Source organism: Nomascus leucogenys, chromosome 12, assembly GCF_006542625.1.
Source record: "Nomascus leucogenys isolate Asia chromosome 12, Asia_NLE_v1, whole genome shotgun sequence".
Lineage (NCBI taxonomy): Eukaryota > Metazoa > Chordata > Mammalia > Primates > Hylobatidae > Nomascus > Nomascus leucogenys.
Window position 1 is genome coordinate 40599483 of NC_044392.1, and position 143552 is coordinate 40743034.

A 143552-nucleotide genomic window follows, 5' to 3' on the forward strand; every position below is an offset into this window, starting at 1 on the left:
CAAAGCTATTGTCTTTACTCCATGACTTTTTCTATGTTCTTTGTAGAAATATCCAGTGAAATATGGAGAAGGAAAGTGTTGGACTGACAACGGCCCGGCGATCCCTGTGGTCTATGATTTTGGCGATGCCCAGAAAACAGCATCTTATTACTCACCCTATGGCCAGCGTGAGTCTTTAATGATCCTCTGAAGTCTTAGTAGGAAAGGGAATACATTCAACTATGCTAGGTAACAGTTATGCATCCGACTGAAGCCTGGTTCTCTTCTTTAATGTTCCCTGTATTGCCTCACTTGATTTGCATGGCTGCCTTTGAGATCTGAACTATTATTAACCTCATTTTAGGAAACTGAAGCACTGAGAGGTTTAGAAACTAATGAAGATCACAAGGCATATGTGGAAGAATCAGTAATTGGGGTGAGGAAATTTGGCTCCAGACTTTTTTTTTTTGAGATGGAGTTTTACTCTTGTTGCCCAGGCTGGAGTGCAATGGCGCAGTCTCAGCTCACTGCAACCTGTGCCTTCCAGGTTCAAATGATTATCCTGTCTCAGCCTACAAAGTAGCTGGGATTACAAGTGCCCACCACTGTGTCCAGCTGATTTTTGTATTTTTAGCAGAGATGTGATTTCACCGTGTTGGCCAGGCTGATCTCCAACTCCTGACCTCAGGCGATCCGCCCCCTTCAGCTCCTAAAGTGTTGGGATTACAGGTGTGAGCCACCGTGCCCGGCCGGGCTCCAGACTCCAGACTCTTTACTCCTAACAACCCACTCTTAGCCCTGCAGGAGCTTGTTAGGACCAGGCCAGGTCCATGTGCACGGAACAACCAAAAAAATGGCAAGACTTTTTTTTCTATTGTGAGTTTATTTTGTGTGAAGCCAAAGTTGGTAGCATAGTATGCTTCACAGAGGCTGAGCATATATTATAGAACTCAAAGCTGTTATTATTTACAGTTGGGAGTTGAGATTTTAAAATAAAGGAGAAAAGAAAAATGTAAACAGGAACAGAGTGAATACATCTGTTAATTTCTGCAACCCAGCCCTTGGAGATGTTCAGTGGTGATCTTCCTGCAGAGTTGAATTTCTCTTCACAAGCCTCTGGCAGATGAGGAGCCCTCTCTGAGGACCAGCTCTTGGTCGCTGGGGTTGGGAAAAGGTCCCTCTTGGCCAAGTTTGAGGCGAGGATGCACGAGCCGTTGGCCACAGGGGTGCTGGGCTCCACCAGTACAGCTGGAGTGTTGGGCCACAGCCTGGGCTTTGGCACTGAGAGCCTCTGGGCTGGCCTAACGAAAGCGATTTCTAGCGTCTTCCTTCAATGCTGTTTTCTGCCTCTTGTTTTCAGGGGAATTCACTGCGGGATTTGTTCAGTTCAGGGTATTTAATAACGAGAGAGCAGCCAACGCCTTGTGTGCTGGAATGAGGGTCACCGGATGTAACACTGAGCACGTGAGTCTCTGTGGGGACCACAAGGATGTGTGAGTAAGGTCGAGTTTGTCAGTGTGTGTTGGTATGTGTGTGTGTGTTGAGTGTGGTATGACTGGGGTGTGTGTGTATGTGTGTGGGAGTGTGACCTTCTCTTGCTCATTGCTGGGCTTCAGGGGCCAGGGCTGTGGGACCTTTTGTCCAGGTATACACATCCTGTCCCTTTGAAGACAAAAATCAAGGGGTGAGGCTTCAAAAGAACCATTACTGGGTGCTCAGCCTTTGTGAGAAAACACTCAATCGCTTGGAGCTGGGGTGAGGCTTGTGTGCTGAAACACTCTGTAGAAGTCTTTAGAGCTGAGATTCCTTGAGAAACACAAGTGTTGTTTGCCTTCATCTGAGGTTTATATTTCAGAGAAAACCTGGGCCTCCCCAACCCTAGCCATGGTTTGCCTAGATACACACTGCACTGGGGAGTTGCTGGGACAGTCCTGGACATCATCTTCTAGAAACTTCACTCAGGCCATCCCTTGTGTGGTTGAAATGTTAAGTCTCAAGAATCCTGAATGGTGGGATTGATAAATTCCAAAGATTTTAAATGGAATACCAGTTGTATTAGTCCATTCTCTCACTGCTATAAAGAAATATTGGCCAGGCACGGTGGCTCACATCTGTAATCCCAGTATTTCGGGAGGCAAGGCAGTTGGATCTCTTGAGTTCAGGAGTTTGAGACCAGCCTGGGAAACGTTGCGAAACTTGTCTCTACAAAAAATACAAAAATTAGCCGAGTGTGGTGGCGCATGCCTGTGGTCTCAGCTACTTGGGAGGCTGAGGTGGGAGGATCTGCTTAAGCCTGAGGTGGAAGTTGCAGTGAGCCAAGATCACACACCACTGCACTCCAACCTGGGTGACAGAGTGAGACCCTGTCTCAAAAAAAAAAGAAAAAAAAAAGAAAAAAATATCTGAGACTGGGTAATTTATAAAGAAACGAAGTTTAATTGGCTCATGGTTCTGCAGGCTGTACCATAAGTATAGTGGCTTCTGCTTCTGGGAAAGCCTCAGGAAGCTGCCAATCATGGCAGAAGGCCAAAAAGGAGTGAGGTGTCTCCCATGGCAGGAGCAGGAGCAAAGGCAGGGGAGGTGCTACACACTTTTTTTTTTTTTGAGACAGAGTTTTGCTCTTGTTGCCCAGGCTGAAGTACAGTGGCACAATCTAGGCTCGCTGCAACCTCTGCCTCCCAGGTTTAAGCGATTCTCCTGCCTCAGCCTCCCAAGTAGCTGGGTTTACAGGCATGAGCCACCACACTGGGCTAATTTTGTAGTTTTAGTAGATACGGGGTTTCTCTATTTTGGTCAGGCTGGTCTTGAACTCCTGACCTCAAGTGATCTGCCTGCCTCAGCCTCCCATAGTGCTAGGATTACAGGCATGAACCTCCATGCCCGGATGGTGCTACATATTTTTAAATGTCCAGATCTCATGAGAAGTCACTCACTATCATGAGGACGGCATCAAGGGGCTGGTGCTAAAATCATTCATGTGAAACCACCCCCATGATCCAATCACCTCCCACAAGGCCCCACCCCCAACACTGGGGATTACAATTCGACATGAGATTTTGTGGGGACCCAGGTCCAAACCATATCACCAGTTGAATACAGAGGATGGGCAGGGAAGTCTAGAATAACATGGTTCTCATTTGGGTGAGTGAGTGTCATTTATGAAGTCAGAATGCCTGGATGATGAACAGGTTCTGGGTCAATGAGGGATATAATTAACTCTATTTTGGTCATTTGGAGCTTGAGATTCCTGTGTAGAGATCCAAGATGGACTTTGAGGTCTTCAGCATAAGAAGCATCTCACCAGGAGATGGAGATTTTGGGGCCATCAGTGAATTTTTGGTAATTGAGGCCACAGTGGTCATGCAGTTTATAAGGGAGAGGGAGATAAGTCCTCCACTAGGGAGCAGCGCTTAGAGGATTTATGAAAGAAGAGAACAGGGAGGGGCTCTGAGCATGAATATTCAGAAAAGTTGAAAGAAAGTCAAGACAATAATGTCTTGTCTAAAGGAAGAGATTTTTTTTTTCTTTTGAGACAGGGTCTCACTCTGTCGCCCAGGCTGCAGTGCAATGGCGTAATCTAAGCTCATTGCAACCTCCACCTTCCAGGTTCAAGCAATTCTCCTGCCTCAGCCTCCTGAGTAGTGGGACTACAGCTGCCTGCCAACACACCTGGCTAATTTTCGTATTTTTTGTAGAGATGGGGTTTCACCATGTTGGCCAGGCTGGTCTCGAACTCCTGGCCTCAAATGATCCACCCTCTTTGGCCTCCCAAACTGCTGGGATTACAGGTGTGAGCCAAGGAAGAGAGGTTTTTATGGGAAGGATAGATCAACACTGTCAATGGAGAGTCTGATGAGGACCAAAGAAATCACTAGATTTGGCTGTTAAGATGGCATTGGCCTCACTGGCAGATCTCTCATTATCACCTCTTCCTCTCTTTGTTTCCCAGCACTGCATTGGTGGAGGTGGATACTTTCCAGAGTCTAGTCCCTCTCAGTGTGGAGATTTTTCTGGTTTTGATTGGAGTGGATATGGAACTCATGTTGGTTACAGCAGCAGCCGTGAGATAACTGAGGCAGCTGTGCTTCTATTCTATCGTTGAGAGCTTTGTGAGAGGGAACCCAGACCTCTCCTCCCAACCATGAGATCCCAAGGATGGAGAACAACTTACCCAGTAGCTAGAATGTTAATGGCAGAAGAGAAAATAATAAATCATATTGACTCAAGGCTTGGTGTTTCTGTGAATTCCTTTCCTGTAGGGGTGAAGTACTATAGGAAATTTCAAAAGCATATGTATTGCTCTGGCTGATTGTACTTCAACTGCGTGTGTGCTTGGACTGTTAGGACTCAGGAATCCTGATAGAGAAACATGCCATCTCTACTTCCCTTTCAGATAGCCCTTAAAATAGCCAGAGGCATACAGGGCAAGGGGAAAGGAAGCATTTTATCCTAACCCTTCCTAACTCACCCACATGGACTGATCAATTTGTATCCTCAACCTGAACACTTGAAAGGAGAAAAGAGTCCATTTTCCTGGGGTTGCCCCAAAGAGGAAGGAGATATACCCAATATCTATATCTAGTATGTTCTAACCTTAGTGACTAGGCATTCTCCTTAAGGAAGAATGGGCTGGCATGTTATGATGATGGTGACTCTCCTTGTGCAGTGGCTTAACCATTCCTAGGCTCCCATCTGCAGGTGCTCGTTCAGAAGGAGCCATGTGGCCAAATCATCCCCAGTGGGTTATTGGTACAGATAGGATGGGGATGGCATCAGTTCTTATCCATGACTAAATATTAGGCATAATATTGTGTTTCCTCTACAATGCAAATTGGATTATGACGAGCCTTCCAATGCTTCCCTACTCTAAGTGTCAATTACTTCTCACTGGCTAGAAAATGAAGTTTAAAGTTCTCAGGCCTTAGAGTAATTAGAAGAGGAGGGGGAGGCCGGGCGCGGTGGCTCACGCTTGTAATCCCAGCACTTTGGGAGGCCGAGGCGGGCGGATCACGAGGTCAGGAGATCAAGACCACGGTGAAACCCTGTCTCTACTAAAAATACAAAAAATTAGCCGGGCGTGGTGGCGGGCGCCTGTAGTCCCAGCTACTCGGAGAGGCTGAGGCAGGAGAATGGCATGAACCCGGGAGGCAGAGCTTGCAGTGAGCCGAGATTGTGCCACTGCACTCCAGCCTGGGCCACGGAGTGAGACTCCGTCTCAAAAAACAAAAAAAAAAGAAGAGGAAGGGGAAGAAGGTAAAGAGGAAGGGGAAGAAGAAGGGAAAGAGGAAGGGGAAGAAGAAGGGAAAGAGGAAGGGGAAGAAGTTTGCTCAGAAAATGTTTGGGAGGGGCGGGGTGCAGTGACTCACGCCTGTAATCCCAGTACTTTAGGAGGCAGATCAGGAGGTCAGGAGACCAAGACCATCCTGGCCAACATGGTGAAACCCCGTCTCTACTAAAAATACAAAAATTAGCTGGGCATGGGGGCATGTGCCTGTAATCCCAGCCACTCGGGAGGCTGAGGCAGGAGAATCGCTTGAACCTGGGAGGCGAAGGTTGCAGTGAGCTGAGATTGCACCACTGCACTCCAGCCTGAGTGACAGTAATGACTCTGTCTCAAAAAAAAGAAAAATTGTCTAGGAGGGTTTTCTTTGTTGTTTAAACTAGATCTATTTAGACCTGGGTTAGAAATTGTTAGTATTCTCTCTAGAGCCTTTCTTTTCTTTAGTTCTTTCTACCTTTTTAATAACTTGTTTTCTGTCATCTGTTCTTTCATGCCTTCTCTCTTACCCCTTGTCCCCATTCTCTGTCCTGAAACACAGATGTCTCTGTCCCTCTTCACTCTCAGATGCCCTTCTTCCAACTAGAGGAGACAAATCTGAGTATGTTTTTATCTCTGGTTGGAGGTCCCCTGTATGTGACTCACCTTTTGTGTGCCAGACACTGTTGGCTGGGAGTGCACAGACGGTGGTGGGAGAGAGAGGTGAACAGTTTTTCTCTTTTATATATTCCTTTATGAATTAATTCCAACAATATTCATTGAGTGTGTACTAGTTCCTGGGCTAAGTGCTGGGGATACGGTGATAGAGAAGTGATAGAGAAGACAGACGAACCCAATTCTAAAGCTGCAGGTTGTGGAGCCCAGGGGCCCTTCAGGTGCAAGGTGATAAAGTCTCCCATGAGACCTTCCTGGAGAGCTGTGGAAACACAGGAGAGCGATCCCCAATCCAGAAAGGAATGTTAGGGAAGACCTCTCAGAGAAGGTGGCTTTCCCTTAATTCTCCCTGCCACCTTGGCATGACCACAGAGATCTCTGAGCTGGGAAAGTTTTCACCCGTCATTGTTTTCATTGTGCTCCACATCCAGAGAGTGAAGTTGTTAAAGGTCTAAATGAATCTGACCCTTGAAAAAATTTTCATCTATCAGAATCTCAGTTTCCTTTTCTGTAAATTACAGATAAGAGTAGTAAAGTCCTCACATGTGGTTTTCATAAATATTAAATGAAATAACGTACAGCCTTTAAAGGAGTGCCTGGCTTATAGTTACTGCTTGATATATATTAATTATTGTTATTATTTTTTGAGACAGGGTCTTGTTTTGTTGCCCAGGCTGGAGTGCAGTAGTGCGAGCTCAGCTCACTGCAACCTCTGCCTCCCAGGTTCAAGTGATTCCTGTGCCTCAGCTTTCTGAATAGCTGGGATTACAGGCATATGCCACCATACCTGGCTCGTTTTTGTATATTTAGTAGAGACTGGGTTTTGCCATGTTGGCCAGGTCGGTCTCGAGCTCCTGGCCTCAGGTGATCCACCCACCTCGGCCTCCCAAAGTGGTGGGATTGCAGGCGTGAACTACCATGCCTGGCCAATGAACAATTTTACACCAACAAATTATATAACCTGGATAAAATGGACAAATTCCTAGGAACATAAAACCTATCAAGACTAAATCATGAAGAAATAGAAAATCTGAATAAATGTATACCTAATAAGGTGATTGAATCAGTAATAAAAAATCTCTTCTTAAAGAAAGGCTCTAGACCTGATGGTTCACTGGTGAATTCTACCAGTGAAGAAACATTTAAAGAAGAACTAACATCAATTCTTCTCAAACTTTTCCAAAAAACTGAGGAGAAGACTAAACTCCCTAATTCTGTGAGTCCAGCTTTACCCTAATAACAGCCAGGTGAAGGCGCTACAAGAAAAGAAAACCACAGATCAGTATCCCTTGTGAACATTGATGCAAAAACCTCTGACAAAATACTGGCAAACCAAATATATATATATATATATACATGTATATATATATGCATATCACTATTTTTTTTTTTTTGTATTTTTAGTAGAGACAGGGTTTCACCATGTTGGCCAGTCTGGTCTTGAACTCCTGAGCTCAAGCAATCTGCTTGCCTTGGTCTCCCAAAGTGGTGGATTAAAGGCATGAGCCATCACGCTCAGCACTCCCCCACATATTAAAATGATTTTACACCATGACCAAGTGGGATTTATTTCTGAAAAGCAAGGATGTTTCAATATATGAGACTTGATCAATGTAACACATCACATTAACAGAATAAAGGAAAATAGCTATATGATCATCTCACTGGATGCAGAAAAAGCATTTGACAGAACTCAGCACTCTTTTGTGATAAAACACTCAACAAACTAGGAAGAGAAGAAAACAAATACAATGCATTAAAATAAAAGACATATATGAAAAACCCACAGCAAACATCATACTTAATGGTGAAAGCTTTTCTTTTATGTCGGGAACAAGGCAAAAATGCCCACTTTGGCTACTTCTATTCAACATAGTACTGGAAGTTCTAGCCAGAGGAATAAGTCAAGAAAAACAAATAAAAGTCATCTGAATTGAAAAGAATAAGTAAAATTATCTCTGTTAATGGATGATATGATTTTATATGTAAAAAAACCCTAAAGATTCCACAAAATATTGTTAGAACTAGTAAATAAATTCACCAATGTACCAAAATACAGAGTCAACAAACAAAATCATTTGCATTTCTATACAGCAAAAATGAACAATATGAAAAGTAAAATTAAAAATTCCAGTTACAATAGCACCAAAAAGAATATCACACTTAGGAATTAACTTAGTCAAGGAGGTGAAAGACTCCTTGCAAAACATTTCTGAAAGACATTAAACGAGACTTAAATAAATGGAAAGACATCTCATGTTTATGGATTGAAAGACTTAATATTGTTAAGTTGTCAATACTACCCAAAGTGATTTATAGATTCAATGCAATATCTATCAAAATCCCAATGATATTTATTTGCAGAAATAGAAAAACCCATTTTAAGATTCATACGGAATCTCAAGAGACTCCAAATAGCCAAAACCACCATGAAAAAGAACTATGCTTGAAGACTCACATATCCAGATTTCAAGACTTGCTACAAAGTTACAGTATTCAAAGCAGTGTGCTACTGGTGTAAGATCAGGCATACAAACTAATACAATAGAATAGACCAGAAAGAAACCCGTATGGCCAAATGATTTTTGACAAGGTTGCCAAGACCATTCAATGGGGAAAGGGCAGTGTTTTCAACAAATGATACTGAGAAGACTGAATATCCACATGTAAAAGAATAAAAGTTGAGGCTGGGCGTGGTGGCTCACGCCTGTAATCCCAGCAGTTTGGGAGGCCAAGGCGGGTGGATTATGAGATCAGGAGTTTGAGGCCAGCCTGAACAACATGGTGAAACCGTGTCTCTACTAAAAACACAAAAATTAGCCAGGTGTGGTGGCGCATGCCTGTAATCCCAGCTACTCGGGAGGCTGAGGCAGGAGAATCACTTGAACCCAGGAGGCAGTGGTTGCAGTGAGCCGGGATTGCACCACTGCACTCCAGCCTGGGTGACAGAGTGAGACTCCATCTCAAAAAAAAAAAAAAAAATTAACCCCAAATAGACCCATAACTTAAATGTAAGACCTAAACTATGAAACTCTTAGATCAAAATAGGACAGAAACATCACAGCACTGGATTTGGCAATAATTTCTTGACTATGACAACAAAGCATAGGCAACAAAAGAAAAAAAGGAACAAATTGAGCTTTATGAAAATTTAAAAATGTTGTGCACCTAAAGACACTATCAACAAAGTAAAAATGCACAGAATGGGAGAAAATATTTTCAAATCATATATCTTATAAAGAATTAATATCCAGACTATGTAGATAACTCCCAAAATTCAACAACAAAATACCAAACAACCCAATTCAAAAATGGGCAAAGGACTTGAATAGACCTTTCTCCAAACAAGATATACAAAGGCCTAATATGCATATGAAAAAATGCTCAGCATCCCTAATCATTAGAGAAATGCAAACCAAAATCCCAATGAGATACCACCTTACACCCATTAGGATGGCTATTATAAACAAACAAAACAAAACAAAACAGAAAACGACAAGTGTTAGTGAGGATGTGGAGAAATGGAAACTCTTATGCACTGACAGTGGGAATGTGTTTTAGTCTGTTCTCACATTGCTATGAAGAAATATATAAAACTGGGTAATTTATAAGGAAAAGGGGTTTAATTGGCTCACGTTTCCACGGGCTTTACAGGAAGCATAGCAGCTTCTGCTCAGCTTCTGGGAGGCCTCAAAAAACTTACAATCATGGTGGAAGGCGAAGGAGCAGCAGGCACATCTTACATGGTGGGCGCAGGAGGAAGGGAGACGGGGGGGAGGTGCCACACACTTTAAAACAACCAGATCTTGTGAGAACTCTATCATGAGAACAGCACCAAAGGGAGAAATTCATCCCCATGATCCAATCACCTCCCACCAGACCCCACATCCAACACTGGGGATTACAAACGGACATGAGATTTAGGCAGGGACACAGATCCAAACCATATCAGAGTGTAAAATGGTATAGCATCTGTGGAAAACAGTATTAGGTTCCTCAAAAGATTAAACAGGCCGGGCATGGTGCTTCACGTCTATGATCCCAGCACTTTGGGAGGCTGAGGTGGGCGGATCACCTGAAGTTGGGAGTTTGAGACCAGCTTGGCCACCATAGTGAAACCCTGTCTCTGCTAAAAATACGAAAATTAGCTGGGTGTGGTGGTGCATGCCTGTAATTCCAGCTACTCGGGAGGCTGAGGCAGGAGAATCACTTGAACCCAGGAAGTGGAAGTTGCAGCGAGCTGAGATTGTGCCATTGCACTCCAGCCTAGGGGACAGAACGAGACTCTGTCTCAAAAAAAAAAAAAAAAAGATTAAACATAGAATTACCATATGATTCAGCAATTCCACTTCTGGGTGTATACCCAAAATAATTGAAAGCAGGGCCTTGAAGAGATATTTGTTCACCCATGTTCATAGCAGCATTATTCACAATAGCTAAAATGCGGAAGCAACCTAAGTGCCCATTGACAGACGAAGCAAAAAGTAGTATATATATATACATATATATACAAATATATGTATACATATCTATATCTATACATATATAGATATAGACAGGGATATTATTCAACCTTAAGAAGGAATAAAATTCTGACTGAAGCTACAACATGGATGAATCTTGAGAGCATTATGCTAAGTGAAATAAGCCAGTCAGAAAAAGACAAATATTGTATGATTTCACTTTATGAGTACCTATAGTCAAATTTATAGAGACAGAAAAATGGAATGATTGTTTCCTGGGGCTGCGGGGAAATGAGGAGGATGGAGAGAAAGATTTTTATAGTGTGCGTGTGTCTGTGTGTGTGTGTGTGTGTGTGTGTGTGTATTTTTTTTCTTTTTTTGAAACAGAATCTCACTCTGTTGCCCAGGCTGGAGTGCAGTGGCATGAGCACAGCTCACTGAAGCATTGACCTCCCTGGCTCAAGAGATCCTCCTACCTCAGCCTCTCAAGTAGCTGAGACCACAGGCATGCCACCATACCTGGCTAATTAATTTTATTCTTTTTGTAGAGTTGTGGTCTCACTACATTGCCCAGGCTTGTCTCAAACTCCTGGACTCAAGCAATCCACCTGATTCAGCCTCCCAAAGTGCTGGGATTACAGGGGTGAGCCTCCACACCCAGCCCCGTGTATGTATTTGTGTGTGTCTTTATTGAAGATCATTTATCAATGAAAGCTTTCTTTACCATTTACCTGTTGAAGACACGGAGTCAATTAGTTCTTTCATTGCTGCTTGCAAAACAGACCATCTGATTTTCCTTTGGGCCTCTCTTTTATAATATATTACCAAAGGCAGCTGGTACACAGTGTTACATTCTGTTTCCCTGATGTCTTCCCTTAGAGCTCCAGGGCTCTAGGTATATAACGCACTTCTTGAGTGACCAAAGGCAATGCTCTTAACATTTTCACCTCTTACATAACATGGAGTGCCATCTTTCCAACCTTCAATATTAATTTCTTCATCACCAGTAAGCCTATTACCAAGCCAATGCTACGTGTTTTAGGTATTTACTGAAGCTGGAGAAGGGAGTGTGTTGACTGGTGCCTTGCTTCTCCTGAAGGCTTCAGCCTGACAGTGACACTTTCTGCTTACATTGCTTGGCCAGAGCAAGTCACATGGTCCTGTTTAACTTCAAAGAGAAGTGCAGCCTTCCATGTCGCCACCCTGCCCCAAAAGAGGAGAATTGTATCAGAGTGAACAACACTAATGATTACCTGAAAAGCTTCATCATGAGGTGGTATTAGTGGTCTTTCTTTATGGTTGTAACAAGCAGCCAGAGACGCATGGCAGTTAGGTCAGCTCCCTCTCTCACTCTCCTTCTACCCCCGTCCACCTCTCTCCCACCTTCCTTTCTTTCACAATGCAATGGACACTTATGATGACACAACCCAACAACTAGAATATTATTAATAATCTACACCTACCTCTGTGTTCCTCTATGTCACTCCATCCCTCCCTTCTTCCTTAGTTGTTGCCATTATCTCAATTTGTGGTTAAGGTCCTATTGCTTAAACTACTTTTTAACAATCATGCACACACATCATGCACATGCCCAAACATCATGCACATGCCCAAATAGTATGTTTAATTTTTTGTTTTTAAACTATATAAAAATACTATCATATTGTATATTGTCTTCTGGTGCTTATTTTTTTCCTTTGACATTATGTAACTACTATTCTCCTTTGCTGTCCCACATTCATTTTCAATGCTATTGAATTTACATTTTATGAATAGATCACATCTTGTTTTTCCACTCTCCCATTGTCATTTGTTTTGTTTCCAGTTTTTTTCCCAATAAAAAACAATGCTGCTATGCACATTGCCATATGTGTCTCCAGGTATATATGTGCTAAACTTTCTCTTATATGTAGGTATATAACTAGATGTCATATTGCTGGATCATTAGAGTTTATAAATATTTTACTTTACAAGATAACACCAATTTATTTCCACAAAATTGTACCAATTTACACTCCCATCAGCTGTATATAATTGATCCAATTGATCCATATGCTCTCAAATACTTGGTGTTACCAGACTTCTTTATTTTTGCCCATTAAATTCTTGACCTCAGCCTCCCAAAATGTTGAGATTACAGGTGTGAGTCATCGCACTTGGCCAGAGGCAACTTCTTAGCAGGAGAGGGTATGCCAGAAAAACCCAGAGAGCTTCACATGAAAATCATGTAGGGAGGTTGGATAGGGCATGGATAGGGGAAGAAGAAGAGGAACTCTTAGAGGAACAGGAAGCCAGTTTTACGTTCTTCATCTTCTATAATCTTATATGTGAATGTGTGGGCCCATGCAACCTGTGTGGTAGATTCAGTGATACATAGAGTCAGGGAAACTGTCAGCACTGATGAGGATTCTACGTGAGGGATTAACAGCAATAGAATAAAACAGCAATATGATGTAGAATAAAATACTCCACAGTAAAGTTTTGTCATGTCAAAACAATTTCATGGTCAATTATGGATATTCAAACCATTAAAATAACAACTTGGTTGTAAGTTGTATTGGTCTGTTTTCACACTGCTGATACAGACAGACCCAAGACTGGGAAGAAAAAGAAGTTTAATTGGACTTACAGTTACACCTGGCCGGGGAGGCCTCACAGTCATGGTGGGAGGTGAAAGGTACTTCTCACATGGTGGCAGCAAGAGAAAATGAGGAAGGAGCAAAGCAGAAACCCTGATAAACCTGTCAGATCTTGTGAGACTTATTCACTATCAAGAGAATAGCACAGGAAAGACCCTCCCCTATGATTCAATTACCTCCCCCTGGGTCCCTCCCACAGCATGTGGGAATTCTGGGAGATACAATTCAAGTTGAGATTTTGGTGGGGACACAGCCAAACCATATCATAAGTTTATCTGATTACACCACTAAACTTTGATCGCATTCATTTCTTTTTAGGTGTCAACCTTGCACAAAAAAATTAAAAGAGAACATTGGCTTGCACAAATGACTTTATCATTATAACCCCAATTTTGATTTTCTGTATTTGTAATTCACAAACTAGATAAAATTCACAAACTAGATAGTAGGGCACTTAGAAGTCATTATGTTTTTTTTTTTTTTAATTGCAAAACACTTGGTCTACTAATATGCCAAACGTAAAAATCTCAGAATATAATTTCATACTAAATCAGATTCCGATTTATACAATGTAATAAAAGATACAAATGTATAAGACAAATTTATATTTAATTATCTTTAAATAGGAGGCTATTCTATGGTGCATTTCCCTTGCAATTTGGGAAAACTTTTTTGTTCGTTTTTCGTGTAGAAACATTTTGTTCCAACACAGGGAAGTAGAGATTGATTCCATTTCCCATACCACATTGCTAGTGTCAGAGAGATAGCCTGCAGTTCTCTGCATCATCAAAGCTGTTTCTCACACTGAATCTGGGAACGGCAAATTTCCTGTTATGTTGAAATTCTGAGATGAGTTAAGACATGGATTGCACTCTTTAGCCCTTGCTCCTGGGGATGTGGGTTCTCTGCGTTATCTGATGTCCCATAAATTGTTTTGAGAGGCTCTATCTTCCATCTTCTTTATGAGACTGTTGCATCTCTTACCTTTAACCTGAACCTGAAAGTAATCACAGCCAATAAATAAACAATAACTGGCTACTTCTCTTCCAACAAGTGAAAGCCCACAGAAGATAAATATACATAGAAGGGAAAGTGATTTTCTAGCCCTTCTGAGAAAAAGAGACAGAAAAAGATAGGTTGTGCTTATTAAAAGTGTCGTTATGGTTTCATTCAAACAGGAACACAGACAATATTCAGATGGTTAGAAATAAAGGCAATGAGTTCTCATTTAGTGTCTGGTGTTACAGAAGTTATTTATTGAATTCTTGAAAGATTGGTTGACTATACCTATAAGATCAGTTGGGCTCTTTGTGAACGGTTCATCTTTGACAACTTTAACAACTTGTTTCCAGTGGTGCAGTAAAGGATTAACCTTGTCCAAAGAGAGGCCCAACCTTTGCCCTTGGCTCCTGGGAGGTAATCTCTAAGCTTTGAAATGTCCTGCTTGATAAGAATATCTTCATTACTGGGGACCTTGTTAGCATTGTCAATGCTAATAATGTGATTTATGGTGGGAGCTCTGGCCACATAGAGTCAACTCAATTTCTGGAGGGGCCAGAGACTATGGTTAGCCACATGGATGGTCAGCCATGTCTATGTGACCAAGCCCCAGTAAAAACTCTGGACACCAAGACTTGGAAGAGCTTCCCTGCTTAACAATACTCTCTCTGTGTGTATTGTCACACATAGTTTCTGGGAGAAGTAGGCCCTGTCTGCACAGCTCCACTGGGAGAGAACTGGAAGTGCTGTGACTGATTCCTTTGTTTGGGACTCTCCTGGACCTTGCCTTAGGTACCTCTTCCCTTGGCTCATTTTCATCTGTATTTTTTGCTTTAATAAACTCTAATATTACAGAAGTTATTTGTTGAATTCTTGCAAGATTGGTTGACTATACCTGTAAGATCAGTTGGGTTCTTTGTGAAGGCTTAAGTAAAACATTTGTAAAACAGCTTTCAGTGAGTTTTGTGAGTCATTCTAGTTAATTATCAAAACTGAAGGTGGTCTCGGGGACCTCAGACTTGCAATTTGTCTCAGAAATGGGTGGTCCTGGGGATTCAGGAAATTTGTAGTTGGCATCAGAAGTGGGATTTACTGGAATGACCTTGAGTCACTGAAACTTGATGAAAGCATAGTTTGGGCAGGGGTTTGTGAAACTTTGATTCCCAGATGGCCGCTAACCTTTAAATGCCCCTGTCTGAGTCCCCTGTCCCAGACTTATAAAGACCTCGTGAATATGTATGGGAAATGTAGCTAAGGGAGTCTCTGGTTTATATTGATTTTGTAGGTCTCGGGTCCTCGCACTAAAGTGGCTGAGTTGCACAGAAGGGCTCTCTGCACAAAAATTTGGCAGGGCAAAATAAAAACTCCACGAGGGCAGGGTCCATGGTGACTTAGCTAACCAGTCTATCTCAGGGGAAATAGAAATGTCCTCCTTAGGGAATTCATTCATTCCTTCAGCACTTGACAATCTACTAATCAACTCTGAAGAACCAGGCACTGGGTGAGGCTTGGAAACACTAAGCTAAGGAGAGTATAGACTTTGTGTCGAAGAGCTCAGGGCTGAGGAGGTCAGTGTGTAGAAAAAATGGCAGGTTTTTTTTTTGTTATTGTTGTTTGTTTGTTTTTGCTCTTGTTGCCCAAGCTGGAATGCAACAGCATGATTTTGGCTCACTGCAACCTCCACCACCTGGGTTCAAATGATTCTCCTGCCTCAGCCTCCTGAGTAGCTGGGATTACAGGCGTGCACCACCACACCCGGCTCATTTTTTGTATTTTTAGTAGAAATGGGGTTTCACCATGTTAGCCAGGCTGGTCTCAAACTCCTAACCTCAGGTAATCCACCCACCTTGGCCTCCCAAAGTGTTGGGATTACAGGCGTGAGCCACTGCGCTCAGGTTTTTTTTTTTTTTTTTTTTTTTTTTTTTTTTTTTGCGACAGAGTCTTGCTCTGTCTCCCAGGCTGGAGTGCAGAGGCATGATCTCGGCTCACTGCAACCTCTGCCTCCCGGTTTCAGAAGATTCTCCTGCCTCAGCCTCCCGAGTAGCTGGGATTACAGGCACACGCCATCACGCCTGGCTAATTTTTGTATTTTTAGTAGAGATGAGGTTTCACCATGTTGGCCAGGCTGATATCGAACTCCTGACCTCAAGTGAGCCGCCTGCATTGGCCTCCCAAAGTGCTGGGATTATAGGCAAGAGCCACTGCGATTAGCCTACAAATAGCAGATATTGTGTGATAGAGTTTGTCAGGGACCACAAGACAGACACATACTAAGTGGTACAGCTGCTCTGAGTTCAGTTTCCAGGGGATGATAGGTCATCCACATGCCTGGTGGGAAGGATGGAGCTGGTGCTGGGGTCAGGATTGGAGAGGCTGATTCCTAATTCACATTCATTAGTGGGTTCCAAAAGTTGGATCTTGTTTTCCACCTGGCATGTGAGGAATTTTACCCTTCTTTGTTATATCATGTCTTGTGCACCACTTCTCAAGGTTAAGGACATGGCCAGATCAACTCTGAAGAAATTCCCCAGGGTTGAGGGCTGACTCTTGGGAGGAGACAAAGGAGAGAAGAGATGATAACCATTAGACCAGCTGGAAAAAGCTATTCAGAGCTTAAAAAAATGAAAATAAAACCACAAAAACTTCATGTATGTCCAGTGTTTTTTGTGTGCATATTCTCAAGTATCATTTTTAATTTGATCCTGAAAACTGCCTTGTGAAGGTGGGGAGGATGTATTGTTGACCCCACAGGCTCAGACAGCAACATGGCCAGAATCACATAGATTGTAAGTTGCTGAATGGGAGCTCGAAGTCCAAGTCTTTGACTCTAAATCCAGCGGTCTGTCCAGAGCCCCACTGCTGCCTCTGTTGGCAGCTGAAGCTATCAGTCTGCTGCTCCCTGCCCAGTTCAGACAGGGTGGCTGGAAATGGACCAAAGGATGGAAAAACAGAATAAGAGCGGGCTTGAAGGGAAGTGAAAGTATTTGTTAAGGGGAAAGCAGAAGGAAGAAAGAAAGAGGCATGAACCCTGGGGCCTGGCCTTGAAGCACAGTGTTCCAGGGAAGGGGGGATGCCACTGTCCTCACTCCTCCATGGGGGCCTGAGCAGATCCAAAGTTGCCTGGCCTTCCTGGAGGGTGGCGTCCAAGCATGGATGAGAAGGCAGCAAAAATAGGCCCATGCCACTTCTGGGAGAAGGCAAAAGAGGGAAGAGAGGACTACTATAGAAAAGTAGAAAAAGAGGAAGGGAGGGAATCTAGACATACAGATGGGAAATGTGGAGCAAAACAAATTCTTTTTTTTTTTTTTTTTTTGAGACAGAGTGTTGCTCTGTCACCTAGGCTGGAGTGCAGTGGCGTGATCTTGGCTTACTGGAACCTCTACCTCCTGGGCTCAAGTAATTCTCCTGCCTCAGCCTCCCCAGTAGCTTGGATTACAGGTGTACGCCACCCAGCCTGGCTAATTTCTCTATTTTTAGTAGAGACGGGGATTCACCATATTAGCCAGGCTAGTCTCGATCTCCTGACCTCAAGTGATCTGCCTGCCTCAGCCTCCCAAAGTGTTGGGATTACAGGCCTGAGCCACCATGGCCCATGCGAAACAAATTCTTATGAAACCAATTTAATTTACATGTGCTTAAACTTTGGTGTCAACTTGCATGGAATCCCCAGGCTTGTTAGATTTTTCTAGTGCCTCCAGCCCTTAGGTCTCTTCCTATGTTCTCTCAGCTACTCCGCCTTTCCTTCAACACTGTTAGCCGCTTATCCAGGGCCCTACTTCTCAGCCCACTTCTTCTCCAGCTCCTCTCCACTCCACCTCCACAATGTTGGAATGGAACAGCCGGGGATACTGGCTGTTTGGCCCCCACGTGGGTCTCTCCACATAGGATTCGGAGAATTGGAACATTTCTTGGGCTGAAGCAGAGAAAGGGATGCAATTTTGAAACTGGCTTTGTGAGTCACTGTGAACTTCAAGCACCCTCCCACTTGAGGTAAGCTTCACCAGTTTGGCTTGTGGGAACTGTCAGACCAGCTCCAGGCGCTGGTGCTTTCTCAGCAGGCTTGTCAGCTCACAGCAGGCGTTAACAGCTTCTAATTGAGGAAACTGTGGCTGGACAGGTTGCAAGGCAGTTCTGCTCCCCATCGTCCTCTTGCTGACTGGGAACTGCTGAGCCCGTGCACGTCAGAGCATCTGGTGGGGTGGAGGGGCTGGCCTGGCCCCTCTGCCCTGTGGAAATGTTGGGGCAAGTGGTCACCCTCATACTCCTCCTGTTCCTCAAGGGGTATCAGGGCAAAGGTAAGGAGGTCCTACCTGGCGTGGGGTGGGGGATGGACTAGGAGCTGTGCCCCTCGGGGAGATCAGAGCCACAGCTTCTGCTTGTGTCACATACACAGTCATCTGGAACTTGACTCCGAGCAGCTCCTGACAGCTCTGACAGTCTAAATCAGACAGGACAGCCTGGCAGTGCACTGGGAGGTCTGTGAAAGGGGCATCTGGCCCTGCCACCAGCAATCCAGGAAGTCTTGGGTGAGGAGATTCCTTCCCACTGGCTTCAATTTACTCTTCCTGGTAGTGGAGAGAGAAGCCTCCTTCCAGCTGCCTGTAAAGATGAAGACAACTGCATCCTCCAATTGTGGCATGAGAGAAGAGAAGCAGTCCCAAGGAAGTAGGTGGTTCTTGAGCTCAGAGATAGACGGATGGACCCCTGAGGCAGGAAAGCTGAGCCCAAGGAGGGGAGGGCGAGGCCAGCAGCCAGGGAGAGGCTGGATGGCATGGTCCTTCATTTCCCTGGCTTCTTCAGCCACCCAGATGCCACAGGAGCCTGGAAATTATTAGGGACACGTTGGGTTGGGGCAGAAGAAGGAGACAATATGAGGAAGCTCCACAGCAAACATAAAGCTGTCAGCCAGGCATGGAGCCATCTAACATTTACTCCTGGGGATCCCAGCTGAGGGCTGCTCCCCTCTTTCTCCAGTTCTGGGGTCCAGGATGCTCTGAAACCTGGATCCCGCATTTAATTTAATTGAATTAATTAATTTATTTCATTTTTAATTTTTATTTATTTATTCATTTATTTATTTTTTGAGGCAGAGTCTCCTTCTGTCACCCAGGCTGCAGTGCAGTGGCGTGATCTCGGCTCACTGCAACATCTGCCTCCAGGGTTCAAGTGATTCTCATGCTTCAGCCTCCCGAGTAGCTGAAATTACAGACGTGCACCACCATGCTTGGCTAATTTTTGTATTTTTAGTAGAGACCAGGTTTCACCATGTCGGCCAGGCTGGTCTTGAACTCCTGACCTCAGGTGATCTGCCCACCTTGGTCTCCCCCAACCAAAGTGCTGGGATTACAGGTGTGAACCACCATGCCCAGCCAGGGTTCTGCATTTTAGATCAGTGACTCTGCAGGGGCTTCACGGGGGTGGAGAGCGTGGAGTTAGAGGAGGGTACACTCTGGGCACAAAGAGGGGAAACTGAGGCATAGTGTTGTGTGGGTTCAGGGCCAGGTAGAAGCCCCATCTGCAATAAAGTCCCACGCCCAGGTACTCAATTCAGTTACCGAGTCCCTGAGCATTCTTGTGTCCTTCAGGAAGACACAGTCAAGGCTCAGGTGAACTCAACATTTGTAAGGATGCGGGCAGCCTAGGACAGAGCATGATGAGGAACAGGGAGCAGGGAGGGAGGTGTGGAGCCTGCAGCTCTTGTGGGTGGGTTGGGGGGCCTAATGGCCCAGGATTCTGGGCAGGAGAGCTAGGTTGGAACCTGGTCTAAGGATCCTTGAAAGCAGCTCAGACAGCTGAAGGAGGACTGATGGGATTGGTGCCTGGCTGTGGGGATGAGAGTAACAGAGAACTGAGGTTATGACCCTGAGGTCATGAGACTGTGTGACAGAGGGTGATGCTCCCTCCACCTCCATTCCCAGGGCTTCAGTGCCTTAGCTGGGCTTGGCTATGCTGGCCCTTGCAGGGCGAAGCTGGTGAGTGACTCATTAGGCACAGGGAGGGATGGACTTGGGTCTTCCTGAACTTCTTCCTCCTCTATCCTGTGTCTGTGGGGCTGGCCTGGCGTAAGTTGACTGAAGCTGCTCTATTTATTTAATTTTTAAACTTTTGAGTTTGAAATAATTGCGAAATTCCAGGGAAGCTGCAGGAATAGTTCAAAGGATTCTTGAATTTCTTTCATGTAGATTCACCAGTTAACATTTTATCATATTTACTTTATTTCTCTTTCTCTAGCTGTATGTATATGTGTGTATAAATGTATAATAATTTTTGCTGAACCACTTGAGAACAAGTTGTGACATTATGTCCCCTTACTCCTAAATATTTTACCACTTATATCCTATGAACAAAGACATTCTCATGTTACTACAGCACCATTGTCAAATTCAGTAAATTTAACATTAATACCATCGAATATGCTGTCCATATTCACACATTACCAATTGTCCCAAGAATATGCTTTATTTATTTATTTTTTTGCTGACCCAAGATGCAATCAAGATCATGTATTATATTCAGTTGTTATGTTTCTCATGTTCAGTCTATGACCATACTTTAACCTTTCTTCATCTTTCATGATATTGCATTCTTGAAGAGGACAAGCCAGTTGTTTTGTAGAGGGTTCCTTAATCTGGGTTTGTCTGATGTTCCCTCATATGATTCAGGTTATCATATGCATTTTTATTTATTTTCTGTCATCATTATTATTATTTTTTAGAGATGGAATCTCGCTCTGTGGCCCGGGCTGGAGTACAGTGGTCCAATCTCGGCTCACTGCAACTTCTGCCCCCCCGGGTTCAAGTGATTGTCCTGCCTGAGCCTCCCGAGTAGCTGGGACTACAGATGCATGCCACCAAGGCTGGCTAATTTTTGTATTTTTAGTGGAGACAGGGTTTCACCATGTTGGCCAGGCTGGTCTTAAACTCCTGACCTCAAGCGATCCTCCCACCTCCGCCTCTCAAAAGTGCTGGGATTCCAGGTGTGAGCCACTGTGCCTGGCCTATTATTATTTTTCAAGAGAGGATCTGGTTCTGTCGCCCAGACTGGAGTGCAGTGGCATGCTCACGGCTCACTGTAGCCTCGACCTCGCAGGCTCAAGCCATCCTCCCACCTCAGCCTCCCTAGTAGCTGGAACTAGAGGTCTGTGCCACCATGCCTGGCTAATTTTTTTTTTTTTTGGTAGATACAGGGTTTCCCCATGTTGCCCAGGGTGGTCTTGAACTCCTGGGCTCAGGCGATCCACCTGCCTCAGTCTCCCAAAGTGCTGGGACTACAGGTGTGAGCCATCATGCCTAGCCATCATATGAATTTTTAAAATTATTTTTTCTTTAAAAAATTTTTTTTCTGTGCCCATTGACAGCAGATATTATATGCATTTTTGACAGGAATACCACAAAAGTGATACTGTGTCTTTCTCAGCACATCCCATCAGGAGTCATATGATGACAGTGAAATTTAAAAAACCACTTTGTTTACTGAATAATTTAACAGGAGTACTATTTATGTAAGATGTGCATATAACTCTTGAGCTTTGCAAAATTCTCCCAAAGGCTTCTTCTTTCATGCAGAGTAAAAGCCATGCATTTTACAATGGTGCGTGACCTGGCTTCCAAGACCCGCTCCTCTTTGTCTCTCCTCTTGCTCACAGCATTTCAGCCGTGCTGCCTGCTGGTCCTGGAGATCACTCTCTGTTGTATCCACAGTTTTCTCTGCCTGGGATGCTGCTCCTTCACTGGCTACATGGCCTCTTCCCTCAACCCCTCAGAGTTTTGCTCAAATACCTCCTTTTCAGTGATGCTTTCCCCACTGAAAATGTCAGCCTGCCATTCTGCAACCTCTTAGCTCTCTCTCCACTTAATCTTTCTCCATAGTCCTCATCTCCATTTATGTTCCATCCTGTTTACTTATGTTTTTCATTTTCTGTCTCCCAGTCTCCTCTTCAGCCCCCTAGACTGTAAGATCCTTGAGGCCAGGGCTTTTGTCTGTTTTGCTCACCGTTGTTTCCTCAACATCTAGAGCAGTACCTGGCACAAGTCAACCCTCAGTAGATACTTATTTTCACAATAGCAGCCCCCTCTCTGTTCCCATTCTTTCTCTGGATATATTTTGAGTAGCTCTGAATCAGGGCTATTGAGGATTCAGTGGCAAGTAAGTCCAGGGCCCGTTTATTCAGAGAGCTTACACTAGATTGCCTGAGTCACTGTTACTACAGTTGTGATTTGTGCTTAGTGCAGTGCCAATGCAGTAGGTGTTCAAAACATGTTTGTTGAGTGAATAAGTGAATTATTTTCAGGCATCTTATGGGCAGCCTGGGATGTTTTTTGGGTTAGACATATTGGAAAGGAGGGATCTTCAAATCATTGCCCAAGGAATAGGCCTGGGCCCTAAAGTTCATTTTGGACCCAAAATTCAGGTTTCAGTTGTCTATTCTGAGGAAACCCCAAAGGACACACAGGCTGGAGGCTATGAATCCCCAGATGCTTTAGAGCCTGAGTTGAGATCTGCTGGACAATAAAAGGGCACAGGTGACACCTTATAGAATAGCTCCAAGTGTTGCCAGCTGTTTGCGTAGATTGTGTTGGAACTGTCACTTCTCAGGGAGTGGTGTCTAACTGCGACTGCTTTGGCTGGGATCCAGGCAAGTTGTAGAAGGGCTGGAGTCGTTTTTGCTCTTCTCTTCCTCATTGCACCTCCCCTCCAACAAAGGGTGAATGGCAAAGTAGCTGGACACAGAAGAGAGATTGGATCTCAGTGTACCCTGGGCTGCAGCACCATCCAGAAAGGAATCCACTGAAACCACTTCAAGGAGGGCCAGGACATATCTTGTTTTATTTTTTATTTTTATTTATTTATTTTTATTTTTTTGTGAGACAGGGTCTTGCTCTATCACCCAGGCTGGAGTGCAGTGATGTGATCGCAGCTCACTGTAGCCTTGACCTCCTGGGCTCAAGCAATCCTTCTGCCTCAGCCTCCTTAGTAGCTGGGACTACAGGCATGTATCACCACACTTGGCTTATTTTTAATTTTTGTGTAGAGACGGGGTTTTGCCATGCTGCCTGGGCTGGTCTTGAATTCCTGGGCTGAAGCAATCCTCTTGCCTTGGCCTCCCAAAGTACTGGGATTACAGATGTGGGCCACTGCACCCAGCCAGGCCATTGTCTTCACAGACAAACCTCTCTTATTGAAGTGCAACATACAGAAAAGTACACAAAATTATAAATGTACATCTCAATGAGCTATTGTTAAATGAACACACTCTTGTGTCTACCACGTTTTCTCCCATTCATTACTTCCTCTGTCTTCCATAAATATAGCCACAATTCTGACTTCTAACATCACAGATCAGTTTTGTCCATATATATGGAATCAAACGGTATGCACTCTTGCGTCTGACTACTTTTGCTCAACATCTTATGAGATTTATGCATGTTATTATTTGTAGCAGATCATTTTCATGGCTGTATAGTATTTTGTTGCATGACTATATCATAGTTTATTCACTTATTCTATTATTGATGAATTTTGGGTTGTTTTCAATTTTGTTTTTGCTATTATAACAATGCTGTGATGAGCCTTTTGTGCATGCATGTCTGTTGGGTATATCTCTAGGGGCAGAACCATGGAGTATGTGTACATAACTCTAGCAGATGCTGTCAAACTGTTTTCCAAAGTGGTTGAACCAAATAGTGCATGAGAGTTCCATGCTGCTTTGGGGCCACTGGCTTTTGGTTCTGAAGGTCTGCAGATGGAAAATGAAATTGTGGGAATGTGGAGCTTGGCAAAAGGCCAAAGGCAAGGGAATTACAGCTCTGTGATTTCTCTGGTATTCTGCATGAAATTCTGACAATAGAGTCATTTTTAGGAGTTATGGGCCGGGCGTGGTGGCTCACGCCTGTAATCCCAGCATGTTGGGAGGCCAAGGCGGGTGGATCACGAGGTCAGGAGATCGAGACCATCCTGGCTAATACGGTGAAACCCCGTCTCTACTAAAAAATACAAAAAATTAGCCTGGCGTGGTGGCGGGTGCCTGTAGTCCCAGCTACTCGGGAGGCTGAGTCAGGAGAATGGAGTGAATCTGGGAGGTGGAGCTTGCAGTGAGCCGAGATCGCACCACTGCACTCCAGCCTGGGCGACAGAGCGAGACTCCGTCTCAAAAAAAAAAAAAAAAAAAAGGAGTTATGTGAGATGCACTGTTGAATTAATTAATTTAAACGGATTCATGAAGCCCTTGCTTGGGTTGTTCATTTTGCTGTTGTGATGTTTGAATTTCTTGTCTATTCTGCATATTAGTTGCCTGTAGGATTCATAGTTGGCAATTTTTTTTCCTATTCTATAGGTTGCCTTTTCACTCTGTGAATTGTTTCCTTTACTGTACATGATTTTTTTTTTAGTTTTCTATAATACCATTTGTTTATTTTGCTTCTGCTGCCTGTGCTTTTGAGGTCTTATTCATAAACTCTTTCCCCAGCCCTTATTATGGTCCAAGAACTACGCAAGGTTTTGTGGGGGAAACAAAGATGAAACAGATGTCTACTCTACCCTTAAGAATCTTTCAGACAGAGGAAAATAGGTGTGTATACTTACAACTATAAGGGAAGATGGAAATGCTATATGTCATTAACAGGCAAGATACATTTAGAATAACATTTAGAATAAAAAAGGACTGAGAAGATGAAGATTCCTTCCAGGTAGGAACACTGGGGAACTGGCCTTGAAGAATAAATAAGAGTTTAGGAGGTAGGTACAAAGTAGAAGGACAATTGAAGCAGAGGAAACAGCTCAGAAAAGCCGGGGATGCATGGGGTTTGGATGGGAAATAGGAAAGGCAGATGCACTTGTTATCATGGAGAAAGAGTATGACATATGAGATCATTTGGGTAACTGATGCAAAGAGTGGGACTTGGGCTAGGTGAGTTTTGACAGAGGTAAGGGGGTTGCATTGCCTGAGGAGGGGAGTTAATATGGTCAGTATGAAGCTAAATAGAGAGGAAGAAAGAAATGGGATGTGGGCCCTGTAGGTTACTTTATCTATCTTATGATTTTGCCCTGACTAGAGCTGGATTGCCCCAGTACTTTTGGAATCTCACTGGACTCTGTTCACTCAGTCCCCAGCAGGTACATCTTTTGATGCCCTCACCCCAAGCCTGGTAGCACAAGCTCTAACTGAGAAAACCTTAACGTCTATTTGTTGGCTGGTGGAAGTTCCACTTGCTCTGAGACCCTCCCGTGCTCCTTCTCCCAGGTGCTCAGGCCCCACACCTTCCTCCGACTGGCAGGTCCAGGTTGGAGGAAGCTGAGCTGACTCAGAGCTCTGCACATGGGCTCAGGGCTGAGCGGGACTCACTGCTGGATCAGATTGTCTCCTTCACCATCCTCTGTACTTGTCTCCTTGACCATCCTCTGTTCTTCCTGAGGCTGCAGTGGAGTTAATCATCTGCCCTCTGCCCTCCCTTTCAGAGTTACTAGTTCACCTCATCCGTTCTTAACCACCGGAAAGTGGCCCCCAAAGCTGCTAGTGGCAGGGGCCCGGGGGCCTTCCTGGACTGTGGCCTCTTTCCTCTAAACAATTTTCACTTGTTGAGTCCTCCTCTATGCCTCACTAAATGTGTGAGAACTTGTGTTGAAGTTGTGTTTTCATAGTAGCATTTCGTCTCCCCTATCTGGTGTGTGTACCCCTCTGGGACAGAAACTGAGGTCTTTTTGTATCAGTCACAATACCCTGGACATAGTGACTTGTCTACTTGCCTTTTCACCGTATCTGCTCTGCACCCCTGCCCTGGCACCCACCCCTTCAAGGCCGTCCATGGGAACTCATTCTAACCATCTTCCTCCTTCCCACACTGGACTGTTGGGGGCTGCAGGAGAAAATTCAGCAACAAACAGCAGCTACAGATTCGTAATCTCCAACCCCAGCTGGACTCTCAGTGTCCTGGGAATCCTCATTTCTGGCCCACAGCTTCTTCTATCCCCCAAAAGGTGGGAGAATTCCACACCTTCATCATCTCTTCAAGGCCCTCTTCCACTATCTTGGCCTCCACAAACCAACAACCTCCTTCTTTAAGAAAACAGAAGCACAAGTTAGGGATTCTACCAACCTTGCCAACAATTCTCCAGTGTCAATGCACTTCATCTACTCCTGTAAATGGCCACATTTGCCTCTGCTGAGGGCAAGAGTGCTCTTGCCCTGTCCTTGACCAATACTCCCCTGTGTGCTCAGGGCACCAGAGCTTCTTTCAGAAGTCATCTGGGACCTGCTGTCTATGAAGACATCCCTGATCTTTCTTCAGCTGCTCCTTTTCTGTGGGCTTCCTACCTTTAGTACAGTTTCTTTCCAGTTGAAAAATCAAACCAACAAATCAAAACAACGCCTGGTGTTCTCTCTAGCTCCTTTTTATTTGCAGACAAACCAGTCTTAAATGTATAAACTAATATAATATTACATAAAAATAAAATATAACAGCATAATTTTTAAAAAGACCCCTGGCCGGGCGCGGTGGCTCAGGCTTGTAATCCCAGCACTTTGGGCGGCCGAGGGGGGCGGATCACAAGGTCGGGAGATCGAGACCACGGTGAAACCCCGTCTCTACTAAACAAAATACAAAAAATCAGCCGGGCGTGGTGGCGGGCGCCTGTAGTCCCAGCTACTCGGAGAGGCTGCTGAGGCAGGAGAATGGTGTGAACCCGGGAGGCGGAGCTTGCAGTGAGCCGAAATCGCGCCACTGCACTCCAGCCTGGGCGACAGAGCGAGACTCCGTCTCAAAAAAAAAAAAAAAAAAAAAAAAAGACCCCTAAGGCAGTATAGCATGAGGACTGTAGATCACACACTTTGTTCTTTAAGTATTTAGAAGTCTATGGCTGGGAGTGGTGGCTCACGCCAGAACTTTGGGAGGCTGAGATGGGTGGATTACTTGAGGTCAGGAGTTCAAGACCAGCCTGGCCAATATGGCAAAACCCTGTCTCTACTAAAAATACAAAAAAAAAAAAAAAAAAAAAAATTAGCTGGGGGTGGTGGCAGGCATCTGTAGTCCCAGTTACTCATGAGGCTGAGACAGGAGAATCACTTGAACCTGGGAGGCAGAGATTGCAGTGAGCTGAGATTGCGCCACTGCACTCCAGTCTGGGTGACAGAGCGAGACTCTGTCTTAAAACAAACAAACAAACAAACAAACAAACAAACAAACAAGAAGTCTAGACGATAACTTAACCATTTTCCTGTGTGATTCCTATTCAGTTTTATAGTAGCAGAGAACAACCTTCTTCTACATAGCGCTCTACATTCTGATCTACTGGTGGATTATATAGGAGTTTATGTTATTATTCATTATACACTACATTTATATTTAAGTACCTTTTAATATTTGTGCTACCTCTCACAATTTTATAAAAGATAAAAATAAAACCACCACAAAACACCTAAAAATTAAACTCATGTTCCATCACCCCATTCTCCAAACCTGCTCCATCTTTACCAGACCCATAAGCCACACGTGTGTTGTGTGTTCCCTTAACCATGCTACTGCTGTGTCCACAATACTCCCCTTCCCTGTTCCTTTCTGCATACACCAGGCAGGCCTTGGCTTTCTCTTTCAATGGCAGCTCCCACCCATCTCCTCTGGGCAGCCACTCCTAACTCTGCAGGGCAGAGGAAAACATGTTTTCCTTATGCTTGCTTCACACCCTGGATACACCTCCATAGCACATTCCATATTGCATTTCAGTTGGCTGTTTTAGGTCTATCTTCCTTTTTCACTTTTTTTTTTTTTTTTTTTTTTTTTAGGCAGAGTCTTGCTCTGTCACCCAGGCTGGAGTGCAGTGGTGCAGTCATGGCTCACTGCAACCCCTGCCTCCCAGGCTTTTCTGATATTTAGCTAAGAGTTGGGTTTAGCTGAGATGAGTGAGGAAATCTACAAATTCACTAGCTATGGTAATGTTTCCACAATGGGCAAGTCATACTTTGCTTTTACCAAAGTACATCTTAGTTAATGGTCAGAACAGTTCAGTGAGAGGTAGTCATTACTCCTTTTCTGCTTTTTTATTGAGATATAACTCACAGCTGTGTGCACAAAATTTAAATCAACAACTTGATGAACTTTTATATGTGTAAGTGCATATTAACACTACCCACATCAAGATGTAACACATTTCTAGCACCCAGTCGTTCCTTTTAGGCCCTTCAAGTTGATGACCCCCCTCCTGCAAGGGTAATCACATTCTAACCTCCCTCACCATAGATTAGTTTTTCCGGATTTTAAACTTTATATCAATGAAATAATTCACTTATGTACTCTTTGGAGTCTGGCTTCATTAATACTCATCATTGTGGTGAGATCCATCCACATTATTGCCAGGAGAAGTAGCTTTTCTTTTCCATTGCTGTGTAATATTCCTTATAAGACTATAACATGACTTATTTGCTCATCTAATCGTGATAGACATTTCGGTTTTTTCTCATTTTGAATTATTATGACTAAAGCCATTATTAACACTCTTGTACATATTTTAGTGGATATAAACACCAGATTTTCTTTTTTTTTTTGAGACAGAGTTTCACTCTTGTTGCCCAGGCTGGAGTGCAATGGCATGACCTTGGGTCACTGCAACCTCTGCCTCTCAGATTTAAGTGATTCTCCTGCCTCAGCCTTCCAAGTAGCTAGGATTACAGGTGTGCACTTCCACGCCCAGCTAATTTTTTTTTTTTTTTTTGAGATGGGGTTTCACCATGTTTGCCAGGCTGTCCTCAAACTCCTGACCTCAGGTGATCCACCTTCCTCGACCTCCCAAAGTGGTAGGATTACAGGCATGAGCCACCATGCCCGGCCCAGATTTTCTTGTGTATAAATTCTTCTGGATCAAAGGGTATATGTAAGTTTAATTTTAGAAGATACCGTAAAATAGTTTTCCAAAGTGCTGGTACCAATTTACACTCTCACTAGCAATAAATGAGAATCTCAGTTGCTCCCATCTCTGTCAACCCTTGGAATTTTCATTTATTTATTTATATTTATTTTTGAGACCAAGTCTCAGTCTGTCACCCAGGCTGGAGTGCAGTGGCGTGATCTTGGCTCACTGCAACCTCTGCCTCCTGGGTTCAAGCAATTCTTCTGCCTCAGCCTCCCAAGAAGTTGGGATTATAGGCGCCCACCACCATGCCCTGCTAATTTTTGCATTTTTAGTAGAGATGGGGTTTCACCATGTTGGCCAGGCTGGCCTCGAACTGGCCTCAAGCGATCCGCCCGCCTCGGCCTCCCGAAGTGCTGGGATTACAGGCTTGAGCCACTTTGTCCGGCCTTCAGACCTTTAAATGTTAGCTATTTTGGTGGGAATGTGAAATCTCATTGTTCTCTGATAACTAATTATGTTGGGCACCCTTTTGCATGCCTATTGGCTATTGGATATTCTCTTTCGTAAAGTGCCTGCCCAAGTCTGTTGCTTTTTTTGTTGTTATTGTCATCAGTGTATTTATTTATCTATTTATTTATTTATTTATTTATTTATTTTGAGACAGAGTCTCGCTCTGTCACCCAGGCTGGAGTGCAGTGGCGCAATCTCTGTTCACTGCAAACTCTGCCTCCTGGGTTCACGCCATTCTCCTGCCTCAGCCTCCCGAGTAGCTGGGACTACAGGCACCCGCCACCACGCCCAGCTAATTTTTTGTGTTTTTAGTAGACATGGGGTTTCACAGTGTTATCCAGGATGGTCTCGATCTCCTGACCTCGTGATCCACCTGCCTCGGCCTCCCAAAGTGCTGGGATTACAGGTGTGAGCCACCGTGCCTGGCCCCATCGACTACTTTTCAATCCTTGCAATACGGGAATGCTATCTTAATTTCTGAAGTTTTACAATACATGTTGATATTAGGTAGTGAAAACCTTCTAGCTTTGTTCTTCTTCAAGATTGCCTTGGCTATTCTATGTCTCTTGCATTTTCATATAAATTTTAGAATCAACTTGTTAATTTCTATAAAAATAACCTGCAAGAATTTTTATTGGAATTCTATTGAATCTATAAATTAATTTAGGAAGAACTGACATCTTAGCAATATTAAGTCTTCCAATAAAAACCATGGTATATTCTCCTGTTTATTTAGCTCTTTCATTTTTTCTCAGAAATCTTTTGTTGCAATAGGTCTTAAATATTTCTTCTTGAAATTATTTCTATATATTTTAATTTTTTGTGCTGCTGTAAATAGTATTGTTTTCAAAATTTCATTTTTATCTGTTTGTACTAATATATAGAAATAAAAATGATTTTTGTATATTGACCTTATATCTAGCAATTTTGCGAAACTGACTTCTACACTCAAATAATTTTTCATATATTCCTCTGGGTTTCCTATATACACAGGTATATAGTTTGTGAATAATGACAGTTTCACATATTCATTTTTTTTTTTGAGACAGAGTTTTGCTCTTGTTGCCCAGGCTGGAGTGCAATGGTGCCATCTTGGCTCACTGCAAACTCCACTTCCCAGGTTCAAGCGATTCTCCTGCCTCAGCCTCCCGCGTAGCTGAGTAGCTGGGATTTCAGGTGCCTGCCACCCGCCCGGCTAATTTTTGTATTTTCAGTAGAGATGGGGTTTCACTATGTTGGCCAGGCTGGTCTCGAACACCTGACCTCAGGTGAGCCTCCCAAAGTGCTGGGATTACAGGCGTGAGCCACTGCGCCCAGCCTCACATATTCATTTCTAATTTTTATTCCCTTTGACTATTTTCCTTGTTTTGTTGAACTAGCCATGACCTCCAGTACAATGTTGATTAAAAGAGGTAATTATGGAATCCTTTTTTTGTTCCTGAGTTTGCAGGGACATGGATGAAGCTGGAAGCCATCGTTCTCAGCAAACTGACACAGGAACAGAAAACCAAGCACCGCGTGTTCTCACTCAAAGTGGGAGTTGAACAATGAGAACTTATGGGCACAGGGAGTGGAATATCACACATCAGGGCCTGTTAGTGGGTGAGGGGCAAGGGGAGGGAGAGCATGAGGACAAATACCTAATGCATGTGAGGCTTAAAACCTAGATGATGGGTTGATAGGTGCAGCAAACCACCATGGCGCATGTATACCTATGTAACAAATCTGCACGTTCTGCACACGTATCCCAGAACTTAAAGTAAAAAAAAAAAAAAAAAAAGAAAGAGATGGGTACAAATGTGAATGTTTGTTGTTTTGAACAAACCTCTCCGACCATGTTTTTCCGCTGCTCCCACATCAAAATAACAACAATCATCAACATAGAAGACTTCTGTGACCAAATGCAGGGAGGTGGATTTCTCCTCACAGCAAAATGAATAATGGATTCTGCAGTGGACACCAGCTGGGTGTTCTCCAATTCAGTTTAGACACTAACTGGAGAGAGTGTCAGACCACAGAGGTTGGGGGCTCATTCCCCAACACCATCCCTCCACCACACCAGTTGTAAGTCTGGGCCTCCAGAACTTCGGACCAACCAGCTTCCTCTTGGGGTTCTCACAACCCCCTCCTTGGGTTCAATTAATTTGCCAGAGTGGCTCACATAAACCAGGGAAACATTTGTGTTTGCTGGTCTATTATAAGAGATATTACAAAGGATACAGATGAAGAGATGGCATAGGGCAAGGTATGGGGGAAGGGACACGGAGCTTCCATGCCTTCCCTGGGCACACTGCCTGCCAGGAATCTCCAGCTATCTGGAGGCTCTCCAAGCCCAGTCTTCTTGGGTTTTTATGGAGACTTCATTTCATAGGCATGACCGACAACCTTGTAGAAATGTGACTGGACAAAAAGGGTATGATTCCATACTAATATGCTGAGTGGAGAAACCCAGCAAGGCCTGTCTGTTCAGATTCTTCTTGGTCTCTCTGTGTAGCATTTCTTTCTCTAGAATCTGAGGCAGGAACTTCTCTGGAATGAGGGTCTTTTGATTCATATCAGATTAGAGTTGTCTACACTCAGCAATGGTGATCTTCTTGGTGGTCTTGCCATTCCTGGACCCAAAAGGCTCCATCGTGTCTACAATATTCATGCCCCCTTTCAACTTGCCAAATACCACACGCTTGCCATCCATCCATTCAGTCTTGGCAATGTAGATGAAAAATTAGGAACTATTTGTGTTGGGTCCAGCATTTGCAGTGGACAAGATGCCAAGACCTGTATGCTTCAGGATGAAGTTCTCACCATCAAATTTCACCCCATAGATGAACTTGCCACCAGTGCCATTATGGTGTGTGATGTCAACATCCTGGCACATAAATTCTGCAATAATCCTGTGACAGCAGGAGCTCTTGTAACCAAATCATTTCTCTCTAGTGCTCAGAACACAAATGTTTTCTGCTGTCTTTGGAAATTTATCTGCAAACAGCTCCAAGGAGACACGGTCCAAGGGTTCATGGTCAACTGCTATATTAATGAACATGGTGGGGTTGACTACGGCTGATAGCAAGAGACTCTAGGTGGTGAAGGCACCTCCAAAGCACCAGATATATATATTTTAACACTTTTATTTAATGAATTTACTTTTGGCTTTGCTAATTTTCTCTATTGTATATTTGCTTTTTATTTTATTGAGGTTAGCTCTTACCTTTACTTTCTCCTTTCTCCTTTCTCTGGGTTATCATCATTGTCACCCTTATTTGAATTACTATTTCTTTTTTTTTTGGTTTCTTGAGATTGAATCTTGCATTATTGACTTGCAAACTTTCTTTTTTTTCCAATATACAAATTTAAAGCTATAAATTTCCCTCAAAACACTGCCTTAGCTATATTGCACATTTGATACTCATTATCACTTAGCTCTAAATATTTCCCAAATTTCATTTGATTTATTCTTTGACTCATGGGTTTTTAAAAATATGTTGCTTATGTTTTAAACATTCAGAGATTTTCTGGTTATTTTTCTGTTACTGATTTTTTATTTAATTCTACTGTGCTTAGAGGGCATATTTGGTATGATTTCAATACTTTGAACTTTGTTGACATGTTTTAATGCATAGCATATGATAATACTTTGGTAAATATTGCATGTGCACTTGAAAAGAATATGTATTCTGCAATTGTTAGGAGAATTGTTTTACATATAACATATATATTGGTTTAATGATCTTCAAATTCTTATAGCCTTGTTGATTTTTTTGTGTGCTTCTTGTATCAGCTAGAGAGACAGATGTAATAAAACTCTCCAACTATGATTGTGGATTTACTTCTCCTTTTAGTTCTATCAAATTTTATATATTTTAAACTTGTTATATGCATAGAAACTGAAGATGATTGTTTATTCCTACTTAATTGGTTCTTTTATAATGATGACATTTCCTTCTATTTCTGTATATTTTTTATACATTTTATGTCTTTTTTGTTCCTCATTTTCTCCGTTATTGCCTTCTTTTGTATTTCATTGATATTTTTGTGCTGCATCTTTTTGATTCTCTTCTCATTTCTTTTTCTGTACATTTTGTTATTTTCTCAATGGTTACCACAGGTATTACAATGAATACCTTCAACAATATAGTTTGAATTAATACCAATTCAGCCTCAATAGTATAGAAAACTCCTATACAGCTCTATTCCCCCACTTTTATTGTCACAAATTACATCTGTTTCTATTGCTCTTCACTTCTTGTGCCTGAGTTTCCATTTTCTTTATATCTAAAGAACATCCTTTGGCATTTCCTTTAGTGCAGGCCTTTTTGTGACAAATTCTTTCAGTTTTTTATTTTTTCTAAAAATGTCTTTATTTCAGCTTCATTTAAAAAATTATGCCGGGCGCGGTGGCTCACGCTTGTAATCCCAGCACTTTGGGAGGCCGAGGCGGGCGGATCACGAGGTCAGGAGATCGAGACCACGGTGAAACCCCGTCTCTACTAAAAATACAAAAAAAATTAGCTGGGCGTGGTGGCGAGCGCCTGTAGTCCCAGCTCCTCGGAGAGGCTGAGGCAGGAGAATGGCGTGAACCCGGGAGGCGGAGCTTGCAGTGAGCCGAGATCGCGCCACTGCACTCCAGCCTGGGCGACAGAGACTCCGTCTCAAAAAAAAAAAAAAAAAAAAAAAAAAATTATTACTATTTTTTGAGACAGAGTCTCACTTTGTCGCCCAGGCAGGAGGGGAGTGGCACCATCTTGGCTGGCTGCTGCCTTGACTTCCTGGGTTCAAGTGATTCTCGTGCCTCAGCCTTCTGAGTAGCTGGGATTATGGGCGCGTGGCACCATGCCCAGCTAATTTTTGTATTTTTAGTCGAGATGGGGTTTTGCTATGTTGGCCAGCCTGGTCTCGAACTCCTGACCTCAACTGATTCACCTGCTTCAGCCTCCCAAAGTGCTGGGATTAAGTGCTGGGATTACAGGCATGAGCCACTGTGTCTGCCTTCATCTTTGAAGTATTGAAATTCTAGATAGGCAGTTATTTTCTTTCAGCACTTTAAATATATCATTCCTTGGAAAACCAAACAACATATGTTCTCACTGATATGTGGGAGTTAAGCTATTGAGGATGCAAAGGCATAAGAATGACACAGTGGACTTTGGTGACTTGGGGTAAAAGTGGGAGGGGAGTGAGGGATAAAAGATTACAAATAGAGTGCAGTGTATACTGCTCGGGTGATGGGTGTACCGACTCACAAATCACTACTAATGAACTCTCTCTTGTAACCAAACACCACCTGTACCCCAATAACCTATGGAAAAATAAAAAAAAAGATACCATTCCATCGTCTTCTGCTTTTTATTATTTTTGCTGAAATGTCAGCTAAGTTGTTTACTTTGTGAAGGGAATTTAGTTTTCCCCCACTCTGGCTATTTTACTATTTTTCTATTTATGTTTGGTTTCCATAATTTTTTTGATGTATTGAGAGGTTGTCTTTTGTTCATTGGTTTGTTTGTTTTCTTTTTGTTTTTTTGAGACAGAGTTTCATTCTTGTTGTCCAGGTTGGAGTGCAATGGTGCGATCTCGGCTCACTGCAACCTCCACCTCCTGGATTCAAGCGATTCTCCTGCCTCAGCCTCCCAAGTAGCTGGGATTACAGGCGTGCACCACCATACCTGGCTAATTTTTGCATTTTTAGCAGAGATAGGGTTTTGTCATATTGGCCAGGCTGGTCTCAAACTCCTGACCTCAGGTGATCCATCCGCCTGGGCCTTCCAGAGTGCTGGGATTACAGGCGTGAGCCACCGTGCCCAGGTTGTTGGTTTGTTTTGATCTTGCTTGGGGTTTGTAACACATTTTACAAATCTATCTTGATGGCTTTTGTCAGTTTTGGGAAATTCTTGTCTGTTGTCTCTTTTGCTTAGTTCCTCTTTCCTCTCCTGTCTCCTTGCTTTCCGATTACACTGAGTTTAGGGGTTTTGTTTTGTTTTGCTTTTGCTTTTGCTATATCTCAAATATCTCTTACGCTCCTTCTTGTGTATTTTTATCCTTTTGCTTTTCTTTACTTCACTCTGGATATTTTATAACAGTTTTCTAATTCTCTTTACAATAGCATCTAAATGGCCTTTTTAACCCTTCAATTGAGTTTGTTTTACAGTTATTTTAGATTTTATTTCTGTAATTTTCATTTAATTCTTTAAAAAAAATCCAATTTCACATAACTATTGCTGCATAATGACCCACTCCAAAATCCAGTAGTTTAAAACAACTACCTATTTAGTTAGTGATTCTGCTATTTGGCAATTTGGGCTGGGGCTCAGTTAGGTGATTCTTTTGGTTTCCTCTTGCATCAGTCATGCATGTGTGGTCAGCTGCCAAACTGGCCATGGGTGGCTGATTCATTTATTTATTTTTTATTGTTTTTTGAGATTAAATCTTGCTCTGTCATGCAGGCTAGAGTGCAGTGGCATGATATCTCAGCTCACTGCAACCTCCATCTCCCGGGTTCAAGTAGTTCTTGTGCCTCAGACTCCCAAGTAGCTGGGGTTACAAGCGTGTGCCACCACGCCTGGCTAATTTTTGTATTGTTAGTAGAGACGAGGTTTTACCATGTTGGCCAGGGTGGTCTCGAACTCCCGACCTTGAATGATCTGCCCGCCTTGGCCTCCCAAAGTGCTGGAATTACGGACATGAGCCACCGCACCAGGCCAGGGGTGGCTGATTTAGAATGGCCTTAGCTGTGTTGGTTTATCTCTGTATCATGTGATCTCTTATTCTCCAGCAGGCTATTTTAAGCTTGTTCACATGTCAGCCAGATGAGGTTCCAAGAGAACAAGTAGAAATGTGCAATGCCCTTTCAGATCTAGGCTTAGAACTGGCAGAACATCATTTTTGCTGCGTTTCATCATGAAGACCAGCCCAGTTCCAAGAGACAGGGAAATGAACCCCATTTCTTGATGACAGAAGGAGCTGTAAAGTCACATTGCAAGGACATGGTATTTTTGCATTCTATCACACTAGTTCTCTGCTGAAATTCTTAAACTTATGTTTTATTTCCTTGAACATATTAGACATGATTAAGGTTTATGACTGACAACTCTATTATGTAGATGCCCTGTTTGTTGGTTTCTATTGTCTCTAGTCTTTTGGTTTTCGGACATGTTTCCTTTTCTTGTACTTCATTTCATTTTGGATATTGTGTATGAAACATTCTAGAAATAATTTAATGCTCTGGTTGATGTTATTTTCCTCTAGTCATAACTTATATTTGCCTCTAGTGGGCACCCAGGTTAGGGCTACTAGAGATTCCAGATCATTAGTTCAGTCCAGGGTTGTGTTGATTCAAAACTGAGCTTCAGTTCCCGTGAGGGCTGTTCATTTCTTGTTCACTCTTACTCTTAGTGTATAGCCCTCTGTGGTACCAACCTCAACACTGATGGATTTTAGGTATACCCACTTTCTAATAGGAGGGACCTGAACTTCATGTTCTCTTAGTCCTTGAGTTTTATTGTGAGCTCTGCTCAGCTTCTCGGCCTTTTAGCTGCCATTTATGGAATCAGAAGATGCCTCCAGGGAACAACAGTCAGAAATGTTAGTCTCACCTTTCTGAATTTCCTTCTTCCACATCTTGGCCCCATAATTTTTCACTGCTTTATAAACTCTGTGATAACTTTAACAATGTGCTTTTGCATGTTGTTCATTTTTCTTCTAGTTATTTTTAGTGGGAGGACTGGTTAGCATGTCTTAACCTGGATTTTCATTACATAATTAGAATTCCTTAGATGATTATTTATCTCAACAATTAAGGGGATGCTGTAGAATGAAAGTGTTCTGTTTCCAGATCACAAACTCTCCGGAGTCAGGAATCATGCCTTATACATGAAGAGGCCCTGCCTCTTCGGGGGCTGGATTAGAGTGGACTCAGTAAGGACTGAATAATTGATGAGGACAGTATATGTCCTTCTTGTAGGCTTAGTAATGATTTTTTTCATTCACCTGTGTTCTCAGGGTCTTTGTGCAATATTTGGTAGGTTGACCTGTTCTCATAAATAGTGCTAGGATCGTGGGAGAGAGAGACACAGAGATGCACAGCACAGTCTCTGCTTTTGAGAAGCTCTGGGTTGGTAATGGGCAGAGCCAGTACAAGTCATGTAAATATAAATGGGAACCTACGTGTTTTAGTCTTAGAAGCATCAAGATCAAAGAAACATATTTCATCAAACAAATAGTATTACAAGTCCTTTAATTGTTTACTTAGTCTCGAGAAAATGCCAGGGTGAATCTGTGGCTTGCAGAGATTGCATTCATAATGCACTGGACATCTAAAACCCCCTCTGTCTCCATTACTCTCTTCTTAATAGCCTCCATTTTAACAGAGCCACTTGTAAAACTCTCCCCATCTACTATTCTCTCTTCCAAATCCTCCCTGACCCTCCCCAACTCACCCAGAGAGACTTTTTAATTTCCTGCACCTGCTGGGCCATGCCGCATAGCTTTGTTACTAAAAATGGCTGTAGGAACTTCCAGTTTTGTACACTGACTGCACTGAATTGCTCTAGGTTGTCACACCCCCATATTCATTAGGTTTCATCTTGATCCCTTGAGAGGGAAGTGCTGGGATCTGCCTGGAAACTGTAGTTTTGTTTTAAAAATTGTTTTCTAGGGAGAAATTTTTGTGGAGACTTTCTGATCACTGAAAAACTGGCAAACATCAATAAGTAATGATCAAAATCCAATGAGCCAAGTGCCACGAGAGAGGATTATGTATTCAGCTCTCTGAGAGGACGGTTGAGGGGCCATGAGTTCAGCTTGGAGGGTTAGTCTTCCTGGGCCTGACCATTCAGAATTTCCGACAGTCACTACTTGCCGTTAGTAGTTGCCTCAGCACTGCTTGGAGGGAGTCACATGAGATGTGGTATTTATAACATCGTGGTTAAGAATTTATCCTCTCAAGCCAAACTGCTGTCTTTACAAAGAGTAGACAAATAAGCCGGGTGCAGTGGCATGAACCTGTACTCCCAGCTACTAGGGAGGTTGAGGTGGGAGGATTACCTCAAGCCCAGGAGTTCAAGGCTGCAGTGAGCTGTGATTGCGCCACTGTACTCCAGCCTGGGTGACAGAGTGAGACCCTGCCTCTAAAAAACAAAACAAAAGAAAACAAAAACATAACACCAAACTGACTAGGTTTCAGGCTCGTCATTCTTTTAACTCATCATACCTTTTAACTTAGTTAAAACCTATAAAGTGTGAAACCTGCCTGTCACATAGTAAGCACTCAAGATTTCAGCTATTGGTCTTTGGGATCCTTCAGACTAGGGACATAGAGCTTGGGGACAAGGGGAGGCAGATGGAGGGGATACACTTTAAGGTGTTCCTAGGCTCTGGGCTCCTCATACTCATCCCCACCCTATTGGCTTAAGGGAAGTCACATCCAGCTGCCCACATTGCTCAGGCCTGACACTCTTCCCGCTACTTGCAGCTTGGGTTCTCTTTCCTAGGATGCCAGGGAACAGGTGACCCTGTGGTTAGCATCTCGGGAGTGCCTCTCCAGTTACAACCAAACAGCACACAGATGAAGGTTGACAGCGTTCAGTGGAAGATGTGGCTGCCCTCACAAAATGAATTTCATGAGATATTGAAGTGGGAGAATGACTCTTTGCCTTCCAATACTTCCAACGATAGATTCAGTTTTACAGTCAAGAACTTGAGTCTTCTCATCAAGGCAGCTCAGCAGCAGGACAGTGGCCTCTACTGCCTGGAGGTCACCAGTGTATCTGGAAATGTTCAGACAGCCAAGTTCCAGGTTTTTGTATTTGGTAAGTCTCCAGGACTGTTCATACTGCCCTCTCTGATTCCTATAGGCCTCTAATTTCTGTATTTCCAATGCCTTTCTGATCAGAATCTCTGCTTCCAGATAAAGTTGAGAAACCCTGCCTACAGGGGCAGGGGAAGATCCTGGACAGAGGGAGATGCCAAGTGGCTCTGTCTTGCTCGGTCTCCGGGGATGGCAATGTGACCTATGCTTGGTACAGAGGGAGCAAGCTGATCCAGACAGCAGGGAACCTCACCCGCCTGGAGGAGGAAGTTGACATTGATAGCACGCACACATATACCTGCAATGTCAGCAATCCTGTTAGCTGGGAAAGCCACACTCTGAATCTCACTCAGGACTGTCAGAATGCCCATCAGGGTAAGTGGAACACACTGGGCTATAACAAGCGCTGAAGGTTTGGACCCCACGACCAGGCTCATGTGCAAGACAGATGTGCTATGAGATAAAATCCCTTGGCCTCCTCTCCCAGTGCCTTGTAGCCCTTCCCAGGGTAGCCCTGGCCTCCAGGCACACAGTTCCTGTAAAGCTAGGCCTATCCTACTGTGGAAAAAAATGTTATCCCTATTTCCTTCTGGGAGACGCAAGCTTTTCTTCTGCAGAGGGAGAGCATAATTGTTTGATGAGTGACAGTCCTGAAATGGCTCCTGAACATTATTTTCTTCCTGGGAGAGGCTGATGGAGAACTATCCTCTCCTCTTGAGTGATAACTTTCTCCAAGCCACATAGTTCAAGAGGTAACTACACTGTGCAGCAGTAGCCTGGAGCAGGAGCATCAGGATGATCCCAGGGATACCTAGATGAGTTCTTGGGCTGTTGCTTATGCTCATCCTAAGAGTTACCTGAGTTAACTTTCCACAACTTTTTATTTACATAAACAGGGACTTAATGTGCCAGCAGCATGGGCATTATAGGAAAAAAAGCCATACAGCTCTCATTCATAAGGAACTTATAGCCAAATAGGGGCAACAAAAATAAGTACTTGTGGACAAAAAAGAAACAAGACTGAGGCAGGCCAGGTGCAGTGGCTCATGCCTGTAATCCCAGCACTTTGGGAGGCTGAGGTGGGTGGATCACAAGGTCAGGAGTTTGAGACCAGCCTGGCCAACATGGTGAAACCCTGTCTGTACTAAAAATACAAAAAATTAGCTGGGCGTGTTGGCGGGCACCTGTAATCTCAGCTACTCAGGAGGCTGAGGCAGGAGAATCGCTTGAACCCGGGAGGTGGAGGTTGCAGTGAGTCAAGATCACGCCACTGAACTAGGACACTGGCTTTATTATTCAGAAGCTCTGTGATCTCTTAGAGGTTAGGTGTGGTGGCTCACACATGTAATCCTAGCACTTCGGGAGGCTGAGGTAGGTGGATCACTTGAGTCCAGGTGTTTGAGACCAGCCTGGACAATATGGCATAATCCCATCTCCATTAAAAAAAAAAAAAAGAAGCTCTGTGATTTCTGGCAGGCTCATTAACCTCTCTGAGCCTCAATTTTCTTCCCCCTTTGAGTAAAATGGAGATGATAATAAGTACTTCACAGGATTGCTGTTAAGAGTAAATGAGATAATGTTTGTAAAGAGCCTTGTCAGCCCTTGGAACACGTAATTCCTTTTCCTTCCGCTTGTTGGCTGGATTATATTTCAGGCTACATGTGTGACACAAATCTTTAAAGTAGAAGTTCAAATGAGGAAGAGCTATGAAGGAAGGAACAGTGGAAAACTTGGCTGTACAATGAGTATTTTTTTTTTCTTTTTTTTTGAGATGGAGTCTCGCTCTGTCGCCCAGGCTGGAGTGCAGTGGCGCAATCTCGGCTCGCTGCAAGCTCCGCCTCCTGGGTTCACGCCATTCTCCTCCTCAGCCTCTCCGAGTAGCTGGGACTACAGGCGCCTGCCACCACGCCCGGCTAATTTTTTTTGTATTTTTAGTAGAGATGGGGTTTCACCGTGGTCTCGATCTCCTGACCTCGTGATCCGCCCACCTCGGCCTCCCAAAGTGCTGGGATTACAAGCGTGAGCCACCGCGCCCGGCCACAATGAGTATTTTTTGAGTTAAAAACAAAGGAATGGATAAATGTAACATTTGTTGTGCTACATGTCCCTCAGTATCCATGGTGAATTGGTTCCAGGACCCACCCCGCTACCACAGATGCCAAGACCCACAAATGTTTAAGTCCCTGGCATAAATAGGTGCAGTACTTGCATATAACCTATGCACATCCTTCTGTATACCTTACTTAAGTAATCTCTAAATTAGTTATAATGCCTGATGCAATGTAAATGCTATTTAAATAGTTGTTATACTATATTGTTTAGGGAATAATGATAAGGAAAAAAGCCTCTACCTATTCAATACAGAAGCAATTTTTTCCCTGAATATTCTGGATCCACAATTCATTGAATCCATGTTGTGGAACTCAAAACTTTGGAGGGCAACTGTATTAGATCATGTAATTAACCCCTATAGGTAGATAACGTTATCCCCTTTTACAGGTGAGAAAATCTAAGAGGCTCTGAGGCATCTTCCAAAAATAAGATGACTTGAGAGGCCCAGAGAGGTTAAACAAATAGTGCAGAGCTCACAGAGTTAGAATTTGAGCCAGGCCTGTCTGATATGTCCATGCTCTTGGCATCACTCAGAGGAGGTTAACCAAATGAGCAAAGAGAAAACTTTGTTTTCACAGAGTGCGAGGCAATCAGCCACACCACAGAGAAAAGTGGGTTTTGAGGCAGCCCCTGCAGCAGGCAGGTGGGAAGGAAGAAGAGAGTGAGCTGACAGCTCAGTTCTCATGCCTTCTGTCTTCCTCAGAATTCAGATTTTGGCCGTTTTTGGTGATCATCGTGATTCTAAGCACACTGTTCCTTGGCACCCTTGCCTGCTTCTGTGTATGGAGGAGAAAGAGGAAAGGGAAGCAGTCAGGTGAGTGGAAGGTCCTTGGGGTGGTGCTCCTGCCTGAGGCCTTGGATCCTGTGACTTTGTCCTGCGTCCAGTGGGATGTGTCTGGGAGCACAGCATCTCCTTTTCCTCAACGAGCTTTGGTATGTGTGCGTGCGTGGTGGCGGGGGGAAAGCAGGCTGCTAGGCTCTCTCTCTCAGTTCATGCCTTCTGGTCCCAAATGCGCAGATTTCCCCGTAGACAGCTGGTTTGGGAGGAGGTGTGGGAGGGGCAGTTCGGTTGCTGCCTCTGTGCTCTTTGGGGTTCCTGGGAAGAGCACTAACCTGCCTCCTTTCTAGAACCTTTTTTAAGGTTTGGCCATTTGGGGTGGAAGTGGGACCTGTTAGAAGCAAAAGCCCTTCTGGAGGTTTCTGCAGCTCTGCTCTTTGTTTTCTTCCTCCCTCAGAGACCAATCCCAAGGAATTTTTGACAATTTATGAAGATGTCAAGGATCTGAAAACCAGGAGAAATCAAGTATGTCATCCCAGGGGCTGGGGTCTCTCTCAACTGGCTTGGAAAATGCTCTTTCAATGATGGTTATTCAGAGCAGAGGGACAAAAAGGACTCAACAACTGTCCTTTTGATGTGACCCTCAGCCCTTCCCCATCTATCTTTTCTCCACCTGCTTCCTAGTTCTGGCGATGGATGAAAAGAGGAAACAAAAGGAGCAGAGAAGACGAAAGGGAGGCTGAAGGGGCATCTTGGTGCAGGATTGCACCTGCTGAGAAGGGATGGAGCACAACAGAAATCAATGGCAGAGGCAGAGTGCTGCTGTGGTATTTGTTGTCTGACCACAAATTCTTTTTCCTGATGAGTCAGGGCTTACATTCATGAGTCCCTTAATGGTGACACAGGCTGGGAAGTGTGACCAACCAAAGCGTAACAGTTTTGTAGCTGGCTCAATGGACTGCATTCACAGCCTTTTGGGAGAAGAGGCCTGAGTGTGGCTGAGGTACTAGAGAGAGTAACTGGCCTGGCACAAAGCCCACCAGCCTGAGTGGGCTCCTCCAAGAGCCTCTCACTTGCTCTCTGCAGCAGGCAATGGCCAACTCTGTCTGTCATCCAAGAATTAGAAGAGGAGGAAATTGCAGAGGGCCTGAAGATGCCCCCGCTGCTGTGTCTTGCTTAGGGCAGATGTGGTGACAGGCCCAGGGGAAAAGCTCTGATGGAGCCTAGCAAACTGCTGGCAGGAAGTGGGGCGGGGTGGGTGAAGTGGGGCAGAAGTGCCTTCTTTCCACTGCCCCCTGGCGCTTGGCTGTGGAGACCCAGCAGCACGCAGGAAGCACAAGTGGTGGGGCTCTTCCGCGCTGGCCAAATACGTGAGGCCCTGTGCAGCCTCGCAGAGCAGGCAAGCATCCTCTCCCAGATGCCTCTGGGTTCAGAGGCAGTTAGGGCAGCTCCCCATGCCTGTTTTTTAATTTATATTTTTATTTATTTATTTATTTTTGCCCCAGCAGTGGCTATGGGAATGTGAAAAATAAAGCAGTGGCTATTGGAATGTGAAAAATAAAAGGGGACTTTGTTTCTCTCACTGCTACCAGACTCTGGTACAAATTCCCGAGAGCATGTGAATCTACCCACAGCCAGTGATGCCCGGGTGCTTGCTAAAAATAATCTATTTTTCCAAAAAGAAGATGACTTGAGATTAGGAGACCACAGGGGGAAAAACAACTTAGAGCAAAGGAAACCTCTTTGGGATTCAGACCTATTAGCTTACTTCTTCTGACTCAAGAGCTCCTCCCTGTCTGGCCTCAGCCCTCTCTGGCCTGCCCCTGTTGTCTCAGGGTTCCAGTTTGAAGGCCTAAATCTCAAGTTTCATGTGGTCTCACTTTGAGACCCAGCTCTAATCTTTCTAGAAACACTTCACATGAGTCTGGACAGGAGAGAAAAGCAACAAACTCCTGCAGTATTTTAAAACACAAATGAAGTTATTGACATTGTCAGATGCCCATGACTCCCCAGCCTCTAAGGACAGCTGACAGTTCTCTGCTTCTCTTAGCTTCATCTTGCTTCCAGGAATTTTGCTTGCACCTTGCCTAATGAACCCTGCTGCCTCCACTGGCTCCCATTAAAACCCAAACTGGCAATATGCTTTCAGTGGCCAGCAGCATGAAATACGTCCACCACCGATTTCCTAAGGGGCAGGAACAAGAAAAGGGAAGCAGGAAGCTCTGCTCCCTGCTTTGGCCCTTGGGTTCAGGGCTGCACCCAGCACTGTAGCTGCCCAGGGGGCTGGTTTGAGGTCAAGGGCAAGGTGGCCTCAAAGATGATCTAGAGAGGGCTTAACTGTGTTTGGTCTTTGAAATGTTTAGACTTTCTGAATTTCAGTGCTCTGAGGTAAGGCTCAGATAACAGACCTATTCAGAGCTCTGCAAGTAAGGGTTTCTAAGTTACTAAAGGAAAGAAAGTGACAGCATTCTCTTTGGGCAGGGTTGCTGGAATCCCTCACACCTGGGTGGTTCCTTGCTCCTGATACTAATGGCTCCACTCCAAACTGCTCTTCTTCCTGTCTCTTCCCATCCTGGGAGGATCAATGACTCTCCTCAATCTTGCCACCTCCCTCCCAGGCTCCTGAAAACCCCTCTTCTTTGTGCTATTTTTCCCCACTCAATCTAAATCTGGACAGACCCAACTGTTGCTTATGTTACCCCATCCCCATTTCTTGTGCAGGAGCAGGAGCAGGAGCAGGAGCAGACTTTTCCTGGAGGGGGGACCACCATCTACTCTATGATCCAGTCCCAGGTACCTCTCCAGTTTCTCTAGTCCATTCCATACCTATCTCTGGGGTTTCCTAATGCCCCCCTGAAACTCACACCATTGAATGGCAGAATAAGATCTTGGTGCCTCTAGAATCCAGAAGATAGCTTGGCTTCAGTTGCATTAACACATTATTTGAAAAGATCCATGTGATTCTAGAGCATCTTAACACAGCTGGGAAGCCTGATGTGGACATTCCTTCTTCTTCCATGTCTGGCAGAAGGTCTGGCCCAGATAAAGTCTACAGGAGCAGAAACCTGGTTAGGGGACTCAACTTCTGCTTTCTTGCCCTGCTGCTGCTTCTAATACTTGGGGCCCTTGCACTTTTTATCCCTATTCCCTATTATATTCGTTTTCAGGAAAGAATGAATCTGCATTGGTCTCTTTTATTTTATTATGACTTAGCAATAATGTCCATTTTCTTTTCTTTTAAAAAAAATTTATTGTTTAGACCCAGGGTCTCTTTATTTATTTTTATTTCCATAGGTTTTTTTTGGGAACAGGTGGCATTTGGGGTCATGAGTAAGTTCTTTAGTGGTGATTTGTGAGATTTTTGGCATACCCGTTATGAGACAGGATCTCATTTTGTCTACCAGGCTGAGTGCAATGGTAGAATCACAGCTTACTGAAGCCTTGAATTCCCGGCCTCAAGGGATCCTCCCACCTCAGCCTCCTGGGTAGCTAGGTCTGCAGGTGTGTACCACTGCACCCAGCTGTATTTTCTCACTAAATCTCACATAACAGCCTCATGAAAATAGTTCTAATACTTTAGAGGTGGTCTACATTCCATATCACAATGAGGAAACCGAGACTCAGGTCAACTGGTATCTCAAGGCTACATAGCTAGGTAGTGGCAGAGCTGAGCCAAAGGGTTTCTGAGTCTCCATTGCACCTCCTCATACTCCACCTCTTATATTCTGGGATTATAGAAATTCACTCATAAACTGGAGAAGCATCCTTTAATATTGATGGCTAAAATGACATTGATAACCCAGGCTGGGACATCTCTCCCAAGGGAAACACTGCCTCCGGGTGGCCAGTAATAAAAAACTTTCTGATAAAAATGGCTTTAAAAAAAGAAAAAAAAATTGAGCACCATCTTCAGTTTGGTGGCTGAGCTGTGGGGCAAAGAAAATCTGATTATAAGAGTGGTTGATATCTGGCAGTTCTCTAGTTTTAGTCACATTGAACTCCAATGAGAGGAATTTCTATCAGTGCAACAAAGAGCTCCCCTCAAACTATGGTGTTGGGTGAGAATGAGGGTCGTCCTCTGGAGCATCTGAAAAGGAGAATGGTTACCTGATTTAGAGGACACCTGGTTCCGGTCCAGGGAAGGAAGGCAAGTTGCCAAAGGGAGGCATTGAGGTGTTGAGGAAAGAGCCCTGCTTCTACTGTGTACGCACTGCCTGACTTGGGCTATTTATCCTTTTGGAACTTTATTTGTGGCATGGGGCAAATTATGATCATTCCTATTTTATAGGAGTGTTAAAAGAGTTAGAGAAGAGGCCAGGCACGGTGGCTCACACCTGTAATCCCAACACTTTGGGAGGTCAAGGCGGGCGGATCACGAGGTCAGGGGTTTGAGACCAGCCTGGCCCACATGGTGAAACCCTGTCTCTAAAAATACAAAAATTAGCTGAGCATGATGGCGGGCACCGGTAATCCCAGCTACTCAGGAGGCTGAGGCAGGAGAATTGCTTGAACCCAGGAGGCGGAGGTTGCAGTGAGCTGAGATCGAGACATTGCACTACAGCCCAGGCAATAGAGCGAAACTCTGTCTCAAAAACAAAAAACAGTTAGAGGAGAATATAAGATAAATGCTCAACAAATAGAAGCTTTCGTTAATGACAGGGCGAGACTAGCACTCAGGTTGTCTGACCTCTTGGCTAGTCCAGGGCTCTTTTCACTAACACTCGAAGCTTCCATCTGGGCAGGGTTGAGGAGGAGGAATGGAAGAGATAAACTTCGTCGGGTTGTGCTGGATCTGTGCTTCTGAAATGATTTTATTTCTCTTCTAATTAGTCTTCTGCTCCCACGTCACAAGAACCTGCATATACATTATATTCATTAATTCAGCCTTCCAGGAAGGTGAGCCTCTTCCTGTGGTGGTGGTGGGCTGTTGTTGATGTAGATGTGTATTTTGCATGTGTTTGCAGAGAGAGTGTGTGTGCACATCCTGGCAAGTTGTTCTTTATTGTGCGTATCTGAGTAGCTTCTGTTAAATGACTGTATTTAAATGTCAATGGGCCAATGAGAAATGCCTTTCTGGTTCTGTCTGGAGAAAAATAACAGCTTCTAGACTAAGAGAACAGTAGATTAGATAAGTTTTTGGGAGTTTTTGTGGGAGGTAAAGGACAATCAGAGACAGAAAGGAGGTGCTTTGCACAGAGAGACTACGGGGTACTTAGTAGGCCAGCTGAGGCTATGGTGAGAAATACTGGAGGGGTTTGCAAGGCAGGGCGTATTGCCTGGAGCTGGAGGAGTAGACTGGATCTAGAGAGACACAATCTTGACCTTCAGAGACCAGAGAAAGGTCCTGGCCAGTCAGTCACCTGCTGGTGGAGGCCTCCGGACTGAGGCAACCCATCCGTGTGCACTGAAATCCTTCTCCAAGCTGAGCTCTAGCTCTCTTGTGTACTTGGAAACAGAGTTGGGTATCCTGGTACACGTGGTCATTGTTTTTCTCTTGTATGGAAGGGGATGGGAAGACTGGTGTTCTCAAGGCTGGAGCCACAGTATGAAGCCAGAAAGCCTTAACATGGTAGAATGGGAATCTGGGAGTTCACACAACTGTGGAAGTCCATGCAGGTCGGGGACCACAGGTCTGAAGGGGTTTAGGACAGATTTTCAGACTTTTCATTCAACCTCCTTCCAATAAGCCATTCAACCTACTTGGATCCCATCATGAGAGAGATTTATTTTTAATTATATGCTACAATATAAGGCCATATAGATGTTCACAGGCACCATGTTCACATGCTTTGGTATATGAAAACTCTATATGCTACTGAACGTGCTTCTGAATTCTAGTGCCCTTGGGTTGGCAATTATTTATATGCCTGGATTGTTTACATTAAGGGTGTGTGTATGCCATACGTTGAAGAGATATGTGGTTTGGGGCAGTATTTGCATTAGGATTGCCTGAGGGATATGTGTGTATGTGTATGTGTATGTGTGTGTGTGTGTGCGCTCTGAGAATCTGTATGTGTGTGTGTATATATATATATATATACACATATATATATACACACATATATGTGTATGGGTTTTAGGTATATGTGGGTATGGAACAGTAAATTCTGATTTTGGTTCAGAAATATCATATTATAGGCAAATACTGTATATATTGTGTCTTCCCCGGAGACCATAAACATCTCCTGGGGTGACAGATTCTATTCGTTTTCTGGCTGAGAGTGCCTCAGAATTTTTCTGGGCCCTGACTCTCTTTTGGGACCTCTCACATCACTTAGGAGTGGGAGAGCGCTTATCTCGAAGTTAAGCATTCTTTACCTTCTGAATTTCTAGTCTGGATCCAGGAAGAGGAACCACAGCTCTTCCTTCAACAGCACTATCTATGAAGTGGTAAGATTCTGGAACTCCTCATGGGTTTAGTGTCTGTGGCATAGCCCTGAAATCTAGCCATGAAAGGGTACGCTTAGGGAAAGGTCATTCACACAGTCTCAGAGTTGTAGGGAATTTACAGATCTTCTAATGCAAGTCTTTGTTTTAGAGATGAAGACATCGAAGGCCAAGGAGAGTGAGGGTCTGACCCAAGATCATATTGCGTGTTTAGATATGATACTTACTGGGCAGCTTGGGTTCTAAATTAGGGCCATCCCCAAGCTAGTTCCCAGGCTGTGGGCCACAAAATGGACATCTCTCCTTTCCAAGAGTGGTTGGAGGAGGGATCAGAGAGGGGAAGACAAAGGACTCTAAATGATTTTCTAAAATTAGCAAGTCTTTGGGAGCCATTCCAGGACACAGGTGATCTTAATCTTCTGCAGGGGTCAACACTATTCAAAGATGACCACTGAGCCTGGTGGTTGAATTGATTCCCATCAGAGCATTTAGGGACTGGAAAGGAGGGACTCAACATTTCTTGGGGGTTTATTATGGATAAGGTAGCCTGCCATATGGATTATTTTATTTAATCCTCACAGAATGCTACAAGATAGGTATAATTATACTTTGCATTTATACTCAGAGAAATTAAGGCATGGAGAGCATCCCCCAACCTCCCCCCCTACCCATTAGCCTGATACTACACCTGAGCCTCCCCACCTGTGGTCCGATAAAGATGCTGCCATTGGTCACAAGGGAGGGGTGGGTGGCTGCCTGCTGGAATTCCTGACACTTCAGCTATCACCCAACATTAAAGCCAACTGGACCACCTAGGGTCATAGAGGGCACTGTGTAGACCCAGGTAGCTTGTGAGGTCATGAAAAAGCTATATGTGGTTAAGAGAGTACTGGAATTGGAGCCAGAAGAACTAGATTCAAGTCCCTCCTGCACTTCACACTAGTCGTGGATCCTGAGTAATTTGTTTTATCACTCTGAGCTTCATTTTTTAAATCTGTAAAATGGGGATGGCAAGTCATACCTCACAGGATTGTGATAAGGACCTCCCAGTGGAAGGGTCTGAAGTTTCTCCTTTTCTTTTGCAGATTGGAAAGAGTCAACCTAAAGCCCAGAACCCTGCTCGATTGAGCCGCAAAGAGCTGGAGAACTTTGATATTTATTCCTAGTTGCTGCAGCAATTCTCACCTTTCTTGCACATCAGCATCTGCTTTGGGAATCGGCACAGTGGATGATGGCACAGGAGTCTCTATAGAACAGTTCCTAGTCTGGAGAGGATATGGAAATTTGTTCTTGTTCTATATTTTGTTTTGAAAATGATGTCTAACAACCATGATAAGAGCAAGGCTGTTAAATAATATCTTCCAATTTACAGATCAGACATGAGTGGGTGGAGGGGTTAGGTTGGTCACAAAAGGCCACATTCCAAGTATTTGTAACCTAGAAAGTGTTATGTAAGTGATGTTATTAGCATCGAGATTCCCTCCACCTGATTTTCAAGCTGTCACTTGTTTCCTTTTCTCCCCAATCTGTGTTGACTGCATTTCTAGACACTCCCCGGCCCAGGCCCATCTTCCAAAGCAAGAGGAAGGAATGATAATGGTGACTCAGGGGAAGAAGAAACAGCCCTCCTCTGGAAGCCTGGACTGTCTGGCTGTGAACTGGCTGGCGGGTTCTGCACAGGGATGGGGGCCAGGGCCTGGGCTTTACTCAATTGCAGAGAAAAAACTTTCCCCTACATCTCACACCTTTACCTCTGGCCAGTTGGCCACCAGGGGGAGTGGGCTGAAGGGAGAGTAGATGGTGCAAAGCAAGCCCATCTCTGAGTAGAAAAATCACCCAGAGCATATGCTGACCTGATAACTGGGTGTGGAGACCAGCTTTGTCCATGGTGTGATGTTTGATTGATGAAGACATATTGTTAGAAATCCATCTGGCTTCTTCATAGAAGTGGCTTCCCAGAGGAAGAGGCCTCTCAGAAACCATGTTCTATTTAAGTTCTGAGACCTGATGAGGGTTCCCCAGGATGCACATTGAAGGGAGGGCTCAGGCAGCTGAGGGCTGAGAATGAGGCAGTTGGAATCTAGACACTATGCTGGGTTCCCTGAGTCATCAGGCCAGACATTTCAACAAGGCCGTGGGGAGCAGGGCTGAGACTCTGGCTGAGCCCAGGAAAGCGACAAGGGTGAACTGGGAGAGGACTTACTCAGAGACCCCAGCAGGTGATACTGCACGAAGCCTGGTTCTTCAATTGTCCTCCCCTGTATCTAACATAGGAGTTTCATATAAAACTGTGATATCACACAGATGCAGTCTGAATTCCTTGCCTGAATTAAATTTATGTATCCTCACCATACCCTGCATTTTTATTCTCTATAGCAGCCAAAGGGCACTTGTGGGCCATCCATAAACATATGTCTGTTTGAATACTGCTGAAGAGGGTCTGACTTCCTGGTGAGCTGGCAGGGTCCTTCAGCCTTGTTCACACTGGGACAGCAGAGAAGCAGACACTAGGGGCTATTCCATCTTGTGAAGGAGAGCCGAGGCACGCACTTGGTCACACCCTGCAGGATCCCTTTCCCCTGAGACTGTGCTGCTGGCCAGGCTGGTTTCCTCCTGGAGAGAAGTGTGAACAGACCACAGCTTAAAGCAAGTGAGAAGCTTAAAACCCAGGGAAATATATTCAGAAAGAGCCTGGGGGTCCAAGGCAGGTAGTTGAGTTGCAGAGTCAAGGAGTTTAGTGAGTAGGAAATGACGGGGTTCAGAAATAGTCCAGATGAACACCAGGGACTCTGACCATTGACGGCTGCTGGCCTTTCATGTGTCCTGCATAGATCTTGAACCGGCCAGATTTATTTAAGGAGCAGAAGAGACCCTATGGTGTCAGGGCTTTTGAGGATGCTGTATTCTAGAAAGAAAAATGTACAACATCATCATGTTATGTGTCTGATTGTTGAGCTTCCATGATAATGCCTCACCAAGATAATTATTTATGCAAAAAGCCAGTCAATGAACAAGCAGTAATTGAGCTCCTGCTGTGTATGAAGCACTGCCTGGACTCCTAGGAGTACCCACTGCAGGTGACAGAAGTCATACTGAGTTCAGGCTCATGTGCAGGAGAGTATGACAGAGGCAGCACACAATTAAACCTAGATGGGTTGCAATTAGACCTAGATGGGCTGCAAGGTGATGGTAACAGAATTGTACACTAGAGTATCATGAATATAAGTCAAGTATAGTGCATCTTACAGGTAGAGGAGAGGGCTGTGGCCACAGTCTTGGGGAGAGATACTGTGGGTATTCTGTGTCCAGACTGGGCAATAAGGAGGGAAGTTCTTTTGGGTAAATATGGGAGGCTTATTTGAAACAGGCATTTTAAGCACCTTTACAAAATAGCAAAAGAGTAATACACACATATGGTTTAAAAAAAATCCAGCAGTACAAAAAATTGTGTAGTAAAAAATGTCTCTTTCCCAACTTGAGATTCCTAGTTCCTCCCCAGAGTCAGCCACTCATGTTTTTTGTATTTCTTTCCATAGCTTTTCTATGCCTATGTAAGCATGTAGACTTACATTTTTTCTTTTTTCTTTTTCTTTCTTTCTTTTTCTTTCCTTCTTTCTTTTTCTCTCCTTCTTTCTTTTTCTTTCTTTCTTTCTTTCTCTCTCTTTTTCTTTCTTCTTTCTTTTTCTTTCTTTCTTCTTTTTTTTTCTTGAGATAAACTCTCACTCTGTTGCTAAGGGTGGAAGGCAGTGGCGTGATCTCTGCTCACTGCAACTTCCACCTCCTGGGTTCGAGTGATTCTCCTGCCTCAGCCTCCCAAGTAGCCAAGATTACAGGCACACACCACCATGCCCCGCTAATTGTTTTTTGTATTTTTATTAGAGATGGGGTTTCACTATGTTGACCAGGCTGGTCTTGAACTCCTGACCTCAAGTGATCTGCCCACCTCGGCCTCCCAAAGCGCTGGGGTTACAGGCATGAGCCACTGTGCCTGGCCAACATACATGTTTTTTTAAATCCAACTGGTAGCATACAATACACATGGTCCTGAACTTTGTTTTTTCCACTCCATAATGTATCTTAGAGCCCATTCCATATTAGCACCTATTAGTCCTTGCTTGCTTTCCAAGTGGCAGGGTCTGCCATTGCATGGGTATATAATCATATATGTAACTGGATTCTCACTGAATGAATGGACATTTAGGTTATTTCCTGCTTTTTATTTTAAATAACACTGCAGTGAGCATGATATTACGTACATCTTGTGTCATGTGTGACAATTCTCTTGGGTTCATTTCAGCAGTGTTGAGAAGGTGGTGTAAAGGACAGCTGGTCCAGGCCCCTCAGCAACATTTGACCAGTCTTGGTAGAATTTCGAGGAGGAAATGCTATGAGTGTGCGCGGTGACAAACGGGGCAAAGACATCTGAAGCCCATAGGCTCCAAGAAGGAGCCTGTGTCTGAACTATTAATGGGTTTGGGAGGCCTTGAGGGTGAGAAGGAGGGGGAGGGGCCACATCCAGGCATCTCTGAGGCACTGAAGGAAATTCTGAGGTGCTTCTGTCTGTGAGCCCCAGGCCCCACGAGGTCCAGCTGACTCTCCAACCCCACAGTCCCAGGAGAGAGGCAGCAGCTGCTTTTCCTTTCAGGTGAAATTTTCATAGGTAGGACTTTCAGGAATCTCAAGATCATTCTGTTGTAGTGGCGGCACCACCTGTGAGCCAAAAATCCACATAAGAATGTGGTTAATAAAGCCTTGGAAGAGTGAGGCTGATGAAAGAGGAAGACAAGGCCAGGCTATGACCGGTCCATCCTACAGAAGTAGAGTCGTATGTGCTGACCCAGGGATGGCACAATCAGCCAGCCTGATGCCAAGCATTTGTGGAGGCTCCTAATAGGAAAGGCTGTGTGTGGGCTGGACTCTCTGCAAGGCCAGTACAAGACAGTTTAGTGCAGCAAATCCAGGGGATAAAAAAATGACAATGAAGGGGCTTGCCCTCAAGAAGCTACTGTCAAATGATTCCAATCTCCACCTTGGCTGGAGAAACAAAACAAACATTTATATGAAGATAATTTAGATGACAGAGGTTAAGTTCCAAAGTAATGGTCCAGACCATTAGTATCCAAGCTGTTTCAAGGGTTCTTAGGCTCCCCTGTCTGAGAGTGTTCAGGGAAGGCTCTAAAGAGCAGATAAGCTCTGCGCTGACCCAGACGAGCGGGAGGTTGGGTACAAGCAACAGCTTGGGGATAGCATAAACCTTTGAGATGTTGTGCAGAGAGGTATATCAGAAATAAGAACTAAAGTAGGTTTGAGAATTTCCGGATCAAGTAGGCAATAATGGCCTTCAGAGATCCAAAACCAGAATTCCTGGTCCTGACAATTCTGAAGACAAAGGATATAGTTGTCAAGAGTTTGGCTCAGGAAATGCAATGATTTCCACTTACACTGTACGTGAGGTGGTTTCAGGGGTTTCAGTCTCCAGGGTAGTGTGGGTGCCTTGCAGGACTGACCAGACACGTGGTGGTCATTCTGAAACTCAGAGCAGGGACTGACGTTCATGACTTTAAGTTTGACCGGTATTGACCCAAACACAAAGGGCCAGGCCGGAGTAGAAAGCAGCTCTGGGAATGCAGTGAACAGCACAGATTTGGCCTTAGGTTCCAAGGCAAAGTCTCTAGCTGGCTAAGCATTAGACTACTGTCTAGAAGTCAGGATGACATGGATGATGGTTGAACCAAACCACACATCCCAACAAGTGTTTACTGAGCAAATTCTATCCATCTTTTAAGGCCCAACCCAAATTCCTTTTTCATGAAGTGTTTCCCCTTTACCACAGTGCAGTGATATTCCCCACCTTCAGCATCTGAAAAACCCTTAGGAACTGTGCATACAATTTATTAAGCAGTCAAGTAACCTTAACCCATTTATGCAGGAGGTTGCAATTTTTTGAATTTGTGCATGAGCGAAAAATCAGACCTTGGTGATGATCTTGAACAGTAGAATACAAATAACTCCTACATGCTTAGTGTTCCAATAATGGAACACCAGGCATAAGTGCAACATATGTTTGAACTGCATGGCTACTTATATGCGGATTTTTTTTCAATAAACATCACACTGAGTGTGCCTGCCTCTCCTGCCTCCCCTTTTACCTCCTCTACCTCTTTTACCTCTACCACTCTTGAGAGAGCAAGACCAACCCTTCCTCTTCCTCCTTGGAGAGAACACCATGTATGCACAAGTGTTCAACTTACAGGTGAGCCCTTCTGATCGGATGAAGGTCTTCATCCTCACCTACTCAATGTGAAGGTGACCCTGAATTGTTCAAGGGTCAGCTGTAGTCTTGTCTTGTCTTTTCTTTTCCTTTTTTTTTGAGATGGAGTTTCGATCTTGTTGTCCAGGCTGGAGTGCAATGGTGCGATCTTGGCTCACTGCAACCTCCACCTCCTGGGTTCAAGCAATTCTCCTGCCTCAGCCTCCTGAGTAGCTGGGATTACAGGTGCCTGCCACCGCACTCAGATAATTTTTATATTTTTAGTAGAGATGGGGTTTCATCATGTTGGCCAGGCTGGTCTTGAACTCCTAACCTCAGGTGATCCATCTGCCTCGGCCTCCCAAAGTGCTGGGATTACAGGCATGAGCCACCACGCCCAGCCGAGAGTTTTTAAAAAAATATTTTTTTGAATATGTTATAGGGAGGGAATTTGGGGGAGATTTGGAAGCAAAAGTATGAATGGACCCGATGTTTTCAGGAAAGTGAAAATGGAGTGGACAGTCAGATCAAGGTGAATTATTTAAGATTACTCAGGATGATCTTAAAAAGCCTCACGGTTCTTAATACCAGAACTTCCAACTACTACCTTTGTGACCTTAGGCAAAATTAACTTCCTTGAATCTCAGTTTCTTCGGCTATAAAATGTGGATGACAACACTTTTCTAGAAGTATTACAAAGATCAGAGAAGAATGTGTATCAAGGTATTGTATCTGCAAAACTTCATATAAAAGCAAGTTAGTTATTATTACCATTATGATTATTTAATGATAAATTCTACCTGTAAGGGATTTTTTTTTTTTTTAAGACATGGTCTCACTCTGTCAACCAGACTAGATTTCAGTGGCTTGATCTTGGCTTACTGCAGCCTCGAACTCTCTGGCTCAAGCGGTCCTCCCACTTCAGTGTCCTAAGTAGCCGGGACTACAGGTGTGTACCACCACAGGCCTGGGTAATTTTTTTTGAACTTTTTATAAAGACAGGGTTTCACCATGTTACCCAGGCTGGGATATTTTTTTTCTTTGTTTTGAGACGGAGTCTTGCTCTGTTGCCCAGGCTGGAGTGCAGTGGTCCGATCTTGGCTCACTGCAAGCTCTGCCTCCCAGGTTCATGCCATTCTCCTGCCTCAGCCTCCGAGTAATTGGGACTACAGGCGCCTGCCACCAAGCCCGGCTAATTTTTTTGTATTTTTAGTAGAGACGGAGTTTCACCGTGTTAGCCAGGATGGTCTCCATCTCCTGACTTTGTGATCCACCTGCCTCGGCCTCCCAAAGTGCTGGGATTACAGGTGTGAGCCACCGTGCCCGGCCGGGACTTTTTTAAACACTAGAATAAAACTAACATACTGTAGGTGGTGGCATATTTTCCAAAAATTCTTGTTGTTAAACTGTTAGCTAATTTTCAATGGTTTTGAGAAGTTGCCATTTAGGTAGATTAGGATTAGGGTTAGAGATAGATTTAGAAAACTATAAAGACCCTACCTTGTTTGAGTTTATAAGCTGTCATTCAGGTCAGTGTTAAAAATAACCAACATAAGATATTATTAAATCAATTAGAAAAGTTCAGCCTTTGGTCACACAGATGTCAGGAATATTTGTTTACGCATCTCTGTTGACCATGGAATGTATCTGAGGGGTGCATAGTGGGTAGAATTTAAGATCCTTAGCCATGGGAATCTAGGATTTTCAGTTCAAAGGATCTAAGGAATAGTTCTGCACTCTGTGGGGCTTGGGATACAGAGAATGTTGTTCTCACCATCTGAGGTTTCTGTATGGAGCAGTAGATTGTGGCTGAGCTCTCTTCCTTCTGAGAAACTGGGGTCTTTCCCTGTAACAGACCAACAGCAGATTAGCCCTAGCGACCACATGAGAACTTTTCAGTTTTATCCTCAACCCTTGAGGAGAGGGGATACCCCCCGGCTTCCCATCTCACACACAGGGTGGGAGCGGCCTTAGTGCAGTGGGGACGGTGCCTCTGGTTCTCCAACACCTTCCTTATTAGTGGCCCAAGAATGAGAGCTGAGGGACAAGTCCCTCGTTCCACAGGATCCCAAGGTTTGGTAAACATGGACACAGCCATGAGTCCCTGCCCGTATGCCACTAGTCCTGTTTTCAGGCCCCAGCCCCCAGTTTGGAGGAACTAGTCATCCAGGATCTCAGATGCCGCTAGACGTGGGAGGAGGAGGAAGGTGTATTGCTCAGAAGGGCTCACCTGTAAGTTGAACACTTGTGCATACACGGTGTTCTCTCCAACCACAGACTCAACTTCTGTGACATATGGAGTGACAGGATCATAGTCTGCTTGGCCCTCAGGGGCTGGGTGATGTCCAGCACCCTCCTGAGTGACCTGGTCATACACCTCGTCTCTTCCACTGATGGGCTTGTGCACCTCGGGCCTGTCCTCATCCTCCTCAGTTGTGATGTTGCTGTCAGAGCTGCTGTCTGAGGTGGGCGTAGGCTGTTGCCTGGCAGGCCTGAGGGGAGTGTCCAGCTTCTCATACCCTTGGGAGAGCACAGAGTATAGTGTGTGGCCAGCTGTGGGTTCTGGAACACATTGTGCAGGGCTGATAAAAGTATGCCAACCCCACCTCTCTCTTGCTTTGCTGCAAGGCCCCAGCCTGCTCTGATGCCTGCATTAGATGAGGCCTAGAGAACTGAAGGAGATTGTTTTTTCCTGTCTTCCCTCAGGGGGTCCATTCCACTCTCCCTTCCTCTTTCCTTTCAAGCATTCATTTATCCATTCATTTGAAAAATATTAAGTATGACATGTGATGGACTTTAGCAACTCTCTGGCCCTGTGGGATAAACCATGCCAAGCATCATTACAGGTACTCTGGGGAAACACAAAGGTAAACTAGACCTGGTCCTGAAGGAGCACCCTGTCTAGCTGGGGAGTCAGGTGCATGTGTAAATCAGTAATGTAAGGCCAGCTTTGCCAAGTATCCTATGGAACGTATGAGGAAAGTGCAGAGTTGAGAGGAGATGACTCTGGTTAGAGAAACAGAGAGGAACTCATGAAAGTGGCAGAATTGAGGTGGGTCTTGAATAGGGATTCAATATTTCGATGAGTGGAAGGGTATTCTAGGTGGAGGAGGCAGCAGCATGATTAGAGGCAGGTGTAAAGCCTGGAGCAGTCTCCTTTTCCGAAAGGATGATATTAAAAATACTTAACAATTGCAATGGTCAGGGCTCAGGCAATCAGCACGGGCACCTGTGAACACTGGCATGGTGGACGCGCTGTGAGGGCCGATGTCAACCCTGCCTGTGGGGCACATGAAGTAGCCCATTTTGATACAGGAGTTAAGAAGAAATTACTTAGGCAGACAGTAAGGGTATGAGAGTCCTTGGTCAGGCTTTTCTTTTTATTGAAAAGCAGCCCCAAATCATTTTCTAACAAAGAGCAGCCTGCAAGCTGGGAGCTTGCATGGGTGAACACCAGCAGGGACTAAGGACTAGACATTTTCAAAATGGCGGCTCCATCTTCCCTTCCCTGCCAGCCACGTGTATTGAAAGGAGCAGATAAGATGGTGCGGATAAACTGGAAAATCCATTTGCATAAGAAGATTAGGGTGGGGCAACCAGCCTTCCCCCAGGCACTACCTAAACGTCATACCTTATCGAACCAGTCTGTGAGCCCTAGGTAAATCAGACACTGCCTCCTCAAACTGGACTATAGAACTCAGCGCATTCACCAGCAGCCGGTCCCTACCCCTCTGAGACCCCTTCCTCTATAGAGGAAGCTGTTTCTCTTTTTCTTTTCTTCTACTTATTAAACCTCCGCTCCTAAACTCCTTGTGTGTGTCTGTGTCCTAAACTTTCCTGGCAGGTGAGGACAAACCCTGGGTTTATATCTCAGACAACATAGCCCCTTCAATTTGACCTGATCCTCATATTTAGTAAGTGCCTACTGTGTGTGAGGCACAGTTCTAAATGCTTTTCATGAATACATTTATTTAGTCGGCAGAAAACCCCATGAAGCATAAATAATAACTATCCGTATTTATTTTTTGTAGATGAGGAAACCCGGGCACGTAAAGATTAAGCATTTGCCCGAGAAAGTGGTAGAGCCAGGATTTGAACACAAGTAGTCTTGTCCCTGATGCTCTTAACCGCTGCTCAATCCTGCCCCCTCCCGGCTGGCCCCTCTTTCTCTTTCGCTCAACACTGAGTGAAAATAGGTAGATACCTTTATTTTGGAAGGTAAGGAAACTGAGGCTTAGGGATTCATAAGGAGGAGAGCTAGGGTTTGAGCACAGGATTATCCTACCTCATAACCCATACACTTGACCACTTGGTTATATTGCCTTTTGAACAAAGGCCATTAGGGGCTATTGAGGGTTTTAGAGAAGTCAGAGTTGAGCTTGGCAAAGTGACGAGAGGGAATAGTCTGTAAAGAAACTATTAGCATATTTTAGGAAAGAAGTAACAAGGAATGAGAATGTCTGTTAATAAGGACTGGTGAAGTAAATTAGTTAAACAAATGTGTAGAATGGAATAAATGGGAATCAGTTTTAATCTACAAATGTTAATATTGCTGGGATGTACTGTTTTTTTTGTTTTGTTTTGTTTTGTTTTTTTTTTTGAGATGGAGTCTTGCTCTATCGCCCAGGCTGGAGTGCAGTGGCTCAATCTCGGCTCACTGCAAGCTCCGCCTCCCGGGTTCACACCATTCTCCTGCCTCAGCCTCCCGAGTAGCTGGGACTACAGGTGCCCGCCACCATGCCTGGCTAATTTTTTGTATTTTTTAGTGGAGACGGGGTTTCACCATGTTAGCCAGGATGGTCTTGATCTCCTGACCTCGTGATCCACCCGCCTCGGCCTCCTAAAGTGCTGAGATTACAGACGTGAGCCACTGCGCCCGGCCTTGGGATGTACTGTTAAGATCAGAAAGCAAGGTTTAGAAAAGTGTTATAGATTGCTCCCATATGTGAAGTTAAAGGAGCACCCTCCCCACACAAATATGTATGAAACCTGCAAATGCATTAAGTTTCTGAAAGGATTCAGGTCTATAGAAATCTCAGCAGTGGTTGTCTCTTGGGGGAGAGACTTAGAACTTGGAGATTGGAATTTGGAAAGAGAGCTACTTTTAACTGTATGTCATGTGAATATATGTCTTTTTTTTTTTTTTTTTTTGAGCAAAGTTTCACTCTTTTTTCCCAGGTTGGAGTGCAATGGTGCAGTCTCAGCTCACTGCAACCTCCGCCTTCCAGGTTCAAGTGATTCTCCTGCCTCAGCCTCCAGAGTAGCTGGGATTACAGGCTTGTGCCACCATGCCTGGCTAATTTTTATATTTTTAGTAGAGATGGGGTTTCACTATGTTGGCCAGGCTGGTCTTGAACTCCTGACCACAGGTGATCTACCTGCCTCAGCCTCCCAAAGTACTGGGATTACAGGCGTGAGCCACCGTGCCCAGTCTGACTTTTGAATTAAAAAAAAGAACTATTCAATTAAACAACAAATTGGTGACAACATGAACTAAGGCAGTGGCAGTGGATCTAGGGAAGAGGAGACCTTGGAGAGGTTAAAGAAGCAGGCCTTGGAGGTTCAAGAGGGGTTCTGGGGGAGAGAGAAGAGGTAGGGAGGAGGTGGTGGCCCCAACATCTCTTTACCCTCTGCCCAAGGAAGGAGGGTTCAGGCTGGGGGACACCAGGGCTCTGTCCTGCCAGTAGTGAGGAGGGAGCTGATGGGGAGCTTCATAGTCCAGCCTAATTCTCTTCCTTGCCCCCTGTCTCTTGGTTATGCTTTTCCATCAGAAAAGCCCATATCGTCACATGCTCCCTGCCCAGTCCTGCCTCTGAGTCCATCTCCATGGGAAATCCCCGCCATGAGGGGTGAAATACAGTTTTGTTTTTTTTTTTTAAAGCAGGATTTGGTTAGAGTGAGCATAGGTTGGGGATTCCTTAGCACTCCAGAGCTCCAGAGTTTAAGGTGAAGATTTAGGACACTGTGGCATGGGAGTGGGGGAGTAAGGGCAGGCATCTCAGCTCCCCACACTAAAACCTGTGAAAGCAGTTCCATTTCCCGCAATGCTCTTAGGTAACAGGTGTTGTACAGTCTCCTGGGGTTTAATTTTAATTAACTTTTAAATATTTTTCTACCACAGATTTACTGTTCCACCTGGCCTTTGTTTGTCTGTTCTCAGAATGGAGACAATAACTCCATCCTCATTGTAGGCCACGTTCAAATGGTGACGGTTAATGCCCAAGGAACCCTGGAAACCCTGGGGGACAGACTGCCTCTCCTAGCTCTGGTGACTATCTCTAAGGAGTCTGTCTTGGCTTTTGTTTCTATGCTACCTTCCTTTTCAAACTTCAGTGGGCATATGAATCACTTATGGATCTTGTTAAAATACAGGTTTGGAATCAGTATTCTGAGATGATGCCCAAGATTCTCTCCCTGCCTCCCTCCCTCCCTTCCTTCCTTCCTTCTGTCTTTTCTTTCTTTTTTTTTTTTTTTTTGAGACAGAGTCTTGCCCTGTTGCCCAGACTGTAGTGCAGTGGCGTGACCTCGGCTGACTGCAACCTCCACCTCCCAGGTTAAATAGATTCTCCTGCCTCAGCCTCCCGAGTAGCTGGGATTACAGGCGTGCACCACCATGCCCAGCTAATTTTTTCTATTTTTAGTAGAGACAGGGTTTCACTTTGTTGGCCAGGCTGGTCTTGAACTCCTGGCCTCAAGTGATCTACCTGCCTTAGCCTCCCAAAGTGCTGGGATTACAGGTGTGAGCCGCAGCGCCTGGTCAGATTTTGCACTTCTAACAAGCTTCCTGGGTGATGCCCACACTGCTGGCCAGCAGACCACACTTTGAGCAGCAAGACTTTAGAACTTCCATTTGGACCAGAAACCCCATAACCTGTGTCATGGGTGATGTTACCTGGTGTATCCGCTGGGGCCTCAGCTTGGCTGGAACAGAAGGCTGGGACTGAACCTGAGAAACCAAGTTAGACAAGGTTTATCAAGAGGGCTGTGAGGTGAGAGGTGTCTTTCATTCTGTGAGAGTCAAATGAGAAGGGGAGAGACTTCTGGGACATAGACAGGGAAGAGGCTTCAGGAAGGAGGATGAACCCTGATGAGAAGCCAGGCCTGTGGGAAGGGGTGGCCAGAGTCTAGGGCTACTTTCTGCAGAGGTGGAGGCTCTGGAGCTTCCTGCCATCCCTCCAGAAGGGAGAGCTCCTCTGCCATAGCCACTGATCAGAGTAGTTTGCCTGCAATTCAGTAATTCTTCCAGGGACCTCATGTGTTCTACCCATTCTGCTCTTTTTGGCAACTACTTCATTTCCATTCCAATACTGGGATTCTAGAGGAGCTGTCAATCATAATAGCGTATCTTCTTGGCTATAGAAATTGGTCCAAGCAGCAGCCACATGACCTTAACTTGGGCCAGTCAGAGCTATTTCTGACATTCTTTAAATTGGAGTTAGAGGGAAGCACATTTTCTTCCCTGTCTGGTGTCGGAGCTGTTAGTATGTGTGGGTCTGGAGCTGCCAGCTGCTGTGTTGTGGTACACTCCTCCCCTCGCTCCCACCCCTCTCCTCAGCTGGCTGCAGTAGGAGAGTTAAGCTGACTCAAAATACATAGCAGAGATGAAAGGTGGAGAGCTCTGGTGACTTTTGAGTCTCTGGTGACATTTCCCCATTATGCCAGCTCTATCCCTGCCTTCCCCACAGATTGATTATTTAAGTGAAAAAATAATAAATCACTCTCCCTGCCCCCACATGCCTTTTTTTTTTTTTTTTTGTCTAAGCTAGTTTGAACTGGGCTTCTATTATTTGTAAGTAAAGAGTCCCAACTGACAGCCCTCCCCCATTGCTCTGAGAAGAAATAAGATGCTGGCAGGGAGGGGTAGCACGGGATTGTGTGAGGGCAGAGAAGCCTCCACAAGTCCCAGGGAAATGGCTTAGCGCTGGCGGACAACATTGATCTCAGAAACTCACACTGTCCTTTTCGCTTCCAAATGCACCAGCTGAAGATCCCAACGCACGGAAGGCAAAACATCAGGAACAACACAATCCAAAGCTTTGTGTTTCTCTCAGGTCCTTTGAGGAGGAAATGAGTGATGTTAATACAAATAATGACAAGACACACTAGAGCAAACAATGGACAGAACATGATGGCCATCCTACCTGCCCCTTAAAATCCATGACATTGCGGAAAGTCTTTCTTTTCATTCATTCTACAACCATTTTTCGAGCAAGCATTACTCTAGGCAAGAGGTTATAGCAGTACCTGAGGCAGACAGTCCCTGGGTAGAGAGGTTTACGGCTTGCCCAGTGTCACAGAGTTTCAAGTGTCTGACCTGAGGTTCGAGTGCAGATCCTACAGTGCCCTTAATCGTCACGTTACACTGCCTCTCTGTAAATGATATGAGGGGAGTTCCAGATTCCTGTTCAGCTGGACTCTAGATCTGTCTGCCAGACACAATCTGACCCAACATTGTCAGATCCTGGGTAGACCGTACCTTTTTTCTGCTTCCTTCTACAGAAGAGCAGAAGATAAGAGCTCAGGGTTCGAAACCAGCTTTTATGGTGTAAGCTTGGATAAGTCCCTTATCTTTTCTGAGCCTCAGTTTCTTTATCCATATAATGGGGAAAAATGAGAAAATCTACTCTGTAGGATTGTTGTGAAGATTGTACAAAAATGCCTGAAGGCCTAGAATAGTGCTTGGCATTTAGTAAGGGCCACTGGGGTTTCTTTTCTAGCTCACACTCACTCTGTGCTGTTCAATATGGTAGCCATAAGCTATGCATAAGCCCTTGAAGTGTGGCTAGTATTACTGAGACAACAAATTGCTTCTTTTATTTAGTTTTAGTTTAAATTTAAAAATGGCTACTCAATTCCTTCTTGAAAAACTGATAAGTATGCTTGGAATAACTTGGGTGCATAAATCTATTTTTTCAACTGTAAATTTTACAAAGTCTGAATATAGATTAAACACTTTCAGTGAAAATTTAGCATCGGAATCGAGACGTGCTGTACGTGTAAAATACATACTGGCTCTCAAAGACTTAGTACAAAATAAAATGTAGTGTCTAATGAATTTTTTTTGTGTTGAATACACATTGAAATAATGATATTTTGGATATATTCAGTTAAACAAAACATATTATTAAAATAACTTTATCTATTTCTTCTTGCTTTTTCTTTTTTCTTTTTTTTTTTTTTTTTGAGATGGAGTCTCGCTCTGTGGCCCAGGCTGGAGTGCAGTGGCGCAATCTTGGCTCACTGCAAGCTCCGCCTCCCGGGTTCACGCCATTCTCCTGCCTCAGCCTCTCCGAGTAGCTGGGACTACAGGCGCCCCCCCACCAGGCCCGGCTAATTTTTTGTATTTTTAGTAGAGACGGGGTTTCACCGTGGTCTTGATCTCCTGACCTCGTGATCCAACCGCCTTGGCCTCCCAAAGTGCTGGGATTACAAGTGTGAGCCACCGCGCCTGGCCTTCTTCTTGCTTTTTCTAATGTGGCTGTTAGAACATTAAAATCACATGTGTGACTCATGTATCTGTGGAAGCATGCCACTCTAAAGGGCTCTCACCCGTAGCCTCTCACTGCACTTCATAAATAATCAGTCAGGGTGCAAACTCTTGGAGGCCCCAAGGCCCTGTGACCTGAGTAAATAGAGATGGAGGGAAACCTGAACAGATGTCCTCAGAAAGAAACTGGTGGGAACTGTTGCTGACAGGGTTGCTGGCTGTGCATGTGAGGTTGGGGTGATTTTCACCACTTCTCCATGAGACATTGAGGTGTGATTCCCCTTGGGACACAATAGCTTCCTTCTACAGCAGGGTCCATGTGTACATGACAGTGTTTCCCCCGTCCTCCACGGAGCAGGTCAGGCTGATCCTGCAGATGCCATCCTCACTGTGCCTGAGTCTCCATGTGATTTTGGGCTTCCTCAGCCTCCCTGTGAGGAGAGAGGCAGACTCCATGTGGAATCAGGCCTGCCCCCTGAGCAGTCACCTGTCTCCATTCATTGAAAATATATTCATGAAGCTGAATGTTGATACTACCGGCAAAGTGCCTCCAGGAGCCACAGGAATTTTGGAGTATACCTGGCATTTTCCTCACTACTTGTGACATCTCAGACACACCTCTTTACCTCTTGATGCTCAGGTGAGAAACAAGGGAAATGATGAAAAGTGAAGAAAGATACAACCTCATTCTATACAGTTAGTTACAGCTGTGAAAGCAAGCAAACCAATCGACACAGATGAGCACAACACTTCCATGTGCTGTGAAGACCCTTCAAGGCTTGCCTTTGAGGCTGATTTGTTTACTTATGTGAGATAAGGGATGCAGAGAGGTGAGCGCTGTACCTGACACAGAGTAAATGCTCAATAAATGTTAGCAACTTTAAAAGAAACAGTAAGACTGACTCTATTTGTTTCCTGTTTATTCTTTTTTTTACTTAACCTTGTGGGTTCTTTTATATTTGAGGCACTGTGGGCAATAGGCACGGACTTGGCCGACTTGCTGCATATTTTAACAAAACCATGATGGTGACTCTTCACAGATACCTAGACACTGACAAACTCAGGCAGGGGGTATGCTGACCATGTCTGAATGGCACAAGTGAAGGAACAGGTAAACATAAACCATGCAAATTGCCAAGCCAAGCTCCTGCGAGGCCCGGGGCTGACGAGGTAGAATGCAAATTCTGTTCCTCACGACAAGGGGAACTGAGTGGCCCACCTTCTTGGAGGCCACAGTGTCTTTGGACACCAAGGGCTTCTCCTCAGTCTTCTCTGATTTCACCCCAGCCAACTCTGGCCTTATTCAAAATGATAATAGTTTATAAAAATGCAGGTTGAGGCCAGGCGCCATGGCTCATGCCTGTAATCCCAGCACTTTGGGAGGCTGAGGCAGCAGATCACCTGAGGTCAGGAGTTTGAGACTTGCCTGGCCAACATGGCAAAACCCTATCTCTACTAAAAGTATGAAAATTAGCTGGGTGTGGTGGCGTGTGCCTGTAGTCCCAGCTACTTGGGAGGCTGAGGCAGGAGAATCCCTTGAACCTGGTAGTTAGAGGTTGCAGTGAGCTGAGATCGTGCCACTGTACTCCAGCCTGGGTGACAGAGCATGACACCATCTCAAAAATTTAAAAATGCAGCTTGGTGAGTTCCCAGTCCCTTTGTTTTTTTTTTTTTGTTTTTAGACGGAGTCTCCCTCTTTCTCTCAGTCTGGAGTGAAGTGGCATGATCTCGGCTCACTGAAACCTCTGCCCCTTGGGGTTCGAGTGATTTTCCTGCCTCAGCCTCCGGAGTAGCTGGGATTACAGGTGCCCACCACTGCACCCAGCTAATTTTTGTGTTTTTAGTAGAGATGGAGTTTCACCGTGTTGGCCAGGCTGGTCTCAAATTCCTGACCTCAGGTGATCCACCTGCCTCAGCCTCCCAAAGTACTGGGATTACAGGTGTGAGCCACCGCGCCTGGCCTCCTAGTCCCTTCTGACACTCAGTACAGAAGGACCGGGGCAAGCACCTGAAGTTGGGTGGTGGAGGCCTAACTGGCAGCCTAGAGTCAGGGGCACTTTGGCAGGTAGACTTGTCCAGCAGCTAGTCATGAGTTTTCCTCCTGTGAATCAACTGGTGTGAACTGAGCAGCTGTCCTAGTGGTCTGAAGCATTTCAGTATGAGGGAAGACCCTTGGAGAAGGAGGAGGTGGAGAAGGCAGCAGAGGAGAAAGCTTTCAGAGAAGGAATCTGGTGATGGGTGCCCTGCCCAGAGACTCACGGTAGATGAGCAGGGTGACATGTGTCGTGCTGGTGACTCTGGAGGCCTCTGAGCACACGTAGGCATGGTAGGGGCCGGCGTCCTCTATCTTCAGCCGGCCGATCTTTAGGGAGCAGTCCTGGCTGGAGACCCACAGCCTGTTCTTGTAAGGATCCCTGGATTTAATGAGCGGATCTGCCGTCGCTGCTTCTTCCCTCTCTTTGCTGATGACGGATGTGTTAAACAACCAGACAACCTTCTCTGTGTCCCGGCAGGCTGGGAGTGCCAGTGGCAGGGTGACTGGCTCCCCCAGGACCCCTACCACAGTCTCCCCCGTTGTTCCTCCTCTGGAGGCTCCTGGATCTGGGGTCACAGATGAGACATTGCAGCTTCAGTCACTGTCCCTACTCCCTTGGCCCCCAGGCATCCTAAAGGGGACTGAGGGGACTGAAGTCCCTCCTCCTCTTCCTCTTCCTCCTGGCCTCCTCCTCTGAGGGGCATGCCTGCTACTTCCTCATGACCACCTGTTCCACTGGGCTCTGCCCACTGAATACTTGGACTCTCATGTCCCCTCTCTGGCCTTCTGAGGGTACCCGGAAACACCTCCACCCAAGCAAAGACCAATCTGGACTCCTGTATCCATATTGTCTTCTCCTCCCTTACTCTAACCTTAGAGTATTACAGTGTTCTGGGCTTTCCCAAGTCCTGCCAGCCTCTCTCAGGCCCCTGAGAATAGAGAATAAGGGGTTTTGGGGCCTGTCCTCTTGCTTCCCCACCCGCTGTGTGTCCGACCAGGACCCTAGAGTTTAGACTCCACAGCTGCTCCTATTGTTTCTGGAATTCCCTCAAGGGCCAAATTGGAGCCAGGTACCTGTACAGAACTGCCCAAAGTGGACGGGGAGGGAGCTGCTCTGGCTGACGGGGTTCTGGGCTGTGCAGGTGTATGGCAGGTCTGGGTCACAGGGCGTTCGGGAGATGGTAAGAATGGAGCCTCCATTGGACTCAGAAGCGTGGGGGTCCCTTGGTGTCCAGCTGTACAGAACACTTTTCTCTGCCCCCTTCACGGAGCACATTAGAGTGATGTTACAGGAGAAGTTCTCAGACACCTTCACAGACTTCATGGTGACTTGGGGCTCCTGTAGCTGCTCTGCAGGGACAACAGCATGGGAAGATGCTCAGATCCTTTTGCCAGCAGGAAAGCGCTGAGAGAAGAAGGGAGTGATAATAGGGGAGTTGGGGGCAGCAGAGAGAGGCCAGCATTACCTGTCACAGGGACATCTTCTCTGCAGGCTGGGTTGACAGCCTCTCCTCTGTGCTCCCATAACATCCTCTACAGGTGTTATCACCATGACTCAGCATGACTAATAGTCTGATTACTTCTCTCTCTCCCTGACCAGTATAAGAACTCTTTGACGACAGGGCTGATTCCTGTGTCTGAACATCTAACACCCAGCCTGCCATATGAAAAACACTCATGAATGTTCAATGAATAAATAGGTGAATGGCCCAGCCCCAAACACTATGGAGTGGGGAACTCTGCCTCTAGAATTTGAGTTGCCCGTGTCTTTGGTCTGAATTTAGGATGCATTGTGCTTCTAGATCTTCTTCCTTGTCTTCTCCTTTCCTTTTGTTCCATCTCCACTGTTCACCATGTATGTGCACATGTGTGAATGTTTCATTAAGTTATATTTCTTTTTTGAGACAGAGTCTCACTCTGTTGCCCAGGCTGGAGTGCAGTGGCGTGATCACTGCTCACTGCAAATTCTGCCTCCCAGATTCAAGTGATTCTCCTGCCTCAGCCTCCTGAGTAGCTGGGATTACACGCACACACCACCACACCTGGCTAATTTTTGTATTTTTAGTAGAGATGGAGTTTCACCATGTTGGCCAGGCTGGTCTCGAACTCCTGACCTCAGGTGATCTGTCCGCCTTGGCCTCCCAAAGTGCTGGGATTACAGGCATGAGCCACTGCACCTGGCCCAATATTTCTTCCTTTGAATAGGTAATACATTAAAAAATTGAGAAAATACAAAAGGTACATAATGAAAAAAGTAAGCTTTCTAGCCTCCAGCCATTTATTTCATCTCCCTAAGAATTACTATTCCTGGAGGCAACTACTTTTATGGGTTTCTTGTTGATCTTTCCAGAGGTATTCTAGATATAGGCAGATATATGCATACTTTACACACTGTTTTGAACCTTAAAAAATTAACAATATATCTTGGAAATTATTGTATGTCATATGTCAACACATGTTGAGTTGATTCATTCTAATTCTATTAACTGCACAGAATTCCATTTCCTTAATAAATACAGAATACCCTACAAATCAATGAAAACGGTCAAGCTATCTGATAGAAAGATGGTGTTATGAGCTAAACTGTGTCTCTGCAAAGTTTAGATGTTGAAGTCTTAACCTCCAGCACCTCAGAATGTGACCGTATTTGAAGATAGAACTATATTTGGAGATAGAAGTAATTAAGTTAAAATGGGGCCATTAGGGTAGGCCCTAGTCGGATATGAGTGGTATCCTTATAAGAAGGTGAGATTAGAGCATAGACAATACAGACAGAGGGACACCCATGTGAAGACATGGAGACTGGAGGAAAGGATATACTTGTTATAAAGTGGCAAAGAACTTGGCCACGTTGTATTCTAGTGTTTTGTGGAAAGCAGAATATTTAAGTGATAAATTTGGGTACTTAGCTGTGGAGATTTCTAATCAAATAGTTGAAGACACTGCCTGGTTTCTCCTTGCTACTTATATAAAATGTGAGAGGAGACAGAGAGGTTAAATCAGGAATTGTCAAGCAAGATGGAGCCAGAACTTAAAGCTTTGAAAAAATTTCAGCGTATTCATATTGTGAAAAATGAGAAAGTGTGTCTGGAGAGAACACAAAGATTGTGGCTTGGCAATGTTTGCTAAAGAGGTTATGAGATTGGACCACCTCAGCAGAAATGCTGCCAGTTTGGACTGTAAGGGACAGAGACAGGACAAATGAAGGAGTGTGTCAGGCTTCTGGGATTTTATGAAACAAGTCAATACAGATGTACAGCTGCAAATATGTATTATCCTTCAAGAAAAGGGAAGAGTGACCCCACAGGCAGTTCAGAAGTAGGCAGAGCTGCCACTGCCACCATAGGCCTAGAGGGCACAAGCCTTGGGTAGGGTGAGGTGGTTTCCTCCTTGGTTCCAGGGGGCAGAACTGCCACCCAGGGCCAAGGAGGTGAGGCTGCTACTCCAGTGGGCCCAGAGGATAGAGCACTGAGCCAAAGAGGATTATGCTTGAGCATTAAAATCTAATGAAATGTACCCTGTTAGGTTTTGGACTTGTTTGGGACCTGTGACTTTTTTCTTCTTCCCAATGTCTCTCTTTTGGAATGGCAATGTCTATTCCATACCTGTTCCACCATCGAATTTTGGAGGCAGATAACTTGGCTGGTTTTGCAGGTTCACAACTGAGGAAGAATTTTGCCTCAGGGTGAATCATATCTCAAGTCTCACCCATACCTGATTTAAATAATATTTAGATGGATTTTGGACTTACAGTTGATGCTGGAATGGGTTAAAACTTCTGGTATTGTTGGAATGGGGTGAATGTATTTTGCATGTGAGAAGGACATGAATTTTGAGAGGCCAGAGGGTAGAATGTTAGGGATGAATTCTGTCCCCACACAACATTCATATGTAGAAGTTCTAATCCCAAGTACCTCAGAATGTGACTGTATTTGGAGACAGGGCATCTAAAGAGGTAATTCAGTTAAAATGAAATTGTTAGGGTGAACCCTAATACAATATGACTGATGTGCTTATAAGAAGAGATTAGGACATAGACAACACAGGCAACGGAATGACTGTGGGGGCACAGTGAAAAGGTGGCCAACTACAAGGCATCCCTATCACACTAATACAGATGAGTAAAGAATATTAATAGAGAGTTACAGAAAAGAGAATACAAATGGCTATTCAATACATGAAAAGATGGCTAGACACAGTGACTCACGCTTATAATCCCAGCATTTTGGGAGGCTGAGGAGAGTGAATTGCTTGAGGCCAGGAGTTCAAGACCAGCCTGGCCAACATGGCGAAACCCTATCTCTACTAACAATACAAAAATTAGCCAGGCATGTGGTGCATGCCTGTAATCCCAGCTTCCTGGGGTGCTGAGACAGGTGAATTGCTTGGACTCAGAAGGTGGAGGTTGCAGTGAAATGAGATCGCACCACTGCACTCCAGCCCGTGCGACAGAGCAAGACTCTGTATCAAAACCAACATAAAACATAAAACATGAAGAGATGCTCATCTCATTCGTAAGAAAAATATAAATTTAAACCGTGAAATACTATTGTAACTACTCAATTTATCAACAAAGAAATGTTTGACAATACTTTGTTATTGAGAATATAAGGAAATGTTCTCTCAAACATTGCTGATGGGAGGGTTACTTGATAACATGGAGGGAAATTCAGCAATATCTAGCAACATTAAAAATGTATATACTAAGCTAGGTGCAGTGGTGCGTGTAATACTAGCTTCTTTGGAGGCTGAGGTGGATTGTTTGAGGCCAGGAGTTTGGAATCAGCCTGGGCAACATAGTGAGAACCAGTCTCTACAAAATAAAATAATAATAAGTAAAAATTTAGGATTTTAAAGCCAGGCATGGTGGCACATGCCTGTAGTCCCAGCTACTTGGGAGGTTGAGGGAAGGGGATAGCTTGAGTCCAGGAGTTTGAAACTAGCCTGGACAACAAAATGAGACTATGTCTCTATGAAATACTGGTAATAGTAGTAGTAGTAGTAATAATAATAATAATAATAATAATAATAATAAATTCAGGATTTAAAAGCTGGGCATGGTGGCAAGTACCTGTAGTCCCAGCTACTTGGGAGATTGAGGCAGGAGGATCACTTGAGCCCAGGAATTGGAGACAAGCCTAGGTGATGTAGTGGGATGATGTCTCAAAAAAAAAATGCATATACCATTTGATCCAGTAATTTGACCCCATGTATATATTCTAGATTTACCCATCAGAATATAACCTAGTCACATAAGCGTGAAAAGATAGGTGCACAAGAATATTCATTGCAGCACTGCTTATAACAGAAAATATTGGAAACAATATTTCTATAAGCAGAAACAATATTTCTACAAGTAGGAGACCAGTTACATGAATTATGGTGGTTATATAACATGTAAGGAATTTACGGGTGTGTCTTTTAATCTTGACATCTGTGTATACGGAATTAGGTGAAAAACGATCAATATAGTAGTCATATTTATCCTAGAGAGAGAAATTCCTGGAGAAAAAGAATGTCTGTTTTTAAAAATAAAAGATCAAGAGAAAGGGCTTTGAAATGGCTGACTAGAAGAATTTAATGCCTACCTCCTCTACTTAGAAGAACAAAAGTAGTATGCAAACAGTCATATTTCAAATACATTTTCTAAGGGAGAATGCTGGAATTCAACAGAGATGTGACAGGAAACACTAAAAGCAGGGAAGGAGAAGGAACAGAGGCAGCCTCCCTGGCTGGGATCTGCTGGGAGCTGGGAATGATTTCCCAATAGAGGTGAGCAAGAGACCTCCAGTGGCCCACATCCCACTGCAGAATCATGCAATCCTGGCCACATGAGACCCCTTTGACCCTCCCAATCCCTGAAACTACCATAGGGTGCTGGTGGGAGACTGTGGGGGCAGAACTGCTCCAGGGAGGGAGCTCCTACTGGGTTCCATACTCTTTCTGAGACCTCTGCAGTTATAGTAAGGGACCATTTCCAAACTTAGCCTTTGGCAGAATGCATGCTGTCCTGGGGCCCAACAGTGCTGGGTCTGAGGTGTTAGGAAAACTAAAACTGTTGCTGCTGAGACTAGAGTATGAACTGGGAGCACTCTGCAGGTAGAGCTAAGTAGCAAGAGAGGTGTGGGCTGCAGTTTCTGGTCCTAGGAAGTGAATGCTGCTGTGACTGAGACTGGGTAAAGTAGTGGGCTGTGAGTTGCTGCTGCAACTTGGTTGCAAGCTGGGCAAAAGCTCCTGCAGCTAGAGCTGGCTTGGGAGAAGCCCTCCGAGGACTGAGGCTGAGAGGGATGCATATTCCCTATCTGCCATCCAAGGCTGTGGCCACTGAACCTGGCCTCACCTTCTCCAGTGGCAGGGCCTCACTGTGGTGGCTACTGTCCTCACCTGAGCACTCTGCCTGGGGCCTGAGGATGGCCCTGCTTCCACATACCATAGCTAGTGTCTGCTTTCACCACTGGGGGGCCTGAGCGCAAGCCCACTCAGCCTGGCTTCCCCCTTCCCCCTTGGAAAGAGAACACATAGGCCAGCATCTTGGGGATTGCCCAACCCAATCCACTGCTTTGGGCACCTGAGCATTTTTCCACAGGGGCCTAGGGTGGGCCTAACTCCCAGCCACTACCACCTACCTGCAAGTGCCACCTGTGGTCCTGGAGACTGGTCTGCCCAGGCCATTGCAGCCACCATCAACATCAATGCATACTGCTTGGGACCCAGAGAATCATCCCACTACTGTCATTGCCCATGCCACACTGACGGCCCGGGGGCCTGAGAGCCTGCTCACCACCCTTCAGCCCACTGCTGCCATTATCAGTATCTGAGCAAGCCACGTGGAGACCTAAAAATCGGCTGCTGATAAGCATAAACACAAGTGACAGCATACACTGCCTTGAGGCACAAAGATAGGTATGCTGCCACCACTGTGGCCTGATGACTGGTCCACTTGACATTTCAATCCTCAGCACAACTTCACCACAGCCTCTGTTAATAATCACACCCTGACCTACTGAGGAAATCACACATACCACTAATGTTGTTTACAGCCAAATAAATCATACAGAGACTATACTACTGCATGCACCCAGAATCAAAGCCAGAGTGCCTTACCCCAACAACACAATAGACACATTTTTAGGCAAAAGACCTCCCCATGAAAGTAAATTAAAAAATAAGAAGAAGCTCAGTGAGATACAAGATAATTCTGAAAAACAATACAAAGAAATCAGAAAAACAATTCTGGATACAAATGACAAATTAACCAAAGAGATAGATATTTAAAAAACAGAATCAATAGAATTCTGGAATTGAAGAATTCACTGAAGGAAATACAAAATATACTTGAAAGCTTCAACAATAAACTAGATTAGGCTGAGGAAAGAATCTCACAACTTGAAGACAGTTCTTTTGAAATAATTCAGCCAAACAAAAAGTAAATAAATAAAAAGAATAAAAAAGAATGAACCAAACCTTTGTTACATTTGGGACAACATAAAGTGATAAAATATTCAAATTATTTCATCCTTGAGGGCAAAGAGACAAAGAGCTGATTAGAAAATGTATTTAATGAAACAATAGCAGAAAACTCCTCAAGTCTAGCAAGAGTCTTAGACATCCAGATACAGGAGGCTCAGCGATTCCCAGGAAAATACAATGCAAAAAGGTCTCCATGACACATCACAGTCAAACTGTCTGAAGTCAAAGAGTAAATCATAAAAACAGTAAGAGGAAAACATCTAGCCACCTATAAATGAAAGCCCAGCAGGCTAATGGTGGATTCCTCAGCAGAAACTTTGCAGGCCAGAAGAGAATGGAATAATATATTCAAAGTGTCAACCAAAAATACTATATCTGGGAAAATTATTCTTCATAAAAAAGGAGAAATAGCTTTTCTCAGAGAAGCAAATGCTGAGAGAATTTGTTACCACTAGATGGGGTCCTACAAGAAATGCTCAAGGGAGTCCTAAACCTGGAAGCAAAAGATGACATTTACCATGATGTAAACCAACGGAAGTATAAAACTCATTTGTAAAGCAATCACACAAAGGGTGAAGAGAAAGGACTTGAATGATGTCACTACAGATACCCACCAAACCACAATGACAAACAATAAGAGAGAAAGAAACAAAGAATATATGAGACAATCAGAAAACAATTAACAATATACAGGAAAAACTTCACATATCAATAGTAACTCTGAATGTAAATGGATTAAATTATCCATTTAAAAGATGTAGAATGGTGGAATGGATTTAAAAACATGATCCATCTATATGTTAATTACATAAAATTCACCTTAACAGTAAAGATATATAGACTACAAGTAAAGAAACGGAAAAACAATTCCATGCAAATGGAAACCAAAAGCAAGCAGGAATAGCTAGCTATATTTATATCAGATAAACAGACTTTAAGTCAAAAACAGTAAAAAAAAGACAAATAATGCCATTATATAATGATGAAGGGATCAATCCAGCAGGAGGATATAACAACTCTAAATGTATATGCACCCAACACTGGAGTACCCAGATTCATAAAGCAAATATTACCAAAGAGAGAGTGAGAGTAAGAGTGTGTGTGTGTGTGTGTGTGTGTGTGTGTGAGACTGCAACAGAACAATAGTGGAGGTCTTCAGCACTCCACTCTCAGCATTAGACAGAGCTTCTAGATGGAAAATCAACAAAGAAACATTGGATTTAAACTGGAGTTTAGACCAAATGGACCTAACAGATATTTACAGAACATTCTATCCAACAATTGCAGAATATACATTCTTTTCATTAGTAGACGAAACATTCTCCAGGATAAACTATTTGTTAGGCCACAATACAAGTCTCAACAAATTTTAAAAAATTGAAATCATATCAAATATCTTTTCAATTCCAATGGAATAAAACTAGAAATCAATATTAATAGGAACTTTGGAAATGATACAAATACATGGAAATTAAACAACATGCTCCTGACCATTGGGTCAACAAAGAAATTAAGATGGAAATTTAAAAAAAGTTCTTGAAACAAATGAAAAAAAAAACACAATGTACCAAAAGCTATGGAGTACAGCAAAAGCAGTGCTGAGGGAAGTTTATAGAAATAAATGCCTACATGAAAAAAGTATAAAGATCACAAATTAATAATGTAACAATGCACTTTAAGGAACTAGAAAAGCATGAACAAACTAAACCCAAAATTAGCAGAAGAAAAGAAATCATAAATATCAGAGCAAAACTCAATGAAGTAGGGACTAAAAAAACGCAAAGAATCAATGAAACAAAAAGTTAGCTCTTTGAAAAAACAGACAAAATTAATAACCTGCTAGCTAGGCTAATTAAGAAAAGAAGAGAGAAGACCCAAATAAACAAAATCAGAAAAAGTGGAGACATTACAACTGACATTACAGAAATACAAAAGACCAAAATACAAAAAACCGTCAGAGACTATTATGAACAACTATACTCTTAAAAACTGAAAAGCCTAGTGAAAATGGATAAATTCCTAGAAACATACAACCTACCAAGACTGAATCAGTAAAAAACAGAAAATCTGAACAGACACCAATGACAAGTAGTGAAATTAATCTGTAATAAAAAAGTCTCCCAACAGAGAAAAGCCCAAGACTGATGGATTCACAGCCAAATTCTACCAAATATACAAATAATAACTAATATCAATCCTCCTGAAACTATTCTTAAAAATCAGAGCAGGGGGAATTTTCCTTAACTCATTCTATGAGGCCAGCATCATGCTAATACCAAAATCAGACAAGGACACAACAACAAAAAGAAAACTACAGGCCAATATTCCTGATGAACATAGATGCAACAATCCTCAACAAAATACTAGCAAACAGAATCCAACAGCATATCAAACAGATAATACATGATCAAGTGGGATTTATCCCAGGGATGCAAGGATGGTTTAACGTATGTAAATCAATAAATGTGATACATCACATCAATAGACTGAAGGATAAAAACCATATGATCATCTCAATGGTTATAGAAAGAGCGCTTGATACAGTCCAAATCCCTTCCTGAAAAAATTTCTCAACAAACTAAGCATAGAAGGTATATATCTCAAAATAATAAAGCCCATATATGACAATTCCACAATTAACATTGTACCAAATGGGGAAAAGTTGAAAGCCTTTCTTCTGAGAACTGGAACAAGATAAGGATACCCATTTTCACTACTTCTATTCAACACAGTACTGAAAGTTCTACTCAGAGAAATTAGGCAAAATAAAGAAATAAAAAACATTCAAAGTGTAAAAGAGAAAGACAAATTGTTCCTCTTTGCTGATGATATAATTTTTTTTTTGAGACAGGGTCTCATTTTTTCACCCAGGCTGTAGTGCAGTGGTATAGTCATGACTCGCTGCAGCCTCAACCTCCTGGGATTCAAGCATTCCTCCCGCCTCAGCCTCCAGAGTAGCTGATACTACAGGCACATGCCACCATGCCCAGCTAATTTTTGTATTCTTTGTAGAGATGGGGTTTTGCCATGTTGCTCAGGCTGGTCTTGAACTTCCGAGCTCAAGCAATCCACCTGCCTTGGCCTCCCAAAGTGCTAGGATTACAGGTGTGAGCCACCACGCTCAGCCTGATGATATGATCTTATAACTAGAGAAACCTAAAGACTCCACCAAAAAACTCTTAGATTTGATAAATGAATTCAGTAAAGTTGCAGGATAGAAATCAATGTACAAAAATCAGTAGCATTTCTATACAACAATAATTATTTAATCAAGAAGGAAATAAAGAAGTCAATCCTATTTAAAATAGCTATTAAAAAACCCTAAGAATAAGTATAACCAAGGAGGTGAAAGATCTCTACAAGGCAAACTACAGAACACTGATGAAAAAAATCATAGATGACACAAACAAATGGAGAAATATCCCATGCTCACGGACCGGAAGAATCAATATTGTTAAAATGACCATATTGCCTAAAGAATCTACAGATTCAATGCAATCCCTATCAAAATACCAACCTTACTCTTCTCAGATTAGAAAAAAAATCCTTTAAAAAAAATTTTTTTTTAGACACAGTTTTCACTCTGTCACCCAGGCTGGCATTCAGTGGTGTGATCTTGGCTCACTGCAACTCCTGCCTCCCAGATTAAAGTGATTCTCCTGCCTCAGACTCCCAAGTAGCTGGGATTACAGGCGCCCATCACCACCCCTGGCTAATTTTTGTATTTTTAGTAGAGATGGGGTTTCACTATGCTAGCCAGGCTGGTCTTGAACTCCCGACCTCAAGAGATCTGCCTGCCTCAGCCTCCCAAAGTGTTGGGATTACAGGCATGAACCACTGTGCCTGGCCAGAAAAAAAAATCCTAAAATATATATGGAACCACAAAAGACCCTGAATAGTCATAGCAATGCTAAACAAAAAGAACAAAGCTAGAGGCATCACATTACTCGACTTCAGTATACAGTATATGGCTATAGTAACCGAAACTGCATCGTATTACAAAAATAGACACATAGACCAATGGAACAGCATAGAGAACACAGAAATAAAGGCACAGATTTATAGCCAATTGACCTTTGACAAATCCAACAAAAACTTACACTGGGGAGAAAAGACACTTTTTATTTATTTATTTATTTATTTTAATTTTAATTTTTTTAGAGACCACTTGCAGTTTAATTGTGGGGAGGCTGAGGAGAGCAGCATTTTTACCAAATTGGTGTAAAAATGAAATGGGGTCCAGACGTGTACACTGGCAGCTACAGTAAATTTAAAAATCTGAGCAGCAATTTGAACCATTTCTTGGAAAAACAAACACTGACAAACACTGAGTTGGTGCCCGGCGCGGCCTGCAGGGTTGGAGGCCAGCTCCGCATCATGGGTGCAGCCCCGCACTGTGGGCCTGCATCCCGGGGATCCCAGCACCTCGGGGAGTGGCTGGTGACCTCCCACGCAGTGGGGCTGAGCCAGGCCTGGCCGAGGGGGCTGCAGCCAGCAGGCCCGGGTGGCCACCCGCGCCCGCAGGGGACATCGGGGAAATGGGTGCAGTGTGCGGGAGCCGCATGCTGCCCGAGGAGTCTTTGCGGGGTGGACAGGCCAAGGGGTCTCTACTAGCAATGCAATAAATAAGCAAATCCAAGCGGAGAAAGACCAAGCACAAACCCCACAGGCACGCAAGGCCCAGCCCAGTTCCTGCGGGCGTCGCCGGCTCTTCACAGACCAGGAGTCTCCAAGTTGGCGGCTCCGGTGTTCCCGACGTGCCATGGGAGGCGGCGGGTGGGTGGGACACGCCTAACGCCCACGTCTAGCAGCTTCAGGGGGCAGTGGCACTGGGCCAGGCAGGGTCCCATCGGCAGGACCCTTCCAGCCCCGTTGCACGGCGGTGAGGTGGGGTTGGCAGAGCAGTCTCCAGTGGCAGGTGGGGGCGCGGGCCTAGCCCTCCCGCACACTCACACGTGGCTCAGCCAGGGTGCGGATGATGGACTCCAGGCCGCTGCCCTCCAGGAGCGTGCGGTGATCACCCTTGATGACGTGGACGGACACCTTTTCAATAAATGGTGCTGGGAAAATTGAATAGTCGCATGCAGAAGAATGAAGTTGAACCCCTATTTCTCATCATATAAAAAAACCTTCTCAAAATCAGTTAAAGACTTGAATGTAAGACCTGAAACTATAAAAATACTAGAAGAAAACCTAGGGAAAACTCTCCTGGACGTTGGTCTGGACAAATAATTTATGACTAAGACCTCAAAAGCACAGGCAACAAAAACAAAAATACACAAATGGGATTTAAACTAACAAGCTTTTGCACAGCAAAAGAAATAATCAACAGAGTGAAGAGACAACCAGTTGAATGGCAGATATATTTGTAAACTATTCATCTGACAGGGAACTAATATCCAGAATATACAAGGAACTCAAATAACTCAACAAGAAAAAACAAATAATTCCATTAAAAAGTAGGCAAAGGATATAAATAGACATTTCTCAAAATAAGACATACACATGACCAACAGATATATTAAAAAATGCTCAATATCACCAATTATCTGAGAAATACAAATCAAAATCACAATGAGATATTATCTCACTCCAGTCAGAATGGCTGTTATTTAAACACTAACCACATGTTGGCAGGATGTGGAGAAAAGGGGAACTCTTAGACACCCTTGGTGGGGATGGAAACTAGTACAGCCACTATGCAAAACAATATGAAGATTTCTCAGAAACTAAACATTTAATTAGCATTTGATCCAGTAATACTACTACTGGATATCTACCCAAAGGAAAAGAAAAGAAATTGATATATGCAAGGAATACCTGCATTTGTATGTTTATTGCAGCACTATTCTCAATAGCAAAGATATAGAATTAATCTGTGTCCCTTAGTGGAAGAATGGATAAAGAAAATGCAGTATACACATACATACATATATTTATACACATCATGGAATACTAATCAGCCATAAAAGAATGAAGTCATGTCTTTTGCAGCACCATGGATGAAACTGGAGGCCATTATCCTAGCTGAAATAACTCAGAAACAGAAAGTAAAATACCACACGTTCTCACCTATAAGTGGAAGCAATAGGTACACATGCACATACAGAGTAGGAATAATGGATAGTGAAGCCTACAAGAGGTAGGAGGGTGGGAGAGGAGTGAAGGTTGAAAAATTATCTATTGAGTACAATGGTCACTCTTTGGGTGATGGGTACACTAAAAGCCCAGACTTCCCCAGCATGCAATATGTGCATGCAATAAATCTACACTTGTACCCTCTAAATATATTTAAACAATTTAAAAATCCATAAAAAAGAATGAAATCATATCTTTTGCAGCAATGTGGCTGAAACTGGAGGTCATTATCTTAAGTGAAATAAGCTGGACACAAAAATACACATATCGCATGTTCTCACTTATATGTGGGTACTAAAAATTTTGATCATGTGGAGGTAGATGGTGGAAAGATAGCAGAGGCTTGAGAAGGGTGGGTGTGGGGAGTGGGTGGTGGGGGGATGATGAAGAGAAGTGGGTTAAAGGGTACAAACATATAGTAAGATAGAAAGAATCAATTCAATTTTTGATAGCAGAGTAGGGTGACTATACTTAACAAGAATATATTGTACTCAGGCAGCAGACACACTGAAAACCCTGACTTGATCAGTATGCACTATATACATATAACAAAATTTCACACATACCCCATAAATTTGCACAGATAAAAAAAAGAAAAGATCGGAACATAGAAGCTCTCTGGAACTCACCATAGACGAACAGGGTGAATTCCTCCTCAGTGGTGACTTCAAAATTCCTTTGGTTTATCTGGGCTTTGTAGGATCCTGCATCATTCAGAGTCAGATTTCTGATGTACAGGGAGTAACTCCACTTGGTGATGTCCAGTCGGCCCAGGTAGCTTTTGACCATAACAGTTACATTTTCTTTGGGACGTGCGAAAGCAAGAGCATTTTTGGGACCAATCCAGATGACGTGCTCAATCTCTGTGTCTACTGAGATGTTTAGGGGGAGAGTCACAGAACCCCCTAGGATCCCTGACACCACTGTTGGGGCTGAGTCCTTTCCAGAGGCTCTTAGTCCTGCAGAGATAGAAGAGGGACTTGGAGGAGCAGCTAGACTCCTTGAGCTAGCCTTCTTTCTTTCACTCTGTGAATATACATTGGGCATAAATGTCAGATGCTGAGAAATGAAATGAGATTCTTGTCCTCCTTCTTCTAGGTCCATTGTCTAGCAAAGTCATTAATTCCTCCATTCTCCAAACACTGTCTCCCTTAAAAGTAGCCACAGCAATCTGTGAAACAGATCTTCTGGGTTTCTGTTCCAGTAGGGGAATTAGCCTTGTGACTTTGGGTACATTTCTGAATTTTTCAGTGAATCAGTTTACTTATCTAAAAGATTGAAATGCTCATACCTGCACCATTTTATTCAAGGGATATGGTAAAAATGAAATGAAAGCAGGTTGCTGCAAATTGTGAAGAGCCAATGAACTAAAAAGGAGCATATTTTTAAAAATATGGGTGGGTAGAGGGATGGTTAGATGGGTAGGTGAGTGATAAAGCAAGCACAAGTAAAACGTTTGTGTTAGAATCTAGGTAGTAGGCATATGAATGTCCAGGGTAAATGCTCCAACTTTTCTGAATGTTTGAGAACTCTCATAGCAGTGTCGGGAACTAAAGGAGCTTCTCCTACCTCTACCTCACCCTACTTTTCCCCTCATTGTCCATGGGATCTCAGATTGACTTTGGTTTGGCCAGGTTTAGGGGTGGGAATAGCTGGTGGTACCAATACAGTTCCTGATTTCCTCATCTTAGGCAAGATCATATTCCTGATAAACGTTGTTACCAAGGCATCTAGGAAGCTGGTATTTGGCCAAGGCAGTTAATTTTCTTGTAGGGACCCTATGGGTGTCTTCTGGGTGACCCTGGCTTGGATTCCCAGATTCCAGGGCTTCCGAGGCTCTGGAGAGCACTTTGGAAATTCTAGACCAAATCAGATGGGTTTGGGACCCAGACTCCACCAGGAATTCTGGGTGGGAAAATAAGTAGAAAAGGTTAGAGATAAAAAAGGAGCATAAGCATAGCCTGGAGGGGCAGAAGAAAGCTGAAGCAAGCTCTGAAAACCCAGAGGTTACAGAATATGCAGACATTGGAAGGAGAGAGGCTGCTTGGTGCAGGTCATGGGGGTTCTCTGCTTAGACCTCCATCAGCCAAGCACTTGCACCTTGTGGAGAGGCAGCTATGGAGCATGCAGGGCTAGGGATCCTGGATATGAGAAGGTCGGGTCAGGTGGATTCTTTAGGCAGATTCAGGCTGAGTTGATATGAGGTTGGTTTGAGGTTTTCTAAAAGAGAGCTCTTCCCATCTGGAAAACACTGCTTATGATTGCTATGTGTGCATTAGGTACTTTATGTAAATTATCTCATTTAATTCTCATAACTATACTATAATTAGCTCCTTTTTACAGATGAGGAGCTGAAATTTAGAGAATTTAAGCCACTTGCCTGAGATTACAGGGTTGATCAGTCACAGAGTCTAGATCCTATGTCCATGATGCCCCGGAAGTAGGGAGGCCAGGAGTACTGTCCGTCTGTATCCTGGAAGCCCAGGAGCTGCTGGGTCTTGACTGGGTGCATATGACTTGTTTTGACTTCAAATTTTCTTACATCAGACAAAAACCATAAACAAAGCCTCACAGACTGTCAGTGGAGGGGGCAGGATGTGGGCCTCACAGGGCAAATCTTGTTGCAGAAGACAGTGCAATGCAGCTCCCAGTACAATGACAGGTCCCCAGTACCAGTCATTTTATTTTGAATTGCACCATAGGACAAATAATAAAAGAGGATTCAAAGATTGCAATAAGTGAATTTGACTCACCTGTCTCTTAATAGTTTCCAAAGAATGCACATTAACAGTAATTATAATAACAATCATAGCTTCTGCCAACTATGTGCCACTATACGTGTGTGTGTGTGTGTGTGTGTGTGTGTGTATAGATCATCTACAATCTGTAAGAGTGTTGCGGGATGCATCCTACTAACTATATTTTACACTTAAGAAATAGAGGCCCACACCACTAATAAATGATGGAGCAATGATTTAATTTCAGATGTTCCTGATACTAAAGTGAGAGGGGTCTTTTCACTCGACTGCCTTTTAAGTTCCTGAAATGACTCTTTGGAGATACAAAAGCATCATACTTTCAGACCAAAAGAGTGAGATTTGAGGTCATCCTAATCAGTGGGGCCAGACCGAAGGAGATGCCTCTTTGCTCTGAACTGTTTGAAATTCACTGCATTGATCATTTGAGGCTTGTATGATGACCTTGAATGTAGCTTATTTCAGGTTTGCTCAACACAATCAAGGAACACCCCAAAGGTTGGACGTAAACATAAACAGCCTGGCTGCTTTCTGTGTGTTTTGATGAGCCAAGATAAAATTGAAAGTGAAGAGAGGTCAGACTGGACCTCAGCCCTGAGGTCTAGGCTCCTCGTTCACCCATATCTGTATCTAGGAGTGTTTCTAGAGCTCCCTTCACGCACCAACAGCCAACCCCCACTGCTCTCAGATCTCTAGTGCTACCTGCACCATCGTCCCTGAAGCCCTGGAGAAAGCGGGACCACAGAAGGACAGTAGCTGCCACAGTCCCAGGTGGCAGAGATCCTCTCTGGGGTACTGGATTGGCTCTATCTGTTGGACAGTGGGGTTCCGGGCCATGCAGCGGAGGGATGTTTCCCAGGAGTTGGGCCTTGATAGGGAGGAATAAGGTTGAGGAGAAAAGGATATCCAGATAGACGCCACCTTGCCCAGGGTCACATAACTGCCTCCAGGTCCCCAGTTAAGCCTCAGTAATGAAGCCAGCATATATGATAACCAAGGCAGGATATGTAGAAAGAAGCTCCAGAAGTTCTCTCCATCCCTAGGAAATTGCTAGGTGGCTTCTCAGCAGGGGATTTTCCTGGATCCCTCTGCGGGTTTTATCCACACTATACAGGAAGCAAACTCATTATGTACTTGGCATTTCTTAGGAAAGTGTGAGGGTGAGAGAAATGTAGTTTAAGCCCAGAGCTATTTGAGACTGGGGCTAGAATGTTACCCCCTTCATAGTACAGGAATATGCACACATGCAGAGTAATTTCCGGCAAGGAGAGGAGCTTCCTGATTTTACCAACAAGAACTGGGCTCACGCCTGTAATCCCAGCACTTTAGGTGGCTGAGGCGGGCAGATCACAAGGTCAAGAGATCGAGACCACCCTGGCCAACATAGTGAAACCCTGCCCCTACTAAAAATACAAAGATTATCTGGGTGTGGTGGCATGCACCTGTAATCCCAGCTACTCAAGAGGCTGAGGTAGGAGAATCGCTTGAACCCGGGAGGCGGAGGTTGCAGTGAGCCGAGATTGCACCACTTCGCTCCTGTGTGGCAACAGAGCGAGACTTCGTTAAAAAAAAAAAAAAAAAAAAAAAAAGAATCTCCCAGGCAGGGAATGCAACCAGCCTCAGAAGAACCCCAGTAGCAAGAAGTAGTGGCCATAAAGTGGACTTACCCATGAGCAGGAAGAGGAGAGAGGTCTGTAGAACAGAAGAGAATATTTGCAGCTGACTCCTCTGTGGCTTACTGGAGAAAGGCCCAGGAGCCCAGTCATCTGTGTGACTCTTTGGTGCCACCATGATGATCTATTTTCAGAAATGAGACTGAAGGAGGATGCACTTACCACAGCTTCCGCACGTGTCACAGCTTCCGCATGTGTATGTGCGTGTGTGTGTGTTTCAGAGGGAGGGTTGTTTATACAAAACACCACAGACTCCTCCCATCTACGCAGGCAGGTAGAGGTCCCAAGTCTATTCAGGGCCTCATTTGTGACTGATGTGGAGCATCACTTGCTTTGACATCAAGGGACTTGGGTTCTAAATTTGGCTCCTAAAGGTGACTGCTAAAGATCTATACCTCCTGGCATTCATGCCTCTGTGTAATCACCTCTTCTTGAGTGTGGCCTGGATTTAGTGACTTGCTTCAAGTGAATAGAATGTGGCAGAGATGTGGGATGGGTCACTTCTGAGATTAGGTTACAAAAAAGCTGTGACTTCCATCTTGGGTTAGCATGTGTGTGCATATGCGCTCTCTCTTTCTCTTGCCCTCTCTCCCTCTCCCTCTTTCCCACTATCTCTGTCTCCCTGCCTTACACTGAGGGGAACCAGGTATTATTTTGTGAGATACTTTATGGAGAGGGTTCCAAAACAAAGAACAGAGGGAGGCCCCCAGCCAACAACCGGCGAGGAGCTGATTCCTCTGGCCAACAGTCCATGAGGACTGAGGCCAGCCAAGAATCACATGAGTGAGACTGGAAGTGGATCCTCCCCAGGAGGGCCTTGAAATGACTGCAGCCCTGGCTGACACCGTGATGTTAGCTGTGTGAGTACCTTAAGCCAGAGGAACCCAGCTAAGCCATGCCCAGATTCCTTATCAAGAGAAACTGTTAGATAATAAATGTTTGGTTTTTAAAATTCTTTTCAATTTTTTATTTTTCATCAAAAATGCTTATTGTTTTTAGCTGTGAAGTTTGGGGCAATTTGTTACACAGCAACAGATAACTAATACAGTGACCCAATACATTTTCTGTTTTGCTCAAGGCAGTTTGTGCTAGCTTTCTGTCACATGCAATGAATGGCTTTTAAAAAGCATCAGGGAGACTGCAATGGGGGTGGACATCGTATGTGACAGTGTAGAGGTGACTGAGTTGAAAAGGTAGACAGGAGAATGGCATGATTCCCTATATCCTGACTTGGGAAGTTGTCTTTTTCTCCTCCTTCTTCTTGTCAGTAGTGTAATAGCTGACCATGCTGTAGTTTGTGTTTTGGGCTTCAGGTCATTTGTTTACTTAGGCTGTAACATTAAGGGGACTTGGCAGGAAAACTTGAGGCTGGCAGAGTGTGTAGTTTCAGCTAATATTCGATGAAAGCTTACAGAGTGCTAGTCCATCTTCTGACACTTTAACATATTCACTCATTTGATCTTACAATAGTTTTATGAGATATCTTTTATCGCCCCTATTCTATAAATGAGAAAACTGAGGTGGAGAGGGGTTAAATAGCGTACTATAAGTTTTATAGTTAGTAAGGACTTGAACCCAGGAAGTCTGGGTTCAAAGGAAGAAGGGAGAGAGAGAGGAACCATTAAGATAACAGGCTTCTGTCCATGGAAAGCATTTTTAGAGGCTGGTCATGATCTGATGTTGCACAATATTGAAACTGACAGAATCTTGAAAATCTTTAAATTTTGTGCACTAGGAGAGTGTCTTGTTTCACTCTAGCCTTGGTCCTGTGACTAGAACATGGGCTGTCTAGAGGGGATTGCAGGACTTACAGTCAGGAGAGGTTACCAGAGCCCAGATAAAGCATCCTGTTACCAAGCTAAAGGCAACAAGAATCCAGTAGGAGTAGGAAGCTTCCTGGAGCTGCAGAGTGGAGGGAGAATGGGTGGAAGGGATGAGCCTGGGGATGAGAAGACAGGTGCGGAAGCTATTGAAGGAGTCTGGGTACAGAGCATGAGATCAGGAACAGTCTGCATGGGAGGCGAGGGCAAAGGCAGAAGGGAATTCAGAGAGATTGGTAATAATAAAAATCATCACTAACATTTATTGGGTAATTACTGTTAGTGAGACTGTGTGTTTAGAACTTTACATATGTTTTCTCCTTTAATCCTAAGATAGACCCTATTTGGATGATACTCCGATTATCCCCATTTTAGAGATGAGGAAACTGAGATTGAGGAAAGTAACATCACTGAAATGACCTCCTTTGAAGTTGTGACCATCGGAGGACACAGTCTTATGATACACAAAATCCAATTTAAGTATTATCATTTAAGTATAGTAAAACCTAAATTAATACAAATTTTGGTACAATGCATTTGTTAAGTGTGCCCTGTCCTCACGTGGGCAGGGCTAATATTCTCATCAGGACAGGGAGGCAAAGGCACTAGCATTGAGAATCAGGGAGCAACATCCAGTGATGTTGGCCCCGGCATCTCCAGTGTTGTCTTTCTCAGTATCCTTCAACCAGCCTAGCAAATGGGTGTGACTGACTGGAAAATTTTTGAAATCCCTGCTACTGTCCTGGGAGTCCAGCCAGCTACAGGCCCAGAATCACCCCCGTCAACTGGGCATTGCCTCCAGGTAGCATCAGACTCCAGACTGGGTTGAGATTTGGGTCTGGCAGCCACAACCACATACTCAGCTGTGTTGCTTCACCACCAGCCCCCAACCAACCCTTCATTCACTGTGCAATTAAGACCACCCTGCATTTTACACAATTGCATTTTTTGGACTTTATTTTTAATGTTGTATTGACTTGCAGTATATATATGCTACTACAGATTGGAAGAATATGAAAGACTGTAGAATTTTGACAAGCTCAAAGGTTTTTACACTTAGATGAAAAGACAAATATATCGTAGGAGCTAAAGAAATTCAACATCAAATCAACTGCTCCAGCCACAGTAGAGGGAAGAATTAGGGAATGTCACAGTGTTCAAGTGGAATCTAGGAATATAGGCTATGAGACCAGCCTTTTAGAGGGTAGCAACAAAGCAAGCAAAAAGGGGTACTGCCAGCTGGGCGCAGTGGCTCACACCTGTAATCCCAGCACTTTGGGAGGCCAAGGTGGGCGGATCATGTGAGGTCAGGAGCTCAGGACCAGCCTGACCAACATGGAGAAACCCTGTCTCTATTAAAAATACAAAATTATTGGGAGGCGGAGGAGGGCAGATCATGAGGTCAGGAGGTCGAGACCATCCTGGCTAACATGGTGAAACCCCGTCTCTACTAAAAAAAAAAAAATAAAAAAAAAAAAATTAGCTGGGCGTGGTGGCATGCGCCTGTAATCCCAGCTACTGGGGAGGCTGAGGAAGGAGAATCGCTTGAACCTGGGAGGCGGAGGTTGCGGTGAGCCGAGATTGTGCCATTGCACTGCAGCCTGGGCAACAAGAGCAAAACTCCGTCTCAAAAAAAAAGGGGTGCTGGTAATACCATTAGTTAACATGTCAGTGATATTTCTGGTCATTAAGCAACTTTAGCTAATTGAGAAGGTACCCCAGGAAATGGCTGTAAATGGGATGACATAATTGTTTCTTTTGTGGTTATGAATCTTTCAATCCTGGGAAAATAAGGAATACAAAATAGAAATGTTCAAGGTAATCAGTTAATATTTTTTAAGTATATGTATTGTTTGAGGAAATTTAGTTCATTAAAATTGTAGTAAACTTTGTTGCCATGGTTTGAATGTATTTGTCCCTCCAAAATTCATGTGTTGGAAACTTTTTTTTTTTAATGAGATGGAGTCTCACTCTGTCACCCAGGTTGGAGTGTAGTGGTGCAATCTCGGCTCACTGCAACCTTTGCCTCTTGGGTTCAAGTGATTCTCCTGCCTCAGCCTCCCGAGTAGCTGGGACTACAGGCATGTGCCACCACACCTGACTAATTTTGTATTTTTAGTAGAGACAGGGTTTCACTATGTTGGCCAGGCTGGTCTCGAACTCCCAACCACAAGTGATCTACCTGCCTCGGCCTCCCAAAGTGCTGGGATTACAGGCGTGAGCCACTGTGCCTGTCCTATATGTTGGAACTTAAACCCCAAGGTAATAGTATTGAGAGGTGGGGCCTTTTGGGAAATGATTAAGTCATGAGCACTCTGCCTTCATATATGGGATTAATGCCCCTATAAAAGAGACTTTAGAGAGTTATCTGGCCCTTTCTTGCCCTTCCTCTCTTCTGCCATGTGAAGACAGTGTTCATCTCCTCTGGAGGATGCAGCAACAAGGCCCCACCTTGGAAGCAGAGAGTGAGCCGTAACCAGACCAAGAGTCTGCTGGCACCTTGATCTTGGACTTCCCAGCTTCCAGAACTATAAGAAATAAATTTCCACTACTTATAAATTGCCCAGTTTAAGATATTTTTGTTATAGCAGCCAGAATGAACTGAAATATTTGTGTTTCTTATTTGAACTACGTAATTGATTTACATTTGTGCATTTGTGATTTTATTTGGAAATCTTAATTTACATTAAGTATTGAATAATTTAAGACAACTTAAGAATTACCACACTTATAAGTTTAATGTATTAGGTTTACAAGCCTTTAAGTATTTTGGAAGGTTTATTTGCTGATTAAAATACTTTAAAACAAAACTAAATATATTACATTTATTAGTTAGAATAATAAGGGAATCAAATTATAAATTTGTAAAATGAGTCAAATTATTATTATTATTATTATTATTTTGTTTTGAGACAGGATGTTGCTCTGTGACCAAGGCTGAAGTGCAGCAGATCTCGGCTCACTGCAACTTTTACTTCCCTGCTCAAGCGATCCTCCAGCCTCAGCCTCCTGAGTAGCTGGGACCACAGTCATGAGCCACCATGCCCGGCTCATTTTTGTATTTCTTGTAGAGATGGGGTTTCACCATGTTGCTCAGGCTGGTCTCAAACTCCTGAGCTCGAAGTGATCAGCTTGCCTCGGCCTCCCAAAGTGCTAGGATTCCAGGTGTGAGCCACCTGGAATCTTATTAATCTTATTAATAGATTAATTAATAAGTTAATCTTAATTAATAGATTAATTGATAAGTTAATCTTATTAATAGTCCTCAAGAAGGGTAGTTAAAACTTGCCTAATTTGTAAGCAGAACAGTAAGATTTGTAAGCTGAACTGAACTTAAGGCCGACTTAGGTTTTAAATTTATTTATTTAATAAATTGAATATGAGTTCTTAAAAGCAATATGGCCTATGAATAAATTTTTATGTGCAAAAACCATCTTCAAGGAAATAAATTATAATGGAGAACTCCTAACTCTAATTGATTGGCAGGTAGTTTGCCAAGGTCACACAACTAGCAAGCAGCAGAGGCAGGATTCAAACCAGAAAGCCTCATACCCAACCAGAAAGTAAAACCGCCTGCATTACTTTATTTTTTATTGACACAAATTTTCTTTCCCACTAGACTGTAAGCAACATGGTTGCAGACACTTCCTTTCATCTCTGTATCCCAAGTCCTTAGCACAGAGCCTTTGTGGCACCTAGCAGGAGCTCAACAAATACACACTGAATGAAGGAGCGAGGAGAGCAGTGGGGGAACAGTATCCTGGCGTCCAGGAGGAGAGAGTATTTCAAGTGTCAAATGCCACAGGCAGTTGTGTTAGCCAGGGATCTTCAGAGAAACCATACCTTGAATATATATATTGTTTCCTTTTTTCTCTTTTAATAGGAATTGGCTCACATGATTATGGAGGCTGAGAGGTCTCATGATCTGGTGACTGCAAGCTGGAGTACCAGGGAAGCTGGTGGTGTAGGTCCCGGCCTGAGTCAGAAGGCCTGAGAACTGGGAGGCTGGTAGTACAATTTTCCTGACCCATAACCACAGGCCTGATGTCCAACAGCAAGAGGGAATGGATGTCCTAGCACCATCCTAGCCTGGGGCTTCAGGGAGGCCTTTCCCAAGGTGGTGATGACTGGAGATGGGCAATAGGAGGGTGTTAGGGTGAGGTAGGTGAGGTAGATGACAGAGACTAGGGCAATCCAATCAGTAAGATGGCCTGAGGGAGTAGAGCTGCATTTACAAAAATGACAAATCCCAAGGGGACTTCTTTAGAAGCAGTCTGTGGTGACTGGAGTCCAAGCTGTGAGACTTGGTGACAGAGTGCGGCCAGGTAGGTTGGCAAGGCACAAGCCAATCATGAAGGGCCTTGTCCACGAGGACTTTGACCCCAGACTTTAGCCTTGTGGGGGTGGTACACTCCTGAGGGGTTTAAAGCAAGGCTGTGATGTCACCGGCATTGGCTTTTAAGTAGCTCGTTCAGGCGCTTCTTACCCTTCTTTCTTTTGCGTCCCCTCATCTTCATATCTTGTGACACATAAACCACATGTGATTAAAGTGGTGACACTAAAAACAGGAGCTGGTAGTAGGCTGACATTTACACATGCATAGTCCGTCATCTGCTGCCATGTGAGAAGTAGTTCTGCAGGTGCACTTTATGGCCCATTCTCTACCATGGTTCTTGCTCCTCCTTGGTCTTTTCATAGGTAAGTCCACCCCTCCACTGCCTCCCAGGCTCGTCTATTTGCTGCATACACTGGTTTACTCTAGGAATGTGCAATTTTCATTGAGGTGCTGCCTCTATGGGAGCCAGGCTCTGTGTGTGTGTGTGTGCGTGTGTGTGCACGTGAGTCTGTGCCCATGTGCTATAATCTCAGGTCACGCAGCTCTAGGCGGTGTCCTTGTGACCCTCACATCTCTTTGACTAATGTATCACAAGGAGTCTGAGCGTTTCCAGAGAGGCTGAATTGTGGAGGCATGAGATGGAGGATCAGCCACAGTCAGTTCCAACACGCATGTAGTCTGCATCATGCCATTTCAGTCATGTTTCCAGAGGTGTCCAGGTTTTTAAAGACCTGTGGGGATGTAGTGCCTTGGGATTTGTGTTTCGTATCTGGTCCTCGTGCATCTCTTTCCCCTTCCTCCCTCTCCTGCCAGCCGCTGGGAGTCACCCTTCACCCTGAGTTGGGCCTTTCATGTCCCATAAGTGGTTTCAGTGGGGGAGCTCAAGCCTGGCACACAGTGGTAATTCCTGTCCCTGTGGATTCTCACTGCTCACCTCTAAGGACCTGAGAGATGGCAGGGAGATGGGCCTGGGACTTGGAGGCTAGGGGAACACAGATCTTGAGATATTCATGATGAGGCGACAGGTCCTACTCTTAGTCTCCAGAGTTTCAAGCTTTCACTTTTATTCTCCATCAGGGGAAAACCAGCACGTTCTGTTCTTAGAGTCACCTGCGTTCAGGGTTGTTTTCACCCCAGCCTTTAGGGCTCTCCTTTAACAAACTGATGAATCCCCTAGATGTGTTTAAACCTTGATAGTTCATCAAGAACTTTAACTTAATTCTTTAAAAACGTGATCCCTGGCTGGGTGCAGCGGCTCACACATGTAATCCCAGCACTTTGGGAGGCCAAGGCAGGCGGATCACCTGAGGTTGGGAGTTTGAGACCAGCCTGATCAACATGGAGAAACCCAATCTCTACTAAAAAATACAAAATTAGCCGGGCATGGTGGTGCATGCCTGTAATCCCAACTACTCGGGAGGCTGAGGCAGGAGAATTGCTTGAACCCAGGAGGCAGAGGTTGCGGTGAGCTGAGATCGTGCCATTTCACTCCAGCCTGGGCAACAAGAGCAAAACTCCATCTCAAAAAAAAAAAAAAAAAAAGTGATCCCTGTAACAGTCTTGTGATATGGATAAGGCAGGTAGCATTTCACCCATTTTATAGATGATAGACTGAGGCTCAGAGAGATCACGTGGCATCTTCCGGTGATCTGCGAAACTGAAAGTCAGCACAGCCCAACTGTAGAAACGTAGGAGCAACAAGGAGTGTCTCAGAGAACCACAGTGTCCCTGACCAAAGACAGAACTGGAACCAAGAAGCTGGATACTGCAATGTTTCTCACACCTGCGCTTTTCCTCTTCCTCTGTGGAGCATGCGTATCGGTGTTCTCCTCCCTCCACAGCATCTGGGCCAGGCCCTTGGTAGTCACTGAGCATAGGGGCATCTCTCGGGCCCATGGCAAGAGAATGAGCAAGACAAGTGTGGCCTTAAAAATGTTCACGGTTCCTCAGTTCAGTTCTAGAAACATCAGTTAAGTCCTCTTGTGTGCCAGGTCCTATGCTGTGTGTGGCTAGGGAAAAGCGGGTGCCAGTGTGACACAGGAGAGAATTTGGCATGGGAAGGCCTGCTGCTGGCAGCTGGTGTAGTAAACAGAGCCTTGATTCTGGGGACAGACACACCCGGGTTTTAACTTGTACTCTGCTGTTCCTAGCTGGTGACTTTGGGCAAGTTCCTTAAGCTCTTTGAGTCTCATGGTCTTCCATCTATAAAGTGGAGATAAAAGAATACCTACCTTACAAGTTTGTTGGGAGGGTTAAGGAAAGTAATGTGCATAATATGCTTGGCAAAGTGTCTGGCTTTTGGGATTTGTGCCCTGCATTGGATCCTTCTCTGTCTCTTTCCCCTCCTTCCTTGAATCCAGAAACAGGATTCACTGGATTCCCCCAACTACACCTAACTATGAGGCTAAACCGCTGGCCTTACTTTACCTTGTTACTCAGATATTAATTCCCTCCCAACTTCTCTCCGTAGGTTGCTCATGGGCTCTAGGGAAAGACACACAGCACAGCTATTTGTATGAGGCAGAATGAAGTAAATGCTTGAAACAAAACAACTCAACAAAAGCACAGGCTAAAGGAAACTAAGGGGAAGGCATGGCTGGACCAGAAGTATGGAGCTCAGATAAGGCTGTAACAAGGAAGCAGAATGGAAACCGGGCTAGCGAGTTACCACACTAGAGGGTGCAAGCCGGGGGCAAAGCCGCTTGTTCCAGGTGGAATACCTCCAGCTTGGGTTTCAGGCCTGGGCTGTATTTGGGGAGAGGAATAACTATCTGGTGTCAGCAACACCCTGTGTGAGATGCTTCCTGCTGCCCACTCCAGGCAGAGCCAGAATAGTTAGTTCCATGGAAGAACATAACATTGGGCCAGCCAGTGGAGTCTGGTGAGTGCATCAGGACACTGCATGTCCCCTGGCTTGGCGCACACACCCTCACAAGACAGCAAACACCCTCCCACTCCTCGTGACCACAGCTATCGTCACAGGACCCCTCAGTTCAGCTTGGCAAAGAGCCTCATTGCCCAGCCTAAGAAGCAGTTATGTAGCCAGTGCTTCCAGATTCCAATTTCAAATCAGACCCTAGACCCCATGCTGCCTTTTCTCTCTATACACAGCTGTATAGAGAGAAAAGTGTGTAGTAGACCTTGGTCAGCTTCAGCATTTCTGCCTCCTGGGACTGCATGTCTGTGCTGCAGAAATACTCTGACAGAGATAGGTCATGCTACTGAGGAGTGGTTTTCAAAATTGCTCTACAAAAGTTCTGACTGGTTTTGGTGAGGATGCAAACAAGGTGCATTCACTAATTTATTCCAGTGATGTAAAGTGTCTTTAATAATACTAATAGTGGATTAAAGTGAATTATAATAATTCACAATACTTATAGTGAATACTAATAGTGAATAGTATTTACTTGCATTATTTCATTTAACCCTCACAAAATCCTGGAAGATGGACTTTCCTGTTTTTCACAGGTAAGAAACTGAGATTCGGAGAGTTTTAGCACCTGCCCAAGATCACACAGCTAGTACCTGGTAGAGCAAGTTTGAACTCGGGCAGTCTGACTGGTTCCCCAGTGCTTACACTCTTCTCTTAAGTGTAGGCTGGGATCCCAACAGCTGCCCCCTGAGCACCCTTAAACTGGCTTGGCCAGCACACCACAAGTTCTCCTGCTCTAGAAAGATGTGTTCCCAGGAATCCTGGCTAGGCCTCAGAGGATGTGACATCTGTTTCAGAAGTGGCTGGACAAAGCCTTCTGAGGATGTGGTCTCTAGCAAGTCACCTAAATTCTTTGTCACTGTTTTCCCATCTATAAAATGGGGATAATAATCCCCTCTCAGGCCTGTTGTGACCTTCTGGCATAGTCAGGCTACCCCCTGAAGCCTCCGTTCTGTGTCTGCAGGACCAGGGACTTCCAGAGGGACCACAGCAGCCCTGGTGGTCACTGGGACCTAGGAGGATCTGTCATTCTGTCCCTGCAGCCGCTCTGGACAGCAGGTGGCGACCATCTCCTGGATATCGCGTTCGGTCCCCAAGGAGATCGCCACAGTAACCATGGGAGAAGCTGGGGGCCCAGACATCTTTTACCAAGTGGAAACCTGGTCCTCGGGTCGCTTGAGTGTCATGGGTCCAGGCTTATCCCTGCATGCAGATCAGCAACCTGAGCTGGGAGGATACAGGGCCCTACCGAGCCCATGTTAACCTGAGGATTTCCTGCAGCACCCTCACCTGGGAGTACCATCTGCAAGTCTATAGTGAGTGTCTGAGAGATGGCAGCAGTGGGTGAGGCAGTGTCAGCCTCTCAGTCATTTCTACAGCTTTAGTAACATTCGCAATTTGCAAGACTAATTTATGTGCACTGTTTTGTTTTTTGTTTTTAAAGATATGTAAGTTAGAGTTGCCTGAGAGAATCTCCTGAAAAATGTCAAGCCTCAGGACCTACCCTAGACCACCTGAAGCAGAGTTCTTGGGACAGTAGTGGTCAGAGAATGGGATTTCAGGCCCTGAGAACTGAGTTTTTCCACAACCTCCTCTTGTGGCCTGGAGCTTCCTCATTACTAAAATGGGAACAATACCTTCTTGTGAGAGTGAAAACATATGAAAGTGCTTTGGAAAGGCCTATGCAGATGCAGAGGGATGCTCTTATCAAATTCCTTAAAGAAATTTAAAAAAATTTTTAGCAGGAGAAACTACAAAGGAAGCAATGAGGTGGGTATCAAGCACACACAGCACCGAGAATGGCCTATGAAAGATGCTACGCTGAGCCACTTTGAGATTCAGACAGTTGATTATTCATATAATAAATGGAAGAGTAGCCAAGGGTTCCAGATCCCTGGGCACTTGTCCCACACCAGAAAAGATGACATTGAAACAAAAGGGGCCAGATGGCTGCAGTGGGAGCCGTGGAATACCCGGACGCCGAGGGGCCAATTCTACCTTCAGCAAAGAGGACTTAGAGACTGCAGCTGTGTTCTGAGGACAGGAAGTCCCATACTGCATCGGAACCCCAGGGGCCAGGGGAAATAGTCTCATGACAGCCTCCCAGGGGAGATGGCTTCAAGGCTGTGCCTCACACACCACCTGAACTCTCGTGTTCCGGGTGGATCACAAGGCATTTTGCCAAGACCCAGTTTGGCAGAGGTTGAAACCTTTGCCTGAGAGAGATGTGCAAGGTCTCGGGGTGCTATGGCAGAGCCGTTTCCCTGCGGTGAGCGAGGGGGACAGGTGATGAGTGAGGATGGACATGGGAAGGCCGGCAGAGAACCTTCGCAGACATTTTTCTTGGATTCTGTGATAGGAAATCTTCCTATTAGATGAAGGCACTCTTTTAGTGGAGTTGATGGGGCTGCTCTCTGGTCAGGTCCACATGGCTGGGGAGAAGGCGTGTCTGCCATAAATCAGGCCTGGGCTGGCTATGGCCTGCTTCTCACAACAGGACCAGGGCACAATGGAAGTGGGTTGCTGGGACTTGCGCTTGGGTTGCTCACTGGGGTAGGGTGGTCCCAAAGCTGGTGGGAGAGGCCCTTTGGCCTCGCCGATAGTCATTCTGATAGCACTAACTTAGTGTGGTATGGTGTCAGGTGGATTCTGGGTAGAGGATAGGGTTGTGCCAACCCGTCAAGGGTGGGGTCTTCCAGAGAGCACTTCTCTCTCTGGGCTGACATCCCAATGGCAAGGCGGTGCTAATGGTCAGGCTCCATCCTTCACAGGGTGTTTCCCGTCACTGCAGCCTCACAACAGCCCTGCCAGTATGCAGGTCAGGAGTTTTCATTTCTAGGAAGGAAATTGAATCTTAGAAAGGGAAAACAAGACACCTATGACATGGACTAGAAAGTGGCAGATTTGGGAATCGAACTCAGGTATCCTGATGCTGTACCCTGTGCCTTCGTTCTCCGGGTTTCTGGTATGTCGCCATATTTATTGGATGAGAAAAGGGCCAATAGAATTCAAAGGGCTTGCATCCCAGGGCCTGATCTATAGGAGACACATTGGGGAGAGCCAGCAGCAAGGTACCCACCCATGGGAATGTCCAGGCTGCCTTCTCCTGGGGGACACGCTGGGCCTGTGTGGTCCTACTTCGCACAGTTGAGCTGCCCCTGGGGCTGCAGTCGTGTGGGCCACAGGGCTGAGGCTGAGTAGCAGAGTAGCCTTGTTCTATGCAATATGACTTTGCTGAGTCTGTTTCAGGCCTGGTGTCTGCAGCTGCTCTTCTCGCCTCCCCCAAATCCTCCTGGGTCTGGCCTGGGAGGCTGGAGGACAAATAATGGCGATGTGGACACCTCAAGCACTTAAGAATATCTGGGTCATGGCCCTGGGGCAAGAGGAGACGGGGAGCAGGTCCAAGAGAGTGCAAGGGAGTGGGAGAAACCTCAAAGGCACACAGCCACCTCCTCTGGGACTCTTGATCAACACCTGGAAGCTCAGTGTATGCTGCAGAGCCCCCTACGGGGAAATTATGTAATTACAACACAGCTCCGTGCTTGCATTCCTTTATCTATTCAGGGCAGGATTGGGAACCTCAGTTTTGGGGTCGAATTCACTGGATTTGGGTTTTGGCTTTACTGCTTAACTAGGTGAGACTTTGGGCAGGTTACCTAAGCATTCTGAGCCTGTGAAATGGAGTTGATATAACATCTTCCCTGTCTAGTTCGTGGAGTTGTTCTGGAAATCAACTGAGATATTAAGTGACATGGCCTTACATAGCACAAAGTTCCGGAACAGATGTGGGCAGATCCTGCCTCTGCTGTTCCTTCTGTGTATTCAAGGTGTTGCAAGGTTTGGGCACCAATGCCGTGCATTTTCTGTCCTGTGAAGTGGAGGCCCAGAGCAGTTTCCCAGTCCTCAGTTTATTCCCTCTTGCACACACAGAGCAGCTGGCCTGGCCTCATGTCACACTGAGCTCCAGGATTAGTGAGGATGGATGCTGCATCGTCACTCTCATATGTCATTGACATGTGTGGCAGAGAGCAGAGGAGGCAGTGTGACTTACAGCTGGACACCCCTGGGACCCCAGACTGTTGTTGAGTCCTGTGGAGGGTCTGTCCTCCGTGTCTCCTTGAGGCTTGGGGACAGTGCTCTAACTTTTACCTGCGTGGTCAAGAATCCATTCAGTAACAGCAGCTCCCACCCTATTTCAGTGCCTCACTTCTGCGTGGGTACCTGGCTCCTCAGTCTGCCCAGGGGCCTGAGCAGCTCTGGGGTTTACAGAGAGGGTGGAAGAAGAAGTCCTGGTTCCCTTCAGACCCTGGGGCAAGGGGGCTAACACCGTTGGGAGGGTGGGAGTCTGGGGTGGGTGGGTGTTGGTCTGTGTGGTCATGGCAGTGGGAGAAGAAGACCCACTGGAGCTGGTGGAGAGGCTGGAGGGACTCACACGGGAGGAGCTGGATGGAGCCTGTGGCTTTCCTGACTGGATGGGGAGACACTGACACTGAGGTTGTGGGTTCTCTTCTTTGTCTACAGGGTCAGGAACACTGGGAGAGGATACAGTGGGGAAGATATCCTTGGGGAGTTGGCCACTCGGCCCCTGGAGGTCCCAGCAGAGCAAGAGGTAGAAAGTGTTACATGGAGCTCTTGAGAGCGTGTTGCTGTTTTACAACAAGGACGAACAGGCAAACCAGTTCTGGTTCCTGAGACTCAGGGACCCTACGGTGGATGACTGAGCATTCCCCACCACAGCTACTCTCTTCAGATCAGCCCCCTGAGGCTGCAGGACTATAAGCCTATAAGCCTGGGTAACTCTGCATACTTCCTCAATCATTATCACCAGGGATTTCACCCTGCTTCTCTATGGTAAGGAGGGCTGGAGGGCCCCACATTTGAAATTGAGCTTTCCTCTACCCTATTTGGCCAGACCAGAGCCTTCTCATAGCTCAAGCTTTCCCTTCTTGGTTCAGAGAGGCTGCAGGAGGTGAACGTCTTTGCTAGCTCCCAGATCATGAAGGATGGGACCTGCTTCATCACCCGGCCTGTTCCCTGGAACAGGCTGGAGAGAATGTGCAGAACAACTGGGAGCCTTCCAGTCATGGGGCAGTTGTGTCCCATGGGGGGACCACTCTCAGTGTCCCCTGGATATCTGGGGAAAGTGAGAGCTACCATTGCACTGCCAGGAACCCCATCAGACAGAGCTCCAGCTCTGTCCTTACCAGACCCCTTTGCTCAGGTAATGTTTTTCCTTCTCTGACTCTCTTCTTCCTGGCAAGGCTTGGTCTCGTTTCTTAGCATCCCTGTCTCTCTTCCTCTTGGATCCAGGAGCAATTGAAGAAAGGGAGGAGCCAGATTAGTTGGCAGCAGGAAGTGTCTCTGGGGTAGCAGGAGACGAGGGCTCTGGAGCCACCATCCCAGGGCCCACTTCGGTCCACCTTTTCTCTGTTGGCCTCAGTCCTCTGTGCCTGACCTGCTGCAGACTCAGCAAGGCATTCAGCTCATTCTTGGGACTCCCTGAGGAAAAGTGCTGCCTCACCCACACTCAACCCTGCACAGCCCACTGAGGAGAGCTTTGAAACCCCTTGTCTGTGTTCTCAGAGAGGCGTTACCACCTCCCCTTGCCTTGAGGTGCTCTGAGAGACACTTGAGGCTGTGCTCTTCTGGCAGGCAAGGGGAGGCCTCTCATGGCGTCCCTGGTCCCATTTGGCTTAGTCATAGGTCATGGCTGGAAACTGTCTTAGTCCAAACATATCCTGTCTCTCCTCTTCTCAGTTGCCTTCTGAAACAGTTGTCTTTCCTGACTCCAGATCTTCAATCATTCATTCTTTACCCGCTTGCTGCTGGTCTGCCCCTCCAGCTACATCCTGATTGATAAATTCATTGGCCACTTTTAAATTCTATTATCCTTGGCTTCTCCCAGCACTTGACACATTAACCTGCTCTCCTTTGTCACCTGGGCTGCTCTCTCCTGGGACATCTTCCCTTGGATCAGCATCCTTCTCAGGACTGGTGCCTCAGGCCTTTCTCCACTCCCCTTGTTTTCTTTCTGTTGCCCAGGGCAGAAATGCCAGTGTCATTTAGGGCCCCTCCTCTTCCCCACCACATCCTGCCATTGCTCACCCTTTCCCTTTATTCCTTGCCTGGACCACTCCACAGACTCCTAACCACTCCTTCCTTCCTTAATCTTTTCCTTCCCAATCATCTTCCAGATTGCACTGCCAGAGGTCTAATTCTAAGTTAAGAAATGCTTGTGTTACTTTTCAGCTTAAAACCTTATGACATGAGAGGGAATGTGGAAGCGTTGATTAAAGGGTAATAGTTTCAGACAGACAGGAGGAAAAGGTTTTGAGATCTATTGCACAGAAGGTGACCATCGTTCATAATAATGTATTATATAGTTCAAAATAGCTGAGGGAGTACATTTCAAATGTCTCACCGTAAAAAATGGTAGGTAAGTGGAGATATGTTAATTAACTTGATTTAATCATGCCACATTATATACATTATCAAAAATCACATTGTTCACCATAAATGCATGCTGCTGTGATTTGTCAATCAAAAATAGTAAATATTTTAAAAACTAAAAAAAAAGCCCTGTGATGTCTGCCCACTGTCTAAGGTATAAGTATTTTAACAATTATTCATTCATTTAAGCCACAGGTATTTACTGAGCATCTTTTATGAACTCTGTGCTGTTCATTGTAGATACAATGAAGAAGAGGTCCAGGTCAATTTCTACCCTTCATGTAAATCACTGTTACAATCATCACAACCTGCACCTGACTAGCTTTTTGGCCATTTCGTCTTCCAGTCAGCCCTGGGAAATGACTTTGGGAGAGTTCTGTATTTTGTTGTACAAAGACAACATTGAATGTGTTCTGTTATGGGCTTTTTGTGTCTGTGCTTTCCACTAAACTGTGAGAAAAACACATTCTTACTGTTCTCTGCATCCTAATACACAACAAGTAATAAGTATCAAAAAATGTGGGTCTGACAAGTATTTAAAAAGCATCTGCGCTGGGTGATATGGGACACATGGAGACATGATAATTGGCTGTAGACGTTCACAGTCTCCTTCTCTCTCTACGGGGCCTGATGGACATTTCAGCTCCACCCCCACATTCGGCTTCCTGAAGGGGCCTCCAGCCCACCCATGCCTCTGACTTGTCCTTCAAAATCATTTTCCCTGTTTCTCTGTCTTCCTCTCTTCCTTTTCTCCCAGTTCCTAACCTGTGGTCATTGTTCATTCAGCCTCCTTTCTACCCCATCCCCTGAGGAAAGAATTTCTTCCTTTTTTGATTCTGGGAGTTTTGGGGATTGAACAGATTTCACCTGGACATGTGGAGAAGCCAAGAAGAGAAGGATGAGATGGCGGCCATCCCGTGAGACACAGAATTAAAGAAGTTCGCATGTGGAATGCTGCCTGAGGCCAGCATTTGCTGGTGTGAGAGAAGGACATTGACAGTGATTAAGGCATAAACCCCATTTCATTTGCAAACTGAGTTCAAAATTATCAGGAAACTGCTACATGTCTTCTGTTTAAAATAATCTGTTTATGTTTTGTCGAAGTGTGTATTTAAGTGTTCAGAAAGCAAAAGGAGCTTATTTATTTAAGAAAAATTGAATGGAACATAAAAACATTGTTATTGTCACACATATATACTATTAAGTTTTTGTTAATGTTTAAATAACTAGATTCTGCCCAGCTTCAGCTTGAATGTCATCTCCTTGGAGCAGCCTTTGGCCACTGTACTTAAGTAGATCTTTCCTCTCATTCATAATCAGTGCATGTTTAAAAAAATTATCTGGAGGCTATTAGGCTGAGACGGCCCTAGCAATTTGGGATTCTACACAAGCAAACAGAAAACCAACTCAGAATAACTTAACTAGTCGGAAACCACCAGTTAATCTCTAAATGGGGAATTCCATTTAAGCCATCAAATATTTTCTTTTCTTCTTTTTATTTTGCATAGAGACAGGATCTAACTCTGTTGCCCAGGCTGGTCTCAAACTCCTGGTCTCAAGTGATCTTCTCACCTTGGTCTCCCAAAGTGCAGAGATTACAGGCATAGACCACCATGCCTGGCACACTTATTTGTTGGTTTACTTATTTATTGTTTATTTCCCTTACAAGATATTCAGCTCTATGAGGATAAGAACTACTTCTATATATTTTTTTCACAACTAAAAACCCAAAGGGTTATAGTGTTTGGCTTATGATAGATACTTCAACATTTATTGAATGAATGGAAGAATGAATTGGAGTTGAGAATATTATTTCTTAAGATTTGAAGAGTATTGGGAGGTTTTACAAGGAACTGGGGCCTACACCATTGTCTGTTTTCTCTTTCTGCTTTTGATGGAAAGAAGAAGGAAATTAAATCTTTATCCTAAAAGTTTCCTAGAATGCTCAACAGTTAGCAAAAGAAAAAGTTAAAATAAAAAATGTCATTTATGTTTTATTTCGACAGCAAGCTGCTCTGCAGTGCTAGATAGATTAATCTAGAATTTGAACCATATACAAATAACTGAACCAAAAGCAAAATGCAGGTGGGAGAGAAACTTTGAGCTTCTCTTTCTTTTTTCTTACTCTCAATTGATTAGCTCATTTCCTAGTTCATTCACAGAGAGGATTGACAAATATCACCCATTACACACAAAGCTTCCAATCAAGTAGTTAACGACTTATTTGGAAATATAAGTGGGCAGACAGGATCACAAGCTATTTGGGGAAAGCCTCTAACATGAAAGACAATCTCCAAACCAAATGAATCAGGGGAAAAAAAGAAACTTGGAAGAAAAGAGATAATACAGGGAGCAGGAGAAAATTAAATAAAATCCCTCAAACTTAATATTCTTAGAGACATATAAAAAGATTTTCACTTAAAAACAGAAACAGGGTGCCAGAATAAGAAAAACTGAAAAGTCAGAGAGTAAGAAAGAGCCCTAGTAACAGTAAATACATACATAAAAAGCAGAAAACTTCTAAAATTCAATGGAAGTGTTGGAAAATCAAATGGAGAAACTCTCTCAGAAAGTAGAACTAAAGACAAACAGATGAAAATAAAAGAGAAAAGATAAGGCCATTAAAGAATCAGCCCAGGAATTCCAACCCCTGAATAACACGGTTCCAGAAAGGTACATGTCTTAGTCCATTTTGTGCTGCTATGCCAGAATCCCACAGATTGGGTAATTTATAAACAGTAGAATTTTATTTGTCTCGTGGTTCTGGAGACTGGGAAGTCCAAGATCAAGGGGCTGCATCTGGTGAGGACCTTTTTGCTGCATCATAACATAGTGGAAGGCATAACATGATCAGAAAGTGAGTGTGTGTGTGTGTGTGTGTGTGAGAGACAGAGAGAGAGGGGAGGGGGCTGAACCCATCCTTTGATTAGGAACTCACTCCCACAATAACTAACCCACTCCCAAGATAATGGCATTAACCTATTCATGAGGGCTCTTAAAGTTCCCACCTCTCAACTCTGTTGTACTGGGGATTAATAGAGGCAGCAGGACCAGAGCACCCTGTGAAAGACATTATCAACTACAGGAAAAACAAAGAATTGTTAGGAAGGAAATTGAATCATTGTACTCTACATGGCTCAAATGCGAATACTTATTGTCATAAATGTTAAATACAGTTTAGCAAAAAGCTATGTTACAACATACTCTGGCAGGATGGGCAGAAAGGCCTGTGTGTTGCTGAGTGGCTAAAGAGTGTGGAGGACAGTGGATAAGAGAGCCAAATATCTATCTCCATAGCAGGAAGTCAATGACTAATGTCTAAAATCAAGGAAGGGCAGAACAAATATATCATTTCTAAATATCAAGGAAGTATCAAGAGAAAAAACAAATATTTGACAGTGGTTGCCAGCACAGCAGTTCTGGGTGTAGTGTGGCAGAAGTCTGCTGTTTTTTTTTTTTTTTAATTTATTGTGTCTTACGCTATTAGTTGAATTTTATAACTATATATATGTAGTATTTTGAAAAAAATTAAAATATTAGAAAGCACATGCACCAAGAGACGAAGAACAATAACAAAAAAGAGAACTCAAAGGTCTAAGAACTTGACTGGGTGGAAATGGGAGGATTTCAATGGGCCACGGGGTTCTACAGGAAGAGTGAATGGTTTAAACAAAGAGGCAGAGACTCATCAGTCAAATTTTAGTTGAAACAAAATTAGAGTTGAATATCTTTTCTCCAAATCTAGCTCCAATTATACATTCAACAAAATTCAACATTACTGACTAGTTAATATTTATGCTTATTTACAGATATAACAAAATTTCATAGCTAGGGAAGCGGTTCTGGGGCTGTCAGTGATCTTGCTTGTTGTTCCAGACAACTGTCATTCAGGGACTCCAGGTATCATGATCCTGAGAGCAAATGCACCATTGTTAAAGGCATAGACGTATAAATACAAACCTCTGCCACAGAGCACTATTCACTCTTTGCGTCTGAAGAGAACCAGAACCCCTTAACTCTTGGGCGGCAGCCTGCCATCTGAATGTGAAGGAGAAGGAAGAATTAGTACAATACCTATTTTTGAGCTCTTCAAGTCACCAGCATTTTGTAGGAGTGGAATGCTTCATCTCCTGGCCCCTAACCTCGGGGTAGCAAAATGAGAAGCTAATACCTGCTAGGAAAGGTCCCAAGATACTGAAAGCTCTGAGATTGCACTAGAAGGGAAGCGCTCAAATCCTGCCACTTACCCACAAAAAGCCAGGGAAGTGGGTGTCTACTGGAAATTGTTTTAGGTGTGAAGTATGAACTGTATGTATCTGAAGGCTTCCTGCCTTGGTGCTGCCAGATGCCCTTGCTGTGTGACAGGAGGAGGTGAGAACAGGTAGAAAGAGGAGGAAATGACTAATGACCCTCAGGAGCAGATCGATTACCACCCTATGAAAGAGTAAGTTGACAGCTCAGACTATGCAAAAACAAATTGTTGGAAAAGCCCCCTTCATTTTTCTTAGCCAAAAAGTAAACAGATTGCTACAATCTGGCATCTCTGTAGTTTTACCCACTCTCTCCACACCCCAAAGTACAGCCATTAAAGCCCCATGGTCACTACACATGTCTCCGTGTTGTGACCTTGCTTTTCTTTCTCCCCGAGGGGATTCGTTGACCTTTCTCCATCTGGCTCAATCTGTGTCAAGCTGCTTCTTGACCCATTTGTTTTTCCATCAGTTGTGAGCTCTTTGAAGTTAGGGGTCATGCTTTATCCATCCCTGCTTCTCGGCCATAGCACATAGTTGGTGCTCACTAAATACTTGCTGAGACACTTATCAACTAAAGAAAAGCCAAGTTTTTAAAGAATTAAAGTTAGTTTTATTTAGTCTTACTGAGGTTGGCAACCCAGGAGAGTCTTTCAGAGAGTTTCTGTTAGACTGCTCCAAAGCAGTGTTTCAGCCTACAGCTTATACATAAGGTGACAGACATTCTGCCTGTGCTCAAAAGTTATGTAAGAGCAAAATTTCACCAAAGTTTGGGTGCAAGGGTACATCTAGTTATAGATTACAGAGGCATGATGATTAATCCTGTCAGCCATTATCTTATGTACAGCAAAAAGACAAAGGCCAGGATCATTGAATTTATCTTTTCTAAAAATGCAGTGCTTTAGGCAAGAGATGTGGTAACCTGGGCTCCATCCTTCTTATCATCTTCAGGGCATCCTTCTGAAGGGCTGTCCTCAGTCACTGAGTCAGGGGCTTTGTGAAATTCTGCTGGCAGCTGAATGAGCAAACATGGCCTCTTATGTTTGCTACTTTGTCTTACAGAGTAAGTGAATGTAAAACAAAAACAAAAACAGAATGAATGAATGAAAGTCTCTGTGAGAGAAGCAACCTATCCATTTCTGTTTGCCTTTCCCACAGTTCTGGGTTTGGCTAGGGAGAGTTCACATCCCTGCTGTTGTTTATTTTAAATTTCGAAGCAATAAGGAAATTCAAAAATGGACACAAAATTCAGGGGTATCTATTTCCTTTCTATTCATCCACCTTATATTTTGCCTTCTAAGCTATTCTTTTCCTTGTATTCTTTTTAGACTCTCATTCAGATTATATTACCTCAATATTCTTCCCTTAGAAGACTTTAAGAAGCAGATTCCATTCAACAGTTTTACTCTACAGAAATACTGTGTGTAAGGCCGGGTGCGGTGGCTCATGCCTGTAATCCCAGCACTTTGGGAGGCCGAGGCAGATGGATCACCTGAGGTCAGAAGCTTGAGACCAGCCTAGCCAACATGGTGAAATCCCATTTCTACTAAAAATACATAATTTAGCTGGTTGTAGTGATGCACACCTGTAATCCCAGCTCCTCAGCTACTCAGGAGGCTAAGGGAGGAGAATTGCTTGAACCTAGGAGATGGAGGTTGCAGTGAGCCAAGATTGCACCACTGCACTCCTGCCTGGGCAACAGAGTGAGACTCCATCTCAAAAAAAAAAAAAAAAAAAAAAAAAGAAGAAGAAATACTGTGTGTTCTCCTCAGTGTTCATGAAGCTTAATGTGCAGGTGTTTTCATAAGGTTCTATATTTTATTGAAAAGCAGACAACAAAACAAGAAACAGACTAATAAAACGGCTGAATATGTGCATGGTTTGCCAGCTGGGCCGAGAGGAGGCAGCAGTGAGCTAACCCAGGGCTTGCTGTGTGGCTTGGAGGATCCTGTTACCACCAGCCTGCACTGTGACCTTGCTTTCATTTTCTCTCTCTCAGATGAGGGAGTTAGACTACATGATCCTTAGAGTCTCTTCCAGCTCCAAAATTCTCTGTGTAAGTTTTAAATAGACATTTGGGACTGATTTAGATCTGGGAAGAGAAAAGTGAAGGAAACAGACAAAAATTCCCTACGTTTATGAAGCTTACATTCCCATGGGGCCTTCCAGACCCTATGGTTGTCATAGTGGCGAGGAGGCTGTCCGGATTGGAGGGTATGAGGCTGGGTAGGAAGTCAGACCAGGGCTTGACCAGTAGGCATCAGACAGATCCAGGGACCAGGCAAAGCAGGAAATGAATGAAATTCACTGGGGCCAAGTGAGATGGGAGCAGGGAACAGGCTCTTCACAGGACCAGGCAATCAGAGGGATTGTGCTGGGTCCCTAACTGACCAGGAGGAGACAGGCAGAGTTGGGCCTGCAGCACCTCCAGAACCAGAAAGTCCGTTTAGCAGCCTGACTCAGCAGGGCTTGCTTCTGCTCCTGGGGAGATGCACAGGTCCCAGCATGCAAGTGACTGGGAGGGAACATGGAGAACACAGCAAAGAGGAGGAGCTAGAAAGAGCATCAGAGGAGTGAGGGGAGGAACAGCTCGGAGCCTTATAGTTGACAAGCCTTCTGTAAGGGTGGCATGAATGAGTGAATGACACAGAGGGGAGTGTTTGCTACTTTGCTTGATCTGTGAGCACTGGTCAGCTGCCTCTTATTATATGCCTCAACTTTATAATGATATGATTAACTGCTCTTCTCAGGTCTTCAGTCACTCTTTATACTTAAAATTCCAGAGGCTCAGTTCTGAATGGAATCTATATAATTAGCCAGTAGTCTCTTTATGATGAGGTAACTTCTGTTGAAGGACTGTGATGTTATACTCTGCTGAACACTTTATGTGTATGATTATCTTTACCTTTAATCTCACTACAATCCTATGAGGTAGAAAGTATCTTTCACATTATAGAAGAGAAAACTGAGGTTCCAAGAAGCTAAGCATTTTGCTCATGGTCATAGGACTAAGAGAAGATACATGACGTCCAGAGTTGCTTTTCTCTTTCTCTCTCTTTCTCTTTCTCTCTCTCTCTCTCCCCCCTCCCCTCTCTGTATCTCTTTCTCTTTCCTCTCCAAGTTTTCAGGGTGGTGAAAGTAATGCAGATTAGTGACTAACCACTGTGGGTAGCTTGGGTTTTTTCTTCTTTTTCCCCTTTTTAATTACACATCCTTTCCTTTGGTTTTCCTGGTGCTCTAAGCCAGCTCACCCCTGGTTTTTTATTCTGCCTTGTTTGGGTTGGAGGTGGTATGCATGGAAGAGCAAAAGCAAAAACTTTAGGTAGCCTCAGCTCTAAAGTGGAGCCAGGATCCACACCACTGTCTCCTCTTAACTTCCTTGAGCACTCAACCACTTGCCTTGCTGTCTGCCTATCTTTGAAGTTTAGATTTTAGTGGTTAGCCTCTGGGCCTCACCTTCATCTCTCCCTGTCCTCATCTTGTTTGCTTTCTTCCCAGACTAACTCAGCTCCAGGATTGTCCCTTCTGGAAGCTATCCCATGGGGCTGTCCCAGCCTTATATAAGATCTACCTTGGCAGAGGGAAAACACCTCTTGGTCCTTGTCATGGTAAATTTTATGTGTCAACTTGACTGGGCTAAGGGATGCTCAGATACCAGATAAAACATTGTTGCTGGGTGTTTTCAGAGGACATTAGCATTGGAATCAGTAGACGGAGTAAAGAAGATTGCCGTCACCAATGAGGGCAGGTATCACACATCTATTGAGGACCTGAATAGAACAAAAAGGCAGAGAGGAGGGATAAGGAAGGACTTGTTAAAGATTACAAAATTATAGCTAGATAGGAGAAATAAGAGGAATAAATTATAGTGTTCTATACCACTCTAGGATGACTATAGTTAACAATAATGTACAGTTTTAGATAACTAGAAGGAGGATATTGAATGTTCCCAACACAAAGAAATGATAAATGTTTGAGATGACAAGTATGTTAATTACCCTTATGTTATCACTACAAATTATATGGCTCTAAACATCACTATGTACTCCATGAATATGTACAATTATTATTTGTCAATTAAAAATATATGCATACCATGGAATACTATGCAGCTATAAAAAAGAATGGGATTATGTTTTCTGTGGGAACATGGATGGTGCTGGAGGCCATTATCCTTTGCAAACTAACACAGGAACAGAAAACCAAATACTGCATGTTCTCACTTATAAGTGGAAGCTAAGTGATAACTCATGGACACAAAGAAGGGAACAACAGAGACTGGGGCCTACTTGAGGGTGGAGAGTGGGAGGAGGGAGAGGAGCAGAAAAAAATAATGATTGAATAGTAGGCTTAGTATCTGGGAGATGAAATAATCTACCTGACAAACCCCCATGACACGAGTTTACCTATGTAACACACCTGCATATATACCCGTGAACCTAAAATAAAAATAAAAATAAATTAAAAACAGAAAGGTGAAGGATGGAAGGAAATTAGTTTCTTTGCTTGAGCTGAGACATCCATCTTCTCCTCCCCTCAGACATTGACACTCCTGGTTCTTGGACTTTTGGACTCAGACTGAGGCTTACACCACTGGCCTCCTAATTCTAAGGTCTTCAGGCTTAAATGGAATTATACGACTGGCTTTCCTCGTTCTCTGGCTTGTAGACAGCAGATCATGGGACCTCCTTGACTTCCATAACCGTATGAGGCAATGCCTATAATAAATCTTTATACATGTATATATCTCCATCCTATTGGTTCTGTTTCTCTGGAGAACCCTGACTAATATAGAGTTTGGTACTGAGAGTGGTTCTATAGGAAACAATTTTAAGAATGGTTTTTCTGAATTGGCTCTGCAGTCTCTGGACTTGGCTCTCTAATCTGATTAGATTTAAAGATACTAATGACTCTATTTCTAGTAGTAAGGAAAGCAGCGATAGTCTGTGACATACACTATTTATATAGAGATAGGAAAAATAGCTGCACTGAAGACTTCTAATCAACTTATATCTAATCACTTATATGAAGCAAGGAGCTCATTTACTCTGTATATGATACTTTTAAACATTTTTAGAAAATGAGAGAATATAATGACATTGGTTGGTTTCTCTGAATATCAATGGACAAAGTGGTGAAAGAAAGGGATGAGCTTGGGGATTTAAATTCCCCACTGGAGGCTGGGCCCAGTGGCTCATCCCTGTAATCCCAGCACTTTGGGAGGCCAAGGTGGATGGATTACCTGAAGTTAGGAGTTCGATACCAGCCTGGTCAACATGGTGAAAGCCCATCTCTACTAAAAATACAAAAATTAGCCAGGTGTGGTGGCAGGCACCTGTAGTCCCAGCTACTTGGGAGGCTGAGACAAGAGAATTGCTTGAACCTGGGAGGCGGAGGTTGCAGTGAGCTGAGATGGCGCCACTGCACTCCAGCCTGGGTGACAGAGCGAGACTCCATCTCAAAAAATATATATATATATATATATACACACATATATATACATATATACATGTATATATATGTGTATATATATATATATCCCAACTGGAGCATGGCATAAATGACCTAAAAGCTTGTAGTGTGCCCTGAAGAAGAGATTTATCTCCTATAGCTGAAAGGCTGAAAACCAAACGCAGAACCTCATCCTGTGATTGGCTGAATTACAATACAAGTTGAACTCCCAAACTTGCAGGGTGTCTACTGTTAAAGTGATGGCATTCATTGGGAAAGAATGATATCCTGTAAGTTGAGAAAGAGACATTGGGAATACCATGATAGAGCTGGGGATATTCAGCCCCTATATGCTTATGAATCTTCTTTGCCAGTGGAAAAGTCCTCCTTCATCCCCAGTGAAAGTAGCCTCCCCACCCACAGTGGTCTTGGCCTTTCCACCTCCTTCTGAGGTACAGCATTGCCAAAGAAGAGAGTAATGCCTTCCCCTAAGGCAATTGCCATGCAAAACACTGCTGATTCAGGACCCACTCTCCCCACCCCTCTTTGCTTTGAGACCTATAACTAAACTCAAGTCCCAGCAGGCTCCTAAAGATGAGGTACAAAGTGGGACCCATGAGGAGGTACACTATACTCCAAAAGAACTACATGAGTTTTCTAACTTATATAAGCAAAAATCTGGGAAACCTGTGGGAATGGATAATAATGGGGCAACGGTAGAAGGAAGATAAAGTTGGGTCTCACTTTATTTACTAGTTAATATGCTGACTAAGCAGAGATTCTACTTTTAGTGTTGCAGCTCATGATGTTTGAAAGGGCCCAAGAGGTTGTCTGGTAGATTGAAATCATGGACCAAAAATTTACCCACCGTGAGAATTGGAAATGCCTGATCTCCCTTATTTAGTGTAGAGAAAAGGATCAGAGACTTTGAGAGATTCGAATGTTACAGTGAATATATTATTTAAGACTTACTCACCCACACTGGGAGTATCCAGAAGACGTAACTTTTATAAATTATGAGAAATAAATTTATGAAGGGAGCCCCAGCATCCTTGGAGAGCTCCATGATCACTCTTCACTTTGATTAGATCTTACAGTGGGAACCACAGCCACTCAACTGGAAAACCTAAACACAATGGGAATAATTGGACCTTAGGTGGCAGGAGCCAAGTGTGGTATTGAACCGCCAAAGGCAAAGTGGGAGTAGTTACCATAATAGACAGCAGAGTCAAAGCAGCCATCAGAATAGTCTGGCTTGTGCAGACCTGTGGCACTAATGAGGTAATTATGGTGTTCCTAGAAGAAAAACAGATAGGAAGCCTACTAAATTCTTACTTGATTTGTATAAGAAAAAAAAATTTAGATCAAGTGAACAAAAGTTTAACTAAGTTCATAAAAACAGTCACAGTCCCTGAATCAATTCCCAGACTTGAGCCAGTTTACAGATCCAAAACCTCTTGAATAACGGGGAGGCCGATTTCTCTGGAGGAAGGACCCTGGTATACAACAGAATATTCATATTGTTAACCTTTCTCCCAGCCTTCTCCAAAAGGACCTACAGCCTTTAACTATGGTAACAGTGCATGGGGGAAAAGGAAATAGTCAGATCTTTTGAGAACTATTGGACACTGGCCCTGAACTGACACTGATTTCAGAAGACCAAAACATCACTGTGGCCCTTCAATCAGAGTAGGGACTTATGGAGGCCAAGTGTGTTTTAGCTCAGATCCATTTCCCAGTGGATCCAGTGGGTCCCTGAGCCTATTCTGTTGTTATTTTCCTAGTTCCTGAATGCATAAGTGGAATAGACACACTGAGCAGCTGGCAGAGTCCCCACATTGGTTCCCTGACCTACGGAGTGAGGGCTGTTATGGTGGGAAAGACAAAGTGGAAGCCATTAGAAATGCCTGTACCTAGGAAAATTGTAAATCAAAAGCAGTACCACATCCCTGGAGGGATTGCAGAGATAGGTGCCATCACTGAGGACTTGGAATATGCAGGGGTGATGATTCCCACTACATCCTTGTTGCTCTCCTATTTGGCCTGTGCAAAAAACAGGTGAATCTTGGAGAATGACAGTGGATTATCACAGGTTTAACTAGGTGGTCACTCCAGTTGCAGCTGCCATACCAGATGTGGTTTTATTATTGGAGTAATTAACATACTCCTTGGTATCTAGTATGTAGCTTTTGTTTTTAAATTGACAAATACCTTTTTTTGTTTTCTTACGGCAAATGCCTTTTTCTTCATTCTTATCCATAAGACCCACCAGAAACAGTATGCTTTTAGTTAACAAGGCTAGCAGTACACCTTCACTATCCTTCCTTGGGGGAATATCAACTCTGTGGCCCTGTGTTATAATCAAATTCAAGGGAATCTTGATCGCCTTTCCCTTCCACAGGATATCACACTGGTCAGTTACATTCATGACATTATGCTGATTTGACCTAGTGAGTGAGAAGTGGCATATAGTCTAGACTTATTGGTCAGACCTCTGCATGTCAGAGGGTGGGAGATAAATCTGACTAAAATTCAGGGGCCTTCTATCTCAGTGAAATTTCTAGGGGTTCAGCAATATGGGGCAGACAGAGCTATCCCTTCTAAGGTGAAAGATAACTTGTTACATCTGGACCCTCCTGGAACCAAGAAAGAGGCACAATGCTGAGTGATCCACTTTGGATTTTTGAGACAACATATTCCTCATTCTGGCCCATTTACCTAGTGATTTAAAAAGCTTCCAGTTTTGGGTGGGGCCCAGAAAAAGAGAAGGCTCTGCAATGGTTCTAGGCTGCTGTGTAAGCTGTTTTACCACTTGGGCCACATGCTCCAGCAGATCCAATGGTGCTTGATGTGTCAGCAGCAGACAGGGGTATTGTTTGGAGCCTTCGTCAGGCCTCTATAGGTGAATCACAGCACAGGACTTTAGGATTTTGGAGCAATGCCCTGGAGTCAGCTGCAGATAACTACTCTCCTTTTGAGAAAGGGCACTTGGCCTATTACTGGGCCTTAGTAGCGACTGAATGTTTGACCAAACTACCATATGATCCTGAGCTGCCCATCTCAAACTGGGTATTATCTGATCCCCTAAGCCATAAATTTTGGCATACACAGCAACAGTCCATCAACAGGTGGAAGACTTATATACATAATGAGGCCAAGCAGGCCCTGAAGGTACAAGTAAATTACATAAAGAAGTGGCCTAAATACCGATGGTCCCCATTCCTGCTACACTACTTTCTCTCTCCCAGTCTGAATCTATGGTCTCATGGGTAGTTCCATATGCTCAATTTACAGAGGAGAGAAGATTGGAGAAGATTCAGGCCTGGAATACAGATGGTCCTGCATGACATGCAAGCACCATCTGAAAGTGGACAGCTGTAGCACTGCAGCCTTTTTCTGGGATATCCCTGAAGGACAGTGGTGAAGGAAGATCCTCCCAAGTGTGCCAGACTTGAACAGTGCACCTGGTTGTGTACTTTGCTTGCAAGGAGATATGGCCAGATATATAATTATATACTGATTCATGGTCAGTAGCCAACACTTTGGCTGAGTGGGCAGGAACTTGGAAGGGTCATGGCTGGAAAGTTGGTGACAAAGAAATCTGGGGAATAGGCATCTAGGTAGATCTCTCTGAATGTGCAAAAGGAGTGAAGATATTTGTGTCTAATGTGAGTACTTACCAAAGGGTGATCTCAGCAGAGGATGATTACAATAATCAAGTGGATAGGATGACCCATTTTATGGATACCAGTCAGCCTCTTTCCCCAGCCACCCCAATGGGCTCATAAAAAAAGTGGCCATGGTGGCGGGGATGGGGTTTTTCATGAGCTCAGCAACATGGGCTCCCACTTACCAAGGCTTACCTGGCAATGGCCACTGGCTGTGTTCTTTGTCAGTAGCAGAGACCAACACTAGGTCCCCAATATGGCACCATGCTCTAAGGTGATAAGTCAGCTACCTTGTGGCAGGTTGAATACATTGGACCACTTCCATCATGGGGCAGTGTTTTGTCCTTACTGTAATAGACACTTAATCTAGATATGGATTTGCCTTCCTTGCATGCAATGCTTCTGCCAAAACTACCATCTGTGAACTTAAAGAATGTCTTATCCACCATTATAATATTCCACACAGTATTGCTGCTGATCAAAGAACTCATTACACAGCAGAAGATTGCAGCAATGGGCCCATGTTCTTAGAATTATCTGGTCTTGCCATGTTCATCATCATTCTGAAGCAGTTGGCCTAATAGAACAGTGGAATGGGCTTTGGAAGACTCAGTTACAGCACGAGCTAGGTGGCAATACTGTTTTAGTTTGTTCTTAATGCTATAACATAATGTCTTAGACTGAGTAATTTATTAACAACAGAAATTTATTGCTTACAGTTTTGGAGGCTGGGAAGTCCAAGATCAATATAGCAGTAGATTCAGTGTCTGATGAGGGCTCTCTGCTTCATAGATGGCCCCTTGTTGCTGTGTTCTCACATGGTGAAAGGGACCAACTGGCCTTCTCAAGCCTTTTTTTTACAGGCACTAATCCCATTCATGAGGCTAGATCCCTGGTGACCTAATCACTTCCTAAAGATTCTACCACTTAATACTATCATATTGGGCAATAGGTCCCAAATATGAATTTTGTTGGGATACCAACATTTAGACCATCACATACCTTGCAGGACTAGGGCAAGGTTCCCCAGAAGGTTGTGTCTATGCTTGGAATCAGCGTTCAACATATAGTGCTCTTTCTTCCAATAGCCAGTATTCATGGGTTGTGGAATCAAGGAGATGGCAACTGGAGTGGCACCACCCACTATTACCCCCTAGTGACCCACTAGCAAAAATTTTGCTTCCTGTTCTTGCAACTTTGTGTTTTGCTGGCCTCAATGTCTTAGCTACAGAGGGAGGAATGCTTCCACTAGGAGACACAACAGTGATTCCATTGAACTGGAAGTCAAGGCTGCCACCTGAGCACTTTAGCCTCCTCATGCCTCTGAATCAACAAGCAAAGAAGGGAATTTTGGTGTTGGCTGGGATACTGATCCTGACTGCCAAGGGAGAAATTAGACTAGTATTTCACAATAGCAGGTAAGGGTCTGGAGTACAAAGAGCGCCCTTGGGGGCATCTCTTAGTATTATCATGCCCTGTGATTAAGTTCAAAGGAAAACTATGACAATCCAATGCAGCCAGAACTGCTAATGGCCCAGGCCCTTCAGGAATGAAGGTTTGGGTCACCCTACCAGGTAAAGAACAAAAACCAGTTGAGGTGCTTGCTGAAGTTAAAGGAAATACAGAATGAGTAGTAGAAAAAGGTAATTGTAAATTTCAGCTACAACCATATGACCAGTTACAGAAATAAGGACTGTAATTGTCATGGATATTTCCTCCTTATTTTGTTATGAATACAATTATGTGTATGTATGTTAGGCAAATGTATTTGCTTTCTTTCCTGTTGTCTTTTCTTATCATGTAACACAAGATGTATTAAATTTATATCAGTATTTAAGTATTGTTAATTTTACATCATAATATTTACGTTACAGCTATCAGGAGAAGAGTAAATATTACTCAAAGACTTTACCTCCTCTTCTGGGGAAGAGGCTAGTGTGTTTTCAGTTGCATGCAAGATTGTTGTATCACGCTAGATTGAATTATGGCCTTGTTATTCTCTTTATTTGGAGATTAAGTATGAGTTTTAGGAGATTGGTATAGGTGCCAAGTTGACAAGGGGTGGACTCGTGATGATGAATTTCATGTGTCAACTTGACTGGGTTAAGGGATGCTCAGATAATTGGTAAAATATTATTTCTGGGTGTGTCTGTGATGATGTTTCCAGAAGAGATTTATTTTTGAATCAGTAGACTGAGTAAAGATCACCCTTACCAATGTGGGTGAGCACCACCCAATCAGTTGAGGGCCTGAATAGAACAAAAAAGGCAGAGGAAGGCCAGATGCAGTGGTGCACACTTGTAATCCCAGCCACTTGGGAGGCTGAGGCAGGAGGATCACCTGAGCTCAGGAGTTTGAGGCCAGCCTGGGCAACTAACAACTCCATATCAAACAAAACAAAACAAAAATGTAAAACAAACAAACAAAAAAACCTCCCAAAAAAAACAAAAACAGAGAATGAGCAAATTTGGTTTCTCTGCTTGAGCTGAGACACACATTGTCTTCTGCCCTTGGGCATTGGTAGTCTCAGTTCTCTGGCTTTCTGGGTCATACTGAGAGTTACCCCATTGGCTTCCCAATTCTCAGGCTTTCCAAGTCATAAACTGAATTACTCCTCAGGCTTTCTTGGTTCTCCAGCCGCAGACGGAAGATCATGAGACCTCTTGGCCTCCCTAATGCGTGAGCCAATTCCTATAACAAGTCTCCTTTTATATATATTTACAAATATCCTATTGGTTCTATTTCTCTGGAGAACCATGAGTAATACAACCCCCTATATGTCTTATATATGCCTTTATTTTCTTACCTACCATTTTAGCTTGTAATGTCTGTTGATATCCCTGTCTCCCACTTGATTGTGAGCTCCTAGAAGTATGGGGAGCACATTGTAGATGCATAATAAGTTTTAATTGAAAGAAAAAATAACTTTTATAATTAGTAAAGACAAGCAGTACCAGCATTTATTTTAAAATAATAAATTTTAAATAAATTAATCAATTAATTAATACTGCCTAGGGCAGTAATACATATGAGCCGAACAAAACAAAACAAAACAACCCACCAAACCCAACTAGACAAAAGACAATCTTGGTCTCAACTACCTCATCTATCAAATGGTTATGTTGTTATGAAGATTAAATAAATGTACATATGTATATACATGCACACATATACATATATATTGTTTAGAACGATGATTGACATATTGTGACTGTGCTAAATATTAAATATTATAAATGATCATTTTATGGTTTATCAACTCTTCTCTGTTACTGGCTATATTCTTGACAGATTGCAACAAAGAGTATGCTTAGGACTATAGTCAGATAGAACTCCAAACATCTTTAAAGTCTGTCTACAAGTACATGAACTGAGGAGGTTTGAAGTTCCTCCTTCCATCTTCTTGGGATGAAATGAGAGGGAAGTGGGCTGGGCTGCATCCTGGGCTGCAGTATGTGATAGGCTGTCCCAACCAGGAGGGTCTTGCTCGTGGGTCTCCTAATGGAGGAGGATGATCCTCATGGGCCTGGATCCTCCTCATGGGCCTGGATATCTCTGAACATATGATGAACATTGCTTATGAAAAATTATTTGTAGGAAAATTGTGAGGCCTAAGAATGTTATTTTCTTTTAGTGATGGTCTTTGTTTCTGTAAGGTACTTGTGGGCCCTTGTAAGCTTGGATCTCTTTAATCTAATACCAGTTTTGAGATTTTCTTGGCCCCATAGATGAATTAAACTGGTGACTTCTTGTTTACAAGAAGGATAAGTCTCCTAGGGTAAGTCTTTTGGGGTCCCAGGTCAAAAAGATGAATGATTTACCAGTTCTCTAACCTTGGTAGCCCCAGACTCCAAACTTTGTCCTTCTAGTCCCAAGAGGCTATCAAAAGCAAAGGCCCATCTTCCCACCTCCTTTTCCAGATCAGCACATATTCCCAAGACAGTACTGAAAGCAGGAACCTCCTTATCCCTTAGATACCTCTTGAGAGCATCCTTCCCTCTCTCTGCATCCTACCATGCTTGTCCAACCTACCATCACCTCTCTCCTGGATAACTGTAAGAGCCTTCTGACTCAGTTTGCCTACATCCAGCCTTGACCCCCTACAATCTGTTTCCGATACTGCAACTAATGAAATTTTAAAAGTGCAACTCTCTCTGCTGGCCACACTGACTTTCATTCTTTTAGGTCCTCTCACCACAAGGCCTTTGCACCTCCGGCTAGAAGGGTTTTATTTTCCCTTCCCGCTTCTTGTAAGTAGCTCCTACTCATCTTCGGATCTCAGCTCAGTCTTCATCACTTTGGAGATACTGTCTCTGACCACAGGAAAATTTGCCACTCTTGGCTCCACACATCTCTCTTTCATAGCAGTCATCACTGCAACCATGTTATTTAAAGGATATTTAAGTGTTGGCCTCTGTCATTAGAATGTAAGCACCCTGAGGGCAGAGACCTCTGTTGTGGCCCACTGCTGTATTCCCTGAGTTCAGCATAATGTCCAGCACTTAGTGGTGCTCAGTAAGTACTGCTGAATGAATAAATGAATGAATGCATACATGATCAAATGAATGAGTGAAAGCCTTACTGAAATGGTACATATACCTTCTTTACTTTCCACCAAGGTTTCAATGTTTACGAATTTGTTATTTGCACCTCACAAGTTGCAAACCACACAGTTCTGGAGGCTGCATGTAATGGGGCTGTGAGGTGATGTGACTTCTCGCCCTAAAGAGCTGGTGGTTTCCTTTGCCTACTGGTTGAGCTCATGAGGGGAAGCTTCTTTCTGCAACCAGCTTTGGGACAGAATTTATTGAGTGTTCAGACTCCAGATCTATTGGTCTCCCTAGGTCCTGTTTCAGTCACCGGTTTAAAAAACCCCAAAGTATGATTAACCCTAATTATTTATCATCTGAATGGGCTCTGAGGAGAGAGGGGAAAGCAGAACAGATGCATCCTCAGTCCCAGCATCCCCCTCTCCATGCCTCTGTCTTCACACACTGTGAAACTCCCCTCAGCCTCCAGCAGCCCTCTCTGAGGGAAAGTCATCTTTTCCTCTGTCATTATGTGGAGGGTTTCCTCCTTTCTCCCCACCCATTCTCACTCGAGGAGGTCTTTCCATCCTCCCCCACACCCTCACCATGAGGGTCTCAGACTTTCCCCTCAACCCCACATAGTGGGTAGTGCCTCGTTTTTCTCACTGAACATCTATTTAAAACTTCTTCTACTCTATTATGCAATACATACTTTCTCATTAAGGAATATTCAGAAAATGAATGAAAATAGGAAAAAACCAAACCACCTAAGCTTTCACCCTCCCTAAACAACTGGTGTTACTATTTTGATGTTTTTTCTTCCAAAATTTTCCCTGTAGAGATTTTTTCTAAAACACAGCTGTAATCATATAGCACATTAAATTTGCATTCTACTTTTTACATTTGTGATGTCATAACATTTTCTAACTTGAAAACCCATAGTTGTTGTTTTTGTTGTTGTTTTGTGAGTCAGAGTCACTCTGTTGCGGAGGCTGGAGTACAGTAGCATGATTATAGCTCACTGCAGCCTCAACCTACCAGGCTCAAGCGACCCTCCCTCTTCAGCTCCTTCCTGAGTAGCTGGGACTACAGGCATGCACCACCATGCCTGGCTAATTTTTGTATTTTTTGTGGAGATGGGGCTTTGCCAAGTTGCCTAGGGTGGTCTTGAACTCCTCCGCTCAAGTGATCCTCCTACTTCAGCCTCCCAAAGTGCTGGGATTACAGACATGAACCACCACTCCCGGCCAACCTATAGTTTTTTTTAAACAATTTTTTTTTTTTTTTTTTTGAGACAGAATCTCACTCTGTCACCCAGGCTGGAGTGCAGTGGTGCGATCTTGGCTCACTGCAACCTCCACCTCCCGGGTTCAAGAGATCCTCCTGCCTCTGCCTCCCAAGTAGCTGGGACCACAGGCACATGCTAAAAATTTGTTATTTTTAATTTGATTTTTGATTCAGAAGCTACACGTGTAGGTTACATGGGTATATTTCATGATGCTGAGTATAACCCATAATTCTTTTTTTGAGATGGGGTCTTGCTCTGTCGCCTAGGTTGGAGTGCAGTGGCGCGATCTTGGCTCACTGCAACCTCCCTGTCCTGGGTTCAAGTGATTCTCCTGCCTCCGCCTCCCAAGAAGCTGGGATTACATGTGTTTACCACCACGCCTGGCTAATATTTTTTGTATTTTTAGTAGAGACGGGGTTTCATCATGTTGGCCAGGCTGTTCTTGAACTCCTGATCTCAAGTAATCCACCTGCCTCGGCCTCCCAAAGTGCTGGGATTACAGGCATGAGCCACTGCTCCCGGCCTAACCCATAATTCTTAATGTCTATGTATGAACAGACCTTCACCTGTGGTGGTCAGGTTCTTAGGCAGTTTCCAGAATTTCACTATTGCAAATAGCAAAATAATGCATCTTTTTGTATGTGAATCTCACAATATCTGTTTTATTAAGATAGTAAAGAAGACTTTTTTACTACAATAGGGTTTTGCAGTAAGGGAGAAAGATCTGGCTCAATTCCTTCACAATGCCTTTTTGAGAGAAGTTAATTCTCAATCCCATTCTTGCCCAACAAGCATTTATTATTAAGTTTTTCAATACCTCAACACTTGGTAGGGAGGTCTCCATTCAAGATATGTGTCAGGGAACATATCAAAAGCAGCCATCCCCCTTTCCCCTTCCCCCACGTTTTTCACTTAAGTATAAGAGATGGTGAGCTCTGTGTTGGCAGGGATGTTCATCTTACGTGCCAGACTGACCTAGCACAGGTGTTTGTTTGTTTGTTTGTTTGTGATGGAGTTTTGCTCTTGTTGCCTAGGCTGGAGTGCAGTGGTGCCATCTCAGCTCACTGCAACCTCCACCTCCCAGGTTCAAGCAATTCTCCTGCCTTGGCCTCCTGAGTGGCTGGGATTACAGGTACATGCCACCACGCTCAGCAAATTTTTGTATTTTTAGTAGAGATGGGGTTTCACCATGTTGGCCAGGCTGGTCTTGAACTCCTGACCTCAGATGACCCACCCACCTTGGCCTCCCAAAGTGCTGGAATTACAGGTGTGAGCCACCGCGCCGGGCCGCATAGGTTCTTAATAAATATCTATTGAATGAATTAACCATCTTTAAAGGTTTACAAGTACCCACCACCCCCTGTGCCCCACCAGTCTCACCGCCTGACTCCAAGTCTGCTACACTAGATTTACAATGTGACTTCAGACTCGGTCTCTTTATTGGGATGGGTTCTGGCACAGCCTTAAGACCTAGACTTTTCTTTTGCAGCACAAGTGCATAAATGAAGCCTGGCTGGAGGTCCTTGTCCTTGGGCCATGCACACTTCTGTGTCTCCATTATGGTATCTGCCAAACATGGTTAGCTACCCTGATTCTTCATCTTTGTGAACTTTGACCTTCAAGTCCTGTGGATTCACACCTGGCCCTCTGGGAATCTGTGGTCAGGCCTGCTACAACTGCTCGTGAAAGTAGTTCCTTCATTTGGAGCCAATTTCATGAGAGCAGAGAGCATGTCTGACCAATTAGTGTAAGCTCAGCATAGTGCTGGGCACATAGTTTATGGAGCCAATTAATGCATCCATTTTTGTCAGGTGCATCTGCTTCTGCTGGACTTGTCTGTCTGTTCTGGTCTTCTTGCCCTCCTACTAACAAGACTCTTGGTATAATCCTGACATCCAAGCCCTGGGATGGAATGAAACTCCAGACACTGACCTGGAGCCATCATTAATACAACAGGCTGTCATTAATATGTGTGACCTTACATTTTTATAGGAACACTTCTAAGGACTTTTCTTGTGGTTTGCTGACATTCACAATCCCATTTTTGGGATGGGGTAGTTAAACCTGCTGGGTTTGAGGAGATTTCTCAGCAGTGGATGGAATTATGAACTCTTAAATCTAAAGGAGCATCAAAGATAGTTTATCCTAGAAAAAAGTGAATGTTCTTCATTATTCCTTGATGTTTCTAGTCAAATCAGTGAATTTTTTTTTAAATTTTATTATTATTATACTTTAAGTTTTAGGGTACATGTGCACAATGTTTGTTACATATGTATACACGTGTATGTTGGTGTGCTGCACCCGTTAACTCGTCATTTAGCATTAGGTATATCTCCTAATGCTGTCCCTCCCCCCTCCCCCCACCCCACAACAGTCCCCAGAGTGTGATGTTCCCCTTCCTGTGTCCACGTGTTCTCATTGTTCAATTCCCACCTATGAGTGAGTACATGTGGTGTTTGGTTTTTTGTTCTTGCGATAGTTTGCTGAGAATGATGGTTTCCAGTTTCATCCATGTCCCTACAAAGGACATGAACTCATCATTTTTTATGGCTGCATAGTATTCCATGGTGTATATGTGCCACATTTTCTTAGTCCAGTCTATCATTGTTGGACATTTGGGTTGGTTCCAAGTCTTTGCTGTTGTGAATAGTGCTGCAGTAAACATTCGTGTGCATGTGTCTTTATAGCAGCATGATTTATAATCCTTTGGGTATATATACAGTAATGGGATGGCTGGGTCAAATGATATTTCTAGTTCTAGATCCCTGAGGAATTGCCACACTGTCTTCCACAATGGTTGAACTAGTTTACAGTCCCACCAACAATGTAAAAGTGTTCCTATTTCTCCACATCCTCTCCAGCACCTGTTGTTTCCTGACTTTTTAATGATCACCATTCTAACTGGTGTGAGATAGTATCTCATTGTGGTTTTGATTTGCATTTCTCTGATGACCAGTGATGATAAGCATTTTGTCATGTGTTTTTTGGCTACATAAATGTCTTCTTTTGAGAAATGTCTGTTCATATCCTTCACCCACTTTTTGATGGGGTTGTTTGTTTTTTTCTTGTAAATTTGTTTGAGTTCATTGTAGATTCTGGATATTAGCCCTTTGTCAGATGAGTAGGTTGTGAAAGTTTTCTCTCATTCTGTAGGTTGCCTGTGCACTCTGATGGTAGTTTCTTTTGCTGTGCAGAAGCTCTTTAGTTTAATTAGATCCCATTTGTCAATTTTGGCTTTTGTTGCCATTGCTTTTGGTGTTTTAGACATGAAGTCCTTGCCCATGCCTATGTCTTGAATGGTATTGCCTAGGTTTTCTTCTAGGGTTTTTATGGTTTTAGGTCTGACATATAAGTCTTTAATCCATCTTGAATTAATTTTTGTATAAGGTGTAAGGAAGTGTTCCAGTTCCAGCTTTTTACGTATGGCTAGCCAGTTTTCCCAGCACCATTTATTAAATAGGGAATCCTTTCCCCTTTGCTTGTTTTTGTCAGGTTTGTCAAAGATCAGATGGTTGTAGATATGTGGCATTATTTCTGAGGGCTCTGTTCTGTTCCATTGACCTATATCTCTGTTTTGGTACCAGTACCATGCTGTTTTGGTTACCGTAGCCTTGTAGTATAGTTTGAAGTCAGGTAGCGTGATGCCTCCAGCTTTGTTCTTTTGGCTTAGGATTGACTTGGCGATGTGGGCTCTTTTTTGGTTCCATATGAACTTTAAAGTAGTTTTTTCCAATTCTGTGAAGAAAGTCATTGGTAGCTTGATGAGGATGGTATTGAATCTATAAATTACCTTGGGTAGTATGGCCATTTTCATAATATTGATTCTTCCTACCCATGAGCATGGAATGTTCTTCCATTTGTTTGTATCCTCTTTTATTTCATTGAGCAGTGGTTTGTACTTCTCCTTGAAGAGGTCCTTCACATCCCTTGTAAGTTGGATTCCTAGGTATTTTATTGTCTTTGAAGTGATTGTGAATGGGAGTTCACTCATGACTTGGCTCTTTGTTTGTCCGTTATTGGTGTATAAGAATGCTTGTGATTTTTGTACATTGATTTTGTATCCTGAGACTTTGCTGAAGTTGCTTATCAGCTTAAGGAGATTTTGGGCTGAGACAATGGGTTTTCTAAACACACGATCATGTCATCTGCAAACAGGGACAATTTGACTTCCTCTTTTCCTAATTGAATACCCTTTATTTCCTTCTCCTGCCTTATTGCCCTGGCCAGAACTTCCAACACTATGTTGAATAGGAGTGGTGAGAGAGGGCATCCCTGTCTTGTGCCAGTTTTCAAAGGGAATGCTTCCAGTTTTTGCCCATTCAGTATGATATTGGCTGTGGGTTTGTCATAGATAGCTCTTATTATTTTGAGATACATCCCATCAATACCTAATTTATTGAGAGTTTTTAGCATGAAGGGTTGTTGAATTTTGTCAAAGGCTTTTTCTGCATCTATTGAGATAATCATGTGGTTTTTGTCTTTGGTTCTGTTTATATGCTGGATTACATTTATTGATTTGCACATGTTGAACCAGCCTTGCATCCCAGGGATGAAGCCCACTTGATCATGGTGGATATGCTTTTTGACGTGCTGCTGGATTCGGTTTGCCAGTATTTTATTGAGGATTTTTGCATCAATGTTCATCAAGGATATTGGTCTAAAATTCTCTTTTTTGATTGTGTCTCTGCCAGGCTTTGGTATCAGGATGATGCTGGCCTCATAAAATGAGTTAGGAAGGATTCCCTCTTTTTCTATTGATTGGAATAGTTTCAGAAGGAATGGTACCAGCTCCTCCTTGTACCTCTGGTAGAATTCTGCTGTGAATCCATCTGGTCCTGGACTTTTTTTGGTTGGTAAGCTATTGATTATTGCCACAATTTCAGAGCCTGTTATTGGTCTATTCAGAGATTCAACTTCTTCTTGGTTTAGTCTTGGGAGGGTGTATGTGTTGAGGAATTTGTCCATTTCTTCTAGATTTTCTAGTTTATTTGCATAGAGGTGTTTATAGTATTCTCTGATGGTAGTTTGTATTTCTGTGGGATCGGGGGTGATATCCCCTTTATCATTTTTTATTGCATCTATTTGATTCTTCTCTCTTTTCTTCTTTATTAGTCTTGCTAGTGGTCTATCAATTTTGTTGTCAAATTAGTGAATTCTTTTGATTGATTTCTTTGGGCTGAGAATTGTTTTTTTTTTAGCAGAGACTTACGGGAGTGCACTGCTGTCTAGATAACATTCTCATAGGCAAATGGCCTTGGTGTGTCTGGCATCGTGAGCAGTGAGTGGGGATTTTCCATCTGAAGACAGACAAAAAGAAAGCAGAGTGAGGGAGGTGAACAGGGCTCTGGATCTTCCATGGAGACCCTGACATCCAGGAAACTATTTCCAAGGTTGGCCAACCCAAATTGGCTGGCATGCTGGCTCCCACTGTTTAATCTTAATCACCCCTAGCTTAGAGAAACTATTCTTTAAGTTTAACCCATATTTATCTTGCTGAATGCTTAATGAACTGAACTTTCCTTGTTCAGTTGTAATAATTCACTAAACCAACCTTTTCTATTACTAAGCAAACTGCTTTAATGATTCTTATCTTTTTGGATCTGTTTGGGAGAGGAAGAAAAAGCAGACAGAAAGATACCATTACTGCTGCCAACCGTACCCTGTGAAGGAATAAGCATTAAAGCTACTGCATTAGTAGTTTAACTGAGGGGAGGGTGCAAACCAGATGTAACATAGCTGGACCATGGGAGAAAAGTAGAGATCTCTCCCTCCTACAGTTTTCCGGTGTCTCAGGAGCAAGCTGGGGTCTCTTCCCCACCTATTCCTCTCTTCATTCCATGCACAACCTAAGCCGTGGTCTTTCTCCTTGTCTGCAACTTCAGTCAGAAGCCTTTTGATTTTCTCTATTATTCCTATCTAGAACCTCTTTCCTACTCTATTTGTTCCAGATTACCCAATTTGACTCCTAAAACACAATTCTCTTCCATCCCTCATGTTCTCGTATAACCCTAAGCAAAGGGAATGGGGAACTACTAGGGTACTCCAGAGAGCATGAGATCCCTGGATCCAAGAAATTTTGACCTAAACATGAAGCAGGAAAATAAATGGAACCATTAAGATGAAATTAAGCTCTAAAGCTTCTTACCTTTTTTGGTATTTCCACAGTAGAATAAACCGTATTTGCTGGATCTTCCTTTAGGATCGTTCTCTATTAAAAACAAACAACAAACAAAAGAAATAATCACCCACCTCCTGAATCACATAGACAAGGCCAGAGAGACATTCAGAATCCAGACAGGGGAAAGCAGAGATGGGAGAAGATGTGAGAGGAAAGGAGGGTTCTGGAACAGGGAAGGGCGGTAGGAAGTTCTCTTGTTGGTGAGTGCTATTATAATAAATTTTGATAACTTTTTTCAGGAAGCCATTACATTATTTTTAAACTGTATTGTGTTTAAATGAATTTCAAAAATATTATATATCTATATATAGAGAGAGAGAAAGAGAGAGAGAGAGAGAGAGAGACATCTCTAGAGAAGTCTTCTGATACCATGATTCAAACGTCCTGTCAAAGTCACACTCTTCTACCCACTGCCTTATGCAAAAGGAATCTGGCCTTTTGTGTGGCCGTTATGAACTGTGGAGGGGAGCAGGTGATTTCATAGACCACAGCATGAGCATTATGAGTCAGAACCAGGTGCTCCAGAGACCACCAGCTTCTTCTGCACGGAAAAGAATCCATGAAGACTTGGAGGAGGCACAGGTGCATTGAGTTTTAAGGCTATATATCCTCACTCCCCTCTTCATTCCCATGTTGTCCAAACCCATGGAAAAACCTCACAAGGAGAGCCTCAGAGACAGGATCAGTCCTCAGGAAAGATGAGAAGGGACTCACATTAGTGTGAGGGATTGTGTCGTACTCTGTGTTCTCTCCAGAATGGGGGCATATGTTAGGAGTTTCCCGACAAATGTCTGCTCTCTTCTTCTCTTCAATGGACTCTAAAAGCAAGTTGGGAGAGAATCAAAGCCACCTCTCCAACCACTCACCACTTCCACTGGCCCACCATTTCTCCTGGATGACCCACTTAGGGTGACCAACCATCCAAGTTTCCCCCTTAATGGAAGGGTTTTCAGGATAGAGGACTTTCAGTGTTAAAACTGGGAAAATCTAAACAAATCAGGATGAATTGGCCACCCCCATCATTTCACTTCCTGATCTCTCCATCAAGGTGGTCAAAGTGGGAAGTAGAGAAAGTCAAAGACACTTTCAGAGGGGCTTCCAGGAGGGAAGGGAGATTTCAAAGTCTGCAAGTCATACCCAACCAATGTTAGGTCCCTCCCCATCACCCACATGGACAGTGGGAGCCCAGAAGACCAATCAGCAGGGTTTAGGAACACAGGATGGGGTGCAACTGGAGAGAGACAGGGAAAGGCTTCCCCAGGAGCCATGTGTCTAGTGGGCAGTAAAGCAAGGTCTTGGGTTGATCCTGTGGAAATGGTGTGAGTGGTTTGTGGGCTCTGACAGGGATAGGAAGGATTGACTAGAGGATGCTGGTCTGTGGGGACCTCGGAGTTGGAGGCCATCACCTCCCAGGTCAGGTGAGCAGAGTCAGCAGTGTGGTGCCTGTATCAACAGAAGAGGCACATCAGGATGTCCCTCTGGGAGAAGGAGAGAAGTGAGCCCTGGAAAGGGAACTGAGAGAACCGTGTCCTCAGGAAAGACCTCCAGCACTTTCTCTACTCCAGAACTAAGGAGCGCAGGCTGACTATGTGCTTCTTGAGGGCAGAGACTGTGGCTTCTTCATCTCTGCATCTTCAACACCTCATGCCAAGTCTGGCACACAGCTCTATATGTGCTTGTTGAATCAATGAAGGAGAAAAGCATGAATGTGGGTGAGGACAAAAATAGTACACGCTCTACCTTCTTGTCTCTCTCTCTTCAGAAACCAAAGAAATAACCCCAGTACAAAGAGACTGAGCAGGAGGGGCACCAGCAGGAGACACAGGAGGACCATGGAGGAATCTGGGTCATCAGCAGCACCTTCAGAGAATGGGTGGGGCACAGGGAAGGGAGAAAAGTCAGCTCAGGAAAACGACCCAGGTCTTGGAGCACCTGCCACCTTCCTCCCAGCCTGGTGACCACCCAGTAGCCTCCAGTTTCCATACAGTGTCTGTTCCCATGGGGTCTAGGAGCTGAAGATGGTGTAGGTCCTGGGCAGAGCCTCCTATGGAGAGGGGAGAGGCAGTCACCTCCACAGAGCTTCCTGGCAAGGATGGGGCTTGAGAAGTTGCTGCTGACAGGGTTCCTGGCAACGCAGATGAAGGCCATATCACTTTCTCCCCATCTCCAGGAGATGGGGAGGATGGGCCCATTGTGGGACTCATTGGCTTCTTGCCCCAGGGCCTTCCAGGTATAAATCACATCCTCTTCCCCATGTTCCATGCAGCATGTCAGATTGGTCACACAGGTGCCATTCTCATTGCTCTGCAGACCCATGGTGACTTTAGGCTTTGACAGGTGCTCTGCGAAAGAGGAAGGACAACCAGAGGTGGAAACTCTGCCTATAGCTCTCCATTCTCTGAATTATCCTTGGATACTTTGGACCTGAATCTCCCTGGGAGCTCCAGACTGGAGAGAAAGCAGTAATTCAGAGCCGAATCTTCATTCTTATCTGGAAAAGAGAACTATCTAGGTCTGCTTTACCACAGCTACATAATAACAATAATAACAATAGAAATAATAGAAATAATAATGCAATAAGAATGTAACTGCCATTTACTAAGCATAGCCACATGGCAAGCACTGCGCTAAACGCATGTTAGATGTCCGCTAATATTATCTGTTCTAGAGGTTCCCTAGTCTCTGTCCTCAGGCTTCCCTTTACTCTCTAGGAGAGTTCACTTTACTCTCTAGGAGAAAATTGTATTGGAGTAGCCCTTCTGGCCCCCTTCTCTACCCTGTGCTCACTCCCCTGCCTCAGAGAATGAGTAATTGTTCATTGGTGAGATGGTAGGAGTCTGACATTCATCATTTACCTTTCTCTACTCATGGGTTTGAGACGTTAAAGATTGCAGTTCAAATGTGGTTTGCCCTTTTCCTTCCTCCCCTGACTAGTTAGCCTGCAGAATACATATCTTCTGTTCCCTTCAACCATGTCTATATGGAAGACACACCTGGATCAGGTGCAGTCCCTACCTCCTACAAGCAAGTCTGGAGGCCCACCTCCTAACGTTCCTGATACTGTGGCTCAGTGAGTGAGGCAGCTAGTCTTCCTGTAGATGTTTGAGTCATTGTTTCATAATTTTAACTTCCCTGGATGAGTGCCAAGGTCTAGAATTCAAAGGAAGCATTTCTCCTGTCTAGATTTACCAGAAATAATGCGGATATTTTAATCCTCTCCTTCTTGCATCTATTTATCAATTGGTTGTAACCTGTAGATAAAGAGGTGTGATTGATACTTTGCCCAAAAATCTTCCTAAGGTACGCATTGCTTTCCTCCCCACTACAGATATGGAAACGAAGACTTGAAGAAATTAAATAACTTGGCTAAGGTCATGTGACTAAATAAAGAAGCCAGCATTTGACCTTGATCTATGCGATGGCCACTGCACATATCAGCCATCGACTGCACCACGCTGCTTCTTATAGCATCTCTGAGTAGGCAGGGACCTCAGGGGTCAGCTACATCTACTTCATTCATGCATAAGTCCCCTCTCCCACATTCTTGCCAAGTGTTTATCCAGCCTTTGCTTAAACATCTCTCATGTCAAGGAGCTCACCACCTCACCAAGGCAGCCATCCACCATTGGAACTGATTCTGCTCACCATAGACACGCAGCACATACTTCTGAGTGGAGGGATGCTGGAGGGATGAGCTGTATATCTCCACGTTGTAGATCCCTGAGTCATTCTTCTTCAGTTTGCTGAGCTTCAGGGAGTAGCCTCCATCTGGGAATTCTACTCTCTTCTTATTACGATTTTGGGTCACTATGATAGCGCCTCCTGGCTGTGTGGTGACAAGAGGGGTTGTGTTGAAAGTCCAGACAATAGAGTCAACTTGCTTTACTTCGGACTCCAGGGGGAAAGTCACGGCCCCACCAACGGAACCGACGAGCTCTTTCACAGGTCCAGAGGCTGCTGACCCTATAAACACAGAGAACCATAAAATAAGCCTGATTTCCTGTCCTTATCACCAATTACTCACCCTTTTTGGGTCCTGGAGAGATCTGAGAAACCCACTCAGTCCAACACAACCAGCTCCTGGAAAAGCCTTTGGAACCTCATATGGAGGTCCCTCACATGTTACCCTGTTATGTAAGTGCTCACGTGGAAGCATTGATATTAGAAATTTATGTATCACAGCAATCTTAGTTCACTCCCAGAGAGTATGACTTATAAAAAAATCATTCGTTATGTGGTTGTAGGTGAAAAACAGTTAAGAATGTCTGCTGAAGAAACTTTCAGAAGTGGCCAGCTGAGCACTACCAGTAAACAGGTGTGGGAAGTAAGTCATCTTATTCTTACCTATTAAACTTGAGAGACAGACTCTGGGAATAGCACAGAGCAGTGACAGAATTTAGTTTGGGACTAGCAGTTTAAAAGCACAAATTATAATCTTGATTAACACTTCTTTTTTTTTTTTTTTTTTGAGACAGAGTCTCACTCTGTTGCCCAGGCTGGAGTGCAGTGGCACAATCTCAGCTCACTACAACCTCCACCCCCTGGGTTCAAGTGATTGTCTTGCCTCAGAGTGATTGTCTTGTTTCAGTCTCCTGAGTAGCTGGGACTCCAGGTTGGCGCCATCTTACCCGGCTAATTTTTGTATTTTTAGTAGAGGCAGGGTTTCACCATGTTGGCCAGGCTGGTCTTGAACTCCTGACCTCAACTGATCTGCCCGCCTCGGCCTCCCAAAGTGCTGGATTGCAGGCATGAGCCACCACACCCAGCCTTGTTTAACTCTTAAAACAACTTTTCGAGGAAACATTCTTTATATTCCTATCTTACAGATCAGGAATGTGAGACACAGTGTGGGTAAGTGACTTACTCAAGCCACCTAGTAAGAGGCAGAGTACACACCAAAACCCACAGGGTCGAGACCTTGAAGGGCATATTTTATAGATGAGAAAACTAAATAGTAGAAATGAAAAGAACTTATTCAAGGCTGATAGAAATACAAAAACTAAGACTAAATCCTTAAAGGTGAGGCAGGGTAGGTAGTCAAGGAAGTAACAGTGTTCTCAGGCGGCAGTAACTCTGGTGACCCTACAGTCAATACAATAAGCCTCAGCATTCGCATTGTAATTGAGCTCATTTAAGCAAAGCTATCTTCAGTGAGAACTTTCCTCTGTAGAGAGCATGCGGATTTTGATTTTACTTGTTCTCAAACTGACCCTTTGCTCATTATAATAGTAAAAAACACACCCATGGGTGGAGATTTAAGATGCTAATGAGACAGGAGATTTATGAAGAAGCATGTATAGCTACTGTGCCTGTCCACCCAGAGGACCACCAAGAACATGGTTACTAGTAACACCTCTTCCCACCCTCTTATGATAATCATGTAAGACTCCCATAAAGGGAGTCTCCCCAGTGCCAGTCTTTGCTGTCTCATCCTTACGGGCAGCTCACCCTGAATTTTCCTTCTCTCAGAATATACTGTCTTTTCTGCACTTAATGTCAAAATATTCTTATTCTTTTGCAATCAATTACTCTATGCTGTATTTCCTTTGCTGTGTGTCTCTCATATAAATTCTTTTAAACTAAGTAGACAAGAACCGAGGTCTCACATCAGCTGTCAACAAAGGTGTTCTCCTTAAAAGTACAAAACCCAAAGTTATTTCCCCTTCAGCCTCTTAACATAAAGTGTCAGGGTGAAATTTTTAAATGGAATTTTTATTAATTCAGTCACGAAAAGCACAAAGGAAAGAAGCAAAGCCAACAAAACAGCCAAGCGATAGGATCCTGACAGTTCTAATGATGCTACTGCAAGGCTACATGGTGACTTTTGTGGTTCCTGTGTACTTTTGACCTTGTTGGTCCTTCTTCCATAAGAAATATTAAAAATCATATTTCATGACTGTTGGTATAAAATGAATGTGATCCAGGCTGGATTCATTATATATTCATTGTTATTGTTATTGCTATATTCATTTCTCTTCCGATTTTAGAAGAAATTAAAATTAAAACTATTTTGGGCCTTATGCGCAGTGTCTCCTGTGTCTAATTGGCCCTGTGAGACTGACCAAGCATCCAGGCTCTGTTTCATTTCACAGCCTGCTCTCTTAGACACAATCTTTTCTTCTACTCCAGTACGGATGTAACTCATGCCTTTTCTAGTAAAAAGACAAATTCCTATACAGACATATCCAGATATCAAAAATTGCTTCATTAGAGATTTATTTCTTTGGTGCCTGTTAAAATCAAATATCTTGGCAAGAGTTTCCAAATTATGAGTTGTCATGTATTAAATGTTTATTCTGTGCCAAACATTTATTGTAAAGAGTATGCCTAACACTCAAAGCAATCCTGCAAATTAGGCATTTTGACCCTTTTACACAAGGGTCAGCAACCTATAACCCATAGGCTAAATCTGGTCCACTGCCTGTTTTTGTAAATACAGTTGTACTGGAACACAGCCAGGCTCTTTCATTTACATATTGTCTATGGATCCTTTTTCACCACAAAGGCTGAGTTAAATAATTGTGACCATGATTTATTGTCGTAAAACCTAAAATATTTATTCTCTGGCCCTTTTCAGAAAAAATTTGCTAACTCCTGACTTCATGAGAATATTGAGATTCAAACAACAATGACAACAAACAACAACAGCTAAGTAACTTATCCAAGGGCACAAAGCTAGCAGGTGATGATTTGAGGATTTAACCCAATGTCTCTCCAGCTCTGGGACCTGGACTCTTTTCACTATGGCTCAATTTGAAGGCCCCCTGGCGTTTGTACCAGCTCCAGCCTTCTCCCTCACTCCCCTTCTCCATCCCCCTAAGGGGCTCTAGTGTCAATTTCAAAGCCCTTGGGTGCCATTGAACCATAATTTCCTTCTTGTCCTTTGGTGACCTTCCCTCAAGCATAAACTGCCCTACCAGTGCCCCAGGGTGAGGAAATCTGATGCTACCAAATGGTGACCCACTCCCTTGCTTACAGATCTGAAGTCTCTGCCAACATTTTGCTAAATTTGTCTCCAAAGTACTGATTCCTCTTCTTGGGTAAGTATCTTTTAGGAGTTGATTTCTCTTTTCAAACATTTTTCCCCCTATAATGTATCAGTTGGTACATATATACTTTGGATTACTGAAGCTTTTATCAAATCATCCCATTAAGTAATCTGATTTTTTTTAAAAAACTATTCTCTCTGCTTCCTTAATAGTAAGGCCGGGATGGTTTTTCGACTGCTCTCTTTGTTCATCTTCAGGAGTGGCAAGTCAAAATAGTGCCGGGAAATGTTACAGACAAAATCAATTTTATTCTGAAATTTTGATCAGTTAATGCATTTGTTCTTTTACTTCAACAGCAAAGATGAAAGGGGTGAATATTATGAAATCAAATAAAGATTGGGTATCATTTGGCCCCAAATGGGTACAGTTTCTACACTTAGGGCAACCTTCAAGTAATTTCATTTTCACATTTCATTTTGAAGCTATATTTAAGGTGAGGAAGTGGCAAAACTACAAGGATGTGGCTTTAATTGCTAGCATGTGTGCAATTACTCTTTTCACCCTTCCACACACATAGTGCTGTATTCTCAGGGTAAATGCCAAGGGGCATGACTTGTGTGGGATATAAGAAAATGTTGCCAAATTCATTGTTTCTTGTTAGAATACAATTTGAGAGTGACACAGGGCAAATTACCAACACGAGCCTACAGATGGAGTATATTGTTCTATCTTAAATGTATCTTCAGGGTGAGACAAGGGATAACAAAAGAAAACAGTAGCTCCATGCCATTCTGGGAATGTGGGTTCAGAGGACAGGGGTAGGGTTTGAGAGTCCTAACCAGTTTTGCTTCTACTTCTCAGCTGACTATGAAAAGGGATCCAGAAACAAGACACTTCTTTTTTCAGTTGTCCAAGGCTGAATTGAAGCTCTTCTTTCTGTGATGGCTTTGCACCTGCGGTGTGTGACCCTATAGAGTTTTACCATATCTAAGCAGGTCACACTTGTCAGATTCAGTCATTCCTTCTTTTAACAAGAATTTATTTAGTTCCCATTGTTTAGGAGCCGAGGGTATAACTGGGGAGAAAGACAGTCATAATTCTGGCACTTATGGAGTTGGTAGATAGTCATTAAATAAATAACTACATGTGTTATGAAAAGGGAAGATGCTGGAATTGGTGGCTTTTGCCTGTAATCCCAGCACTTTGAGAGGCTGAAGCAGGAGGCTCACTTGAGGTCAGGTGTTAGAGACCAGGCTGGGCAACATAGCCAGACCTTGTCTTTACAAAAAATGAAAAAATTAGTTGGGCCTGGTGGCATTCACCTGTGGTCCCAGACACTTGAGAGGCTGAGGTGGGAGGATTCCTTGAACCCAGAAGGTGGAGGCTGCAGTGAGCCGTGATCATGCCACTGCACTCCACCCTGGATGACAGAGTGAGACCCTGGAGACAGAGTGGCTACCAACCTCTACCCACAAGACTCGAGAGGATTGGGTCCCATGATACTCATCCACTCTCCTCAGGTGCCAACCTTCTACCTGAGTCGGTGCAGTGAAGGTTGTAACCTGCCTCTTTTACATCCATTTTACCCCTTCCTCATTCTGTACAAGCCAAATGGTTTGGCCTACCCAGTTCAGGTGGTAGCCCTTCTCATGTACAGTAATTAGTTCAGGGGTGTCACATGACATGGGTTGATTGTATAAGGCCAGGATGACAATGTATTGCGTGGAAAGATATGCAGCTGGGACTGCCACTCACATGTGGCCACCACACAAGCATCCCGGCCTCCTCCCTCCCCGATCCTCAGCTCACTTTCTACCTCACACTCTTGTTTGTGCTTTATCGTCCTCTCTCTTCAAGTACATCTTATTCAAACCCCGTATCTAGTTCAAAGCTCTTCCCTGAGGAAGCCTCCAACTCTTCCTCACACACATCTCCTGAAAATTTATCACTAATTTCACTTCACTGACACTTTAAATTCTCCAGAAAGAAATATCCTCCCTGGGTGGTCGCTGGATATATTATTTTGCTGTGGATTAGCCAATGATTGGTCCACAGGATTAGAGGCCAGATCACCCAATGATGGGGTCACCAAGTCCTGCCCAGAGAGGGGTAGAGGTGGCTTCTCCTCCTCCAGCATGTGGCAGAGGGAGAAAGGGCTCTGGCCTAACTGGGAGTCAGGACCCTGGGTCCATTCTGGTGCCTCCGTAGTCATAACTCCAGCAGCAAACACCTGGTGTCACTCTGTGGTTTGTAAGCCAGATCAGTGGGCATCCTCTCTCCTGATCCTTAGAACAGCCCCATAAGATAGAACTTAAGCCCTGCTTTATAAATTAGGACACTGGAGTTTTGAGAAGTGGGGTGACTTTCCTAAAGCCCCAGTGAAGAAATGTTGGAAGAGGGAAGAGGAGTTAGCTCCTCTGCCTCAGGGGTCTGTGTTGTTTCCACTACTGCTTCACCACTTACCACTTCGAGTTTTGGTTTCTGAACCCTCATACAGGAAATAAATAACAACATTTAGTTTCCAGGCATTTGGGGAAGATGAAGTGTAAATACAGATTTGAAAGCATTTTGAGAAGTACAGAGTAGCCTAACAAGAAGGTGGGAGGCGGGTGACAAGGTCGGGAAATGAGAGCATGAGAGTCAGGCCTTGAGGAGGCTTCCCATCTTTTGGTTTTATTTCTGCACAGATAGCTAAAAATGAGAAACAGAGATACCCCAAAACACCTTTGGATGGCTTCTCAGCAAAGCGAGCCAGAAAGTTAAGATGGCCATGAGCATTCCCCACTACATCCCCCGCCTGCCTTTGAAGTTGGAGGGAGCTGGGGCAGGAGACCCTTTGTCTTTTGCCCCAGCCAAGACTCAGATGTCTTTGCATCAGGGGGAGTCAGCTGTGAGATTCCCTATGTAACAGGAAGGGATAACAGGTCCTACCCTTTGCCACCTTCCTTTCCTCTTGGTTGTCACCTCCTCCCCTGTCCTGCCCCCTAGAGTCTCCAGAGTTGAGTGGAGGGAAGGAGCCCGATTATGAGGAAGGTACATTATCAGTGCAGCCAGAACCAAGGGATGGTGATACAGCGGGAAGACTTTGGGGGAGGGGAGAGTGGAAAAGCCTGCCTCCTGCTTGCCAGCCCCGTCCTCAAGCACTTCTTTGAACATTTGGTGCCTCTGTCCAAATGTACCAATGTGTTGTGGCACTCTCCTCATGAAAACCATGGACCAACCCAAATGTCCAACAACGATAGACTGGATTAAGAAAATGTGGCACATATACACCATGGAATACTATGCAGCCATAAAAAATGATGAGTTCATGTCCTTTGTAGGGACATGGATGAAACTGGAAAACATGATTCTCAGTAAACTATCGCAAGGACAAAAAACCAAACACCACATGTTCTCACTCATAGGTGGGAATTGAACAATGAGAACTCATGGACACAGGAAGGGGAACATCACATTCCGGGGACTGTTGTGGGGTAGGGGGAGGGGGGAGGGACAGCATTAGGAGATATACCTAATGCTAAATGACGAGTTAATGGGTGCAGCAAAACAACATGGCACATGGATACATATGTAACAAACCTGCACATTGTGCACATGTACCCTAAAACCTAAAGTATAATAATAAAAAAAAAAAATAAATAAAATAAAATAAAACAAAACAAAAAACCATGGACCAGAGCATCTCAGAGCTGGGAAGAGTCTTAGGGATTACTTAGACCAATCCCATTTCACAGATGAGAAGGCTGGTATTCAGAAGGTTATGGTGATGTTTCCCATACCAGTGGAAGGCCAGGATTAGGAGCCAAGGCTCCTAAGGCAGGATTTTACAGACCGTGCCCTCCAGCCCCGCCACCTTTGGAGGCTGTGGCAGTGCCTCCGTGTATTTCTTGGGAGCTCAGGAGGTGGTTTAAGGGGTGAGCGTAAGATAGGAGGCCATGGGACTTGCCTCCGTTAGAGAGGTTTCAACTCTATAGATTGGAGTCATTTATTTGTTTTTTTTCTGTGTAAAATTTCATTCCATAAAAGGAAACCATGGATTAAAAAAAAAAAAGCAAAAAAACCCCAAAGTGGTTTGAAATCTATTGCACTTTACTCAAGTCACCCTTAACGAATGTACTCACGAAAGAGCAGTGTAATTCAATGCCACACAAGGCAGTCACAGACAGAGGCTTGAAAATTTGCTGCTTCACCACACACTTTTCCCATCACTCTAGCCCTAATCTATCACATTCACATTTAGGTTGCTCACCACTCTGCTCCCCACTCATCTCCTGCCCCCTCTTCCTTGTTTCTTCTGGTTCTTTTCAACACTCTCCCAATTCCCCTCACCCACTTTTTTGTTTTCTTTTTATTGATTGTCTCCTCAACACTACTGTATCATCAAATCATTGGCAGATTACTGTGCCCATTTTTCAGATGAGAATACTGAGGCCATGAGAACTGCTCCTTGGACCCTCTGAGTTTAGCCAGGGTGGCCCCCTGTTGGTACACCCATATCCCAGAAACAGAGCTACCTGTTCTTCTTGGGCCTTTCCAGTTTCTACCTCAGATTTATGTACCTGGAGAGGGAAGAAACCCCAACTGGTACTCCCTGAGGAAGATTTGGCTCAAATGCACATGTAGTGAGCATCTCTTTGGTGCCAGGTCCAGTGATAGAAGGCTTGTTGTGATTAAAAGAGCACTAGCTTTCAAAACTCAATCTCTGGCTACCTTATAAATGTTATCTTGCCCGAGAAATGTGATCTCTCTGCTGAGCCTAAGTTTCCACAGCTGTAAAACGGATAATGATATCTGTCTTACAGACTTATGAGGAGGTGGTATGAAAAACACCTGGGATGTAGTAACTTAATAAATGGTGATTATTTTAATAATTATTTTGCATTTGATATGTCATTTAAAATGTCACAATAATTCTGCAACTTAGATTTCATTCTCTGTTACACACCTGAGAAGAGCAAGGCTCAGAAGGGAGGAGTAATTTGCCCACAATAATACAGCTACTAAGTCAAAGCCGGGATGCGCTTGTCCAGTGCCAGGATTTGTTCCACTGCCCTGCCCACTGGAAGTTCCAGGACAATCTGTCTCCTTTCAGCCTCAGGAGGTACACTACACAGGCTGCCTCTGGAGCAGGGCAGAGGGGGACCTGCATGGCAGTTTTTCATACTTGTGCTCTTTCACTGGCCGATTTCAGGTGGCCACCTGTAGCTTTCAAAATCTCTGCAATTTTCCCCAACCCCTCCACCTTATCTCCCTCCAATTCCATTTGTGCTCATCGTTTCCGTTCAGGGAGTTTTTTTTTTTTTCTTTTTAAAGTGAGAGCCTATTCCAGAACCACCTGGTTAGACCCAGGTACTTCCCAAAAGTAAAAACTTCTGATGAATTCAAAGCGGGTAAGAGTCTGCTGATGCTGACCACTTAGCGAGGCCAGATGATGCAGGAGAAAATACTGGGGGCACTAGCTGCCTGCGTGGTCTTGGGCAGATCACTTCAGGCAGGCTCAGATACACATAATGAAGCAGTTATGTGAAGTCCTCATAGAGTGACCTCATGGTAGTACCCGATGAGATTGATGACAGAAGAGATGTTTCTCACTTATGGGGCTCCTGATCCTTTTTGAGAGCCCTTAGGATAGAAAAATCTTCAAAGACTAGAATAACAGTGACAGGTGCAGAACCATCCTCTGTCCTCCATGGGATTAAACATAAAGTGCCTATGATATGAGTTGGTTCTCTAAGTAGAGACTGATTAGATTGCTTGAGTAAGGAAAGAAAATTCAAGTGGTTCTTTCCATTTATATTACTGTTATGCATAACCAGTTTTATAAATACATTTATAAGTAAATAAATACATACCTGTATAGTGTCATTTTGTTCTTAAAGTTGCCCTCAAAAGGAGAAAAGGCTAGAATCTAAAGTTTCTGAGGCCCAGGAAAAGTTTAACATTCCTTATCTAACTCATGGCAGAACCTGGATTAGAAAAATGGTCTCTGATACCCAGCACCACTTCTTTCAGCTCCTTCATCCCTGGGACAGTCAATAGGGAAGTTAGTTCCCAGAGCCATTTTTCCCCCTCCCTCTAGTCTCTTCCTGACCTGAGAATCAGAGATCAGAGATTAGTAAAAAGCAAATGTTAGATGAGAACACAGAGCCTCCTGAGTTGAGCCAGAGGCCCAGAGTGGAACAAGAAACCTGGAACTATTCAGGATGGGGTAGACATGAGAGTGGAAGAGAATCCCGCTGGACTCACCTGTGAGCTGCCAAAGGATATAGATGACGGTGAGGCATGTTGGGGAACCAGCCATATTGCTCTCTGGAAGTCAGCCACTGAAATGAACCACTTCCCTCTCAAGTATTACTCAGACCTCTTCACCAGCTGATTAATTTAAAGAAGTGGGAGGGGTCATGCCACAGACATGTGAGACTGAGTAATTGCTAAATTATCTTCAGAGTGAATGCAACATTTTACCTTGCCACCAGCAATCTATGAGAGATCTATTTTCTCCTCATCTTCATCAGCATTTGGTATATTCCCATTTTATATTTTAGCTGTTTTAATAGGTGCTGCAGTGATACCTCACTGTGGTTTTAATTTGCATTTCCCTAAAGCCTAATAATGTTGAATGTCTTTTCATGTGCTTATTTGCCATCTGTATATCCATATCCTCCTTGGTGAAATGTCTATTTATGCCTTTTGTCCATTTTATAATCAGATTCTTTCTTTTTTTTTTACTGTTGAGTTTTGACAATTCCTTATATGTTCCAATTATAAGAGAGTCATTTGTCAGATATGTGGTTTACAAATATTTTCTCTTGGTCTGTAGCCTGTCTTTTCATCTTCTTAATGGGGTCTTTTGCAGAGCAAAAATTTAAATTTGATGAAATTCAACTTATCAGTTTTTTTTCTACCCACACTAGGGCCCAAAGGTTTTCTCCTGAAAGTTTTATAGTTTTATGTTTTACATTTAAATGTATGATCCTGTTTTAATGTCAGGTGTGAAGGTTAGGTTGAGATTCACCTAAATATATTGTCTCTATTCATTGAGAACCATATCAGGAAATATGGTTGACAGTTTTTTTTCTTTCAACACTTGAAAAGTGTCATAACACTCCTCCCCTCCATGGTTTCCATTGAGAAATCAGCCATCATTTAAATTGTTTTCCCTGTAGGTAATGTGTCATTTTTCTCTAGCTGTTTTAAAAGTTTTTTGTTTGTCTTTAGTTTTCAGAAGTATGATTACAATGTGTTTTTTTTTTCTTCTGCCTGTGGGTGTTCAATTGTTCTACTACCATGTGATGGAAAAGATGATCTTTCCTGCATTGAATTACTTTTGTATCTTTGTCAAATATCAGCAGTTATACTTGTGTGGGTATATTCTGGAGCTATCTATTCTATTTAACTGACTTACATAATATAATTATTTATATATCAGAGCTTAAGTTTGCCATGCTATTATTTTCTCTTTGTTCTTCTGGAGTTTTGTTTGTTTATTTTGTTCCTCTGTTTCACTTTCCTGGCCATCCTGTGTGTTACTGAAATATTTTTTATAATTCCATTTTGATTTATCTATAATGTATTTTTTTGAAGAGTTTTTTTACTGGTTGTTGTACATATTACATTTTATATACATAACTTTTGATCTACCTATCAGTGTTGACATTTTACCAGTTCTACTAGGTATAGAAAACTTAACCTATATTATGTTTCTTTATTAGTCTATCTTTATACTTGTCTTAAATATATTGTCTATATTCATTGAGAACCATATCCGGTAATATTACAAGTTTTGCTTCAATTGTTGAACATAATTCCGAACACTCAAGAGGAGAAGGACAATCCATTATATTTACCCATATTTTAACTCTTTTCATTGTTATTTCTTTATTTCTAATGTTTCAAGTTTCCTTCTTTTTTTTTTTTTTGGACAAAGTCTTGCTCTGTCATACAGGCTGGAGTGTAGTGGCATGATCTCGGCTCACTGCAATCTCTGCCTCCTGGGTTCAAGCGATTCTCCTGCCTCAGCCTCCTGAGTAGCTGGAACTACAGGCTCATGCCACCATGCCCACCTACTTTTTGTATTTTTAGTAGAGATCAGGTTTCGCCACGTTGGCCAGGCTAGTCTCAAACTCCTGACCTCAGGTGATCCACCCACTTCGGCCTCCCAAAGTGCTGGGATTATAGGTATGAGCCACCATACCCAGCCTTCAAGTTTTCTTCTTTAATAATTTCTTTCTGTTTCAAGATATTCTTTAGGAATTGTTTTATGATAAGCCTGCTAATAACAAATTATCTTAGTTTTCCTTCACCTGAGAATGTCTCAATTTAACCCTCATTCCTGGGTATAAAATTCTAGGTTGACAGTTTTCTTTCTTTCAACACTTGAAAAGTGTCATGACACTCCTCCCCTCCATGGTTTCCAGTGAGATTTAAATTGTTTTCCCTGTAAGTAATGTGTCATTTTTCTCTAGCTGTTTTAAAAGTTTTTTGTTTGTCTTTAGTTTTCAGAAGTGTGATTATAATGTGTCTTGGTGTGAATTTCTTTGGGTTTCTCTTATTTGTGATTCATTGAGTCTCTTGAATCTGTAGGTTTTTACCTTTTGCTAAGTTTGGGGAAATTTCATTATTTTTTGAATACTTTTTTTTCAGCCTCACATTCTTGCTTCTTTCCTGAAATTCTGATGACATGAATATTATAAATCTTTTGTCATTCTCCAATAGGGCTCTGAGGCTCCATTTTTTTTTTTTTTTTGGCCTATTTTCACTCTGTTTTCAGATTGGGTATTTTCTATTGTTTATCTTCAAGTACACTGATTCTTTCCTTTTTCATCTCCATTTTGCAATTTTTTATTTATTTATTTTTTTTGAGACAGAGTCTCGCTCTGTTGCCCAGGCTGGAGTGCAGTGGTGCGATCTCAGCTCACTGCAGCCTCTGTCTCCCGGGCTCAAGCGATTCTCCTGCCTCAGCCTCCTAAGTAGCTGGGATTACTGGCACCCACCACCACACCTGGCTAATTTTTATATTTTGGTAGCAACAGAGTTTTGCCATGTTGGCCAGGCTGGTCTTGTACTCTTGATCTCAGGTGATCTGCCCACCTTGGCCTCCCCAAGTGCTGGGATTGCAGATATGAGCCACTGCCCCTGGCCTCCATTTTGCTATTAAGCTCATTAAACTCATTCAATTAGTTTTACATTTCAATCATTGTATTATTCAATTCTAAAATTTCCCTTTGGTTCTTCTTTATATCTTCTATTCCTTTTTTAAAGACTTTCTAGTTTTTTTTGTTTATTTGTTTTAAATGTGTTCATAGTTGCTAGTTGAAACATTTTTACTATGGTTTCTTTAAAATCCTTGTAAGATAATTCTAACGTCTGTGCCATCTTGGTTTTGGTGTCTGTTGATTGCCTTTTGTTCATTCAAGTCGAGATTGTCCTGGTTCTTGTTATGATGAGTGATTTTTGACACAGTGATGATAAGGTAGGGCACCACATTACTGCTGAGCAGTGGTAAAAATCCAGACCCTCCATTTGGCCTTTTCTGACACCACCCAAAGCAAGAATTGGGAGGAGTGCCTCATTTCTTCAGGGAGGGAGTGGAGGTTCAGTCTTCCTACTTAGCCTCTTCTGATGTCACCCCAGTGGGGAGTGGGAAGTGGGGAGGGATGATTCCTTACTGCCAAGGAGTGGGGTGGGGGGTTAAAATATAGGTTTTCCACTTGGCCTTTGCTGGTGAGGGGGGTGTCCCAGATTTCCACCTGGTGTTTGGCTAGAATATGGTGATTATTGTTTAAAGGCTTCTATTCCAGCAGTCCCCTTTCCAGTCTTTTGGCAGGAGAGAACAGAAAATCCTCGGGATTGGCATTTCTAGATTATATTTTTATCTAGCACACAGCCTAGAATACACAGGGGACAAAAAGAAAACATGGGTAACTCATTGTCATGTCATTCCTCATGTCCAGATGTTCCTCACCACCGCTTCATCTCTCAACTGTTTAGAATCTTCTTGTTTTTGTGTTTTATACATTATGTCCAGGGTTTTTTTTTTAATTTGTAATTAGTGGCAAGAATAGAGATAAATTCACTCACTCCATCTTGTCTGTAATTTCTCATGTCTGATCACATGTTTTTATATCCATTCTCTCCACTGACTTGATTGAAATAATGGTCAAATCTTTTAAAAAAGACTTCCTGTCAAGTGGCAAAACGAATCCATGTGGACTTGAAAAACACAGTAATGATAGATAAAACATTTTCAAATGTATTAAAATGTATGGCTTTGCTCAAAACTAAGGGAAAAATTTCTGTGAGTGAGAAACAGTGCAGAAATCCACAGCACATGAAAAGGGAGGGCATATGTGCTAAAAGGAGTCTTGATACACAAATCCTGCAAATACAGGAAAAGAAAATTACACACCAGCATCACTTATGAAGATAGTTGCAAAGATCCTAAATGATACTTTAGCAAATCAAAGCCATTGGCATATAAAAACACAACATGACTAAAAAGCATTTATCCCATGAATGTGAGAATGGGCCAATATTTCAAAAATTTATCAGCATGGTCCATCACATTGATTAAATGTAAAACAACATATGATCATCTCAGAAGACATAGTAAAAACTTTGATAAAATTAAATATGGATTCATAATTTCAAAAATGTTTAGTAAACTTTGGCAAACATCATACTTAATGCTGAACCTTTAGAAGAAGTGGTATCAAAGTCAAGACTAAGACAAGGGTTTCTCTAGTCACTGATAGTATTTATTAATTAACTGGTGTCTCGGCCAAAGCAATGAGACAAGAAAAGTAAAGAAGATGTAACTGGATTAGAAAGAGAGACAAATAATTGTTATTTTCAGACCATATCACTGTGGACGTAGAAAATCCAAAGGAATCTGCAAACAGTGAGAACTAATAAGAGACTGAGCATAATGTCTGACCATAATTGTAAACAAGACATTTTTCTAACTTGGGTCACAGGTTGACAACTGGTTTACTAATATTGACCTTATTAAGAGCCAGAGAGGTATTTTCCCCAAAGTTACACAGCATTTTATTAGCACAGCCAAGCCAGAAACTAAAATAATGTGATGACCTCAAACCCAGTAATGTTTCCATTATGAGGTATCACCCATTTGTGCACCATACTAATACAAATGTGGCAATGGCAGAAATAGTAGTTTTAAAGTGCCATGATTATGAATCCTGAAAATCTTGGCAAACAGAATGAGGATGGAGATGAGATATCCTGTATAAATTAACCTAGAGGTGATTTTGGAGCAGATATTTCACTCTCATTCAAACAATTTTACTCGTTTCATGTCTCAGCTTTCCTTGTTCCTGAAAATGACCAAGCCAAGATTTCTGGGAAGATATGGAGAGAAAATATTATGAAATGGAAAGGGGCCTGAACTGGGTGG

The 143552-nt window shown here is 43.7% G+C and overlaps 4 protein-coding genes and 1 pseudogene across 13 annotated transcripts in view; 3 read left to right on the plus strand and 2 right to left on the minus strand.

The window, feature by feature from the left end:
- The window catches only part of ITLN1 (intelectin 1), an 8696-nt gene extending 4490 nt beyond the window's left edge, over nucleotides 1-4206 (plus strand). The window contains exons 6-8 of the mRNA XM_003258723.2: nucleotides 47-167; nucleotides 1340-1443; nucleotides 3929-4206. Of these exons, the coding sequence (XP_003258771.2) occupies nucleotides 47-167; nucleotides 1340-1443; nucleotides 3929-4081 (378 nt within the window). The 3' untranslated portion in view covers nucleotides 4082-4206. The remainder of the gene's footprint in view (nucleotides 1-46; nucleotides 168-1339; nucleotides 1444-3928) is intronic.
- Nucleotides 4207-18171: 13965 nt separating this feature from the next.
- Nucleotides 18172-50784, plus strand: CD244 (CD244 molecule). Its single transcript, XM_030823200.1, has 9 exons — nucleotides 18172-18307; nucleotides 38840-39157; nucleotides 39256-39531; nucleotides 41972-42082; nucleotides 42504-42571; nucleotides 44768-44839; nucleotides 46877-46942; nucleotides 48380-48436; nucleotides 49519-50784. Exons 1-9 carry the CDS (start codon nucleotides 18247-18249, stop codon nucleotides 49597-49599), a joined length of 1110 nt encoding a protein of 369 aa, XP_030679060.1. The 5' UTR covers nucleotides 18172-18246; the 3' UTR covers nucleotides 49600-50784.
- A 2290-nt stretch (nucleotides 50785-53074) lies between these two features.
- On the minus strand, nucleotides 53075-84374 carry LY9 (lymphocyte antigen 9). 2 transcript variants are annotated; one of them, XM_004089845.3, is made up of 9 exons: nucleotides 84237-84360; nucleotides 80443-80772; nucleotides 67280-67555; nucleotides 66430-66771; nucleotides 62636-62737; nucleotides 61576-61629; nucleotides 56914-57245; nucleotides 56458-56529; nucleotides 53075-53143 (listed from the first exon to the last, which is right to left on the minus strand). In XM_004089845.3, exons 1-9 carry the CDS (start codon nucleotides 84358-84360, stop codon nucleotides 53075-53077), a joined length of 1701 nt encoding a protein of 566 aa, XP_004089893.2. The 2 variants fall into 2 exon arrangements, with proteins under 2 accessions (XP_004089893.2, XP_030679061.1); XM_030823201.1 differs by lacking the exons at nucleotides 53075-53143; nucleotides 56458-56529; nucleotides 56914-57245; ... (2 more) ...; nucleotides 66430-66771; nucleotides 67280-67555 and adding an exon at nucleotides 77828-78735 and having other exon boundaries at nucleotides 84237-84374.
- Nucleotides 84375-86021: 1647 nt separating this feature from the next.
- Nucleotides 86022-100682, plus strand: LOC105740568 (annotated as a pseudogene).
- A 23447-nt stretch (nucleotides 100683-124129) lies between these two features.
- On the minus strand, nucleotides 124130-138473 carry SLAMF7 (SLAM family member 7). Of its 9 annotated transcripts, XM_030824101.1 has the most exons (7): nucleotides 138383-138473; nucleotides 128790-129107; nucleotides 127214-127486; nucleotides 126885-127004; nucleotides 125859-125962; nucleotides 125112-125174; nucleotides 124130-124263 (listed from the first exon to the last, which is right to left on the minus strand). In XM_030824101.1, exons 1-7 carry the CDS (start codon nucleotides 138435-138437, stop codon nucleotides 124192-124194), a joined length of 1005 nt encoding a protein of 334 aa, XP_030679961.1. In that variant the 5' UTR covers nucleotides 138438-138473; the 3' UTR covers nucleotides 124130-124191. The 9 variants fall into 9 exon arrangements, with proteins under 9 accessions (XP_030679961.1, XP_012367033.1, XP_012367032.1 ...); XM_012511579.2 differs by lacking the exon at nucleotides 128790-129107 and having other exon boundaries at nucleotides 124192-124263; nucleotides 138383-138437; XM_012511578.2 differs by lacking the exon at nucleotides 128790-129107 and having other exon boundaries at nucleotides 124192-124263; nucleotides 126885-127006; nucleotides 127177-127486; nucleotides 138383-138437.
- Between the last annotated feature and the right edge of the window lie 5079 nt (nucleotides 138474-143552).

Bases quoted from the DNA above. Each gene is read 5' to 3' on its own strand.
- CD244 (XM_030823200.1), top strand. From the start codon at position 18,247: ATGTTGGGGCAAGTGGTCACCCTCATACTCCTCCTGTTCCTCAAGGGG. The intron at 42,083-42,503 runs GTGAGTGGAAGG...TTCCTCCCTCAG, and splicing joins GAGGAAAGGGAAGCAGTCAG to AGACCAATCCCAAGGAATTT. The intron at 42,572-44,767 runs GTATGTCATCCC...TTTCTTGTGCAG, and splicing joins TGAAAACCAGGAGAAATCAA to GAGCAGGAGCAGGAGCAGGA.
- LY9 (XM_004089845.3), bottom strand. From the start codon at position 84,360: ATGGTGGCACCAAAGAGTCACACAGATGACTGGGCTCCTGGGCCTTTC. The intron at 61,630-62,635 runs GTGAGTTTCTGA...TTGGTTTCTCAG, and splicing joins TTGGAAGCGAAAAGGACAGT to GTTCAGTCCCAGCCTTCTGT. The intron at 57,246-61,575 runs GTAACATCACCC...AATGTGTTCCAG, and splicing joins GGCCCCAGCGGATACACCAG to AACCCACAGCTGGCCACACA.
- SLAMF7 (XM_030824101.1), bottom strand. From the start codon at position 138,437: ATGGCTGGTTCCCCAACATGCCTCACCGTCATCTATATCCTTTGGCAG. The intron at 127,487-128,789 runs GTGAGCAGAATC...CCTCTTTCGCAG, and splicing joins GTATGTGCTGCGTGTCTATG to AGCACCTGTCAAAGCCTAAA. The intron at 124,264-125,111 runs GTAAGAAGCTTT...GTCTGTCTTCAG, and splicing joins CTGTGGAAATACCAAAAAAG to ATGGAAAATCCCCACTCACT.